The sequence below is a fragment of the Tasmannia lanceolata genome, unplaced genomic scaffold, assembly GCF_043159265.1.
Source record: "Tasmannia lanceolata isolate RefF3 unplaced genomic scaffold, GAP_Taslan_0.1 ptg000013l, whole genome shotgun sequence".
In the NCBI taxonomy this organism is placed as follows: domain Eukaryota; kingdom Viridiplantae; phylum Streptophyta; class Magnoliopsida; order Canellales; family Winteraceae; genus Tasmannia; species Tasmannia lanceolata.
Window position 1 is genome coordinate 49,372,099 of NW_027518690.1, and position 142,797 is coordinate 49,514,895.

Below are 142,797 nucleotides of genomic sequence, written 5' to 3' on the forward strand. Positions count from 1 at the left end.
CTCTCAATAAATAAATATATCATAACTAATAAAATCTTTAGATTTTCTAAGGTTATTGTTATAAGAGAATTTATATGGTGCCTGGCGGTGAAGTCCAGTGTGGGCGGTACTATAAAAGTACCGTCATTGATATTTGATCCAACAGCAGACTTTTAAAAAGTGGTTTGCGGTTGGATCAAATATCAAGGGCCGTACCGCCCACTTTGGACCTGAAGGCCGGGCGCTATATAAAATCTAAATGTTATAAAGCATACCATGTAAATGACCACATGTACATGCATCAAATAGTATCAAATAAAAATAAAGATCACCTGATTGCAATGTCGTTGGCACCTCTAGATCATTTTGGCTAATATCCAACTTTATTTTTATGATGGTGATATCTAGGTCAATTTTGTTGTTTTTGTTAAATGAGACAATTACTGATCATTGGTGTAGGTATTAAGATTTCATGAGCATGTTTTTCTGGCATCATAGTATGTGGAAATTGGAGATCCCGAGGCAATTAAATGATGCTGGGGTTTTGAAGGTCTCTTATACCATGTGAAACATCCCGTTATTTCAACAGCATGATTTAGGGTTAAGTCTCCTATTGGGATTGTGCGGCTTGAATTTATTAGATGATAAAATTGTAAAAAATTGTACTTTAAGTAATAAATTGTAAATTGCATCATAGTGTTGGTGTTACATTTATACTTCAACACTCCCCTTCACGTGTGGCCCCTCTTTTTTTGGGTTAGCCATACACTTAGCATATGTGGCCCCTCTTTTTTTAGGTTAGCAATACACATGGCACATGTGGGCTCTCTTTTGAGCTGTGATTTTGAAGGTCTCTTATACCATGTGAAACATCTCGTTATTTCAACAGCATGATTTAGAGTTAAGTCTCTTATTGGGATTGTGCGGCTTGAATTTATTAGATGATAAAATTGTAAAAAATTGTACTTTAAATAATAAATTTGTAGCTCATTATATTGATAGAGTTAAAAGGCTTTGGGACGACTGAATAAAGGAAAAAGAGAAAGGGACAAGAAAAGAAAGTAATGGGCCTTGGCATGGGTGCATGGAAGAAAGAATACGAACCCTTTATTTTTTATTTTTTTATATTTTTAAATTTAGTACTTTCTGATCTCTGCCTATCTATTTAAGGCCAGCCTTTCATTCTCAAATCTATGAGCTTGCTTTGTAGTGCTTGTATAACAGAAGCTCTCCCATCTTGTGAAGCTTCTCCTTGATTTCGTTTTCCCCGTCTAGTCGTTTTTTTCACTCCCTCTTGCAGAAAGCGACCCACCATCTATTTTCCCGCTTTATTAACCTTAAATATTACTCTTTCATCTGTGAAATCCATGTTTTCTCTTTGTCCATAATACCCAGAAATTGGTTTAATGGATGAGTTGGGAAGTATCTCAAATAGGTCAAAGAAACTGTTGATATAGGATTGGTGGGATATTGGTTTTGATTAAACATGCAATCAGAAACACATTTAATTTGGGTGTATGCAGTTTTTAGTTTCATGTGTTTATATCGATTGATGAATTTGATGGCTTGTGTAAAGATTTTACTTTTGATGTTTTGTTGGTTTGGTTAAGAGAGCTTTCTTCAGTCCACTCATGGGTAGTGGTGGGATTGAATTAGCTCCCGACTCATTCATCCAAATACCAAGCAAGAGATTGATGGTAGGCTCGGTAAATGAGTGAATGATGCGGGAGATAAGTTCGATCCTGTGCTCCCCGTCCTTGGACTGAAGGGAGCTCCCTGTTCTAGTATTTCATCTGAAACTCCTCTTTCTTGTTCAATTTATAGTGTGATACATGTTTGCTTTTGTCTAGCAATGCAGAACTCCAAAGTAGGTATTGGAGGCGTTTTTTTGGAATTCTTTGGGTGATATCATTGCTTCGCAGGTCCAATCCGACTCCATGGAGGCTAAGGTCATTAACTATTTTCATCAGACAGTTGGGAGGTTAGTTTGGAAGGAGAAACTATTTTCATCAGACAGTTGGGAGGTTAGGATAAACAATCTCAAGGATGGGATTAAATTAAAGATCTAATTAAGGAGTTTTGATCCAACAGCAGCTCACTTTTTAAGAGGATGCTGTTGGATCAAACATGGTACGTTTGTCATACCACCCACATGGGACTTCACGGGCGGGCACCATATAATTTCTCCTAATTAAGTATGCACGATACTATCTCTTTTTCTCTCATTCTTAGAAGGGCAAACTATCTGGGTTCATCTACCCAAATTAAGAGTCCTTAAGAGCGTCTAGTGCCTTATTTTATAATGAGGAATCTTTACCGGTGAATCTTTACCAACTGAAGTGCATTTTTAATCATTTCTATATTTCTTAATAAAATTGGTATCTTTTTTTCTTTTTTTTTTAAAAATGACTTTATCTTTTTTCTAGGGCAAAACTGAAGTGTGTAGCTGTGTGAAGGCATCGTTTGTATTTCAAGAAATGTTATTTTTCCATCAAATTATTCATTAGCCATGGTGGGTCTCATTCAAATTTGTCGAACGAATTGTAGAGGTTTCCTTGTCGGCAAGTTCTAAAGTTACCAAATTGGACAAGGGTTGTTGATTTAGATCCATCTTCCTTCTATTTTTTTTCAATGCCCATATTACAAAGTCTTGTTATTTTTCCTTCTATATATTCAGATTTCAATCATGAATATCTGACTCTGACTAACTTACCCTTTTCTCTCTTCGGGTGCTTAAACTATAGTTGTTTTCCATCAAAATCATTTAAGTTGATGCTCTGACTTGTGAGAAGAGCTTCAAAGCTATTTATTTCTCTTTGCCATTGCAAACCAAGTTGCTAGATAGCCATTACTTCCTTCATAGATAACCACTTAACCACCATAAAGATATTGCAATTTTACCTTAACATTGGGTCATTCGTTAATTTGTTGGTTTCATCAAGCCTTGCTATTCTTCCAAGTAAAAAATATTAGATATCTAACTAGTCCTTTTTCTAGACTCCAATCCTAAAAATGAAAGCAAAACCAAAAGTTCAGTATGTGGACAATAGTTTTACAGTAGTGTTATAGACCGATTAGGGCTAATTTTGAAGTAATATTCTAAGATAAGAGTTTGATTAGAATACAGACACCGAAATTATTCTTTTGGAGTGTTCATCGTTTAGAGAATTACATGGTGCCCGCCCATGAAGTCCCACACTTTTGCTGTCCGATCAAATATCAAGAGTGGTACCGCCTGCACGGTACTTCACGCCCGGGCACCATATAAAAACTCCATCGTACATCAGCTAATGTGTTGTGATTTACTGTGAAACTATGTTTTGTAATGTTTAAATTTTTTTTGTACATCAGCTAATATGTTGTGATTTACTGTGAAACTATGTTTTGTAATGTTTGATGTTTTTTGTTATTGCTATCTTACAGGCAATACACGTGGGAGGAGCTGCATCTCTGTCTTTGACGATATCCCATTGGGGTAATGGGGTTTGCTCTTTTTCTTTGTCAAGTTCCTAGACATGTTTCATTCGGGGTACAACTACCAAAGCGCCCAAGTCTTGAGCAAGCGGAACCGAGGGAGGCTATGAGCAAGATAATCTCTAGTTTCTAGAAGAGCTTGTTGTAGTAAAACTGACTTTGAGTGGTTGATTTAGGCCCGGATCAGTTTGTTAGAAGTATGAGAATCATTGATCTCGTAAAAAAAATTCCTCTATTGCCCCACAAATCTATGAAACCATAAGATGAGTTGGGTTCCTAGTGTGCATGGTTTTAAATTTCGTCCGAAATACTGAAATTTCAGTTTTCGGCCTGGACCGAAATTTAAAATTTTCGACTGAAATTATAAGATTTTCGAGGAAATTACCACCGAAATTTCATTTTCATTTTCGGCTGAGGCTGAAACCGAAACCGAAATTTCAATCCTTGCTTGTGTGTTCGGTGTTCCCTCATAGATAGTGAGGGACAAGTCCAAAATCTGCCTCGTGATTTTCCTGTATCCATGCGAATCTCTGTGGAAACAAGGGCGAGAGCTTTTCTCATAGCCCCCCTTTTCGCTTTCTGATATCCAACAATCACTTTTACATGGCATGATTGATTACTGCACTAACAGGACCCTACCGTATTCTCCTTTATTTTCGTACTATATGGACTGTTATCCACACAACCATATTTTGATAATTGCACAAATCATTATGTTTTATATTTTTCTGATAGGCTGCTGAGGATTTTGGGAGGAATTTTAATGGCCTTTTTAAAGCTAGGCACTACCATTTTTAATAATTGCACGAACTTACCTTGTATTTTCTTCTTTAATTGGCTTTTTGAGAGCTTTTTTGGGAATTGTAATAAACTTTGATGGCTTGTTAAATAATAAAAGACAAGATGAGTTAGTGCAATTATTAAAACACGGTAATGCCAATATTAAAAAGGTACTAAATGAGAGAGTAGTGCCATTATCAAAATATGTTAGAGTGGATATCAGTATCCCCTCGTAGAAATACGTTTTGTCCAACTGTATTCCTCATTGGAGACACGTGTACTTCCAACATGGGATACCCAAAAAGCTTGTGATGCTCATGCCACACGCTTTTATTTTGTTGGGTTTTTTCTTTGTAGCATGCAAAAGCTTGATTTTGCCCTTGTTTTTTTGTTAGGTAGCTTGATTTTGCCTTTATTCGCTGGGGCCTTCATGTTCCAACCCATTTGGAAAGGTTTTGAGTTTTTTATGACTTTTCACTGGTTTTGTGAGGTTGAATGGAAACAAAGAATCACACTCTCAGATCTTAGCTTTTGTGACAATGTGAGGTTTAAACATTAATTATGCTAAAAACACGGAAGAGTAGATAATTAGTAATGAGTTTCTTTTATGAGGAATTCTAAACTGAAGGGAGCCCTTGAAAAAAAGAGGTAAAAGGGCTCTCCTATTGGCTACACTAAGGGTGTCAATTTTGGCTCGGGCTCGGAGGCTCGCTCGAGCTCGGCTCGAATCCTTAACGAGCCGAGCCCGAGTTAGGCCAGGCTCGGCTCGTTAAAGCTCGTTAAGAATTTAATATATTTAAAATATATATTATATATTAATATATACATTAAAAGGGTTGTCCATGGAGTGAAAGGGGGGGGGGGCAAAATATGTCACTTCATTTTTGGAACCCCATTTGTTACTAGGACCACCCCCCATAGTGTAAAAAAAGTAGTCAAATTACACTAGTAGGGCTGTCCAGGGAAGATGTGGGGTGTGAACATAATATAACCCAAGCTCGGTAAGGCTCGCGAGCCTGGCCGAGCCGAGCCTGGTTCGAGCCCGAGCCCGAGCCGAGCCTCACTTGTGAGCTTAACGAGCCGAGCCGAGCCTGGCCAAGCTCGGCTCGGCTCGTTTACACCCCTAGGCTACACCTCACCATCATGCATTAATAATGGCTGACAAGTCAAACATGATGGTGATGTGCAGCCAATGGGGGAGCCCTTTCACCTCTGTTTTGCGAGGGCTCCCTTTAGTTTAGACTTCCTCTTTGTTTCTTTGTTCAAAATAAACTAATAAGGAAATGATGATTAAAGATTTCTAATCGGTCACAATCATATAACTTTTCTAGTTGAATTTTTGTTCCATATGACCATCTCAGTCATTTTGGGGTTTTTTTTTTTTTAATGGGAAAGGAGAACAAAATAAGATCAAACCATCACAAGGATGCAACCCAAGGAGGGAGAAATTCAAATAGCTCCAACTCCGACCTAGAGCACCCTTCCTTAGCTAATCTGTTGGCCTCAGAGTTAGCTAACCTCCTAACATGGTGAAATGATATAGTGAGACCCACCACTCGGTCGGATATTTCATCCATTCATCGAGCAAACCTCCAAGGAAGAGATGATGAACCCTCCAACCAATTAATCACATTTAAAGAATCACCCTCCACTATAACATTGTTTAGCCGGCGTTGCTTCAACATCAATATTCTATTGTGTAATGCCCACATCTCCGCCTCATTTTTGGGTGTTGTTTTGCACCGTGGTTTCTTTAATAGATCTTTAACGAGTTTTTATAGAGTGTCTGTACGTGTAAACATAGCGTACCTGCTGATATATCTGATACAACAAAAGCCAACTTTATACTAGGCAAACGTTGGATCAGATCAGATCCAGAAAGATCTGACCGCTGGATCACTAAGGTAGTAGATTAGACAACCTAGTAGTTATTTTATAGCTATTTTACTTATGTATTTTGAATTTCAAATACATTTAGTTTTAGGTAATTATGCACATATTTTTTCATGCAAACACTTTCTAAAATCAACACAGAGGCACCCAAAATTATAACTCGTTCTGCTAATATTTTCCACTATAAATATAGGACGATGATACTTTCACCACCCCTGCAGCACGCATTCACCCCCCCCTTTAACATGATTTGATGTCAAAAAGCATTAAAGTTGCCCACTGTTCACATTATCATGGGGCGAATGCGTAATGCAGAGGGGGTGAAAATATCATCTCCCTAAATATAATGCGAAGGCACTCAACATTATAACCTGTACTTTGGGCACTCAACATTATAACCTGTTCTCTTCATATTTTCCTAAAATTTTAAACACTTTCAACGCCAAGGGCAGCAACTATGTCGTACAATGGGGATTGAGCCTCTAATAATTTTGTAATCTTTAATGAGGAAGTCTAAACTGAAGGGAGCCCTTGTAAAAAAGAGGTGAAAGGGCTCTCCCATTGGCTGCATGTCACCATAACAGTTGAAAAGTCAAATATTATGGTGACGTGAAGCCAATGAGGGAGCCCTTTCAACACTTTTTTGCAAGGGCTCCCTTCAGTCTAGAATTCCTCATCTTTAATATACAAGAACAAGTAGCAAAACTAAACAAGGAAAAAAAAATCCAAACTGATGGGGTGGGTGGTGCATCTCGGTAAGCAAACAAAAGCTGATGAAAAAGAAATGTGTTTGGACAAAGCATAAAAGCTCAAGAAGCTGCCCCGTTTTGATAAACTCAATGGTAGCTATATCTTTTCTTACAAAATATGGGAACTTCCATACTTTATAATATCAATGTTTTCCTCATATTGTAAACAAGTTCTACAGGAGATGGCATAACCTTCAAACAAGTCACCACCAGTGAATACATATAATTTCAGTATTAAGACATGGGAAATGATATATCCACCCCTATTGCTTCCTTGGCCACCCGCTTGTAGCGCAAAAAGGCAGTAAAAAATACACTAGACGGGGCTGACCCAAGGAAGAAAAGGGGGCAAACATATCATTTCCCTTGAGACATGCATGGTTTGACACCAAATAGTAAGTTCAAGCTTGCAAGTCCTTTGCTGGAAATACTTTGCAGATAAAATCCTGAAACCGTGTCGAATAAACCTTGGGGCTTACGGCCGAGATTGATTGTGGGTCGAATTGAATAGACTTGTATACATGCTCGATGCGCTTCACCATGTTGTATCCTTGAAGAATGTCTATAATTCCTAAATATAGTATCACATTGTAAGCATCGGTGGTCGATATTCTCCGCTGAAATGATAAACTTCTGTTTTCACTTCTGCGGGATTGGACTGCACGTGCTGGCATTTTCACACCAAGCTTTTGATCAGACCTGAAATAAAACAATTTTCACAAATTTATGAAAAAAAATGTGGAAGGACGAAATGGGGTGGAAAGCAAATGAAAGAATGGATGCTTGGCATTTGCATTGTCTCTAAAAGATCATATATGATTTTTAGATAAATTCACAAATCCTAAACACACATACATACAGAAGTAATGTACAAAGCCTCATATTTCATATTTCTTATGGTCTATATTTATCATAAAGATAGACAATAGCCATTAATCATGCCAATCACAGGTTTCGGAGATGTATTTGTGATTTATTTATGAGTTTTTCATTGAGTAGTTTACACCCAACATTGCATTTGATGAATTACTGGTGTTACATTTATACTTCAACACTCCCCTTCACGTGTGGCCCCTCTTTTTTTGGGTTAGCCATACACTTAGCATATGTGGCCCCTCTTTTTTTAGGTTAGCAATACACATGGCACATGTGGGCTCTCTTTTGAGCTGTGATTTTGAAGGTCTCTTATACCATGTGAAACATCTCGTTATTTCAACAGCATGATTTAGAGTTAAGTCTCTTATTGGGATTGTGCGGCTTGAATTTATTAGATGATAAAATTGTAAAAAATTGTACTTTAAATAATAAATTTGTAGCTCATTATATTGATAGAGTTAAAAGGCTTTGGGACGACTGAATAAAGGAAAAAGAGAAAGGGACAAGAAAAGAAAGTAATGGGCCTTGGCATGGGTGCATGGAAGAAAGAATACGAACCCTTTATTTTTTATTTTTTTATATTTTTAAATTTAGTACTTTCTGATCTCTGCCTATCTATTTAAGGCCAGCCTTTCATTCTCAAATCTATGAGCTTGCTTTGTAGTGCTTGTATAACAGAAGCTCTCCCATCTTGTGAAGCTTCTCCTTGATTTCGTTTTCCCCGTCTAGTCGGTTTTTTCACTCCCTCTTGCAGAAAGCGACCCACCATCTATTTTCCCGCTTTATTAACCTTAAATATTACTCTTTCATCTGTGAAATCCATGTTTTCTCTTTGTCCATAATACCCAGAAATTGGTTTAATGGATGAGTTGGGAAGTATCTCAAATAGGTCAAAGAAACTGTTGATATAGGATTGGTGGGATATTGGTTTTGATTAAACATGCAATCAGAAACACATTTAATTTGGGTGTATGCAGTTTTTAGTTTCATGTGTTTATATCGATTGATGAATTTGATGGCTTGTGTAAAGATTTTACTTTTGATGTTTTGTTGGTTTGGTTAAGAGAGCTTTCTTCAGTCCACTCATGGGTAGTGGTGGGATTGAATTAGCTCCCGACTCATTCATCCAAATACCAAGCAAGAGATTGATGGTAGGCTCGGTAAATGAGTGAATGATGCGGGAGATAAGTTCGATCCTGTGCTCCCCGTCCTTGGACTGAAGGGAGCTCCCTGTTCTAGTATTTCATCTGAAACTCCTCTTTCTTGTTCAATTTATAGTGTGATACATGTTTGCTTTTGTCTAGCAATGCAGAACTCCAAAGTAGGTATTGGAGGCGTTTTTTTGGAATTCTTTGGGTGATATCATTGCTTCGCAGGTCCAATCCGACTCCATGGAGGCTAAGGTCATTAACTATTTTCATCAGACAGTTGGGAGGTTAGTTTGGAAGGAGAAACTATTTTCATCAGACAGTTGGGAGGTTAGGATAAACAATCTCAAGGATGGGATTAAATTAAAGATCTAATTAAGGAGTTTTGATCCAACAGCAGCTCACTTTTTAAGAGGATGCTGTTGGATCAAACATGGTACGTTTGTCATACCACCCACATGGGACTTCACGGGCGGGCACCATATAATTTCTCCTAATTAAGTATGCACGATACTATCTCTTTTTCTCTCATTCTTAGAAGGGCAAACTATCTGGGTTCATCTACCCAAATTAAGAGTCCTTAAGAGCGTCTAGTGCCTTATTTTATAATGAGGAATCTTTACCGGTGAATCTTTACCAACTGAAGTGCATTTTTAATCATTTCTATATTTCTTAATAAAATTGGTATCTTTTTTTCTTTTTTTTTTAAAAATGACTTTATCTTTTTTCTAGGGCAAAACTGAAGTGTGTAGCTGTGTGAAGGCATCGTTTGTATTTCAAGAAATGTTATTTTTCCATCAAATTATTCATTAGCCATGGTGGGTCTCATTCAAATTTGTCGAACGAATTGTAGAGGTTTCCTTGTCGGCAAGTTCTAAAGTTACCAAATTGGACAAGGGTTGTTGATTTAGATCCATCTTCCTTCTATTTTTTTTCAATGCCCATATTACAAAGTCTTGTTATTTTTCCTTCTATATATTCAGATTTCAATCATGAATATCTGACTCTGACTAACTTACCCTTTTCTCTCTTCGGGTGCTTAAACTATAGTTGTTTTCCATCAAAATCATTTAAGTTGATGCTCTGACTTGTGAGAAGAGCTTCAAAGCTATTTATTTCTCTTTGCCATTGCAAACCAAGTTGCTAGATAGCCATTACTTCCTTCATAGATAACCACTTAACCACCATAAAGATATTGCAATTTTACCTTAACATTGGGTCATTCGTTAATTTGTTGGTTTCATCAAGCCTTGCTATTCTTCCAAGTAAAAAATATTAGATATCTAACTAGTCCTTTTTCTAGACTCCAATCCTAAAAATGAAAGCAAAACCAAAAGTTCAGTATGTGGACAATAGTTTTACAGTAGTGTTATAGACCGATTAGGGCTAATTTTGAAGTAATATTCTAAGATAAGAGTTTGATTAGAATACAGACACCGAAATTATTCTTTTGGAGTGTTCATCGTTTAGAGAATTACATGGTGCCCGCCCATGAAGTCCCACACTTTTGCTGTCCGATCAAATATCAAGAGTGGTACCGCCTGCACGGTACTTCACGCCCGGGCACCATATAAAAACTCCATCGTACATCAGCTAATGTGTTGTGATTTACTGTGAAACTATGTTTTGTAATGTTTAAATTTTTTTTGTACATCAGCTAATATGTTGTGATTTACTGTGAAACTATGTTTTGTAATGTTTGATGTTTTTTGTTATTGCTATCTTACAGGCAATACACGTGGGAGGAGCTGCATCTCTGTCTTTGACGATATCCCATTGGGGTAATGGGGTTTGCTCTTTTTCTTTGTCAAGTTCCTAGACATGTTTCATTCGGGGTACAACTACCAAAGCGCCCAAGTCTTGAGCAAGCGGAACCGAGGGAGGCTATGAGCAAGATAATCTCTAGTTTCTAGAAGAGCTTGTTGTAGTAAAACTGACTTTGAGTGGTTGATTTAGGCCCGGATCAGTTTGTTAGAAGTATGAGAATCATTGATCTCGTAAAAAAAATTCCTCTATTGCCCCACAAATCTATGAAACCATAAGATGAGTTGGGTTCCTAGTGTGCATGGTTTTAAATTTCGTCCGAAATACTGAAATTTCAGTTTTCGGCCTGGACCGAAATTTAAAATTTTCGACTGAAATTATAAGATTTTCGAGGAAATTACCACCGAAATTTCATTTTCATTTTCGGCTGAGGCTGAAACCGAAACCGAAATTTCAATCCTTGCTTGTGTGTTCGGTGTTCCCTCATAGATAGTGAGGGACAAGTCCAAAATCTGCCTCGTGATTTTCCTGTATCCATGCGAATCTCTGTGGAAACAAGGGCGAGAGCTTTTCTCATAGCCCCCCTTTTCGCTTTCTGATATCCAACAATCACTTTTACATGGCATGATTGATTACTGCACTAACAGGACCCTACCGTATTCTCCTTTATTTTCGTACTATATGGACTGTTATCCACACAACCATATTTTGATAATTGCACAAATCATTATGTTTTATATTTTTCTGATAGGCTGCTGAGGATTTTGGGAGGAATTTTAATGGCCTTTTTAAAGCTAGGCACTACCATTTTTAATAATTGCACGAACTTACCTTGTATTTTCTTCTTTAATTGGCTTTTTGAGAGCTTTTTTGGGAATTGTAATAAACTTTGATGGCTTGTTAAATAATAAAAGACAAGATGAGTTAGTGCAATTATTAAAACACGGTAATGCCAATATTAAAAAGGTACTAAATGAGAGAGTAGTGCCATTATCAAAATATGTTAGAGTGGATATCAGTATCCCCTCGTAGAAATACGTTTTGTCCAACTGTATTCCTCATTGGAGACACGTGTACTTCCAACATGGGATACCCAAAAAGCTTGTGATGCTCATGCCACACGCTTTTATTTTGTTGGGTTTTTTCTTTGTAGCATGCAAAAGCTTGATTTTGCCCTTGTTTTTTTGTTAGGTAGCTTGATTTTGCCTTTATTCGCTGGGGCCTTCATGTTCCAACCCATTTGGAAAGGTTTTGAGTTTTTTTATGACTTTTCACTGGTTTTGTGAGGTTGAATGGAAACAAAGAATCACACTCTCAGATCTTAGCTTTTGTGACAATGTGAGGTTTAAACATTAATTATGCTATAAACACGGAAGAGTAGACAATTAGTAATTAGTTTCTTTTATGAGGAATTCTAAACTGAAGGGAGCCCTTGAAAAAAAGAGGTAAAAGGGCTCTCCTACTGGCTACACCTCACCATCATGCATTAATAACGGCTGACAAGTCAAACATGATGGTGATGTGCAGCCAATGGGGGAGCCCTTTCACCTCTTTTTTGCGAGGGCTCCCTTTAGTTTAGACTTCCTCTATGTTTCTTTGTTCAAAATAAACTAATAAGGAAATGATGATTAAAGATTTCTAATCGGTCACAATCATATAACTTTTCTAGTTGAATTTTTGTTCCATATGACCATCTCAGTCATTTTGGGGTTTTTTTTTTTTTTTTAATGGGAAAGAATTATATTAAAGAAACTAAAAAAAAAAAAAAAGCTGAAACCCCACCGATCGAGATGATCAAAGGAGAACAAAATAAGATCAAACCATCACAAGTATGCAACCCAAGGAGGGAGAAATTCAAATAGCTCCAACTCCGACCTAGAGCACCCTTCCTTAGCTAACCTGTCGGCCTCAGAGTTAGCTAACCTCCTAACATGGTGAAATGATATAGTGAGACCCACCCTCGGTCGGATATTTCATCCCCATTCATCGAGCAAACCTCCAAGGAAGAGATGATGAACCCTCCAACAAATTAATCACATTTAAAGAATCACCCTCCACTATAACATTGCTTAGCCGGCGTTGCTTCAACATCAATATTCTATTGTGTAATGCCCGCATCTCCGCCTCATTTTTTGGTGTTGTTTTGCACCGTGGTTTCTTTAATAGATCTTTAACAAGTTTTTATACAGTGTCTGTACGTGTAAACAACGAGTACCTGCTGATATATCTGATACAACAAAAGCCAACTTTATACTAGGCAAACGTTGGATCAGATCAGATCTAGAAAGATCTGACCGCTGGATCACTAAGGTAGTAGATTAGACAACCTAGTAGTTATTTTATAGCTATTTTACTTATGTATTTTGAATTTCAAATACATTTAGTTTTAGGTAATTATGCACATATTTTTTCATGCAAACACTTTCTAAAATCAACACAGAGGCACCCAAAATTATAACTTGTTCTGCTAATATTTTCCACTATAAATATAGGGCGATGATACTTTCACCACCCCTGCAGCACGCATTCACCCCCCCGCGCCCCCCCCCCCCCCCCCCCCCCCTTCCTTTTAACGTGATTTGATGTCAAAAAGCATTAAAGTTGCCCACTGTTCACATCATCAGGGGCGAATGCGTACTGCAGAGGGGGTGAAAATATTATCTCCCTAAATATAATGCAAAGGCACTCATCATTATAACCTGTACTTCGGGCACTCAACATTATAACCTGTTCTCTTCATATTTTCCTAAAATTTTAAACACTTTCAACGCCAACGGGTGCAACTATGTCGTACAATGGGGATTGAGCCTCTACCTCAATGGTAAAGGCTTTGCTTTTCGACCTAGAGGTAAGTCCCCCCCCCCCCCCCCCCCCCCCCCCCCGGCGCCTCTAAAAAAAAGAAAAAAAATTTAATAATAATAATAATATTTCGTACCTTTACGTGCTCACGTTGTACCCCATATAATTTTGTAATCTTTAATGAGGAAGTCTAAACTGAAGGGAGCCCTTGTAAAAAAGAGGTGAAAGGGCTCTGCCATTGGCTGCACGTCACCATAACGGTTGAAAAGTCAAATATGATGGTGACGTGAAGCCAATGGAGGAGCCCTTTCAACACTTTTTTTGCAAGGGCCCCCTTCAGTCTAGAATTCCTCATCTTTAATATACAAGAACAAGTAGCAAAACTAAACAAGGAAAAAAAAAATCCAAACTGATGGGGTGGGTGGTGCATCTCGGTAAGCAAACAAAAGCTGATGAAAAAGAAAGGTGTTTGGACAAAGCATAAAAGCTCAAGAAGCTGCCCTGTTTTGATAAACTCAATGGTAGCTATATCTTTTCTTACAAAATATGGGAACTTCCATACTCTATAATATCAATGTTTTCCTCATATTGTAAACAAGTTCTACAGGAGATGGCATAACCTTCAAACAAGTCACCACCAGTGAATACATATAATTTCAGTATTAAGACATGGGAAATGATATATTCACCCCTATTGCTTCCTTGGCCACCCGCTTGTAGCGCAAAAAGGCAGTCAAAAATACACTAGACGGGGCTGACCCAAGGAAGAAAAGGGGGCAAACATATCATTGCCCTTGAGACATGCATGGTTTGACACCAAATAGTAAGTTCAAGCTTGCAAGTCCTTTGCTGGAAATACTTTGCAGATAAAATCCTGAAACCGCGTCGAATAAACCTTGGGGCTTACGGCCGAGATTGATTGTGGGTCGAATTGAATAGACTTGTATACATGCTCGATGCGCTTCACCATGTTGTATCCTTGAAGAATGTCTATAATTCCTAAATATAGTATCACATTGTAAGCATCGGTGGTCGATATTCTCCGCTGAAATGATAAACTTCTGTTTTCACTTCTGCGGGATTGGACTGCACGTGCTGGCATTTTCACACCAAGCTTTTGATCAGACCTGAAATAAAACAATTTTCGCAAATTTATGAAAAAAATGTGGAAGGACGAAATGGGGTGGAAAGCAAATGAAAGAATGGATGCTTGGCATTTGCATTGTCTCTAAAAGATCATATATGATTTTTAGATAAATTCACAAATCCTAAACACATACATACAGAAGTAATGTACAAAGCCTCATATTTCATATTTCTTATGGTCTATATTTATCATAAAGATAGACAATACCCATTAATCATGCCAATCACAGGTTTCGGAGATGTATTTGTGATTTATTTATGAGTTTTTCATTGAGTAGTTTACACCCAACATTGCATTTGATGAATTACTGGATGATAGTTTCATACAATCCAATACCTATTTTTCTGAAATAAAAGTATCCATTATTTTCTGAGAAAGAGAAATGAATAGGCTTTACCCTCTAGAGCAGGACGGTTGTGGACTGTCACCAGGAGTAGGCTCTTTTTCCTTTCGATTTTGCAACAAATCAATAGGAAGAGATGACATGGTAGTGAGATTTTTGCCCTTAACTGCTCCTGCATTGCATAGAAATGAAGATTACATCTCATTTTAGTCTTATGTCGCAATAAACAAGCGGGTTGTTTGAATGTAATTAATCATTGAGAAGAATACTAGATCAACATAATTTTATTTTTATTTATTGAAAAATTGGCATGTTGGATGCACAGCTGGACAATTGCATTGACATGATAATAAAGTGCACCCAATTAGACTTTTCCTATTGCTTTGCAAATCCCATAAATATTTCAAGATGCTCATGTATGCAGATATATTTTTATTTACATTATGTAGCAGTAATCATAATATATTCCTTTAATATTATATTATGTACTCAATTTTTTAAATTTCCTGGCGTGCATGACACCTCATCTCTATATTTGACACCAACCAACGATTTCTTACAATTAGCATATCTGACACCTCATTTTTATGTTGGAAAGCAATGAATAGGTTCATATCCAAGTTACAAGGTTTTGAAGTGAAGAGAACCTTTCATATGTGGGGGCTGAATGTGCAGTCCTATCAAAAGACTGTAATCCATGATGCCCTCTGCTTCCAAAAAGTTGCAGTCATGCTTGATTTGCCTGAAAGCCAAAGAATAAGATCATCAGCTATTCATGAGAACAATAGAACATCAAAATAGCATTGTTTTTTTCCATGGAAGTTGCAATTCATAAAAAACATGGAAATAAAGAAAAAACAATGAAAAAAATTATCAAAATTTCAAACTAACAGAAAATAAAGATCCAATTGTTATTAGAAAAAAGAAAGAGGAACTGTTGAAATTTGGGTTTCATCTTAGATATTATACTTTTTGGTTTCCACCAAAACAGTCTCAAATCCCTCAATGTCCCAATTCCAATATGTCAATGTTTAACCCTTAAGATCCTATGGAAAAGGCTGCCTCCCAATTTAGGAAACTTTAGTTTGATTTTACTGTACATTTGAAATGATTAAAGTTTTACAAAATGGTTTTGAAACAATTCTATAAATAGTATATTAAGTTACACAACCATTTAAAGAAGGGATTTTATCACCCTAATGCTAGATTCTTGTAGGGTCAAATTCTCACTTCTACTGAATGGATGCTAGAGATCATGGCCACATGAAAGCGTACACAATAAAATAAAGGCTTGCTGATTTTCACTACCATGTTTTGATAATTGCAGTACCATGTCAGTGTTGGAAAAATGAATATCATTTAATGGTAGGAGGTTTATGTTAAAATATTCTGTTTTATTTAACCGATTATGATTATTTTAATTAACTGATTATGAGAATTTTCATCACTGTGAAACTACCAAATACTCCAAAAGCTTAAGCCATTGGAGAAGGGTTTATTTAATCTTTTCTACTTTGGCAATCACTGATTCTTGTACTGGAACATGTTTGCATTTTTCGTTTATGAAAAATCTAGAGTTTTCAAGTTTCAACTAAGCCACTTTTTAGAGAATCAATAAGATCATCTATTAATCTAAATTCTTCTCTTCTCTTCAAGTTTATTAATCTGTACGAGCTGAAAGATTATGGTGAAAAATATAATGTTGCAACTCATGAGTTCATGAGTCCTAGTAAAACCAGTTCCTCAGAGCATCTACTAGGAGACAATGTCAGTGCTGAGACATTTAATTTAGCTCAAGAAATGTTGGAAGAAATTCTTCAACAAATTAGATAGCATGTGGTTTTGTCAGAGCTTAGGAGGCTTACGTTAGAAGCTGGTGCCGAATCAATGGTTCAAGGTGAAAAGAAAAATCGAGATCAAGATCCTTGAATGTGGTGCTCTCATTGACTTCCATTTTGCTAACAAAACGGCCTTGTGATGAGCCTTTAAGATCAAACCGCCTGTGAATTAGAAGATCTGAACGAAATATATTTCCCATCACAACAAAGTGAACCTATACATGGAAAGAGCTGTATTTAGAAGAAATAGTAACAGCACCATGACAAGAGAAGAGAATAAAGCATTTCAATGGAACATCAAAATATTAGTTACTTTATGAAAAAAGATGCCCTTGGACACTAAATTGGTCTTAAATAGCAGTCTAGTTAACTGAAAAATGAATTTAAACAATTCAAGCACTATGAATAAATTGTAAATTACCAATACTGAAATGAATTTTACAAATCCATGCAAAAATTTGGGAGAGCTGAACACCCTTGATTAACCTAACAGATAAATACTGCTCATGGTATAACAATAACAAATATGGGAAATTGCTAAAGTTACCCCAATTTGAGGTTGAAAGCAGTAACAAACTTGAACATTGAGAATGTACAACTTTAATTCGAACTACTAAATGAAAAATGTCTCGTAAGATTTGTAGACATAGTAACAAACTTGTGTTGGAATGTTTCCATTCCATTCGTGTGGCCTAGCCGTGAGCCATTCTCAAGATGGAAAGATGCATGAAATCTTCTAGATTTGGTAGGCGTGTCTTTACAAAGGCAAAATGCCTTACACGGTTTTCGTATGCTTAGTTTGTTGCTAAGATTATGAGGCCAAGTTTAGAAGGGAATGAGCTCGATGGAAGCTCTACGATATTTGTATAAATAAATGCCCCAAGAATGCAAGTGCGGAAGAAAAGCTCAAGATTCAAAGAAAGACACCATGTCCGCAGGTATGTGAATTTTCCCTCTAAAGCTAATTGTTTCTTTGATTTTCATAGCCAAAGATTCAAAGGGATCATAAAGTAATGTTTTAGAATAACAACTTGAACATTGACAATCCCAAGTTGTAAATAATCATCACTGGACTGATTTGTCAACTTATGGATCACTATGGAAAACTTTTGACATTATTTTGTCCCATTTTTTTTCTTTTGGAATTTTTTGGTCTCTGATTTCAAACATCTACTGAGAGCAAACAGGAATTGATAATTCATCAAGTAAATGAATCACAAAAATAAGGAATTATGATACAGTCTACAAATTGAAAACCTTTTTTTTTAATGGTACAAATTAAACAGTCTACAAATCAAAAACCTTTTTTTTCAGTGGTGCAGACTGAACTTTTCAAGTAAAGAAAGGAACAGAGCAGTCATAAGCATTTTATATTGAAAAGCTGTTCTTACCTTCTGACCTCCAGCCGGCTTCACAGCATGAAGCCCATAAAATTTAGTCAACAGAGTGTTCCCATATTTCTTAACATGGCGATAGTAATTTGGAAGCATTTCCAAGAGTACCTACATGAAAAGACAATAAAAAAGACCTGATGTGTAATCCTTAGCAAAAAAATTCGGCACCATATAACAATTGGATGATCTTATATGGATATGTTGAAAACACTTCTAAGGGTTTTGAGCACATGCAAAATTACCTCATGAAAATTCCAACATAATTTAATAGGATGCAACCAATCTACTCGGTATAGCCATTGAGTACAAAATTATGAAAGCATTGGAATTAGCTCATAATGTTAATGAAGCATATGAAATACAATTAGTTTAGTTTTATGTTCTATGCTTAGTTACATTTGTGATTACATATTAATTTTATCACTTGCGTCCTTTGTGATTTCTTTCTTTCATAATGGCTAATTTGTATTTGAACACCCCCCCCCCCCCCCCCCCCCCCCCCCCCCACGCACACACAGAAAAACCCTATTTATATAATGAGACGCTTCTCTCTCTTGAATTAATTAAAATCTTTTAGAAAAGTTTTAGCACCTGGGACCTCATCGTTTAAGAAAGTAATCTACAAAATTGAAGCTTCTGCTTTCTTTTCTTTGGTTCTTCCAATTTTGTTGCAAATCCAAGTTGACCTTATGGAAAACATTCCTTGAATATAAAGAACATAAAGGTGGAATCTAACAATACCGGTCAAACCCAATAATAAATTAAAAAGAAGAATATTACATACTAGAATTAAAAATAAAAAATGCTAAAGAAATAGTGCTGACCGAACAAGTTACCATTGTACTTCACTAGCTTGAAGGCCATACCAAGATGAATAGTGGACTGAACAATTTACCATAGTACTTCACTAGCTTGAAGTCCATACCAAGAGTACAGATATCTCAATATGTGATTTTCGGGCTGATATTCCCAATACCTTGTCTAGGTACCTTCCTTCCCTTCTCTTTATTTTAAACTCTTTCATTGGTTGCAGCTTCCAATGATCTGTACGAATAAATGAAAAGCATAAAATAAAGAGAGGGGGGTGCAAGGTAAAAGAAGGGAGTGGAATATCAGCCCTTCTCACGACTCCCTGTAAACACTCGAAAGCCGGTCTTACCCATTCTTCTCCTCCTGCACCCCCCCCCCCCACCCCCCCCCACACACTATCCCATTCTTCAATGTTGCAGGTTCCTCCCCTACTCTCCCTCCAGCCTACCCTTACGGCAGTACTCTTTGCCACCGCAAGAGTGAGTGCGCCCCCTTACATAAAGGGCTCTAAGCTCCTCTCCTTCGACTGATTGTTCTCATCAGATCTCAGGTTCTCTATTGCATTCCTTGAAGATGGTTCTTTTCACCTTTCCCTTATGGTACTTGTACTCTATCAATCATTGAGGACTACTTAGGCTTAGAGGAAAACAAGCATTCGATCGAGCAAAGACCAGCATGAGGGAAAAAAGATAATATGGCAGAAGATGAAAAGCGAAGAAAAAGGAATGCCATAACTAAGAAAGCCTTTGTTATAGCGAGCCTCATCCATAGGGATTAGTCCCGCCCTAAAATGGGTTGGGGATACCCTATGTCAAACAAAGAAAAAAAAAACTAAGAAAGCCCAGCTCCTTCCCTTCGTTCAGAGGTTTACTCCAGTGTTTAAAAACGCGGATTTGACGCGGAACGCGGCCAGAAAAAATCCTTGTCGACTCAACGCGGACGCGGCCAAGAATGTGGTTGACGAGGTTGACGCGGTCATAACTTGGGAGAGTCGAATGAGTTTAATGACTATGTAGGGCAAAACGCGGAATGCGGATGTGGTGCAATGCGGAACGCGGCCAAGGCAAAAAGGAGTCGACTCGGGGGAGTTCCTTGTCGAGTCAAGGAGTTTTTGAACACTGGTTTACTCTTTACTTCACTCAAACAATACAAAGAACTGGCTACTTTTCTTTAATCCTAATCTGAGTTCCCCTCCGGGGGGTGCCCTCCCTATGGCCAGGGGTAGAGGTTGAATGTCAGAGTTTATTCCTTTCGGCAACTCACTTCGTTCACCTGACTTCACTCGTTAAAGCTTGCTATTAACAACTCTAGCTACTAAGCAACTGCTACGAAGAATTAACTGCTAGCTACTGCTCCTAGCTGCTTTCTCGCTTGCTTGAACTCAGAATTAGTATATATTGTTTCGAAATCGATCTCTTTGCATTTTGTTTTATAGCAATTATCAAATTTATTAAGAAGATGAAAGGTAAGCCACTGGTTATTAGATTACTGTGAAATAAATTTCTTAAAAAAGAAGATGAAATATGTGCATCAAGTAAAAGAGGTATACGTTCAATTGAAAAATAAGACAAAATTCCATAAGAACGAAGAGAGACCTAAGACCAGCCTTTGGGATGGTCACCATAAAAGTAAAGCCCATTGATAATACTATTCTTCTCTTACGCGGATGGTACGCATCTTAAAAGATGTAAGCTGGGTTTAGAATCCAGCAAGAGGCATTTACCGGGAGAAGCTGAAGAACTGTTAGCTTTCCTAATGACATTGGTAGAACCTATCAAAGAGAACAAATGGAACCTAAGAGTCCAATCTAATAGTAACAACTCCATGAGGGTATCTACTCAAAGACATTAGCCTCTAGAGATAAGTGAGAAATAGGTGAGTGACCATAAAGCTTTTCCCTTTTCTTGTCCGTCTCTCACCGCCAACTTTGTCAAAATGAAGGGAAAAACTCAGGTATACGTAAATCCTAAATGCTCCAATTTTTAAAAACCAAGTCAATGCCCAGATGCATTTATCTATGCTTAGCACATTTTCAAGAATCAGTAACCAACATATACTTTTTCACTTAAGTCCTAAAACAAAGAACATGGAAAAAGAAAATTTCAATACCTTAATTTCAGATTTGCGCATGGTCTTTATTACAAATCTATCATCGTGGGATAAATAGAGACGGGAGCCGCTTTTTCCTGGTGATGTCAGCTCCCTTAAGGTTTCAGTACCACAAATTGAAAGCATGTAGTCGTTCGCATCAATCTTGTCAATCTTTAAAAGATGCCTAAAATTCATTTATATTAATAAATCAGCTTATCCGATTTCAGAAAGAACATAGGATACACATCCTACCAAACAAACATGCAAGCACAAAAAAATATTTATACACTCTAAAATATGAATAATCATATTTCCAGATTCTTTTGTACAGTTTAGGATGATTAGGTTTAGCACATACATATTCATAAAATGAAACAATACATAAAAACGCAAGAAATTCAACTATTTGCATATGAAAGCAAAATATCAACATTAACAGCAATACAATATGCAATGTCTCTTGAATGATATTGAATCGAAAAGCCTCTACCAAGTATTTCTCTTGTTAAAATGTAAAACATGAGTGTCAGTTGATGTTAATTAGTATTTCAACAAGTGTACTTTAGGAACTCTATTCTTTATAATTTGGACCATTCTCATCCTTTTACATCTAAAGCATCATTCTTTAATGTTTTACTCGATGGGTCAGTAATTAATAGTGCTCCATATTGTTAATTGAAACTGGACAAGTTTCATTAAAAAATACCCCAATCTAATAAAGTAAAAACCTTCATACATATCACCAACCAGTTTCCAAATAGTTTCATTAGCTCTCTAAGACCTTGTTTCCAATATGAATCACAATTGACAAATTGTTAATGATCATGCAGATTTAGGAGAGCTGTAAAAATATATGCTGTTTCGTATCATTATTTTAAAAAATAAATGATTTGATGTTTATTAGTTAGTTACACTTCTTTTCCTTTTTAAAAAACAAAATAAAGCACAAATACAGGTCCTTAAACTCAATATTTTAAAGCACTTTCAGTTCATTTCCAAACATTCAGCAATATCTTTTCCATCGGTATTTTATATTTATACAAATGGTTCTTATCAGTCCTTTGCATTGTACATTGGAGACTGCTGTGATTCTAGTTGAGTTTCTCATTTTCACACAACTTAACAAATTTTCGCCTAGGGCTACTAACCAAAAAATTTAAGAATAACATTATTGCAACACCACTGTGTAAGTGTTCATTTCAACAATAAAGAAATATTCATTTGCATAGATGATATCTCAAACACTACATCAATATATTATAATAAATTCGTAAGCAAGGAGAGCAATGGTTATTAGATAAAAGAAAATGATCAGGAACCTGAAAACTGCTGGACAGTAATCTTTCCATTCAAAATCAGTAACAGTGTTCCGAGAATGTCTTGAATTATCTGTTGGAAACCGTATCCGAGTACTTCCAGCAAATCTGAAATCAAAAGCTGAAAGTTCCTGTTTTGGCAAATCCATGTTCTTCACAAAATACCTACAAAGGATCCAATAACTACATATTGAAAAATATGGAAAAAGTAACAAGAGAGATTGAGAACAACCCTGAAGTCATTGCTAAGAGAAAAGAATAGCCAACATATCCTTTAGAATAATTCTCATGGGCATAAATAAAAACAACAAAAAATAAAAGGTGCTCCAATCTAATACCAAATAAAAAACTTAGTCAAAGCAAAATTATGAACCTTTCCTCATATCACTGAAAATTTTAACGCGAAGTCACTCAAAGAAATAGAACAAAGTTCCTTCCAACAATAAAACATCGACTTTACTAGTCAATTTTCACAAACTGCAGTATTAGTTCAAACTATTAAACCAATTCCTTGGTTGATCAAATGTCAAGATTGATTTCATGAATTATAAATAAACTAGATGCAAGACTTGACATTAAGTAGACACTAATTATTTCTTTGCAGAAAGCATGAATTTGCAAGAAGGATTGGTACAGTATCTATGCAAATACTAACTGTTTGCTTTGAATGTTCGTGGATTTTGTTATTACTCTGCGTGTTATGTTTTCAACCCCACATAAGTTGTTTGTGAAAAGTATCCAAGTCTGCTATCTATATAAAGGAAGTATCTTCCTGTTACTATCTTGGAGTTAGTCATATAGTAGCCTCTTGTACTGCTAGGAGCTCTAATCTTCTAAAGTTTCAAAAGTCTATATCACAGTTATATATTCAGTATTCACTATTTCCTTTTCTATGATCTTTTAACAGTGTATTGCAGTTAAACAGCGGAATCAATGCCGCTGGTGTCATTGGGCCAGAATCCCCTTGAAGTGGGTTCCTCGTGCTAGCTTACCTTCTAGGGTAGAATCCAATGGTGGTGAGGATGATTGTTGGCCCGATTCGGGCAAAATTTATTACCACAGAAGTTCAGGGAATCCATTTTTATCTGTCTCAGGCAAGGAGGTAGACACACGAATGGGTTTACTATGAGCTTGCCTAATAGGAAAAAAGAAAAATCATAATGAGACCTTGCAGGAGCTCTGGAAATAGGCACAAAAGTCTTGGGATATCCCATCTTTACATTGTCCTTCTATATTGGCGAAGAATGAAATTCTCTTTATGTTTGAAACAGAATCACAGGCATCACAGATCCTTGCTAAGGGACCTGAGGCTTTGGGTAATCATTTGCTCTCCCTCTCACCATGGAAAAGGGAGTTTATTCAAGGTGAGGAAGCTCACTGGGTTCACTTTTATGGCTTCCCTTTACATGCTTAGGTTGTTTCAACAGTGGAGGCTATAGGGGGTCTCTTTGGTAAGGTTGTAGAAACCAAGATGGAAGGCAATCACCAGAACTGTATGAGTTATGTCTCGGCCACAATTCTAGCCCCACGTTGGCACCTCCCTAGATCCTATTTTAAAATCAAAGTTCTTGACCAGACCTATACTATTGGGGTTGAGCTCTCGGGGGAAGAAAGGTCTCCTATACATCCTCCTTGGGCATTCGAGGATTGGGTTTTCAATCGCCAGCGTATCGGCCTCCGGCGAGTCAGAGGTGGTCTCTTGGTGAGCTTATGGATCCCGTTTGGCTCTCAAATTTCAAATCTAACCAATCGAATCTTCTGATTTTGCCGCCCAAGGAAGTGCCAATGGCTCGCCTCGATGAAGATGTGGTGTGTCTTGAAAACGATCAATCGCCTCGATGAAGTATCTGATCAACAGGCTTTTACTTTTGTTAGAGCTGAATCGAACCATTATCTTACACACAACAAGCCAACTATTCAATGGTGTGCTAACTAGTTGTCCACTAAGGCCCCCACATAAATGTCTAGTGGATTCCAGTACAATCACTCGTCATACTCAACGTGGCAAGTGTTTAGAGGGAACTTCTTTGATGAGTCGAATCATATTGAATCTTTCCTCGAGCATGCTATTTTCTTGTGTTTTTACCTTTTAGGCCACCTTCTATTCTAGTACAAGTGTTATCCATCCATTTGTTGTGCCTTACTGCTCGAGTCTCCATATTCCACCGAAACCCATTGGTAATTCTTCGAGGGAATATTGAATTTGGTTAATATTCACATAAGTTAAGGAGATGAAGATGAAGGAATTTGGAAAATACAGAGAAGGGAAAGAGGCTCCAGAGGTCAGATAAAATGAATGGGAGAGTCAGGAGGCAGGCCGACAGCACTGAATAAAAAGGCTAGAAAAAGCAGGGCCTGTAAGGCAAGCCCCATTCATCCTAAATAAGTCATTTACAATATCTGTATATCAGAAAGTATGCTCCATTTTTAGCCTTGAATATAAGAAAACAACTGCTGCTTATTATGATAAACCAAATAATATATTACTAATTCATACCAACCACAGCTTTTGTCTAGAATAATTCTACTTAGGTCCTACCAAACCTTAAATTTTATAATAGATCGGTATAACACAAGACAAAAATCCCATTTCTTCTTAGATGATAGTCTACCGAAATGAAAAATGACAGTGGCTATAGGAAGAAACCTGATTCCATGCTGCAGAACATTCACTAATTCATAACTCTCATGACCCTTACAGATCGCTTCTCCCGGCTTCCTATATTCATCATCATTTTTCCCATGAGACACCAACAATTCAGAAGTTGAAGCACCATTTACATTGTTACCCATAAGAACCTAACCCTGCAAATCACAGTAATTCTGAGAAAATCCAACCATATCCTCCAACTTGCTGCGGACTATCCAAATAAGACCCCAAATATTTAGAAACAACAAATCCATATTCATCATCGGTCAGTTCCATCATCTTCCTCCCATTGTCTGAACAAAAGGTAACAGTTTGAATATGTTATTTCAGAGACTAAAGTGCAGAGAGAGAATTATATCTACCATTCCCAACAATCACAATTTTGTTCCATCTTTCACAAAAAAACCAATTGTCCACAATACAAACAACCAATTTCCAACATAAGAAACCCCCCACCACAAATTACTCACAAAAAAACCAATTGTCCACTATACTAACAGCCAATTTCTAACATAAAAACCCCCTCACCCAACATTACTCGTATTCACCTCCATTGCCCAAAATACAGATCCCCATTACTCCACTCATACCTCCCATGCCAATATAGAACTCTTCTCCACAAACCTTCATAAAAATCTACGTTCTAATATTGCTTTCTCCCAAACACATGCTTCTGGTTCATCATACACTGTCCATAGCTCTCTCCATCACCTATTGCCTAATAACAATACTAACAATACCCATGTAAATAACTACCAAGAAAATTCCCCACATAACTAGCACCAAAGGGCCATGAAATCTTACCCTTTACTGATATTTTGTCTTTCAACCATACACCTTGGCAAAAAAAAAATCAGGGATATTCCCATTACAGGTACAAAACCCAACATACAAATTTTCATTCCCTACAAAATCCAACATGCTGTTACACTAACAGTAGTATTTGGTATGATACTAAAATTCGAATCCCTTCAAACCTTGAGCCCATCTTTTTCCTCAACTCATGCCTTCAAAGCATACAAAAGACTCTTTAAATTCTGACAAAACCGTAGTGCAATTATAAACATTACCTATGGTCAAGCCCACTAGTCTCTTTGTCTGACTAATAGCTTACAGAGTTACAGATAGAGAAAAGAAAGAAAAAGATGTCCCAATATCAAAAAGAAGAGAAAAAAGAGATCAGCTAGCAAATCCCCACTCTTACCTTCTCCAACTCCATGGTTGTCACTTGTCAGGTTTTGGTCTGCCTCTCTGTAAGAGCAAAACGTTACAAAAGAGATGTGGCTTTTTTTTAACTTTTCCCCTACAAAACTTTAGCTAGAAACGGCAAAGATCTTCTAGATATTTCTTACCCAGTTTGGGATTTTTTTTTTTTAATTGAGCATCTATAGTGCAATCTAATGTCGACCACCTAGAAACATAGAACTTTAATGGGGGTACTTGTGCGGCTATTGTCAGGGTTAGGTAAAACTAAAAAAATCAAGTGTTTGAATTTATCAGAAGTAATGAAAATGTTTTAACAGAGGGAACAAATAATAGAGCTTATTTTAAATCAGCCCCCCTGAAAACCAATCACGTTTCATCCTCTTTTTTTTCCACGTAAAATCAATAGAATGTCTTTTAATAATGTCAATTGGGATAACAGTCATTTTTTAATCAAATGAGATATTCTGTCATGCGTCATTATCAGATCAATTAATTATCACAGATCAATAAACCCTGTTTCTACAGGGCTCTGTTCACTTGTTTTCTTAGGAATGGGAAAAGAAAAGGTTTCCCGGTAATCTGATTTGGCATTAGGAAAAGAAATTCAAGAAACTGTGCAGGAAAATGTTTCCTGCGCTTGTTCACTCGCGCAAGAACTATACAGAATAAGGTTTCCTGATAAACTACTTGCCACCTTTTTTCAATGGTTTTCCTGGGAAAGTAAATCCGACTAAAATAAAGGGAAAAGAAATCTCACACTCGTGAGAAAAGTCTCATTTCCACATCATTTTTCTTAATTTCTTTGTCAAATGTGACATTTTTCACCTTTGTTCCTTCAAAATCCCGTGAAAATAAGTGAACATGCAAATTTTAGCTTTCTCATAAAAAGAACGGAGTGTTTTCCCAAGATAAAATCTCCACCAAATCAAAACAAAAATCCCACTTGGGTTTTTGTCCTCACCATATTCATGAATAAATACGAAAGATCAAGTCACAATCACAGCTTTATCAAATGGGTAATTCAAATATAAATTTAATGTGGATGCAGATCGCAGAGCAGAAAAGCTGGAAATTTTAAAGAAACATTAAATGACTAATTAATCCTGATTAGAATACCTTACAGAATCCTTCGAAACTCGATACACTCAGCTGCAGAGAAAATAAATAAAAAATAAAAAATAAAAAAACAAGATTTATTTTTCAGGCCCACGCCGAAAAGGGGCGGTTGTAACTTTACTAGAACTTTTCGCGCAAACTATTAGAGCCGTTTATTCTCCACAAAAGACCCCCTCATTTTAGGAAGTGGTCCAAAAGGAGAGCTAGACAAAAGTCCTCTAATACACTGAAATGACCAAAATGTCTTTATCTTTTCCTTTTACTAAATTACCCTTGATTAGGCTTCTAATGTGGGGGTTAGGAAGAAATCAAGGACTTGTAACGGCACATCTGATCTGAATCATCCACTTGATAGGTCTTTCGATCTTCGGAGGCCCGAAAATCATGATCCAACCCTAACATCTAATAATGTGTAATTTTTTTTCATGCGGGCCAAATAATACATACCAGCAAATATTTCATTTCCTAGATGACATGATTGAATGATTATTTGGGGTGCTTGGACCTATTGAATAAGAGATTGTTTCACCTCTTCCGCGACTAATTCCTTCGCCCGAAATCAGGCCTTCAACTTTTTTGTGAAGGAATGAGATTAAAATAAAACATGTTTGTTAGTGAGACTAATCTCAGCCTGTTAGGTACCTAACCAATACACCAAAACGTCCAAAGCTGTTGGAATGTTTAGGCTAGGCCTTTTAAGCATGTCCCATATCAAGCTGAGTCCCACCTAGTCCCGTACCTAAGTAGGACCCACTTAGGATTGTAACACATCCCTTCGCAGAAAAGCGAAAGGGCTGATTTTGGGTGATGCAGTTAGTCACCACAGAGGTGAAACAACATAATTGAATATATAGGGTTTCTCTGGATGCCACCAAAATTAGCCCTTATTTGCAAATAAGATTACTTTAAGTTAAGCTTGTTTGTAAACATAATATTAATTTAAGTTAAGCTCATTGGTAAATGGAATGCTAAAACCACTTTGGAAGCCATTAACTGGGATATATGAAACTGTTTATAACCATTATATGCGTGTAAGATTACATGCAAATAATTTTTTTGAGCATCTAAAGTGGTCACAAATGCTGAAGCATAGTTCATTTCAATATTCTTTTGTTGTTAAAAGATAAACCAATTATTTTATTAAGAGATAGCTCAATTATTTGATTAAGAGATATCCCAATAATTACTAAAGTTAAAATAGGAGAAAGGAAAATCCCTCCATATCTCAATTATTTTACTAAGAAACAATGCAATTATTACAAAGGTTAAAATAGGAGAAAGGGAAATTCCTCTTGACACATATCAAATTCTGTATTTGGGTCAATGAGAGACATCATCCTTACATAGAATTTTAACGATTATATGAGGCATGGAATTCCCTGTTTACATCTACATTGCTGTCTAGCTTGTCTCTTACTCTGTTTCTTTCTCACAGGTTGGATCTAGGCCTATAATATCTTGGAATATTTACTCTAAAAATGAGTTTTCAGCAAGGTTGCCAGAGCGGGAATCGAAAGCGGGAATCGAAGGCTCCAGGGAGGAATCCTACTCAAGATTGCCATAGCGGGAATCGAAAGCGGGAATCAAAAGCGAGAATCGAAGGCTCCCAGGGAAGAATCCTGCTTCCTTGGTTTTCAGTGTTTTGCTAACTGACTTTCAACAGCAATTTTTCCATACGCAAAAATTTCCCTTTTTTTTAGGAAAATTTCAATCCTACCGAGGATAATTTTCCATAGAGTGTTTTTCCTGAAGTTACTCTTTTGTTGTAATTATTTTCCCTGTTGGCACTAGTAAAGGGCCCCTCAAAGTAGAGCTATTTGTCATGTTTGGGAAGAATGACTTATCAGTCCAAAAAAATATTTGCCCATCATATGCAAATGAGGGGCCACATGTGCCACGTATACTACCACACCTGAGGGGGAGTATTGAAGTATAAATGATTAAATAATACTAACTCTAACAGGTTAAGCTCTTAGAGCCATTGGTTGTTTAGCATATATCCCTTCAAATAATGGTTACAATAGTTGAAAAATGATAAAATTAAATTTTTTTTGAAAGAATTTTTTACAAACTCCTTATAATGGAATCCAATGACAACTTAATGTCCTATGTGCAAAGAATATTAATATAATAGTCTTATTTGCAAATTGGGACAAATTTTAATGGGAACCAAAGAGGCCATGAATGGGTTTGTATCTCTTTTCCTAGACAATTCTCTAGTTGCTTTTGTTGGGTTGTGAGGAATATAGATGATTAGAGGGGTTAAAATAATCATCTACTTCTTTGTGAGGCTACTTGTGATTTGGTCACCACAAGATGCAGTCGTTTGTTCTTTATTGGCCCATCAAAGATGTAACCCACAAACAATCATGGAATATTCGTTGGCCCAATTGTGAAAGAGGAGCTGAGAAGGAGCTAGTGAGAGAGACTTGGAAGGGCAGGATTGGAGGGAGCATGGAAAAATCCCTTAAAAACAGTGGAAAAAATACACTGATTCAAATTGGAATTTCCCCCTATTTTCAATGCCTTTTCATGCTCCCCTCACTCCCACCCTCTCAAGTCTCTCCCTCTCCACAGATTTCTCACAACTGGCCCCAACAATGAAAAAAGAATTCATGGAATATTATTTGTTTACCCAAGGTGAAAAAGGGGTACAAAGGCTTCGGTGAGAGAGGGAATTGAGAGGGTGGTGAGTGGGGAGAGCATATGGTGTGGTATGAAAACAGGGGAAAAAAAATCACAGTTTAAAATAGTTTTGTTGTTTTCCCTATATTCCAGCCTCATCCCATGCTCTCGTCACTCACACCCCCTCAAATCTCTCGTTTTTGCCTGCATATTCTCTCCCCTCTCTTACACTAGGTAAACAAGTATGCCATTATTATTATTTTCATGGTTGCCAAACAAGCCCTAAAAGTCACGCTCATCCGTGAACCCTATGCCAACCTATCACAGTTTTGAGTGTGTAATTTTGCAATTCAAACCTTGATTAATAAAGTCTAGAGTAAGATTATCAAAACAGGGGACTGCAGAAAACATTTTTTTAGTATACTTTTAATACTTTGGTTTTGCCATTCAACACTCCCATACGCCGTTCACCTTGTGACCCAAGACGGGGCAATGTAGCAATATTAAGGTCACAGGTTCTATTGCAACTCAGCCCAAAAAAATAGACGCCCAAATGAATTAGTGTATTAATTACCCATCTTATCATTTCTGATTACAATCCTGGTTTGAAGGATAACATGAAGGAAAAATTGCCAATGGGGGGCATCAAAGTACGAGAATTGCCAAGCATCAAAGTACGAGAATTGCCAAGCATCAAAGTACGAGAATTGCCAACGGAGGACACACTTTTGAAAAATTGTTAGAGAGGGTTGATAACCCCTCTTTTTAACCCCCTTTTAGAGACCTGATAACCCCCATTTCGTCCCTCTCTAACAATTTTTCAAAAGTGTGTCCCCCGTTGGCAATTCTCATATTTTGATGTCTCCCATTGATTGGCCATTATTCCTAACATGAATTTAAAGCCCCTCTGCTAATTGCCCTCTTTTTCATTAAAACAGTGCATATCTGTGTATAATGCTCGAGAGTTAATAAGCAATAAAGTTGATCACAGTACAACTTTCAATTAAAGTCCTATCTGTGTACAATGCTTTGGAGTTAATAAGCAAAATTTGCCAGCATTAAAATGGTTTGTAATATGATAAATGAGTGTGTAAAACATTCAGTAATCCCTAACACTTAAACAATCTCAAACCAATGAGTGTGTGTGTGTGTGTGTGTGTGTGGTTGGGGGGGATGGGGATGGCGTGGTTGGTTGGTTGAAGGTTCTGTAGATAAAATTTTTGACACTGAATTCATCAAATCAAACCAGTGAGAAGAAAACTTTTGCACCAAAATTTAAGGCAGCATCTCATCTGCTACTCTTATTAGATCATATTATCCCAACAGTATACGAAAGCAAAGAAAATAAGCCCACTAATTTCAAATCAGTTTTTTTGGTATATTAATTTCAATTGAAGTTGCCTGCAAGTGGAAGAACATTTTCTATAGATAGGATTTCAAAACAAGAGAAGAAAAAGGGCCTACAAGATTGAAAACATCCACCATGTATCATTGAATAATAAAACGAAAAAAGAAGGTTAATTAAGGAATAACTTCAAGCCTGGGTTCAAAGCAAAAACCAGTGAATAGCTGAAGTGGAAACCTTTTAGTCACAGGGCACTTCTGAGACCACCTCCATTGCCTCTGTTTCATGTCAAAAACAAGCAGTGCAGGCGCTCCATAGCTCTGAATGTATATAAGATCATCTGTGCCACTGCTCGCAAAAACATCATCAAACTCCCCAAATCCTTGAAAAAATTTGTGGGGCATTCTAGAGACCTCCCACCACTCTTTCTCATTCAGTAACCAGATTCCGATTCCCTTGATTATGTCGGGCCGGTCTTGCTTCCCAATTCCACCAACCATTACCAACTTATCTCTGAGGTTCATCAATCGGCCGCAGGTGAGAGAACAAGGGACCTGAATACAAGTTCTTATCAAAGAAGCATGCGAATTTCTGCCTGAAAGATCGTACATAATTAGGCAATGGCGATTTTCAGAGCCACCAACAACCCCAGTTGAGTAAATCAAGCAATAAAAAATTCCATCACAAATAACACTCTCATCGCCGCCCCTCCATCCAGTCAAAACCTCCGTCACAGAGGTAACCCAAGACTTGGTTTCTGAATCATAGACATGGATTGAGAGATCCCATTGAAGAAAATCATCCGGTACTTGTTTAGATTTCGCAACCGCGACAGTATAACAATGTGATTTTCGGTCTACGGATATCGCAAGTGCACTGTAATCTGTGAACTTAAGACCCGGTGGTTCTTCGAGCTTCGAACAGATTTTCGTAACGGGATTACAAACATAGAGCTCACTTCTACTTTCACTATCCATGAAACAAACCAAACCAAATGAAGAAGCAACAGTGCAATTAGGAGCTTCAATGCAAGGGAGTTTGAAACTGTACCATTTTCTAAGGATTGGGTCATAGGCATAACTGCCTGGATCTCCGCTATTTGTAAACATGAAGTACCATGGTTTTTGTAATAAGATGTTTGAGAAGTTCAACAAAAACCTTCTAGAATTGACAATTTCATTCCACCTTTTACAAACAGACCGGGCTCGCAATATACTTGCAATGGGCAAATAAGCTAGAATCCTCTCTAACAAATCGTCGGGCAGGATTAAATCCAATGAAACCAATGAATCTTTACCAATGTCATTGGTAATATCCGAGAGTGCTTCATAATGTGTAACCTCTCTGCTTATGTGGTTATAAGAATGAGTAACCCAAGATGTTTCATCCTCCATATCCAATGTAAAATCGTAGCGATATAAGACCTATGGAAAAAAAGAGAGAAAAAAGAAGAAAAAGATCAGAAGATCAGAACCCTTATCACTAAACAAAATCACATTCGAATCCTAATAATTTTCACAATTCCCAAATTTAATTAAAAAGTAGAAAAAAGACTAACACGAGAAAACCACATCCTCAACGCTTGTAACTCACCCCAAATCCCCTTCAAACATCCCAGGCAAATGAAAGATGATAGGGAAAGATTAAAAAATCAAAAATAAAGAAAAAACAAAAACAAAAATCACATTCGGATACAAGAAAAGCCAGCTGGGCAGATCAGAATCCTTACCACAAAATCCCAAGCAAAGAGATTAGGACCCTTATCACTGAAGACAAATCACCATAGAATATCTCGTCTTAAGATTATTTCAGAAGAAAAACATCAAACAGATCAAAGACCCTTAGCCCCTCAACCCAAAACACCTCCAAATGGATCAGGCTAACATTTAAAGCAAAAAACAGAGAAAAAAAACAGAGCAGGAAAAAACTTTTCATAAAATTCAGGCAATATTAAACATGGAAAACAATGAACTAAAAAACTAAAACCATATGCTTTCATCACCAAAATATTAAAAAAAATTGAAGAAATGCAGTTTTTTCATATCTAAAAATCTCCAACAAAAAAATATATAACCAAGCAAAAAAAAAATAAAAAATCAACTACCTGCCTAGAACAAATAAAAGATACCCAGATGAAAAAACAAACAGATCCAGCAAGAAGAGCTAAAAAACAAACAAAAAAATACAAAATGGGGTATGAACATACCTTAAAAATGGGTTTCTTTCTTTCTGATAGTGTCTTCTATCTCTCTCCAATACCTCTAGATTTAACACAGAGACACACACACACACAGAGAGAGAGAGAGAGAGACTGGGTGGTTCTATATTTATCCGATACGATCTATAGATTTAGCAGAAAAGGGGCAGAGAAAAAAGGCCTACGAGAGGGAGCCATTTAGACAATTAGACCTGTCTGTCTGTAGTTTGTAGAAAATGTGAAGGGATCTAACACTGCTTTTTATAACGAAGGATTGGTTTTTGGACTAAATGAAGGAAGTAATGCTGTCTTGCTCACCATCCCCTATACACGCAAGCACTCCCCTTCTTTTGCTTTTCTTGGTTCTTAGGGTTTCTCTTTATTTGATTAGTAGCCCTTATTAATGGCATAGCCTTCATCTCTTTCTCCCTCAGCCCTTAAATAGGGATAAGGTTCCTTTCGTAAAGAGAACGCCACAAGCGGACATGCCTCTTTTACCTAACCCTATTCCCTACTCTCATACAAAGTGCATTAGATAGAGACGTATGCAGTATTTATGATCATTGATCTTTGATCTATATCTTGCTATTTTACAATGAGTGCACCTTCCTTGAATTAGGTGGGTCCATACGATACTGATATGAGCTAATCTTAGTTTTTCTTATGACCAGAGAATAGTCTACTTGGATGATCCTAACCGTCCAATTAATGGATGCAAAGTGAACATAGATGATGATCGCTATCCAATGGCCAAGATTATAACTGCCCAAATGCATAAGATCACCTAATTAGCATGATCTTTGGGCCATGGAAGATCCAAGGTGGGATCTACTAGATGAAACAAAGGTGGGGCCTTCATATTCGACATAGGCCTGCCACACTAGATCATTACTCATTCTCTCTCTCTCTATATGAGTATTGAGCCAAGAAGGATACAATGGGCCAAACTCGCTAGCTAATGGGCCCAAATGTACCTTATAATTTGGCGGGGCCAGCTCTATATTGATTCACCGTAAAAGAGCTAAGCGCTGCTCGTTCTGGATTTTGAGAATCGATTATGAGTCCAAAGACTCAAAATTACGTTTTGAATTATCCTCTCGGTTCCACTTTTAGCCAATGCCATGTCTATGGTGGTGCCCTTTGGTTGGTACGGTGGGACCAGCAGCGCACGTGCCATATGTCCCTTGAGATGCTAGTGGTCACTAGGGCACTGCATGATTGCCCTTTGATTAAAACACTTTGAATATAATTAATTATAACGTGTTACATGATGTGGAGCAATTAGTACTTTAATGAAGTTTTTGGCCATTTTTAACAACGCTTTCCTTTTGTCACTTCCAATTTCGTTTGCTAGCTGTTTCCTTTCCAAACATGGAGAAGTTGGTCACCTGATAGGTTGAGCTGTAATGTGTGATTATATTAGAAAAATAAACGTGGCTTCCATTAATTAACACTTAAGCTAAACCGTGTAGAGAGAGAAAGAGCATGTGTGTGTGTGTGTTTTGTTTTCGGGGAATGATACATTGCCAAATATAATTTGGGGCCACCCACCTGCTTTACATTAATGGGAAATTGGTGTTGAGCCTCCATTGTTGAATCTCAGTTTACCTACCAAAGAAAATATTAATATGACATGAACAACACGAAGGCAAAGCGTGTTCTGCAAGGCTTCTATTCTTACCTGATTAAGAGCCTGTTTGCTTAAGATTATGACAACCGATTGTGGAGTCCCCAACCGATTATTGGACTCAAATTTAGTTCAATTTTCGGTCCAATAATCGGTTGGGCAGTCGGTTGTCATAATCTAAAACAAACAAGGCCTAACAGGTAGAAACGGATTGTTGAGATCATGTACACACGTTGTTGCATGTAATTCCGGTGCCCCACTCTTTTCTCTTGAAATGATGAAATATATTAAAAGAGAAGGCACACGACCGGGATAGTTGAGGCCAAAGAGAGAACACCAAACATTTGGAAAAACGGAAGGAACACAAAGCAAGCCCCTTCAGTTTGGTTAGTTGTTTTTTTTTTTTTTGGTGCGCGCACATGTGCGTGTGTTTTGTTTGGGGGTGGGGGGGGGGGGGGGGGGGGGGGGTGGGGTTTGCACATGGTGCTCCATCCTGAGCAAAGTGATGGGGGGGGGGGGGGGGGGGGGGGGGGGTGCACATGGTGCTCCATCCTGAGCAAAGTGATCTGCTTCTCTATTTGCCGATCAACTCAATTGAGTGACCTCTTTTTTAAAAAAAAAAAAACGGTAGGTGATCAAGGATCTTATCAACAAATCCTGAGGATTCCATCTGGGATCAACCAACTTCTTATGCTCAATGCTCAAGCAAATCTCCTTCCAAAAGTGCCTAATATCTAATGACAAATACAAATTGGAACTGCGAAGGACTTTGACCCAAGATATCACTAAGGATAGTATACTTGAGAAAGAGGATAGAGAGTCGAGGGCCACATTCTTGAATGAGCAAGCATTCCTCTCTTTCCAAAGGGCCTAGAAAAAAGCCAGTAAAATCATCTTCCATAACATTCTACCCTTGCTGTGCCATAGCCTAAAAAACCAGTTATCTAAGAGATCCTTGTTCGAAACCTAAAATACCCAAGAGACCCAAACAAGTCTAGAATTCGAGCCCAAACCTCCCTAGCATGCCTGCAATTAATGAATGAGTAGGTGGTCCACATACTCACTCACCCCCACAAATGAGGTACAATGATCAATGATGAGCATCTCGCAATGGCGTACATAATCTATGGTCCGAATCAGGTGTTGGAAAGGTTTCCACCCGAATGTGCAGACCCTTGGTGGAGATGGATTGAACCATATTTTAGAAAGCTGCAAGGGAAGGGAAGAGGAAGCAATAGGGCTGCAACTCGGGTCGGGCGGGTCGGGTTTTGGAGAACCCAACCCTACCCGAGAAATATCTTGGGTCGGGTCGGGTCGGGTTTTTTTTCGGAAAACCCACGATTCCCAAACCCGGCCCTACCCATGATAAATCTCGGGCCGGTTCGGGTCGGGTCGGGTTTTTTCACGTTGACGCAATTTTTCAAGGAAAATTCTTGTTTGGCAAGGCAACTCAACTCATAGAAGCAGAAATTACACTCACATTACACTTGAATCAAACAATGATGTAATTACACTCACATTACACTTGAATCAAACAATGCTGTAATCAAACAATGTTGTAATTACAATCAAACAATGCTGAATCAAAGACTTGAATCAACTCAACTCATAGAAGCAGAAATTACACTCACATACAGTAACAGTGGGTGCATGGGTTTTCACTTTTAACTTTTAACTAACAATAGAAAAAAATGTACATACTATAACTTATGTAACTCGGGTCGGGTCGGGTCGGGCCCCTTCAAACCCGGCTCGACCCAAGATTCATGCGGGCTTTTGAATGCTAAACCCGGCTCGACCCGAAACCCATGAAACCTGAACCCAACCCAGGGTATTTTCGGGTCGGGTCGATGCGGGTTGGGTAAAACCCGGCTCGAGTTGCAGCCCTAGGAAGCAAGGTATGTGTAGAAAAAATTCACTGAATAAAACTTGAGGGCATTTAAGATCTGAAACCTTTATCCATGCTGTGCTTCCCAATGAAAATCAATTTTATATATGAGTCGCTTTCATTGGATCAAATGTCAAATGCGGCACCTATGTTCCTATGTTGTACCCATTTACACTTTAGCCACGCATGGACACCATATGGTTTCTATTAAATCATTATGCAAATGAGCAATTACCAATGGGGGACACAAAAACGATGAAATTGTCAATAGTACCTATGCTTTTATGAAATTATCAACGTGGGAAAAAGAGGTCTTGTTAGTAAAAGTTGGACGAAAATGTCATTTTCTTAAGCAACACGTTTTACTTTTCTACTTTTCCCTCTACTCTCTTCTTTCCTCTCTTTTTTTTTACTTTTCCATTTTCAACTTTGTTTTTTTACCCTACCAGACATCTTCCTCATCGTTCAGCCACCACAGTGTCGCTGGGAAGTCTCAAAACTTGAAACGTGAGTTCATTCACATCTATCTCTATGTAACTAGGTTTTGTTTTCATTTGTTTTAGGGTTTTGCATTTCTCCTTCTCTCTTTCAATGGTGGATGAGGAAGATGAACGAGTGAAAAAAAAAACGGTGAAAATGAATGAGTGAAAAAAAACATGAAGTAAAAACGTGTTCACAAGGGACTTGATAAGCCCATTCGGAAATTGGTAACCCTATTTTTTATACTAGATAACCCCAATCCCAGAGACTTTAAAACCCCCTTCCAAAACTCCAATACCCTTAGCCAATTTTCAGGGACTTGATAAGCCCATTCGGAAATTGATAACCCCATTTTTTATACTAGATAACCCCAATCCTAGAGCCTTGAAAACCCCTTCTAAAACTCTAGTACCCTCGACCAATTTTCAAGGACTTGATAAGCCCATTCGGAAATTGGTGATCCTACTTTTGAGAGTTGCTAACCCCCTTCCAGAGAGTTGATGGCAAAACCCCCTTGCCTATAGCAACTCTTCTAATGGCATTACAATTCTGCTCATTATAGAAATAACAAAAGAAATGGATGTTGTATTCATTAAATGTGCTTCATGTGTTACATCTCAATTCATGTATTACAAAAAAAATTAAGTACATCAAAAAATGTGTAGCCATCCATTCATCTATTACATCAAAATTTTCTTATACAACCGATTGTCTTCCAAAAAGTGAGCGAAGCCATTCATGCATTATCTCCAGAACACACCCTAGAATACAAACCACTTAAACCCTAAACAAGATAAATAAAAAATAGAGGAATGAAAACTATTGCAAAACCCAAAAAAAAAAGAATAAGAAAAAGAAAACCTACATAGACAGATAGATGGTAAGAACTCAACTTTGAAGTTTTCAAGACTTGTCAGCAACAATGGCGGTTGACTGAGGATGTAGATGACTAGTAGGGTGAAAATAAAAAAAAGTGAAAATGGAAAAGAAAAAGAAGAGGGAAGAAGGTAAAAATTAAAAGGTGAAAACGTGTTCTAAATGCCAAAGGACATTTTCGTCCAGCTTATACTGACAAGACCTCTTTTTTTCCCTCATTCATAATTTTAGAAAAGCATGGCTCTTCGTCCAGCTTATACTGACAAGACCTCTTTTTTCCCATCATTCATAATTTTCGAAAAGCATGCCTCCTATTGACAATTACATCGTTTTTGTGTCCCCCGTTGGTAATTGTTCGTTATGCAAATGACTTACCAAAGCTATCCTAACTAAAAATAACCTTATTTGCCCCCCCCCCCCCCCCCCCCCCCCCCCCCCCTAAGGTTTCTATTTATCATTTAGCTAATGATTACCAAAGCTATCCTAACTAAAAATAACCTTATTTGCAAATGGTGGAATGGTTCGGGTGGTGTCCACGCAGGCCCATGCCATTTGTAACTTTTATGGTGGAATGGTTAGGAAATTTTTGAAAGAGTGATTTTTATGTTATGTCAAACAAGCAGATGGCTCATCTGGATGAAGGATCCGAACAAATCACATTGAAATGTGACATGTGAGTGGGCTCGGCTGAAGCTTCTCATGTTGAGGCCTTGTCATAGAAGTCTGAATATAGTTTCAAATGGTGGTATTATTTAACTTAACGACGTACGTGAGTTTATAAATTCAGTCGTCAATGAAACATTGAAAGGGTCTCATAGAGGCGATTTACACAATGTACCTGCTTTCTCTTTCTATCGTTCTCGAGAAGGTAATACAGAATGCACAGACATATTCAGTGAAAGTAAAAGCTACTGATATTGGCACTACCATGTTTTGATAATTACACTAACGGTCTTTTAAGTGTTTTTTGAGAGCTTTTTGGAATTGTAATAACCTTTGACAGCTGGTGAGTTAGTGCAATTATCAAAACATGGCTTTGCCAATATCAGTAGCCATTGTAAAATATAATTTCTTTATCTGAATCTTTCATTGCCACCCGCTTGCTTTGGTAAATTCCACCCATATATTTTCTTCATCCCACTTACGGGAGTGGTTTTAAATTTCGACCGAAACCGAAATTTTGAGAAATCTGCAAATTCGGATTTTACCAAATTTTGGCCGAAATTTTGAGAATTCAATTTTTTTTAAAATGATATGGTATTTTTCCAAAATTTCAGCCGATTTCGGCCTAAATTTTGTAGTAATGAATAAAATATTATTTTTTATTTTGTACAAGATTTCGGCCAAAATTTCATGATTCCGGTCGAAATTTCAGTTTCGGGAGGGCCCAAATACACATCGAAACCAAAATTTAAAACGATGCTTAGAGGAGAGGAAGATCTCAACAACCAAAACCACTCGCCTTGATCAAAGTTAAGAAGGGTTTGACATTGGAAATGTAACATCAATGCCCTTTGTAAGAAAGAAAGCACAAAAAGGATAGTGGCAAAACCACTAAGGCACCCCTTTACAGAATAGACTGTCACCACTTGGTCATATTTCACATCTAATTCTTTATCACAGAAAACTCAGTAGTGGGTTTACTCTTGCCTTGACAAGACTGTTAGGTCACATGTCGCACTTAATATGGGTTTTGAGTCAGGTAGAAAATACTCATGATATTTTCAGTTCTCTAGATGGAAACATCACTATAACATGGGATTTGCTGGGAAATTTAGTAGAAAGCCATTTTAAGCTCAGTTTTGCATGAGAGAAGAGCCAACTCATATGAACTAAATAATAAGACAAAATCTGCTAAACAGTAAAAAAGTAAGCCTATGTTGCTATTCTCTCATCCAAAACTCAGCTGTGAAATGGTTTTCCGCGAAATTGTCCAGCAATTCCCTTACGATATTATGGTTTAAAATTTCAGTTTCAGAATGCATTTCAGACCTTACCAAAACCGAAAGTTCGACTGAAATCGAGTACACAATTAAAAATATATATTTTATTTAATACCAAATTTCGGCCGGCCAAAATTTCGATTGAAAATTCGGGAAACTGGCTATATAATTAAACAGATTGAGATTTTTGGGTTGAATTTCTCTTAAATTTCGGACGAAATTATAAAAACACAAAATTTAAGCCGAAATCTGGTACCGTTTCACGTATTGGCAGTTTCGGTTTCAACCAAAATCCGAAATTTAAAGCGCCAATGATATTTTCACCCGCTCTGCAGTGCGCATTCGCCCCCTTATCACATGAACAGTGGGCAACTTTAACGCTTTTCGACGTCAAATCACGTTAACAGAGGGCGAATGTGTACTGCAGAGGGGGCGAAAATATCATGGCCCGACTTAAATTTAGAAATCCGAAATCTGATAGGCATACGATATTTTCACCCCTATAGCGTGAACACTGAACAGTGGGCACCTTTAACGCTTTTTTGACGTCAAAACACGTTAAAAGGGGGGCGAATGTGTACTGCAGAGGGGGCGAAAATATCATCGCAAATCCGAAATCTGATAGGCAGGCGGTATTTTCCCCCCTCTTCAGTACGCCTTCGCCCCTATAGCGTGAACACTGAACATCGGGCACCTTTAACGTTTTTTACGTCAAATCACGTTAAAAGGGGGCGACTGAGTACTGGAGAGTGGGTGAAAATATCATTGCCCATTTGAAATTTAAAACAACAATAATAGAACATTTAAAGAAGTCAGCGCAGAATAGAGACGTGGCAGGTATCGGTCAGCATAAAGTCCGGAGTTTTGATCAGTGCCGCTGAATTTGACGGTTTTGGGCCGTAAGTTTAGTGATATCGGACCGTGCTTTTTTTCTTAAGATTTAGTAATTGCATCGTGGTTTGTGCACTGTCTCCGTATTTTTCGGCCGTGTTGGTTATCGTGTGGGATTTCGATCTCATCCAACGGTCCAGAACGATCAGTCGGTATGGCTGCAAAAGCTCTAGGAAAGCGTCACTTGGGGGACAGGAGAGAGCAACGGGACATCCTTTTTATTATATGAAGATAGTAGTATTTGGGAGTACCACCTAGGCAAAAAGTCCGTGCCGTGATCATTAAGTCCTAAGAGAGGGACACGTGTGTTGAATCAGGACCGGTGATCCATCTCATGGTCAACTGACATCAAAGGGGTGCAACTCGGGTCGGGTTGAGTTTGGGTTCGAGTCGAGTCGAGTTTTCCCAACCCAGGTTGAGTTCAGGTTGGGTTTGGGCAGAGGGCTTGGGTAACTGAAAACCGTCATTTTTTTATCTTTTTTTTTTTTATTAGTAAGCTTTTGGTCGGGTTGAACTTGGATCGGGTCAGGTTCGGATTGGACAAAAGTCCTCATCGGGTTGAAACTTGGGTCGGGTCGGGTTCGAACTGAGTAAATGGTTTACTCGGGTCGGGTGAGTTGGACCCCTGACTCTGACATGATCTTGATCTCATTCCCAATGGTAGGACTAAACAAAAGCAAGGTTTAGCTTTCCTTGGCAACATAAAAAATTACTTGACGGATGAAGGGCCAAGGATCATCTAGGTAAAGGAGGAAGGCCTGTTGAGGCCAATCAATCTTAACTCAACTCCAGGTAGCATAACATAATCCAAACCCACATTTAAATCTCTCAACGCTAACCCAGCCTATCTAACCAGATCAATCCTGGAAACCCACCTTATCTTTCATTGACGACACACTAGATCGACAGTTAAGATCACCAAACTCATTTGCCACTTGTGTTTAATTAGTTGTTTTTTGTCAATACTATAGCCATGCTAAAGGTGAATTGAAAGGCTTGGTCTAAAATATTGGGTTATTTACTGTTAGACGCTGAAGCCTTGATAAAATTACCTGAAATTTGCCGCTTCTTAAAAAAACTCTAATTAATGATATTTTATAAGGAAAAAGAATTTTAAGGACAAAAATGCCCCTCGTTTTAGGGCAACAGAATTGTTTTCCTAAATAAATTTTTTGCCTGTTTTTAAGTAAATTTATAAACCTGCACAAACTCAACTCAACTATGCCTTTGTCCCAAACTAGTTGGGGTCGGCTTAAAATTATAGACCTACTCGACAATAGAAAATTTTCACTTCATCCACTGCATGGGTGGGGCCATCATTTTACATGGCCACGAATGATAAGTACTTGTATAAACAAACGACTTTGCGAGCTACAAGCAACCTCGAGTTAAATTTTTGTCCCAGGAAGTTTTAGTAAAATTTTGGTCCCATCCCATGTTTGGTTGCCTTTTAGCACTAGGTTTTTTTTAATCCCACTCTTGTAATGATTGCTTGTGTGGTGAATTTTTTAATCCCACTTTTGTAATGATTGCCTTTTCATCCCATCCCAAAATAATCCCAGGAACCAAAAATAAGCTTGAGAAGAACTTTTTTCTTCCCAACAGTTCAAGCAACCAAACAAAGTTTTTTTTTTTTCCCCACCATAGACCGGTCAACCAAACATGGGATTTTTACCGGGGTACTTCTAGGTTTTTTTTCCCACCAATCTCCTGGGATTTTTTTTTCTCCACATAAATCCCTGGAACACATAAATCCCAAGATGCACTTCAATGACATTGCAAAATCCAAAGTAGGTGAAGGGCAACTTTGAAGTTGAAACATTTCCAAAGTAGTGTATGTCCAAATAGCAGTTTGGGCCTTTTTAAGTCTTGTTGAATTACAAAAGCAATATAACAATTCCCAAATTGCACCCAAGCTGCAATTTGCTGTAGATGAAATTAGTTGCCCTGATTAAGACTAGGAAACTCAGAAAAGTCGGCTAAGTTTTAGTGTCACCTACTCACTGAGTGAACTCCTAAGTCCTAAATGGATTTTAATTTCTAAAAAGGAAAAGGGAAAGAAAAGAAGAATTGGTTTGTTTCCATAGGTTTGTCTCCTCCGAACAACAAAAGAAAAAAGAAAAGCATTGATTTAATTTGCAGGGTGTTAGAGATTTATCTTATCCATTCATATCTGACCCTTAATTGTGAGGGTGGCATATTAGGTAGGGATATTATATTTGGTAACGTGTATTTGGATAATCTTCTCCAAATCTTATCATTATCTCTTCACAGTGGAGGATAAGCACATGTAAGTGTTAATGGTAACAAATAGTTAGAGATTTATCTTATCCATTCATATCTGACCCTTAATTGTGAGGGTGGCATATTAGGTAGGGATATTATATTTGGTAACTTGTATTTGGATAATCTTCTCCAAATCTTGTCATTATCTCTTCACAGTGGAGGATAAGCACATGTAAGTGTTAATGGTAACAAAAAAAGATCAATGCAAATCAAATTTCTTCACAATGGAGGATAATGAGCGGAATTAGTTGCCCTTATTAAATAATAAGCACATGAAATTTGGATTTATCACATTTGCAGCCCATTTTGCATTGTGATTGGGATCCGGATCAAATCCTTCGATTTCCAAATCAGCAACTGACAGTGAAAAAAAATCAGATTTTCAATTATGCTGTGGAAATAAGAAATTGTAAATCCACAGAAGTGGCAGTTTCCTTCACCCTATTTGCTCCTCAACCTCTCCCCTCCAGAAGTACTCCTTCCATCTCTCTCTCTCTCTCTCTCTCTCTCTCTCTCTCAACAAGAGCTGTCGGATCTATTCATTTTGTATTCAAAACTCAATTCCAAATCCAAATACAAAATACGAGGTATCCAAACGGGGTTTCGATACACCCTGGATTTGGATTTTGATATGTAGATTTGAAATCCAGAATTTTAAAATTCACTAAGTTATAAATAGTTTCATTTGGATGGCCATGTAAAGATTTGGATTTCAAATTTTAAATTTAAAAAATCTCTTGTTTGAATATTCTTTGGATTTAGACATGAAATCTTACAAAACCAAAATGCCCTAAAATACCCCATGACATAAAAAATGATCAAAATATGTCGATAAAAACTATTAGAATATCTGCATTATTGAAAATGACCGAAATCTCCTATATCGGGTGAAATATGACCAATTACCCTTGAGTCGTGGAAAATGACTAAAATATCTTTGACGTAAAAAATGATGAAAATACCTGCATATAGGGTAAAAATGACTGGAATGAGCCCGAGTCATGGAAAATAATTGAAATGCCTCTATATCGAGTAAAAATGACCAGAATACCCCGTAGTCATCAAAATGTTTGAAATATCCCCATGATATAAAAATGATCAAAATATCCCATATCGTGTTAAAATGACTAAAATAATCAATCATGTAAAAATGGCCTTTTTAAATTGTAGTTCACAAGCCCCAAATTGTACCCCATCCAATTTGATGGGATGAAATTTGTTGCCTCGATGAAGTCAAGAAGAATCTTGGTCCACTTAAAAAACAGGGGACTGAAAATTCTAGTTTTGTGCCATTTTGACCTTGATACGTCACGAAGGCCCAAGACTGAACTACCAGCTTAAGCCTTGGAGATGGCTTTATTTAATCTTCTACACTGCAACGCTCTCCCACACATGGCACATGTGGTCCTCTTTACCGAAGACCTTTGCTTTGATAGCAATTGAAAATGGCCAATTACTCCAAAAGCTTAAGCCATTGGAGATGGCGTTATACTTTAACAGTTTCCAAAGTCATACATGGTTCTTTGGGTCACCATCATTCAATCGGAAAAAAATCATTTACTTTGGGAAGGCTAAGAATGAAAGGAGAGGAACGAGTCTAAATTTATTCACTTATTTATGATATTATATGGAAAGAAGACGATGGGGAAGATACCCCAAAATTTATTTTCATGACAGAAGTATAGGGGAATTCAATTTAAGACAGCACTCTTGATAGACGAGCTATATCCATTGTCGTAGAACTTATTCCAGAGCATGACCCCTCCATACTTTGAAGAACCTTTGATGATTGGAAGCACTTGAGAGATGAGGATATCTGCTGGGATAAAGCCACCACTGGGGGCTGCATCAGAAGACGCAGGGAGTCCCAAGAAAATCTGACTGGCCTGAACAGTAGTCCACTGATTCCACGAGTTGATGAGATTTTCAATACTACCAGAGGTGTATTGGCATTGTGGGTTGTTGTAGAACTGAACCCAAACGTAGTCGAAGAGGCCGGTGTTAATTGCCGTTCCAAGATGTGCGTCAGGGAATGGGCATTGCGGAGCCGCTGATAAATACACCTTATTACCTGTGAAACAACCAATTACTCCAACTGTTATTTAATACTTTATAGTTCAACACTCCTTCTCAGGTGTGGCACCTCTTCAATTTTCGAAGTTGCCCATATTACACATGGGTATTTATTAAGGAGTTGTTGGGGTTTGAACCAAAGACTTGCCGGTAATGCAATAGCTTAATTTGATGTGATGTGAAACAACCAATTACTACAAAAGCTTAAGGTGTTAGAGTTGGTGTTATTCAATCATTTACACTTCACTCCCACTCACATGTGGCCCCTCTTTTTCTGGGTTAGCCATACACACTGAGTATTTATCAAGGAGTTATTGGGTTTTGAACTCAAGAACTACCGTGAGGCAATACCGTTGACACAACTTGACACCATGTGAAACCACCAATTACTCTAAAAGCTTTATCTATTGGAGTTAATTTTATTTAATCATGGGATTTACTTGGCAATTTGTAGGAAAGCCATTTTGTGGCTGAAGAACAGCCACACAGGCTCACTTTCATCTAAATCATCGTAGCTTGTTATTCTCTTGTGCTACGGTCAGCAGTGAAATGCCTTTCCGGAAAATTCCCTAGCAATTTCATTTAATAATTTATACTTCAAAATTACCTTGCTGACTATATTCAGAAAGGAAGTTGGCGAGCTCGTCCCAATGTTCACTCCCCCCTGATTCAATGTCAAAATCAATCCCATCGAGAACTGCATCGCCAAGTGGGCGAGAAGACGAATTGCCACCGAGGAAGTTGTTCCACAGGTAGTCCGCGACTTGTCTAGCATCGTCGGTGGAGCTAAGGGAGTACCCCCCTGAGCCCCCTTCAAGAGAGAGCAAAACCTTAATGCCTTGGCTTTGACAGGATGTTATTTCATCGCTTAAACCAGTGCAAGTATTGGCCGATGGGTTGCAGTGGCCCGCTAGGTTGAGTTCTGGGGTCTGACCATTGCCGAATGTGGAGAGGAATGCTATGTTCACATAATTGTAGTTCCCCGTCGCGCATGTGTCACTTAAGCTCCCCTCATCTCCATTTTGGCCCCAGTAGATGGCTATTCCGGCTGCGTGTGAGCCTCCTGCGAGTGCAAGTAGTAGTAGGGAAAGGAGGATTTGTACTTGGGGTGCCATGGTGACACAAATCTGAGCTAGAGAAAAGCAAGATAAGGAGTGTTTTCTTTGGTGAGTAACGTTGTGGGAGCATCCCCTTCTTATAAGAAAATAAAGGGCCCATGAGTTCTGTTGCTTTGTGAACTTTTGGTCGTTCTCCCGTGAAGACCAATTTCTATGAAAAAGACGAGTTCCATGTTTTGGTACACGTCCACAAAAAGATAAAAAAGAAGCTGCCTCGGCTATAATCTTGTGTCCATCGGAATGACCAAAATACCCATGGTATTTATTTAAAATGGCTTTGCTAGCTTCCAACGAGAAAGGCATTTCACGGGTGCACTGTTGCAAGCAGCACATGCAACAGCCTAGGAGTGCAAGTTTGGCCCTATCAGCCCTGACCCGTCCTGAGCCCGAACAAGGTCTAGGTTGTCTAGGTTGGATTTTCCAACCCTAAAGGTGGGTCAGGGTTCATTTTTTAGGCCCTGACTCAGGGTCGGGTCGGGTTAAGGGTTAATACCTCAGGTCGGCCCGAAACGACCCGACCCTAAGTTTTCTATTATATAATTCAACCATCTGTGCATATTTCTTTATCATCACCCTTAAAAATTAGGGAAATGATACCCCCAGGCGAAATGGATAAAATCCCCCTCCCCCCCGCCCCCCCCCCCCCCAACGATTTCTGTGTGAATGGTTCACTGCTTAAGGATAAATTCACCCCTTGTAACGTTTTTCTTTGCATTTAAAACTTAAGGGATAATGTTAAAAGGGGGGATTTTATCCGTAAAGGAGGGGAGGATATCAGTCCCCAGAATTTAGCCCTATATAAGGAAAAGGGCATTTGGGTCATTACATATTGCAGTCCTTATCTCCGGAACGGAGTCCTGTTTTTTTCCTTTGAAACAAGCTTTATGGCTAGTGATATTTACACTACCAGACTTTATTAATTGCACACTACCATGTTTTTTTATACTTGCACTAACTCACCCAGAATGCTTTGAAAAGCCATTCCAAAAAGAAAGACATGGTGAGTTAGTGCAATTATCAAAACACGGTAGTGTCAATATCATTAGCCTTTTTATATTGCTGACCTTTCTCCTTTTTTGTCGCATTGTTTTAAGCAAGCCCCTGCAACACGTAAATTGCACATTTTCATAATGTGGTTTCCCGAACGAGATTGTCTTCAAATCGAAGACGTGTTTCTCCCTGATAATTAGAATCTTAGCCTAACAGGTTTCTAAGTTGCGCCTTACACGAAAGAGATTCAGAGCAATCAGGGGGCTTTTTTACTTTCTTAGTTAATGAATGTTGAACATTTTCACCACCCCTTCTAGAGTTCTAGTAGACTAGCTCTTGGTTGTATGATTAGGCCTTTTTCATTTTCAATTTTGAGAATTGATTTTTAGTCCAAAATTGATTATTGGACTCAAAATTATTGGCCCCCGTGGTTTTATTTACTTACATACTCACTTCTATTCAACAAAATAGAGCATATCATGTACAAAAAACTGGGAGTATTTACACCAACCCTAACTAAAATCAGGTTAGCTGATCCAAGTTGAACCCCTACTATACCATGAGTCTAACCTCCTGTCCCCTAACTTACTTTCATTGATGCGATATTGTTAGAATAGATTACATCTTGATCGCTGATTGTAAGAGAATCTTGACCAATGAGTGGTAGATTAGGTAGTTAGATTAGATTAGATAATAGAGATTATGATAATCTTTCCGAAAATCTTATCGTTATCTCTTACCATGTTTATCTCTGTGTGCTTTATCTAAGCGCCTGTTACTGTTGATGAAAATCAACAATGACTAGCGAAAATATTATATTACACAAAGATGAAACAAAAAGGCATTGTTCACAACGAGCACATGTTACATGTGGAGGGCGAGCCACTACTGTCAATTGCCCACCTAGGTGGGCCATTCCCCATGCCTTTTTTTCAAGTAGGTGGGTATGTCACTGAGTTGTCCACTAGGAAAAGAAAAAAGAAAGCCCCCTTTTAAGCAATTTGGAGCCTCCTCCCTTTTAAACAAGGATGAATTAATGAATTATGACCTGATGATGACATTGTGACCTTTAAGATGAAGTAGATTATATTTGTTGGGAAATTTGCCTTGTTTCCCAACAACTCTTTAAAATAGAAAGAAGTGAGTTAGCTCAGTTTTTTTGGAAAACATAACATAAAAAGATGCTCTAATTGGGCCGTGGCTACAGAGAGTTCTCTGTTTTCTTTTGTGCATGGGGTAAGAGAAAGGGAGAGAGATAACTTTTTGTCAGGTCTCTCTTGAGCTGCTCTTCGTGCTATCTGAGTTGAGAGGACAAGGAAAGGGTTGCAGGTTTGTAGGTTTTGGCTAATCCCTTATAATCCTTGGAGTTTTGTTTTTCTCATAGTGAAGATCGTGTTCTCGCCTGTTAACATAGACATCTTGGCTGAATCACGTAAAATTTTGGTGCGCATCTTGAGGTTTGCTTCTTGTTTTTACTTTTTCATTTATTTGTTCAAGATTGGATCGCATTAATCTGCCCGGTGGATTTTCTCAACGATATTATATTGCAATAACATCTATGATTTCTTCCGTCATCAAGAGCTCTTTGATAAAACAAAGGCGTCCAAATTGTTGAGAAAATCCCCCGGGAGAATCCGATCCATTCGTACACAAATTAACGTAAAAGTAAAACAACAAGCGCAAGCCACAAGATGAACACCAAGATTTTCTGTTGTTCAGCAAGATGCCTGCATCCATAGGCGAGAACACGATCTCTTTTTTTTCTTTTTTGTAGGCAAGGTGGAGTTAGGCGTGGCCCTACCAGAAATTAATAGTAATGAATGAATGTTACAAGCCAAGGGGGGTCGAGGGGCAATTTCTCCCCCTCAAATCTCGAAAATTTCTCATAAAGCTTGGATTATTACGTAAAATTCATGTGATTAATACTTTTGGCCCCTTTAAATTCGGGATTTACCCCCTTGAAATTCGTAGTATTTAATGCTTTTTTTGGTAAAGAATGCTAGTTTTTCTCATAAAGCTAGCCTTTTTCCCCTAATAAGTAGCTCTCAACAATCCACCTAAAGTATCTCTCTCTCTCTCTCTCTCTCTCTCTCTCTCTCTCTCTCTCTCTCTCTCTCTCTCTCTCTCTCTCTCTCTCTCTCTCTCTCTCTCTCTCTCTCTCATTTCTGGATAGAGGCTAACCGGCCAAAGGGAGGGAATGTTTGATTTAAGAGGCAAAAACAGAAACAGTAGGGGGAGGTCACTAGGATGATCCAAACTGTTCATTTCCTAGGCCACAATGTAAATAGGCCGCTTCTCATAAAATATCTCCATAGGATTATGCTAACTATCCGATCTACAATGGGTAACCCATTATAGAAACCTCTATAGATCGAAGGGTTAAGATCATCCCATGAAGATGATTTATGCGGTTCAACCTATTTACTTTGTGACCCAACAAATGAACACTTTGGATCATCCTATCACATTGGCCGATAGTTCTTTTTGAAAAATATTGGACTTCACGATCACACAACATATAAAATCTCGGGAATTATTATGATTTTCAAAATAAAAAGCAATCCTTTGGGCGAGTGGGGGCTTGGAATTTGTTAAATCACTGGCATTCTTTGGCCATGCTATGCATAGGTGTAAAATAGTGGGCCCCACCCATTAGAACATGAGGTGTAAATATTGGGCCCCACTGCCTCAAAATATGCTGTATAAATTGTGGGTGATGGTGGGCCTCACCTATCGAAATATGAAGTGTAAAAGTGTGGGTCCCAATATGCTATCTGACCACATCAGAGCCACAATATACAATTTCCATGAGATGGGGAGGAGACCTCACATATTCTGTCACCTACCAACCACGGTTCAATGTGCAAAAATATAGTATGTTCTCCATATGTATGTGTGAAAGTGTGAAACCTTATGCAACCACACCCCCCCCAAAGCCAGAGTTGCAGGTCCATATCCCCAACATATAATAAAACTTGAATAAGACCCCACTTCAAAGATAGTTTGCTTTTTCTGAGATTCCTCCCGAGTTAAGAATAAGCAGCACTTTCTAAGGATTAGAAATGGGCTTTTGAATGGTCTTGGCAGGGCTCCAAACGAGCCGAGCCGAGCAAAACATTGGGTTGTTTGTGGTCGGCTCGCTAAGTTTGTGGCTCGGCTCGTGACGAGCTTATTTTTTTGGGCTCGTGTTCGGCTCGCCAAAATTCATAAAGCTCGAGCTCATTTTAGTAAACGAACGAGGCCGAGCCAAGCTTTTAATGAGCCGAGCCTTAAAATCAAATAAATACCATCGGTTCTCATTATCTAAAACAAACAGGGCCTGTGACTGAAATACCCCTATTTCAGGCTCAACGGCTGAAAGGGTTTGATTCTCTTCATGGATTTGGGCAAAACAACCCTAAGTGAAGCCATTGAGTAAAGAAAAAAAAAATCCGTTCAGAAGAGAGTGAGAAAACAGCTGAAAGGGTTTGATTCTCTTCATGGATTTGGGAAAAACAACCCTAAGTGAAGCAATTGAGTAAAGAAAAAAAATCTGTTGAGAAAAGAGGGAGAAAAATACCTGCGAAGGAGAGGAACCCTAGCTTGCTTTGATGGAGAAGACCTAAAAAAATTTCCAAGGAGGGATAATAGAAGGGCTCGACTGGGATTTTGAAAGAGCTAAGTAATAGGGATTTAATGTAGAGCCATGCACATATAAGCTGCACATACTCGATTTCCTCTCTCTCTCTCTCTCTCTCTCTCCATCCACATATAAGCTGCACATACTCGATTTCCTCTCTCTTATATATATATATATATATATATATATATATATGGGGAAAGTGATTGTGAGCGGCCCCTCATATAAGCTTATATGAGGTGACCGCTAAAAACATGGTGGGCCCACATTTTTTGGGTGATCCGAACCGGTCATTTGATAGGTCCTGACATAGATAGGGGGTGCCCAAAAAATCAGCTCCATAGGATCATCCCAACCCTTCAAACTGCGGAGGTGAAAGAGGGGAAAATGGGCGGGTATAAATTTGCCCACTTATCCGTCCATTTTCCCCTCTTTCACTTCCACAGTACGAAGGGTTGGGATGATCCTATGGAGCTGATTTTTTGGGCACCTCTTATCTATGTCAGGGCCTATCAAATGACCGGTTCGGATCACTCCAAAAATGTGGGCCCATCATGTTTTTAGCGGTCACCTCATATAAGCTTATATGAGGGGCTGCTCACAATCACTTTCCCCTATATATATATAGGAAAAGTGAAGCTACACCGCCGGCTTAAAATGGGCCCACATTGTTTGCAAGGCCCTATCATAGATAGGGTGTGTACCAAAAATCAGCTCCATAAGATCATCCTAACCCCTCCATTTGTGGAGGACAAAAATGGGCAGATTTGTGGACAAATAATGTCTGTCAATTTTGACCTCTACAAATGGATGCGTTAGGATGATCCTATGGAGCTGATTTTTGGTACACACCCCATCTATGTAAGAGCCTTTCAAATGAATGCTTTGGATCATCCTAACAAAGTAGGCCCCAATGTGATTGGGCGCTTAACCTCACCAACACTTTCCTCATATATATATATAGGAAAATGATTGTGAGCTTGAAGCTCATATAGCTTATATGAGCTTGAGGGCCCAAACACATGGGTCCCACATTTTTTGTGCTGATCTAAATCATTCATTTGAAGGCCCCATCATAGATAGGGTGTGTACCAAAAATAAGCTCCATTGGATCATCCTAACCCCTCCAAAAGCTAGGGCAAAAATGGGCAAATTTGTGGAAAATGATGTCTGTCCATTTTGCCCTCAACTTTTGGATGGGTTAGGATGATCCTATGGAGCTGATTTTTTGAACACACACCCTGTCTATGTAAGGGCCTTTCAAATGAATGCTTTGGATCATCCTAACAATGTGGGCCCACATGTGTTTGGGCCCTCAAGCTCATATAAGCTATATGAGCTTCAAGCTCACAATCATTTTCCTCATATATATATATATATATATATATATATATATATATATATATATATATATATATATATATATATATATATATATATGTAATCCGAGCTTTAAGGCTCGGCTCAGCTTTATGAACCGGGCCTAAAAAGTTCACTAGCTTGTCCGAGCCGAACTATACAAAGCTCAAGTTCGGCTCGTTTATTTGACGAGCCTAATTTTTGGGCTCGGGTTCGGCTCGTTTATTAAACAAACGAGCCCAAGCCGAGCTTTTAATGAGCCGAACCCAAATGTGTTCGTGATTCGGCTCGGTTCATTTGCAGCCTTAGGTCTTGGTGGGCATAGCTAGGGATTCCTATTAAAGTACCATAAGTGTCACCTAAAAAAAGGAACTGCAAAGGGGTATGTATGTGAGAGTAGTATTCCTAGGGCTGCAACTCGGGTCGGGTTTTGGAGAACCCAAACCTACCGAAGAAATATCTCGGGTCGGGTTGGGTTTTTTTTTTGGAAAACCCACGATTCCCAAACCTGGCCCTACCCATGATAAATCTCGGGTCGGGTCGGATTTTTTCACGTTGACGCAATTTTTTAAGGAAAATTCTTGTTTGCTAAGGCAACTCAACTCATAGAAGTAGAAATTACACTCACAGTACACTTGAATCAAACAATGATGTAATTACACTCACATTACACTTGAATCAAACAATGCTGTAATTACAATCAAACAATGCTGAATCAAACACTTGAATCAACTCAACTCATAGAAGCAGAAATTACACTCACATACAATAACAGTGGGTGCGTGGGTTTTCACTTTTAACTTTTAACTAACAATAGAAAAAAATGTACATACTACAACTTATGTAACTCGGGTCGGGCCCCCTCAAACCCGGCTCGACCCGAAACCCATGAAACCTGAACCCAACCCAGGCTATTTTCGGGTCGGGTCGATGCAGGTCGGGTAAAACCCGGCTCGAGTTGCAGCCCTAATATTTCGTATTCCCAAGAAGCAATTAAAATCAAAATAGGAAATTCCACCACGTACGTTGCGTACCCTCTCGATATGCAAGGTGTAAGCTCACATTTAATGCCATGCTCATTTCCCACGTAGGGATTCAATTCTACATCTGAAAAAAGAAATTTTTTTCTTTAAAGACATAATTACCCTTGGATTTCTTCCAATTTAATAATGTACAACTGTGATCCCTTCCTTTTATACTGAACTGACAATATTACCCTTTGCCTTTTACATAGCCTTACAATAAGCCTTGTGACAAAAGTCAAATTTTGTTGGTAAGATAAGAGGCCATTTAATGATTAAGCGGTTAGGATTATATCTAATCATAAGATCAACGGTCTCGAAACCATAAAATCTGTCACTCCAGTCAATTCTAGAAGCTCAAGGGCAGTTTCTGTCATCTAAAATGTAAAGAAAGCTTTCGGGAATTTCCCCTCGAGACAAAAAAAAGGAAAAAGAAAGGGTATTATAGTAATTTTGTGGGTTCTTTTTCGCAAACAAAGAGGGCTAGTTCCTTCAAACTCTCGTTTGTTTTACAAATACTCTCTCTCTCACACACGCGGAGATTTCATGGATTGTTTATTTGGAGATGGAGGCAGGAGATAGAAACGAAGAAAATATTTTACTGAGCGAAATTCCAGGTATTCCATTTCCATCCGATCCTCTTAGGTAAAAAAAAAACGAGATTTTTTTTCTTTCCTTGATTTCGATCTTCACATTTAGGTTTTGAAAGAAGGAAAACCAGAGGGTTTTCATCTTAGTAAAAAAGGTTCTTGTTTCTTTCGTTTTTCTCCTCTCTTTCTTTTATAGAGAAAATATTTACGAAGAAAATAAAAATACCAAACATCATGATGTCTGGTTTTCACCGGAAAAAGGTGAAAGGCCGTTCAAGATGGTAAAATATGGACGGGCACAAGTACAAGTGGAGGTCGCTTGTTCAATGATCCTAACCGTTAATCTGCTAAGATCTCTTTATGGGTTGGCCATAAATCAAAGTCCAACACCGTCGGACTATTGTGACCGTCTGATATTTTGCCGATTGGGAATGGACGTGGATTAGTGGCCCACCATAGGAATACACGACTTAGATCATTGGACATTGTACAGGTGCTCAAGCTCTAATAAGGGAAAATATGGGGTGAGTGATTTATACGCCCACTTTTGTTCCTATGTCAGCCCCGTCCAGTGTATTTATGACTACGCTTTTACCCTCCAAGTTGGTGGGCGTATTAATTATGACTACGCTTTTACCCTGCAATCTGGTGGGCAAGGAAGGAAAAAGGGGTGCATGCATCACGTATGCAAAGAGTCATGTGACAGAGAGGATGTGCTGTTTGTTATTGTAAATTTGTTAATAGTAAATTATTTGAGATTTGCTAGGAACCATGGCTTAAAGGCATTTTGTGGCTGGCTGTTGCATGAGAGACCAGCCACAGAGGCTCACTTTTCAACAGATTTTGTCTTATTGATCTGAGGTGGCTGGTTAGCAACAACCATCCCTGAAATGCCTTTCTGCGATGGTCCCTAGCAAATCCCAATTTAAGTCCATGTTTGTAAGTTGCAACCATGGAATATTAGTTTAACAAGGGGTGAGAGATAGCTAAGGAGGATGGGAGAAAAAGAGACTTGAGAGTGTGAGAATGGGCTACAAAGTAGCAAAAAAATTAAATTGTATTTTGATTAGAGTTTATCTTTTCCTCGTTTTTTATTCATACTTATCTCACCCTCTTACCTCCTCAACACTTTAGTCGGAGAAGAGAGACTAGAGTGGAGAGGAGGGAGGAGAGGTTAAGATATGTATGTAAAAACAAGGAAAAGATAAAATTTAATCAAAATACTATTTATTTTTCCCCTTCTTTTTAGTCCCTTTGTCCACGGCAGCCAAACATGTCAAAATGGGGCTACCGATGGCATGAAGACACATGACAAGGGGTCCATGTAAACCTATAGCAGCAAGGCCGCATCATGGACCCATCTGAGACGGAGGAACTCGGTAGGCCGGGAGCCGGTGACTCAGCTTCCCGGAGTGAGGACCAGAAGATCATGGCCAAGAGGGAGCATTTGGAGCCGAAAACTGCCAAGCAGGAGCCATCATCGGCATGACTGTAAACCTGGCCGAGAGAAGAATCCTCAGTCGGCCAGCACCCAAGAACTCACGACCGAGTGCCACCATGCATTAGGATGCAGAATAAGTGTCGACTGAGAACCAGGGTTCTCAGCCAAGTAAAAGCTCTCGACACAATCGTGTGGTGCTCCGTCTCTCACTAGGTCACTGCTTCTGGGGATCGTACAACATCCCATCACTCATCATGCCACATCCCATCTCTTACCAACCTAGCTCACTGTTTCCTGGGATTGTACTCTCACCATGCCACGTTCCCATATCTTACCAACCCAAGGGATTGTCATTGTCAAGGACAGTACATGCCACAACATACATTGGACCTGCCACCATGACTACCGAGAACCCTCTCGCCTTTTTGTGTCCGGTTCTTATTATGCTGACTTATATGACTTGAGTGTCGAAGGGTTTCCAAGAGTTCCAACTCCCAACTCCAAGTATCCCTAATCTTTGGTTGTGTGTGCACAACCGACTATGTATTGCCCAACTACGATTCTGCCTTGACGAGACTGAGCACGGGGTCCATTAGAGTACAAGAGTGACATTTGAGACACAAGAGTTTGTCAGCACTAGGAGATTTTTCTATCTACTTATCCCGCCATGCCTCATGTTAAGATATTGTGATCCACTATGTGGATGCGTCTTAAGCGAGAATGCCAGATTGAATGATCCTAGTTAAAGGTCTACTCATTTGTTTTGGATTTTTTGAACAGGTTGTGAGTCCAAAACAGATTATTGGACTCAAATTTACTTTTAATTTTAATTCAAATAATCAGTTATTTGACTGGCAATCGTTTCTAAAAACCCCAAACAAACAGGGAGTTCTAACTCAATTGCTTTTGGGATACACCTACTTTAATTCATTTTGGGAAACACAAGAATGATGTGGCCAACGGTTTTTAGGCGACCATAAATTGGTGTTGTTGTATGCCTCTGATTTTTTTAGAGCATAAAATGGTGGTGGTGCAAATGGTGTAAGAGCCGTGAAAGTTAACTAGCTCTTGCTTCTTTTAAGGGAGCATAAAGCATTTGTGTCTCTATTTAAATGCCCTGTGAGTGTCTCTCTGCGAATTGAACAGATTCAGAGGAGATTCTTGTGGGGTGAGAATAAGGAAAAGAAAGGGAGTGAGGGAGTGCTTTGGTCAAATGGGAAGATGTCAAGATGGGCGGGTTGGGCATAAGGAGAGTTAAGGAATTCAACCATGCGCTTTTGGGCTAATGGTTATGGAGATTTGGGGAGGAGCATGATAGGTCATGGGTAAGGTCATTAGTAGCAAGTATGGGCGCAATAGGGGAAGATGGGAATCCATGGACTCGTTTGCGAAAAAAGGGCTGTCGGTATGGAGAGATATCTTAAAAATGACATCTCTTTTCAAGTCTAAGGTTAGATTTAAAGTCTATAGGGGTGATAGAATTTTGTTCTGGCACGATGTGTGGTGCGGGGATGTGTCATTTAAATGTAGATTCCCGAGATTATTTAGCATGGCTTCTAATAGGGAGGCCTTTGTTTGCGATTGCTTCGAGCAGAATGACGGTGTCCTTGTGTGGAATCCGGGGTTTAGAAGATCTTTTTTTGAGTGGGAGGTGGAATTGCCCTCTAGCATGCGGGTCCTTCTTGAGGGATGTTATATTAAGAGGAATGGAGAGGAAAAAAAGGCTTTGGACTGAGGAACCTTCTGGGTCTTTCTCGGTCAAATCTTTCTATGAGATTTTATTGCCCATTTCTAACCCTTCATATTCGGCAAAGGTATGGAAATTTCATTGCCCACCTAGAGTTTGTATCTTTGGTTGGACTGTTTGTCATGATAGAATACAAACTATCAAATTTCTGAGAAACCGTGGTATGTGACTTATCGATCATTGCCCCGTGACTTATCGATCATTGCCCCCTTTGCCTTCAAGATGGGGAATCTGTGGATCATTTGTTTATGTATTGTTCTTTTACTCGGCTCATTTGGCAGTTCATTTTCATGAGATTTGGTATTTGTTGGGTTTTCCCAAAGTCTATTCCGTCGTTATTGCATCAGTGGGGAGGGGTTCCTTGGAAGGAAAAAGGGAAAACTTTGTGGAATTTTTGTTTACTTGCTACGTGGTGGTCTATTTGGAATGAGAGGAATTCTAGGATATTTAAGGGGAAAGCTAAGAACCCTCATTGGATATGCTTGAAGATTATCACCTTGGTTATATCTTGGGTGAGCTGCCTTCCTTCTTTCCGGTTTGTATCGGCTTATGATCTTTAGAAAGGTTGGAGGGAGGTTTGCTTTAGTGTTGATCGGAGAGCTCTTGTCTCGCAAAGGTGGGAGTCGTCTCCTCAAAATATGCTTAAGGTTAATTTTGATGAAGCGAGCTTCGGCAATCTGGGTCCGGCTGGGGTGGGAGGAGTGTGTCATAACGAAGAGGGTGTGAGTAGTGTGGGCATACTATGGCTCTATAGGTGTCTGTGATGCCTCTGAAACTGATGTGAGGGCTGCGCATTTTGGCATTTTGCATATTGATAGAAGTCTGTTGGATCAAACCATTATTGAAGGGGATTCGTTAAATGTGATTCGTTGGTTGAAAGGTGGGCCGGCTCCTCCGTGGAGATTTCTTTCCATGTTTGATGAGATTGGTGATATAACTTCGGGGTCTTCTATCGGATACCAACATGTCAAAATATCGACAAATGATAAGGCGGATGCGCTTGCCAAGCGTGGTGTATCTGGCGGTCCTATTAGGTGGTTTAACCGCCTTCCTCCTTGAGGAGTGGTGTGCCGTTGATTGTATATTTCGTCTCTTTTGCCTTCTCGTTTTCTATTGTAAATATGGGAGTTCCATCTTGGTCTCCTATTTTTTCCATTATTTATAATATTACCATTTCAAAAAAAAAAAGGGAGCATAAAGCGTGTGGCCGATGTATGCTTAAAAGAGAGCATAAAAGGGTGGTTGTGTAGTATACTAGTATGTTTAAGAGCTGTGAAGAGTAACTCTATATGGTATGTTTAAAAGATAATTTATTTCGGAGGTAGGAGATTCTATCTTTTTTTTAAATTTATTAACATTTAAATGATAAGTCTTTAAGTTACAATGTTTTTTTTTTTTTGTGTGTATTTTTTTCTGCTTTTGCCAAGAGTCGGATTAGACACTTAGACAGGATGGGCTAGGGTTGAGACATTTTGAGGTGGGTTGGGTTAGGGTTAACCCTCATAAAAAACTATGCCTGCGTCATCAGATCATAATGATGAAGGTGCATCCTTCGGCGAAAATTGTTAGGCCTTCCAACGATCCAGACGTTCGATCAGTTCCATACTATTTCGGAGGAATGGAAGATCATACTTTTCAAAGGCCGATCATCCATAGATCGAAAGAGATCGGACCCTAAACTAGGTGATTTAGTTTTTTTTTTTTTTAAAATTTTATTAGAATTTTCTCATTGGCTAAAGAGCCCTCGTTTTACTTTTGTTAGGAGTCAAGTTGGTTTAGGAATTTTGAGTTTTATTAGGAATTTAGAGATTTTAGGATTAAATTTATATTTTTCCTATTTTGTAGTCAAAATAGGAGATCAAATTAGATTAACATTTGCTAAACATAAGTAAACGTGTTTACTTGTTTTCTGATTGGTAAAGTAAAATTTAGTTATGTGAGAAAACCTTCCAGTCTTCACAAAACCAATCTCGAAGGCATATCTTCTTGCTGCAGATCAACAGTTAGGATTTGCAAGTTTGCCGCAAAACTCCGTTCAGTTCTGCTAACTGTCCAAAGGTGTAGATACCTTGTTTTCAGCCCCATTTCTACTTTATCAACACACTTAAACCAGACGCCCAAGACCCCATTGAACCCAAAAGCCCCTTTCCACACAATCAAATCCTTGATCCTTAAAAGCCCTTTCTTGAAGTCTTAACTACTCCAAGTTCTTGAAACAATTCAAGAACTTCCACTCTTGAACAACCCCAAAACTTCATCCCCTTCCACTTTAATTGATCCTCCCTCAATTACTTAACCTGCATTAACTCACCCATATCCTTCCCTATACAATTTAGCTGGTAAAATCCCGGTTTTTAGCTTGTACAACCTTGGGTTTTAAAATCCTTGTACCAAGTGGAGATTACTGTCTGATTTTGTCAGTCAACGTAAGAACAAGTGGTAGGGATTTGATGATTAGGCCGTTGATCATGTGGACTCCGTTGTTTATAGATAGTGTTGGGACCTGGTAGAACACACCGTTAAAAGTTAGCCGTTAAGGGGAGGGTGCCAAGTCCTTAAAATCCCATCCGCATCAATTCACTTTTCTGGTGTGGGATCTTTGCTTTCGTGTGGAACCCCCAACAATCTCCCCCTCCACGCAGAAGCAACGTGGACAACTCTGAGATCTTCTCCGAAGGAATTTCAACGTCCTCAAAGGTATGCTAGGGTTACCGATCTTCCCCAAGGGATTTTCTCCATCCTCGAGGGCACACTAGGGATCAACCCCCCGCCTGAAAACACCACTTGTTGAGACGAGCATCTCTAAAAGCTAGCCCCAACCGGGAAGGTGCCCAAGTCCTTATAAGCCCATCCACATCAATTCACTTTTTCCAATGTGGGATCATATGACTGGTAAAAGGGCCAATTTGATGGCTATGATTGTCTGACTAAGATATTTGGTTTGTTCATTTGTCTGAAAGCTACGGTTTGGATGATCACCATCGTGATTCCCAAATGGAATCCCACAGTTGAGAGAGGGCAAGTTTGTTGCAGTGTGTCAGTTAGATTTTGAAAAAGTATAGTTTGTTGCAGTGTATCAGTTAGAGATTGACAAGTATGTTAAACAGTAGATTAAGTAATATACATACATGTGTCCCTACTCAGTTTAGATTGAAGTCTCAGTAGAAAAAAGTGGCTAGGCGGAAGGACAGCTGGTGTCTAATCCCCACCATAGAACGATCATCACTGTTCAATAGGTTAGCAAATTTAAATATGGTCAATTGGTTTGGCTGGTGGGCCCGTATTAGGTGAATCTGAGAGAGTTAACATTGAATTCAAATTTCTATTTATTGATAGTAGCGAGAGATAAGAATCCTGATGGAACACGAATACGAAATTGAGTGGGTGGCAGTTTCCATCTTTAGACCCTCGCTTATATAAGATCCCACTACGGCCTCTCATGAAACCAAGGTTGCCAGAGCAGGAATCGAAAGCGGGAATCGAACGTGAGATCAAAGGCTCTCAGTAAAGAATCCTGCTCAAGATTGCCAGAGCGGGAATCAAAAGCAGGAATCGAAACGGGAATCGAAAACGGAAATCGAAGGCCCCCAGGAAGTATCCTGCTTCCTTCCACGAAACTAACCAAAACCCTTCTCCTCTGGTGATTTTTTTTTTCCCTTCTGGAAGCGTTAACACTGTGATTTTGATTCCAATAAGCTTTCAAGGTGAGGACTGTCTCTCTCTATATGATATAATATTACCTTTTGGGTGCTTTTGGAGGTGGCGTTCTTTTTGGTGTGAAAGTAACAAATTGTCTTCTCTCTCTCTCTCTCTCTCTCTCTCTCTCTCTCTGAAAGAGTGAAAGGGACATTCGTTTTGATAAAAAAGACTGCGACTTAAAATGACCAGAATACCCTTACAAAGGGGTTATATTTTCAAACAATGCTATCCACAGAAAAACTTTTTATTTATTTATTTTTATTGATAAGTTGGGGTTAGGCAGCAAGACCCCTACCAGAATGTACAAGAGAGGAACAGAAGGAAATTTGCAATCGAATGTAGGAAGACCCCACAGAGTCTTTAACCCCTCTGTAAGGGTATTTTGATCATTTTGTTGGAAGCCCAAATCGTCTCCTCCTTTTCTTGTTGCGCACGTGTCGCCATCTCAAACCCTAATTTTTTAAAGCTAAAGGGGTTCCTGTTTTCCTAGCACCTTCCTTTCCCCACCTTCCTTTCTCTTGCTCTGTCCTTTGTAAGGGTATTTTGGTCATTTTTGTTTGATACCCAGATAATATTACTAATAAAATAGTCTTGAGAATGATAATGTCCCTCTCCTAAAACCACTCTAACTGTCCAAACAAGCCTACTAACAATTAATCAACAAAATAAACTAATACTTATCGTATGAGGATTCTATCATATATGCTAATACTGATCATATGAGGACTCTAACTAACTCAACATTACGTGGGTTTTACTTTGCAGGCTATTGAAATAAATTGGAGTGGTGAAGTTCTTGTAAAGAGCTCTTTGACACAATGGCGAATGTTACTGTTCATTCATGTCCATCCCCAATGAAGCCCACTTCTAATGGAGCATTCCAAGGGGATAATCCTCTTGATTTTTCTCTCCCTTTGGCCATTTTACAGATATGTCTTGTGCTTGTTGTCACACGAGGTCTTGCTTTCCTTCTCAAGCCTCTAAGGCAGCCTCGTGTGATTGCTGAGATGATTGTGAGTACCTTTTTTTTTCAATCTTCCTCAGTTCCTTTTTCTAAGATCATTCATAGGAATTTTTTATTATTTTTTATTGTGTTCTTACATTAGATTAAGAGAAGAAATTTCAGTTCAAATTATATATGTAGAGACTAGAGAGTTGTTATATGCCCTCCACTGTTTTAATAATGGCTTACCTCTCTTTATTTCTACTTGTCTAGTATGTTGTCAACATCATAGTAGAAACATGTTTAGTAAAGAGAGGAGTGATATTACATACATGGGAGTGATATCCGTACTCCACACTTTATGAACTACATTCCTGATTAGCTTTTGAGAACATGTATGTAGGGAATTGTAGCAGATCTTCAGGTTATTTTATTTTATTTTAGTTTGTTATTATTTTTTTTATAGGGGGCATTCAGTTCTATTTGGTTCAATACTGTGAACCTGGACAGATTAGAATCGAAACTTTATTTCCAGTTTGGTTTTTAAATTCTGCTGTTTTTTTAACTAATTAACTTGCTTAGGATCTTATTACAAAGTATTAAAAAGAACTTAGTATTGTTAAAACATGTAGTTCAATGGAATCATGAAGCTTGCAAAACTGCTTTCAGTTCTATTAGGTTCAATACTGCGAATCCTGGAAAAATAAGAATAGAAAACTTTTTTTTGTTTGTTTTTTAAGATTCTGTGTGGTTTTTTTAACTAATTAACTTGCTAAGGATTTATTACAAAGTATAAAACAACTTAACACTGTTTAAAGTATGTATAGATTCACACACACATGTAGCTCAATGAATCTTGAGGCTTGCAACTCAACTGTAAAATCCAGTATTTTGGTTAAAGAGGTTATGAAAACTTGCCAATTTTTTCAAAGATTAGCCCGTTTGATTTGCTTTATTGTTCATAATATTGTACTGAAAATATAATGTCAAATCCCAGCCAAACTGAACTCTACTTAACCCACTTCTGACTCAATGAGTTGCTTAATATCGGCATATAATCACGCATATATGTATGCCTGTGTACATATACATTGATCTGAATGTGCATGTATATAGGATTCTAATATTCTTTGTCCAATGCAGGGTGGAATTTTGCTTGGCCCATCAGCCTTGGGTCGTAACACAAACTATCTACATGCAATATTTCCTGCCAGGAGCCTGACAGTGTTAGATACTCTAGCTAACCTTGGGCTCCTCTTCTTCCTCTTCACGGTAGGCATAGAACTGGACCTGAACGCCATCCTTAGAACTGGAAAACGATCTCTCGGAATCGCTGTTGCTGGAATCAGCCTTCCCTTTGCACTAGGAATTGGTACGTCATTCGTTGTTCGGGAAAAAATTTCCAAAGGTGTGGATCTCCCTGCTTTTGTTGTCTTCATGGGTGTGGCCTTCTCTATAACCGCCTTCCCTGTCTTGGCCCGTATCCTCGCCGAACTCAAGCTCTTGACTACTGACGTTGGCCGAATGGCCATGTCAGCTGCCGCAGTCAATGATGTGGCCGCGTGGATTCTACTTGCCATCGCCATTGCACTCTCTGGTGCGGGCCACTCCCCCATCATCTCTCTCTGGGTCCTCCTCTGTGGTGCCGCATTCATTGTATTTGCTGTTTTTGTTTTACGCCCAATCTTTTCTTGGATGGCCCAACGTTGCCATGAAGGTGAGCCTGTAGAGGAGATATACATATGTGGAACTTTGGCTGCGGTCTTGGCAGCTGGGTTTGTTACTGATGCTATTGGAATTCATGCCCTTTTTGGCGCTTTCGTGGTTGGAATCCTCATCCCAAAGGACGGAGCTTTTGCTGGTGCTCTTGTAGAGAAGGTAGAGGACCTTGTTTCAGGTCTACTTCTTCCTTTGTATTTTGTTTCTAGCGGATTGAAGACCAATATCGCTACCATTCGAGGGGCTCAGTCTTGGGGACTGCTTGTTTTAGTGATAGTTACTGCCTGTTTGGGAAAGATGGTGGGCACAATTGGTGTCTCACTTGCTTTCCGGATGCCTTTTCGTGAGGCTCTAACGATGGGATTTCTGATGAACACGAAAGGCTTGGTGGAGCTCATTGTCCTCAACATCGGTAAAGATCGAAAGGTAATTTTTTTATGCTTTGTTTTCTTAAAATTCAATCTTAAATTAAATGGGACTGAAGGGACTTGTTGAACTCATAATTGTTGTTTAAGTTACCATTCCACCTAGCCTTCTCGGGGAAGAGAAATTACCACTGCTATTATACAGGAAAACAAAATAATAAGATAATGACATTTAATGGCAATCGTCAGCGGTTAGTTAGGCATACTCCTTACCTGCAATTGATGATGCTCTGGCACAATTTGAGGAATCATATTAGAGGACAGGAATCAAATAAGGGGACATGATGGAATTTGGGACCTACAGATTTTTAGGGAATACTTGCTTGCTTGCTATATGTTAGGTGCAAGGTTGTCTTTGGACCTTGTTTAAGACCTGTCCTTTTGCCAGATGCAGATGAGAATCCTTCCCTTTGAATATATTGAACCATCAACCATGATATTCTCACTATTTTTTCTTTGAGTACAATGAAGACCCCAATTCAGATCTTGTCAACAGTCCTAGTCTAGAGCTGTTTTGATATATTTTCCAGATTGTCAACCTTTGGTTTCTTGTTGGATGAAGTCTCTATGATCATGGATATGGCTCCCACGGCCTCCCTTCCCATGTTTATGCCTAGGGAAACTATCTAAGTTGATTTGTCATCCAACTGGGCTGGTTAATTGTAGTCTTCGGTCTTCCCCCTTTTAATTTCCACTGCGTTGGTGATTCTTTATATATCATTCTGTAATTGCTGGATTGTCTCCCTTGTTGCAGGTGTTGAATGACCAGACTTTTGCTATCATGGTTCTCATGGCTCTGTTTACAACCTTCATCACCACGCCTATTGTCATAGCTATATTTAAGCCTGCAAGAAGGACAAGCACCCCCTACAAGCATAGAACCATACAGAGGAAAGACCGAGGTACCCAACTTCGAATCATGTCCTGCTTCCACAGCTCTAGGAATATTCCAACCCTGATCAATCTTATTGAGGCCTCAAGGGGGATCGACAGCCGTGCGGGACTCTGTGTTTATGCGATGCACCTCATGGAGCTCTCAGAGAGATCATCGGCGATCCGTATGGTACACAAGGTGAGAAACAATGGACTCCCTTTCTGGAACAAGAGGCAGCCCTCAAAATCAGACAATGTTGTTGTTGCCTTTGAGGCTTTCGAACGCTTGTGCAGTGTCTCTATAAGGCCAATGACTGCCATCTCACAACTCTCAAACATTCACGAGGATATCTGCGCGAGTGCCGAGAATAAAAGAGCTGCACTAGTGATTCTACCATTCCACAAGCATCAAGGGTTAGATGGAGCCTTGGAGCCTACTCGGGCCGAGTTTCGAACAGTCAACCGAAAAGTCCTTGACAATGCACCATGCTCAGTTGGTATCCTAGTTGATCGGGGTCTTGGCAGTTCCTCCCACATCTCTGCCAGCAACCTCTTATCCTCTGTGACAGTTCTCTTCTTTGGCGGTAGTGACGATCATGAAGCACTCTTATATGGACTCCGAATGTCGGAGCACCCTGGGATACAGCTAACTGTCTTTCGTTTCTTATTTGAATCCGACATTTTTCCGGTTCAAAACAGTGTCGGTATCAGCACGAATGATGACACCAATGGCAAAAGACGATCAAATGATGAGTTCTTTGCCGAACATCGAAACAAGATTCCTAAATGTGAAGAAGTGGTGGTCAGAAACTGGGTAGAAGTAGTTGCTTATATTCAGGGCATGAGCCGGTGCAACCTATTTCTGGTGGGTAGAACTCCCAAGGGGGTCCCAGCAGCTGTTCTGGCTGAAAGGACTGAATGCCCGGAATTGGGTCCAATTGGAAGTTTTTTAACGTCGCCGGGTTTCTCAACAACAGCATCAGTGCTGATAATGCAACAGTATCGTGGCCTGACGACGATGAAGAACTTACCGGCTGTTCCAGTTGATGAAGAGCAGCCAGAGGAGCGCACACCGAAAGCTTATGATTCTGTGTAGCTGAGATCAGTTTTCTCTTTCATTGTTGTGGATAGTAGATCTATTAAAAGGATTTAAATAATATATGCTGTTAAAACTGAAAGGAGAAATGAAAAGTGAGAATACCTCTTATTCAATAAGACCATTTCCCCACCCTTCATTTCTCATTTGTATTTCTTTAAAACCATGTTTCTGAATGCATCTATATATTTTTTTGGTAAGTATGAATGCATCTATATGAAGGTTCTTAGACTGTGATTCCTTGTTGTTCCTTTTGAAATTGGGTGTTTGCTAGATGGAGACAGGAAGAAGATGATTATAAGTTACTAAAACAGCTACTGGTAACTGAAATAATTAATGAAATTCCTTCTTTGATTCGCAACAGTGTTGTAATTCTAACTGTTGGATTTTGCCTTGTTTTCTAGTTTGTCTAGGACTCAGGGGTACATTTAAGAAAGGTTCTGGGATTCGGCTACGACTCTTGTTTCTTAATGGGATTACAACAAGAATAGAGAATTTGCCCTTCTTTAAGCTGTGTTGAACTTTAGGTTTTGGAATAAAGCCTAACATATATAAAAAGGTTCTTGTAAAACCTAGGTATGAGAAGGAAAAATCTTGGGGAAAGCCTTTACATTAACATATATTAAAGCTTCATGTAAAAGCTGGAAGTATGAGAAGGAAAAATCGCAAAAGAGAGACTGAGTGAAGAGGGTTTTCTATTTGTGTTTGTGAAAGGAGAGAGCAAGGCAGAGAGGGATTTTTAAGATAGAAGAAAAGGAGCTTACATATTATGGGACTGGGTTTATCTCTTGTGATTTTGTATTTGTTTTTATAATGGTTCTTGGCCCGTTGTGTGATCTTTGTGCTTGTGTAAGGTTGTTATTTTTATCGTCAATTGGCATGTGATCAGATCAATTGAGCTAGTTGAGTTTTTACACAATGGTATCAAGGTAGTTGGATCGATCTAATTGAAAAAGCATGATGAAGTTTGAAAGTATGTTCTGAAGATTCTCGTTGAAGGTTGACTGTCACATGTGGTATTTATTATCTAAACTTTGTCTTGGGTATCACTCATAAGTCACAAACAATGCATATAGATTTACAGTCCTTAAAAACAATGTCATATTAGAGTTACTAATTGCAAAACTTTTAATGACAAATTTCCTTTTAAATCTAGAAATCATAAGAGCACAAAACTATTAGGAAAGTGATCCTAGTACCTCATCTTTTAGAGATGATGAAAGCATCGGGCTGTATTAGAACCTGACTGAAGTAAAAGAGCTAGAATAGTAAAAGACTTGATGGCATGAAGGAAGTCATGAATGATATAGGAAAGAGTTGGTCTTAGAACAATTAGAACCTGGCAAAAGCAATACAGCTAGAATAGTTAAAGACTTGATGACATGGTCATGAATGATCAAGGAAGAAGTTGGTCTTAGGGTTTTGTTACCTATTATATCTGCCATTCTTATAATATCCTTGGAAGTTGATAATATGGAGACAAAGAGTGGAGAACCCGGTATCCTTTCCTTTGTGTCCGTTTGGATTCACCAAAATGGGAAAAAGAAAGTAAAAGTATACATTTTCTAAATCCGAGGAGTCTTTGATTGCCATATAGTATTCACATTATATTTTCTAAATGCAAGCATTCTTGCACTGTTTTTACTTTCCTCTGCGGGCTCGATAAAAAAAGATAAAACCAACCAATGCGGGCTCGATAAAAAAAGATTACAGCCGAAGGTATTGAGTTCCATTAGAATCTGCAGTGATGATGGCCTTCCGATCATGTGGAAGCTGAAAGGGGGGAAGAGAAATTCCTTTTGAGGGGTAATCCTTTTTCGAAAGATAGTCAGCCGCACCATTGGCTTCTCTCCAAATATGAGAAATCTCCCACGAAATGAATTTGCTAAGGGCATTGTTAATAGCTTCAACAATGGGGATCTTTGCCCAAGGACAGTTTTGACCCATATTAATAACTTGGACTTATCAAAATGGGGTTACCAATTTACGAATGGGCTTATCAAGTCTTTTAAAATTGCCCAAGGGTACTGGAGTTTTGGAAGGGGGTTTTCAAGTCTCTGGGGTTGGGGTTATCCAGTATCAAAATGAGGTTACCAAATTCTGAATGGGCTTATCAAGCCCCTTAAGAACAAGTTTTTACTTCCTGTTTTTTTTCACTCGTTCATTTTCACATTTTTTTCTTTCTACCGTACGATTCATCTTCCTCATCCTCCATTGAAAGGGAGAAGGAGAAATGCAAAACCCTAAAACAAATGAAAAATAAAACCTAGATATTGAAAGATAGATGGGAATGAACTCACGTTTCAAATTTTTGAGTTTTCCCACCTCTAATGGTGGCTAAATGATGAAGAAGATGACTGGTAATGTAGAAAAAAACAAAGTTGAAAATGAAAAAGTGAAAAAAAAAAGAGGGAAAGAAGGGAGAAGAGGGAAAAGTGGAAAAACAAAACGTGTTGCTTAAGAAAAGGGCATTTTCGTTCAGCTTTTAATGACAAGACATATTTTGTCCCCGTTGATAATTTCTGAAAAGCATGGGTCCTGTTGATAATTTCACCTAATTTTTGTCCCCCATTGGTAATTGATCGTATTTACTAAATGCAAGCATTCTTGCACTGTTTTGACTTTCCTCTCGAACCATGACAAAAGGGAAAGTAAAGAAATGGGAATCTCTATTCCTTTCCTTCTGCTCTATACTACACACATCCAAACAAACCCTTATGTTCCTGGCCTAATTCAAGAGCTTCTTTGTTAGCTGTGTACCTTGTTCTTCATATGCAATTAGCTTGGCATAGCTAGCATCCTTTAGAAACAGGAGTTTTTATATGGTGTAAGCCCTCACAGTCCCGTATTTTTCAAAAAGTACTGTACGGACCACATCGTAGGATGATCCGAACCGTCCATGTGATGGACCACAATGTAAATCAGTTGTGCCCCAAAATCATTTCCATAGGATGATCCTAGCCGTCCGATCTATAGAGATTTCCTCTATTAAGGCATTGAGGAATGACGCCTCCAGTGGCTCATCCATTGAGATTCAATCTATTTCTATCCAAAGAGTCATGTAAATATCAAGAGAAATATTAGATTCGCTTCTTTAGATCCAGAGAACTCCACCATTGCCTCTTGCTAGGGAAAAACGAGACACAAAGAAGCATAAACAAAAATAAAGGGCAATGATAAAGGGAAATGATAAATAAGCCCCTTTTCATTGCCGGTGCACTTTATCTATGACTGCAAAGAGGCACCTGCGCATCACATGGGAACGATTGAAGGGACCTGATTGCCATCGTACACTTGTCCCAAGTAATGCAAAAGGGGCACATTTATCATTTCTCAATAATAAAAAGCAACATTGATGTTTCATTTATGTAGTTCAAACTATGACCTATGTCGCATGAATCCCCTTCATCTTCTCGATGGTCAAAATTACAGCTATTTCATGGATCGAGGCATCAGTAGTCCCATGAACAAAATCCCTGAAATGTACGAACACACCAATGAGGCCAAGAATGTTTCCATAATGTGAGTCCTTCTTTAGATCAGAGGGTAAGAATCATCCTATGGAAATGATTTTTGGGGCACAATCTATTTATGTCGTGGCTCATCAAATGGGCGGTTTGGATCATCCTATGGTGTGGGCTGTGCCGTTCATTTTAAATGAACGGGGTGAATTCACCATAGAGTAGTGAATTTATCACTGCCCGTTGTTTAAATGAACATGTTCTTGACTAATAATCAGTATACACTTTCTGTTGAAAGTTGAAGCATCCCCTTGATATTAAAATTCACGTGTACTGCCGACCCAATAGAGGGACCACATGAGATATGAGTGAGGGGGGTGTTAAAGTATAAATTAAATGATTAAATAACTCCGACTCTAACAGCTTAAGCTTTTGGATTAATTGGTAATTGTTTTTAAAACTTTTACGGGTTTGGGATTCATGGGTAAAAATCCTGTTTAGGAATAATAAATAATTAAATATCGTTTCCCTTTCTCAACGTAACAAGAAGACTTCTGAACAGACAATGATGGTAAGGTGCTGCATTATCTTGATTAAGGAACAAGAATAAAAACAATTAACCTTCGTGTCACCCTCGATCTAGCCGGGAAACGCAAGTCCAACTTATTGCAATGGTTACTACCTTGATCGGATGATCCCCCTTGATCTATATGGCCTACTTTAGAGTTCCTACAAGAGAAACTAAAGTGTAGTTTCCCTAGGCCTTATCTCCCTGATGAGAGGACACTCAAAGAGATCAACATAAAAAGTGATCAGGGTAAGCACAGTAGGTGGTGGTTCCCTAGACACCATCAGCTTAGTTGCCTATTCTACCTATCCAACTACCTAATCTAACACCCAAATAATCCAACAGCTAGATCTTATAAAATCTACATATCTTAACAGGGACATCTGTTCGGCCTGGGACCCGAACTATGTTGCCATTTGATGAAGGTTCAACATATTATGCATTTGTTCGGCCTGGGACCGGAACTATGTTGCCATTTGATGATGGTTCAATATATTATGCAAAAGGTTATTGTCCGCTTAATCTGTCTCAAACTGAAAAGCTTGTGGTGACTCTACTGAGGTTGTTCTCCATGGGGATAAAAATCTTTGGATAAGTTGTTCTTGTGATTGGTTATACTGCTTGGACAATTTATATATCCTGAAATTATCTTGCTCCTTCACTAATTTTTGTCAGGCTAATATTTCATACAAGAACGAGGGAAATGATTTCTGCGCTCATGTGTTTTGATAAACATCCGCTCTACTTGTCTGTCGTGTAGTATTTAAAGGGATGTCAGAGGATATTATGGTTCTCAAAAGGCTCTTGAAGCCCTTTAAATGCTACACGACAAACAAGTGAGCGCATATTTATCAAAACATTGGAGCGCTGAAATCATTTCCCAAGAACAAAGGTTGATGTACGTGAAAAGAATAAAATAAAACAAGCTTACTATAATTCCATAGAGAACATCTACCTATCTATCTATAATATATAATCTATCTATCTATCTATAATATATAATCTATCTATCTATAATATATACTAAAAATCTATCTATCCATCTATCTATAATATATACTAAGAAGCTTTCTTTCCATTGTCGTTTGCTTTCATTCCGATAATTTTTTCTGGAAAACCTTTTTTTTTATACCTCCATGGGTATGACCTAACACATTATATCCAAGCATAGCATGCGTGGGGCAACCATTTTACCCTTATCTGGTGGGCCCACTATTTTATACCCTAGGTGATGGCGTAAGGCCCAACATTTTATCATGCCTAGCATGGGTGGGGCCCACCACTTTACACCTCATGTTTTGATGTGGTAGGCCCACCATCTCCACCCATACTCATTTATAGGGTGAGCCCACCGTTTCTACCCAAACCATAGGTTGGAGCTCACCATGTTACCCATAATGTAATTGACGACGTGGGGTCCATCATATCTATACAAACCAATGCATTAGGGTGGAACCCAACATTTTACACCTAGTGTTTTAATGGTGTGGGTCCATCAGTTTACACCCTATGAATGAGCCCAGAATGCAAGTACCCATTAAACACGTTATGGGGTGATTGTGTTTGCCGTGTCTAATTTGCCCATCAAATGGGCCATTTGCGTGTTAGAACTTCCTCAGCGATTGCTTCAAAAGAAAGCGAGGAAAAAAAATACGTCATTTGTCGGTTTGACCATTGACTAGTCAACTTGCATCACTTTGGCCATTGGCGTAGTCGCGTAGACTCCGGGATAGAAAATATTACCATTTAATAGGATGATGATGTGGGGTAGAGGCATTCTACAGAATTAGACCTGGCAAAAGCGACCCGTGCCCGCGGGTCGACCCGACCCACCCGCAAATTTACAGGCACGAGTCTGAGTTTTAGTGACCCATCAAAACTAACCCGCGGGTGACCCAACCCGCAAAAACACGGGTCGGGTCGGGTCAACCCGCGGGCACTTGTATAAGGTCATAAGGATAATCTATTGGCCAGAAGATTTTTCGGATATAGTCTAATCAACTGCAAGGATCTCAACAGATGAATGAATCAGATCATACAAATAGGTGGGCCCCACTATACATTTTTTTTTCGCGTAGAAGAAAATACACCACCATTAATATGTGATCCACATGGTAGGTTGTCCCATCCCTTCCCTCCCAAACATGGCATCCGTAAAGTAAAGACTTTTCTATGGGGAAGGTTGGGTGAGAGCTACGAGACATCATAGATGAAGGGCCGAGATCATCCCATTGATTTGGCTAGACTTATGGTCGTTGTCCAGGCTCAACTTTCCACCGACAAATTTGACTAACCCGCGTGGGCTTCAATACTTTTGATTAAACTTAATACTTCTTCTCTCTCTCTCTCTCTCTCTCTATTATTTTCTCCATCTCTACTGAGTCTGAGACGTCTGGTTCGGATTTTCTTCTTTGGTAGAGTATGGCAGAAATCGCAAAAGTATTTGTATCCTCTGTTCTTGATGCACTGTCTGGCAATCTGAAGGAATCGGCATTACAAGAAATTAAATCAATATGGGGTTTTGAGGAGGAGCTTGAAAAGTTAGAGAGCACAGTGACACTTATTCAAGGCGTGGTTGAAGATGCTGAGGAGAAGCAAGTTAGTTCTAAGGCTGTTCGAAAATGGCTTGGAAAGCTCAAGAATATCGCTTATGATGCTGATGACTTATTGGATGATGTTGCGACCGAAGCACGACGATCTGCTTTGATGTGCGAAATTCACATAAGCAAGAGGCAGAAGATAGTCCACTCCATCTCCTCTTTTTTCAGTTCTAATAAGTAACAACCTACTTTTATACAAACGTGGCGCCATATCCCCCTCATCAAAATCCAGTGATAACATTTTTAAAAATAAACAACTGTTTGAATTTGCGGGTGACCCACGGGTTGACCCGGCCCACCCACGGGCCACGCGGGTCACCTAAATTCTGACCTGAAAAAATGCGGGTCATCTCCTGACCCGCACCCGCATCACCTACTGGTTGACCCGGCCCGACCCACCCGTTTGCCAGGTCTATACAGAATGTTAGGCCCTGACCTCATTGTATTATTGATCCTGACTGTTCATCTGGTAAGGTGGAAAGCCGCCTCAGAAGCTCCCAAGGAACTGTCCTAAGTCAAAAGTCTATCCCACATTTCACGGGACTTAAAGTCTTGATGAGAGAAAGAATCAAAGTTCACTAGTAAGAGAAGGCTCCGCCTTCGATCACCTGGCCTATAAGAAGGACGCTCTCTCAACCTTAATGAGAAGAGAAAACACCCCTTTTTCTTGTCTTCCTTTCTCTCCCACAGATATCACATTTACCTCTAATCATGGCACTCCAACTACAAATCCTCATCTCCCTACTGCTACTTGCACTCGTGGGACGCTCACACGCGGCCGGAATCGCCATCTACTGGGGCCAAAATGGAAACGAGGGAAGCTTAAAAGATACATGCGCGACGGGAAACTACAACTATGTGAACATAGCATTCCTCTCCTCATTCGGCAATGGGCAGACCCCAGTACTCAACCTCGCGGGCCACTGCAACCCATCGGCCGGTACTTGCACCGGCTTAAGCGATGAAATAAGATCGTGTCAAAGCACAGGCATTAAGGTTTTGCTCTCTCTCGGAGGTGGCTCAGGTAACTACTCCCTTTCCTCCACCAACGATGCTAGACAAGTCGCTGACTACCTGTGGAACAACTATCTCGGCGGCCAATCCTCTTCTCGCCCACTTGGCGTTGCTGTTCTTGATGGTATTGATTTTGACATCGCATCAGGGGGCAGCGAACACTGGGACGAGCTAGCCAACTTCCTCTCTAGTCATCAAGGTAATGTTCAAGTATAAATGATTAAATAAGACCAAACCCTAACAGCTTAATCTTAAATTGGCTGTTTCCCATGGTATCATAGCTATTGCCTCATAGTAGATCCTTGGTACAAAACCAACTACTCCTTGATATTAAAAATTCATGTGTATGGCAACCCAGTGTATGTACAATCCAAAAATGGGGTCACTTGTTCAACACACACGGAAGGGAGAGTAAAGTATAAATGATGAAATAACACCAACTCAAGCAGCTTGAGCTTTTAGAGTAATTTCGGTTGTTTCACATGGTATCAAAGTGCTAGCCTAGAAAATGAGGGGCCACACCTGAAGCGGTAGTATTGACGTATGAATGATTAAATAAATTTTGGAATGATTGGTTGTTTCACAGGTAATAAGGTGTATTTGGCAGCGGCTCCGCAGTGCCCATTTCCCGACGCACAGCTTGGAACGGCGATTAACACCGGACTCTTCGACTACGTTTGGGCTCAGTTCTACAACAACCCACTTTGCCAATACTCCTCTGGCAGTACTGCAAATCTTATAAACGCATGGAATCAGTGGACTGCTGTTCAGGCCGGTCAGATTTTCTTGGGTCTTCCTGCGTCTTCTGATATAGCCCCCGCTGGTGGCTTTATCCCAGCAGATATCCTCACCTCTCAAGTGCTTCCTGCCATCAAAGGTTCATCCAAGTATGGAGGGGTCATGCTCTGGTCTAAGTTCTATGACAATGGATATAGCTCCTCCATCAAGAGTTTGTCGGAGTGGGGCCCTCACATTTGGTTGTGTCGTCCACTTCAAACCAACAATCAATGTGATATTGAATGCTCGGTGACATGAAGACAATTTTTGGAAAATGAAAGGGGGACAAGTTTGATGGTGATGTATAAGAAAAGAAGAGAATGAATAAAACAAAGAGAAATGAATCTCTTGAGCGATATTCGGTGAAGCACGCACCGAATTTCAACTACTTTCACGGTGCATACGCCAAGCTCGGCAGTCGTTGTTGAATTCAGTGCCGATTTTGGTGACTTTCAGTGCGGAATTTCCGCATGTCGATTGCAAGCACAGTGCCCATCCTGCACCTATAAATAGGGCAGATGAAGAGGCAGAAAGACAGAACATCAGCAGAAGCTCAAGTGAAGTGCTCTGCAGAGGGTAAAGCCACAGGCACAGTAGTGCAGAGAGAGAGAGAGTTCTCAGGTAGCTGTGTAGTGAGAGCCAGTGTGAAATTTCAATGGTAGGCCCGAGTACTACTCTAATGGCAACTTATGAAGAGAGAAAATTATGTTCCTAACAAGTTTTAATCTTTTGAAAAACTCAAACCCAATTTGAAAATTAAGAGATCAACAATGAAATTTAAACACACAAGTTAAATCCTAAGTGCAATGCAAATGTAAAGCAAGAGATTAAGAGAGAGTGCACCCGAGATTTAAAGTGGTTCGGTCCTCCAAACGCGAGGCCTACTCCACTCCACCAACCAAACCCGTTGATGGCTTCACTATTTGATCTTCTTAACTCCGGCGAAGATCGGTGCCGATTACAATTTCAATTGCCTTTAACCTTGGTGGCAATCTTCACCACGAAGAGTGGGCTCCGCTTCTCCGAACACTCGCCCGAATACAATGTTCTTGATAAAGAAAGAAAGAACAAAAAAATCCCTCACAAGGGTTTGTAGAAGATGTACAAATTTGAGCCTAATGATCCAAATCCTAATTCTAGAGGATGAGAGGCATAAACAAGCTTGATTCACTCTTAGGATATTCCAATGGGTTTTTAGAGTGTTAGGATTAATAATTGGAAAGTTTGGAATGCCCATATATATAGAAAAAACCAAATATGACCGTTTGAGGGGCATAGTGGTAAATCTGGCGAACTTCCAAACGGCTATATTTCTTCCCGTTATAGTGTTCTCGGAGTTCCGAGAATTTCTCTCAGAGTTCCGGGAATGTAAACATAAGTTGGAAAAATGCTACTGGACTATTTCTAGGAGCTCCGAGAGCTCCGAGAATTCTCTCGGAGCTCCGAGAAGCCTAATTTCAGCAGATTTTCAATTATGTTTCTTTATTTATTTTGGCTTCCAACTCCACACCAAGTTGGGATTGTTATGAGGGTTCTAAAGTGTTGGAACACCACAAGGACAATCTCATAAACATTTAAGGTGTATGAGATTACATTATTTATGCCTCTAAACACCTACACTAGGATTGGATCTTATACATTCTAAATTGACTTCGATCTTCAATTGCGATTCTTCAAGTCTTCATGCATCTTGGATCTCCGATATCTCTGGCCTTCCGAATGTGGTCCAATGAGAGCTTCTTGGCCTCAATCCAAGCAATCTTGTCTTAGCATACTTATGATCAAACACATTAGTGATATAAAATCACTTGTGTATTGAAATCATCAAAATAAGATGGGAATGCCAAGGTGGGAACCTTTGGGCTTACACAGTGTGTGAGGGGGTACTAGCTACTCATAGCCATACACTGAAGGCACAAGTTTGTATATACTCTGTAAGAGACCCACCCTGCAGGTGATGTTGTAACCCATTATTTACTATAGTGGAAGTTTTCAAGTGGACTACGGTTCCATGATTTTTCCCTTCATTGCAGAGGGTTTTCCACGTAAAAATATCTAGTATTATTTGTCATTTATTTTTCCGCTTCCATATTTATTTTATCCCATTTAATTTTCACAGCTTTAACTCGGAAAAACTTTATCCGGGCCAGTAATTCTGCAACAATAACTTTTTTTCCCAACAAAGTGGTATCAGAGCCCTGGTTGCTCTAGATTATTTTTCTGTGCACAATTAAATGGAGGAGAGCTCAGGCAATATGATTAAATTGACCGCATCTAATTATGCGATCTAGAAGCCAAAGATAGAGGATCTTTTATACATTAAAGATCTGTGGAAGCGTATTACCATGGAAAACCGACAACCTCGACCGATGACAAATCGACAATGTCGACAGACGGCAAACTGGCGACCATGTCCGAAAGAGATTGGACAGTGCTTAGCCGGAAGTGTGATGCTTAGATCCGACAGTGGATCGACAAAAGCATTTTCCAAAATTTTGCCAATGAACACGATACTTACGTTCTTTAGTAGAAACTTGAGAAAATGTATGCAAGGACAACCGCCCAAAATAAAGCAAATCTGATGCGCAGACTTGTAAATTTGAAGTACAAGGATGGGACTAGCGTCTCGGAACACATGAGCGAGTTCCAAGGCATGGTGGATCAACTCAATTCTATAAAGATGACAATAGAAGACGAGTTGCAGGCGTTGCTCCTATTAAGCTCCTCGCCAAAGAGCTAGGACACACTAGTTGTCTCGGTCAACAACTCAGCACCTGACGGAATGCTGACCATGGATATGGTAAAAGACAGAATGCTAAATGAAGAATCCCGACAAAAAGACGAGGGATATAATCCTGAGTCAGAGGCACTTGTCACTGATAGACAAGAAAAGCAAAACCGGCGCGGGAGGAGCAAAAGTCGAAATTCCTACAGCCAAAACCAGCAAAGAGGATGTTCAAAGTCCAATTTCAGCTGAGACAAAAAGTGCCACCACTGTGGCAGCAGGGACACTTCATTAGAGAATGCAGAAAGTTCAAGGCGGAGCAATCCAAAGTTAATGAAGAAGGTAACAGAACAAATGATATCGCAATAGCCGCGGATGAAATTGTCATTGTTCGAGATGATGACTGTGTCAATCTCGCATGCCAGAGTTCCACCTGGGTAGTTGACACAGGTGCTTCCTTCCATGTCACTGCACGGGAGGATTTCTTCACATCTTATACAAGCGGCGACTTTGGCCTTGTAAGGATGGGAAATGAAGGTGCATCCAAAATAGTCGGCGTCGACAATATTTGTTTGGAAACTAAAATCGGATGCAAGCTATTTTTGAAGGACGTGAGGCAAGCTCTACGACGAAGGCTACAATAATTACTTTGGTGAAGGAAAATGGAAGCTCACCAAAGGTAATCTGGTGGTAGCCAAAGGAGTAAAAAGTAATACTCTCTACATCATAGAAGCAAAGCTATGTGGATGTGAAGTAAATGCAATGGCGAAAGAAGTGCTGACCGAGCTATGGCATAAGCAACTCAGCCACATGAGTGAGAAAGCGCTCAAGATTCTCGCCAGAAAAGAACTCTTGCCAGGAATGAAAGGAGCACCATTGCATACTTATGTTGACTGCATCATGGGAAAACAACACAGAGTTGCATTTCGAAGTTCTCCATCAACTAGAAAGGCTAATCTTCTAGATCTGATACATACTGATGTTTGCACTATGCAAAGTAGAACACTCGGAGGCGCTCTCTACTTTGTAACTTTTATTGACGATCACTCTAGGAAGTTGTGGACGTTTGCCTTAAAAACTAAAGATCAGTTTCACTTGAAGGTTGAAAGAGAAACTGGCAGACGATTGAAGTCTGTGCGTGCAGACAATGGAGATGAATACCGAGGACCAATCGAGGAGTATTGCAAAAATTTCGGAATCAGACTGGAAAAGTCAGTACCAAAGACACCACAGCACAACAGTGTCGCAGAGAGGATGAATAGAACCATTTGTGAGCGAATCAGATGTATGCTCTCAAATGCAAAACTGCCAAACTTCTTTTGGGGGAGGCAATGAGGACAGCAGTTGACTTGATCAACCTTTCTCCTTCAGTTCCACTTGACGGTGACGTACCAGAAGCTGTCTGGACAGGCAAGAATGTTTTCTATGGCCATCTGAAGGTGTTTGGATGCAGAGCAATTGTTCATATCCTGAGAGATGAAAGATCCAAGTTCGATGGAAAATCGAAGGAGTGTATCTTCCTGAGTTATACCCATGAAGAGTTTTGCTACAGACTCTGGGATCTTATCAGCAAAAGGATCATTAGAAGTAGAGATGTGATATTTCTTGAAGATCAGACAATCGAAGACTTTGAGAAACACGAGGAGCCGCAATCATCAGATGAACAACCAATTAATCTGGAACTAGTCTCCCAACCCACAGATTCGGATGACGGGGGAGCTATATCAGATACTGATGGTGATAATACTCCACCAGATGGCGGTTCGGCATCAGAACCGGTTGCAGAACAGGTCCCACCAAAACCTCAGTTAAAGAGATCTACCAGAGTGCGACAGCCAGTCGCAGATATTCTCCAAATGAGTATGTGATGCTCACTGACGGGGGAGAACCGGAGACTATCCGGAAGCAGTGTTTGACGATCACAAGGAGGAGTGGTTAAAAGCCATGCAAGAAGAGATAAAATCCTTGCATGAAACCACACATATGATCTAGTCAAACTACCGCAAGGTAGAAAAGCTCTCAAGAATAAATGGGTGTTCAGACTGAAAACTGAAGAAGCTAGCTCACAACCACGATACAAAGCAAGGCTGGTTGTGAAGGGATTCAGGCAGAAGAAAGGCATTGATTTTGAGGAGATATTCTCACCCGTGGTAAAAATGTCTTCTATCCAAGCTGTTCTTGGCTTGGCAGCCAGCTTGAATTTGGAGGTCGAACAACTTGACGTAAAAACAGCCTTTTTACATGGTGATCTTAATGGGGAGATTTACATGGAGCAGTCTAAAGGTTTCAAAACCAAAGGAAAAGAGCATATTGTGTGTAGACTAAAGAAGAGTCTATACGGGCTCAAGCAAGCACCAAGACAGTGGTACAAGAAGTTTGACTCATTCATGGAGAAGCACGGCTATAACAAAACCACTACAGATCACTATGTGTTTGTCAAGAAATTTTCAGACGGTGATTTCATTATCATCTTGCTCGATGTTGATGACATGCTAATTGTTGGCCATGATACCGGCAAAATTAGCAAGCTGAAGGAGTTGAGCAAGTCCTTTGCCATGAAAGACTTAGGACCGGCGAAGCAGATTCTTGGGATGAGGATATCCCGAGACAGATAGAACCACAAAATCTGGCTATCTCAAGAACGGTATGTTGAAAAAGTTCTCGAAAGGTTCAACATGAGCAAAGCTAAATCAGTTTGTTCTCCACTTGCAAGTCACTTTAAGCTCAGTGTGAAACAGTGTCCTTGAAGTGAGACAGAAAAGTCAGAAATGGATAAAGTGCCCTATGCATCGGCAGCCGGCAGTTTAATGTATGCTATGGTATGCACACGACTTGACATTGCTCATGATGTTGGAGTTGTTAGCAGGTTCCTCTCAAATCCTGGTATGGAACACTGGGCAGCACTCAAATGGATACTCAGGTATCTTAGAGATATGTCCAGCACTCAGTTATGTTTCGGTAATGGTAAACCTGTATTACAAAGTGTTACAGATGCAGATATGGCTGGTGATGTGGATACGAGAAAGTCTACATCAGGGTACCTATTAACCTTTGCAGTGGGAGCTGTATCATGACAGTCCCGACTACAAAAATTTGTTGCATTATCCACCACAGAAGCAGAATATATTGGTATAACAGAAGCATGTAAGAAAGTCCTATGGATGAAGAAGTTCCTACAAGAATTGGGCCAGAAGCAAGAGAAGTATGTTCTATACTGTGATAGTCAGAGTGCAATCCATCTCAGCAAAAATTCAGCTTTCCACTCCAAATCCAAACACATCGATGTAAGGTATCATTGGATACGCGATGTGTTGGAAGAGAAGCTATTACAGCTTGAGAAAATCCACACCGATAACAATGGCTCTGACATGATGACAAAGACCCTACCAAGAGAAAAGCTGCAAGCTTGCAGAAAATAAGCAGGCTTGACGACCCCCCCAAATTGGTCGTAAGGGGGAGATTTGTTGGAGTGGGGCCCTCCCATTTGGTGGTGTCGCCCACTTCAAACCAACATTCAATGTAATATTGAATGCTTGGTGAAATGAACAAAATTTTTGGAAAATGAAAGGGGGACAAGTTTGATGGTGATGTATAAGAAAAGAAGAGAATGAATAAAATAAAGAGAAATAAATCTCTTGAGTGAAATTCGGTGAAGCACGCACCGAATTTCAACTACTTTTGCGGTGCATATGCCAAGAAATCGAAGCACGTGCCGAATTTCAGCTACTTTTGCGGTGCATACGCCAAGGTCGGCAGTCGTTGTCGAATTCAGTGCCGATTTTGGTGACTTTCAGTGCGAAATTTCCGCACGTCGATTGCAAGCACAGTGCCCATCCTGCACCTATAAATAGGGCAGATGAAGAAGTAGAAAGACAGAACATCAACAGAAGCACAAGTGAAGTGCTCTGCAGAGAGTAAAGCCACTGGCACGAGAGAGAGAGAGAGAGAGAGAGAGAGAGAGAGAGAGAGAGAGAGAGGGTTCTCAGGTAGCTGTGTAGTGAGAGCCAGTGTGTGAGGGGGTACTAGCTACTCATAGTCATACACTGAAGGCACAAGTTTGTATGCACTCTGTAAGAGACCCACCCTGCAGGTAATGTTGTAACCCATTATTTACTATAGTGGAAGTTTTCAAGTGGACTATGGTCCCGTGGTTTTTCCCTTTATTCCGGAGGATTTTCCACGTAAAAATATCTAGTATTATTTGTCATTTATTTTTCCACTTCCATATTTATTTTATCCCATATAATTTTTACAGCTTTAACTCAGGAAAACTTTATCCGGGCCAGTAATTCCGCAACAGTAACTTTTTTTTTTTCAACAGAGTTCTGTTTAAAATTTGAATTTCCTTTAACTTTTGTCATGAAATAAATTTTGGGGCATCATTCCCCAACCAAATCATACCATATAATATCATAAATAAAGGAATAAATTTAGACTTCTTTCTCTTTTTTCATTAATAGCCTTCCCCTGCACATGAAGTCGATGATTTCTTTTTTCCTTTGCTGTTAATTTCATGATGGTAACTCAAAGAAACATGTATGACTGTGGAAACACCCACCGCGTGAGAGGCGTGATTCATTATTATTTCTTTTCCTTCTTTTGAAAAATAAGCAAATTCAAAATCCAGATGAGATTTCGGAAATTCAGTCTTCGGACTTAGCGAGTTTATAAGGTCCAAATGGCGCAATATTCTGGACCAAGAGTCTTAATCGAGGCGACAAATTTCATCGAGGCACCAAATTGGTGCTTGGATGCAATTTGGGGCTTGTAAGATTACCTTTTTTTTTAACTCAAATTACAGGTTTAAAAGGGGAGATTATATATTCGTTTCTTTTTTCTTTTCTTTTTTACTTGGGAGAGCCCCTCTAGGGTAACAGAGTATTCATAAATACACGAGATGGGGCTGTCCCAACTGAAGAAAAGGGCAAATATATCACTACCCTTTAAAAGGGCCCAACTTACAATTTGGGTATGAAACGTCTACCCAAAAGGTTACTTTTAGGATCAATGGTAAAAGGAAATTTTTGGTCCAACTGGGGTGCATTATGGGGGTATGTGCGTCTAGTCGAGACCGTTAGTCTTGTGGAGGCAACCTACATAGTCGGTCCCATTCAAATGATAATCCCATGTGTAAGAGAAAAGACTGCAAAAATTAATGGTTTATTTTTCCTTGGGCGAACCCTAAAGGAAGCTCTGTTTGGTTGCCGGGTTTTTTTTGTTTCCGGGAGTTATGTGGGAGAAAAAAATACCATGGGAGATAGGTGGGAAAAAAAAGAGTCCTGGAAGTATCCTGGTAAAATAAAAATCCCATGTTTGGTTATGTGGGAGAAAAAAATACCCTGGGAGATATGGTGGGAGAAAAAAAAACCTTTGTTTGGTTGCTTGAACTGTTGGGTAGAAAAAAATTCTTCTCAAGCTTATTTTTGGTTCTTGAGTTTATTTTGGTTCCTGGGGTTATCTTGGGATGGGATGAAAAGGCAATCATTACAAAAGTGGGATTAAAAAATTCACCCCACAAGTAATCATTACAAGAGTGGGATTAAAATAAACCTAGTGCTAAAAGGCAACCAAACATGGGATGGGACCAAAATTTAACTTACTCTGATAAGTTATAGGTAGACCTGGCAAAAGCAACCCATGCCCGCAGGTCGACCCTACCCACCTGCAAATTTGCGGGCACGGGTCGGAGTTTTAGTGACCCGTGGGTCACCCAACCCGCAAAAACATGGGTCGGGTCAGGTCGGTGCATTATGGGGTATGTGCGTCTAGTCGAGACCGTTAATCTTGTGGAGGCAACCTACATGGTCGGTCCCATTCAAATGGTAATCCCATGTGTAAGAGAAAAGACTACAAAAATTAATGGTTTATTTTTCCTTGGGGGAACCCTAAAGAGTCTAGGAACTCAAATTTTAGATATTTTACTCTGATAAGATATAGGTTGATGAGGAAATCAAATTTTACACCAATTTATTTTTTATTCATAGGAATTTTTGTACCTCCAGATATTTTTTTTAGGAGGTAATTGCTTTTGTCTCTGTTCGCGAGGTGGCTGGTCTGATGTGCAACAGACCAGCCGCGAAATGCCTTCTACGATGGACACTAGCAAATCCCTTTTTAAGATATCAATAAAGAAACCAGACTCTTCCATTCTCAACAGTCACGCAAATATTTAGATAATTGGGGTTTTTGTAAAAGAAGTCTTCTACTTTGCTTTATTTGCAAAGAGAATTTTCTACATTGAGAATTTGCAAATAGAGTCATCATGTTTGAGCAAAGCTTGCAAATCATGCCATCAATTTTTGACCAAAATACTGTTAGATTTTTGTTGACCCGTTGAAAAGACCAAAATCTCCTTATATGTTAAAAGGCTAAAATTAAAAAGACCAAAATACATCTTATAGTCAAAGATCAAGTTTGAATCAAGGGTGTGGGAATATCATTTTTACATGTACTAGCATTCTTATGCATGGGTGTCAAAAAGTGGGCCCACCCCAGCAAAACAAAACACGACGCATAAAGTTGTGGGGCCCACCATATACAGGGCTCTTCTGTGGAACCTACCACATCAAAGCATGAGGCAAAATGGTGGGCCTCACTGGATGCATGGATTTGAATTGGGTTAGTGGGACCCACCTATCGAATCATATCACTGAGGTTCATAGGTATTCTGGTCCTTTTACTATGTCTTTTTATATAAGAGGAAATTTTGATCTTTTACAAGTAAAAAAAATATGGGCATTTTGGTCACAAATTGATGGCATGACCTGATTTGCAAAATTCACTCAAAGGTGGTGACTCTATTTGCAAATTGTGAAACTACATGCAAGACTGTCCGTGCAGATAAAGCAAAGTAGACGACTTCTTTTGCAAGATATTTTATACGGTGTAAGGCCTTACAACAATACAGTAAGGGTACCGCCCTTGATATTTGATCCAACGGCAGCTCACTTTTTGAGCAGCTGTTGTTGGATCATATGTCAAGGGTGGCATTTCCACCGTACAAAGGCCTTATTAATTGTTGTAAGTAGGGGTGCAAGTTTGACCGTGTCAGCCCTGACCCGCCCTGAGCCCGAACAAGGTCAGGGCTAGATTTTGGGTTCTGGGTTAATGCCTCAGGTACCCTGACCCGGCCCGACCCTAAGTTTTCTATTATAGAATTGAACCATCTATGCATGTCTCTTTTGCTAATGTTTTCTATTATCTTGGATTGATGTTTCTTTAGATTATTATTATTAATTGTCTCTGTTGCCCGTCATGTTGTTGAATTCATAGTCTTATTTTGTTCCCTTTCTCTGTTTATTGATCATTTTGTTCTATATGATAAGTGGTTGCTTTATTTTTGGCACTCTTAACAGGTATTTGCACTAGGGTCAATTAGGGCCGGGCCGGCCCAGCCCTGCCCAATCAGGGCCAATCAGGGCGGGCCAGGGCCAGCACTGAGCCCTGTAGGGCGGGCCATGGGTTAAGTTTTTTCGGCCCTGACTCAGGGTCAGGGCAGGCGGGTCAGGGCCGAGATAATGGGATCCAGGGTTGGGCTAGGGTTTTGAAAAACCCGACCGTGTTGCAGCCCTAGTTGTAAGGCCTTACACCATATAATTTCTCCTTTTGCAAAAAACCCCTAAAGTGGATTTTTTCTCCCTCTCAATTCTCTTCGTCTTCCACCCTTCTTGTCCCTATCCCACCACTAGATAAACCAATATTCCATGGAAAAATTTTTCATGGCAGCCAAACATGGCCTAAGTGTCTCACCCAAAATCAGCCCATTCTCTTTCCGTAAATGGCTGAATCTTAATTAAGTTAGTCCGGGTAAAAGAAAATTCTTAATTTATAACTGTATAAAGATGTCAAATTTATTTGTTTAATCATCTAATGACAATAAAAAAGCTAGGATCGTCAGATATTTTTCCTTGGCAATGAAACATCCACCGACCATAAAAAAAACCTCATACTCCGAAGTGCCACGTGTATTACATCTGAGCCATTGACAAGGAGAAGAGAAAAAAGTGTTCATATATGGTTAGAAATAAAAAAACATAAAACAACCATGAGAATTGGTGTTGGTCACTCTCCATCAACTGCTCCTGTTGTCTTCGATCACACATACAATAAGCAACTAACCACTCTCATGTCCTACGTACAATTTGATTGTAACTTAGCTTAAGACATAACAAAACCCACGAATATTTTAATACTTGCGAACCCTTATATAACGAGAAGAAACATTGGTTTTGATCTAAACAAAAACTCACTGAGCCAGTGAGCCCCAAAGTCATCAACCTAAGAACAATGAAAGGAGTTGCAGAAAAAACATTTTGCATTCTTCTCTTCTTCCTCCTAATTCATAGCAGTTTTGCTCGTAAGAAAATCCTGACAAAGCAGAGTACCCCATGCAAGAGACTAGTTCTCTACTACCATGACATAATATACAACGGTAGGAACACAGAAAATGCCACCTCTACCATAGCTGCAAATTCGAACATTCTCGGAAATTTTAACTTTGGAAAGTTAGTAGTTTTTGATGATCCCATGACCATAGATCAGAACTATCTCTCGGCTCCTGTTGCGCGTGCCCAAGGCTTTTATTTCTATGACATGAAAACAACCTACAATGCATGGTTCGCTTACTCACTTGTTTTCAACTCTACTCAGTATAAGGGGACTTTGAACCTTATGGGAGCAGATATGATGGATGAGGAGACTAGGGATATTTCAGTGGTTGGTGGCACAGGAGATTTCTTCATGGCTAGAGGGATAGCCACGTTTCGGACCGATACGTTTCAAGGGGCTGATTATTTTCGTCTTGAGATGGATATTAAGTTGTTTGAATGCTATTAGAGAACTGCTCTTCATGCAAGTCTGTTAGCATAAAATGCATGTTATTGTGATTGTTTTTTAAGTTAATATCAGAGTGTGTTTGACGTAGATAATAAGATGTATAGCAATTTGGGTTAAGCTAAGGTAATGAAAAGCCTTGCATGTCTGTTTTCATTAATTAAATTAAGTGCTTGTAAATAGGGCTTGGGCTAGTCACTATTGCCAATATTGTGGGTTAGTTTGTGAGTGTGAGATTTATATCATGTTTTATCTTATGATTGTAATGGGTTTATTTTTTTATTTTTTTGAAATGGCGATTTGTATAAAATGAAAAGGGAGCACCCGAGAAGGGGCAACCCAGAGAACAAAAACAAGAAAGATACAGGAAATGAGGAGAAAAAACAACAAAAATTACAATATTATACTACAGGGGAAGATGATCGAACCAGAGAATACTCTCCCTCCCAACACCCTACTTGGCTAACACATCCGCCTTTTCGTTTGCTGACCTCCAAACGTGTTTAAAGACAATAGCCGAAGCCGCAGTGGGTTTATTTATGCCCATTTCTAGCTTTCTTTATATTTTTAATATTTTTGGTAATTAAGGGTCCTTCCAAACCCCAAATAATTGCCTATAAAAAAATCAGAAGAAAATAATTTGTGTTCAATTAATCTAATTGGATATTTTAGTCTCCTAGCTAGGTTGCAAGCTTGTGTACAAATTGTGCCCAAAATCCGATTAGAATTCAAGCAGAAGAGCCTAAAGAAGGGTTCAGTCATTAGAAAATACTGATCTGCAGCTAAAAGATCTTTTGTATCTACAGTCGGAGTTTAAACCGTCTTTATTGTAGAATTTCATGCTTGCACATTGATCAGACTACGGTCGATGAGATGAACGGTCAGTATCAAAGAAAGGGGTGAGGCCTGCTATGTTATTGACTCTTTATCTCATCTTCTATATCCTTAACCATGTTACAGATGAAAGAAGACTTTTCCAGTAACAGCTAGCAGATGGATCATGCTAGGGTAGTTTAATTTCAGTAATTACATATATTCATTAAAAAATACTAATAGACGCTGATGCTGTTGGAATTTTATAAGGGATTTGCTAGCGACCACTCAGCTCACTTTTCAGCAGATTTTGTCTTATTCATTTAATTCAGCTGAGGTGGCTGCTCTCTCATGCAACAGCCAAGCTGCCAAATACCTTTCAAAGTCCCTAGCAAATACCTTTTTATATTATGAATCAAATTAAACCACTTGTTAATAGCAAATACGTTGCAATATTTCATTATTTTAATTTAATTCGTTTGCAACATAAATTCATTTTATTATTTTAATACTTTCTGCAGTTCCTATACATATAACAATAGGTGAGACTAATACAACAATAAGTGGATTCTCTCATAGTATGTATAAATAAATTATTCTCATCTTCTCTCTCTCCACTTTTGACACTTTGATTCATGTTATTTTAAGATTAATTTTTTGGTTTAAAGTTTTGACGTTTCGACTTTTGAGCTTTCACAATCTTTTATTCAAGTGGGCAACTAGTCTGCATGGATCGTATTCCCTGGGTGTTGGTGCGTGCACACCACCAAAGACCTCCTTTAAGAGGCGTTTTATGCCTGGGTAGGTGTGTCAATGGACCCGGACGGTCCGATGGATGGATCATCGGAATATCATAACTTAAAGGATCACATCTGCAAGCTCCAAGCAAGGGCCTGATTAGAACAGGATGGACATCCCCATTTCTTCTTCTTTTTCCTTTTTTTGACATCCCATTTCTGTTTTTCTTTTTTTCGGAACTGGTAGAGATTTTTTCTTTTTTTTTTATCAGTAAGCTGGGGTTAGGCGGACTCCTACCAATATATTAATTAAGAAAGATAATGCAATAAAAGAAACAAAACCACTCCCCAGTCCTTAGAACAATGTCTAAGGAAGGGGGCAGAACAACCAAGGTCATGATACCGTTGATATCAAAACTCAAAACAAGCAAGAGAAGAGAGAATACATGTGATCTCTAAAGTCAGTCCTCATACTCAGTGTTTAAGTCCCTAGTGATCCAACAGGGGTCTTTTGCTAAACTTCCTTGCTTTTTGGCTCTTCCTCAACTTTTGAACCTTTGGGATTCTGTTTTTCTTTGATGGAGTTTTGTTTTCTTCTATTGGAGACTGGTGGAGATTATTGGGAAGAAAAGAAAGTCATGACCAAGACGATCATGGGATGACATCCCCATTTCTTTTCCTCTCTATTTTTAGTATCTAAGGCCATGAATTCTTCAAGGAAGCAATGTCTAAACTAGAAGGTAAGATTTCATTTCCCTCGCGGCTTAAGTAACATTTAAACAAAATCATTGGATGCAAACTATATAATGCAGTAATTAAAGTTACAATCATTGTATGCTAACTGTCATTTACACTGTTGGAAAGGTTTTTTTTTTAATTACATTAACACTAACAATTAAATTACTTTATTTCTATAATGTTTTCTTCAATATTTGGCATGAGGCTATCCCACTTTGTGTCTGATTGGGACGTGCATTAGGTCACGCCAAGTTGTAGTTAGGGTGGTCAAGTCCTACAAGAGAAACTAAAGTGTAGTTTCCCTAGGCCTTATCTCCCTGATGAGAGGACACTCAAAGAGATCAACATAAAAAGTGATCAGGGTAAGCACAGTAGGTGGTGGTTCCTAATCTAACCTAGACACCATCAGCTTAGTTGCCTATTCTACCTATCCAACTACCTAATCTAACGCCCAAATAATCCAACAGCTAGATCTTTTAAAATCTACATATCTTAACAGGGACATCTGTTCGGCCTGGGACCCGAACTGTGTTGCCATTTGATGAAGGTTCAGCATTTTATGCATTTGTTCGGCCTGGGACCGGAACTATGTTGCCATTTGATGATGGTTCAATATATTATGCAAAAGGTTATTGTCCGCTTAATCTGTCTCAAACTGAAAAGCTTGTGGTGACTCTACTGAGGTTGTTCTCCGTGGGGATAAAAATCGTTGGATAAGTTGTTCTTCTGATTAGTTATACTGCTTGGACAATTTATATATCCTGAAGTTATCTTGCTCCTTCACTAATTTTTGTCAAGCTAATATTTCATACAAGAACGAGGGAAATGATTTCTGCGGTCATGTGTTTTGATAAACATCCGCTCCACTTGTCTGTCGTGTAGTATTTAAAGGGATGTCAGAGGATATTATGGTTCTCAAAAGGCTCTTGAAGCCCTTCAAATGCTACACGACAAACAAGTGAGCGCATGTTTATCAAAACATTGGAGCGCTGAAATCATTTCCCAAGAACAAAGGTTGACGTACGTGAAAAGAATAAAATAAAACAAGCTTGCTATTTCCATAGAGAACATCTATCTATCTATAATATGCAATCTATCTATCTATAATATATACTAAAAATCTATCTATCCATCTATCTATAATATATACTAAGAAGCTTTCTTTCCATTGTCGTTTGCTTTCTTTCCGATAATTTTTTTCTGGAAAACCTTTTTTTTATACCTCAATGGGTATGACCTAACACATTATATCCAAGCATAGCATGGGTGGGGCCACCATTTTACCCTTCATCTGGTGGGCCCACTATTTTATACCTTAGGTGATGGTGTAAGGCCCAACATTTTATCACGCCTAGCATGGGAGGGGCCCACCATTTTACACCTCATGTTTTGATGTGGCAGGCCCACCATCTCCACCCAAACTCATTTATAGGGTGGGCCCACCGTTTCTACCCAAACCATAGGTTGGAGCCCACCATGTTACTCATAATGTAATTGATGACGTGGGGTCCATCATATTTATACAAACCAATGCATTAGGGTGGGACCCAACATTTTACACCTAATTAGACCCGGCAAAATGGGACCCATACCCGCAGGGGTACGGGTACCAATTTCAATACCCGTGAAAAAAAATACCTGTACCCGTGACCCGAGGGTGGGTCTGCGTCGGGCGTTGGTGCCCGCGGGTTACCCGTCATTCGGTTTTCAAGTTTTTATTCTTAATGCCTAAACACTAAACACTAAAAAATAGACTATGTGGGTGGGCCAACAAAACAAGTCAAAGCAACCAGACCATGTAACTGGTATCTTTGGTTGTACCAAAACAAACATTTGTTAATGTAGATGAAAAATTGTATGATGAATGGGCGTATAAACATGTACTCATCATCCCATCCTTGATATTTGATCCAACAACAGCTGACTTGTTAAGAAGCTGCGGTTGGATTAAATATCAAGGCTTGTACATCCATCGTACCACCTTTATGTGTTCATACACCCATTCATCATATAATTTCTTTTCATAAATATATATAATTTCTTCTTTAAATTTGCCGGGTTATCCGCGGGTATACCTGTACCCGCCCGAGTGGGTTCCGGGTTCATGAAAGGCTACCCGTACCCGCACAGGTATTTCTTACCCGTACCCGCCGGTACCCATACCTGCACGGGTTGTAACCGTACCCGCCCGGGTTACCCGTTTGCCAGGTCTACACCTAATGTTTTGATGGTGTGGGTCCATCATTTTACACCCTATGAATGAGCCCAGAATGGTAGTACCCATTAAACACGTTATGGGGTGATTGTGTCTTCCGTGTCTAATTTGCCCGTCAAATGGGCCATTTGCGTGTTAGAACTTAGAGCTTCCTCAGCGATTGCTTCGAAAGAAAGCGAGGAGAAAAAATACGTCATTTGTCGGTTTGACCATTGACTACTCAACTTGCATCACTTTGGCCCTTGGCGTAGGCTCCGGGATAAAAAATATTACCATTTAATACGATGATGATGTGGTGGTAGAGGCATTCTAGAGAATGTTAGGCCGTGACCTCATTGTATTATTGATCTGACCGTTCATCTGGTAAAATGGAAAGCTTCCTCAGAAACTCCCCATCCATCTGTCCTAAGTCAAAAGTCTATCCCACATTTCACGGGACTTAGTCTTGATGAGAGGAAGAATCAAAGTTCACTACTAAGAGAAGGCTCCTCCTTCACCTGGCCTATAAGAAGGACGCTCTCTCAACCTTAATGAGAAGAGAAAACACCCCTTTTTCTTGTCTTGCTTTCTCTCCCACAGATATCACCTTTACCTCTAATCATGGCACTCCAACTACAAATCCTCATCTCCCTACTGCTACTTGCACTCGTGGGACGCTCACGCGCGGCCGGAATCGCCATCTACTGGGGCCAAAATGGAAACGAGGGAAGCTTACGCGATACATGCACGACGGGGAATTACAACTATGTGAACATAGCATTCCTCTCCTCATTCGGCAATGGTCAGACCCCAGTACTCAACCTCGCGGGCCACTGCAACCCATCGGCCGGTACTTGCACTGGCTTAAGCGATGAAATAAGATCGTGTCAAAGCCAAGGCATTAAGGTTTTGCTCTCTCTTGGAGGCGGTTCAGGTGGCTACTCCCTTTCCTCCACCGATGATGCTAGACAAGTCGCCGACTACCTGTGGAACAACTACCTCGGCGGCCAATCCTCTTCTCGCCCACTTGGCGATGCTGTTCTTGATGGTATTGATTTTGACATCGAATCAGGGGGCAGCCAACACTGGGACGAGCTAGCCAACTTCCTCTCTAGTAAGCAAGGTAATGTTGAAGTATAAATGATTAAATAAGTCCAAACCCTAACAGCTTAATCTTAAATTGGCTGTTTCACATGGTATCAGAGCTATTGCCTCATAGTAGGTCCTTGGTTCAAAACCAACTACTCCTTCATATTAAAAATCCACGTGTATGGCAAACCAGTGTATGTACAACCCAAAAATGGGGTCACATGTGCAACACACACGTAAGGGAGAGTAAAGTATAAATGATTAAATAACACCAACTCAAGCAGCTTGAGCTTTTAGAGTAATTGGTTGTTTCACATGATATCAGAGCCCTAACTTTGAAAATGAGGGGCCACACATGAAGGGGTAGTGTTGACGTATAAATGATTAAATAAATTTTGGAATGATTGGTTGTTTCACAGGTAATAAGGTGTATTTGGCAGCGGCTCCGCAGTGCCCATTTCCCGACGCACAGCTCGGAACGGCGATTAACACCGTACTCTTCGACTATGTTTGGGTTCAGTTCTACAACAACATAGATTGCCAATACTCCTCTGGTAGTACTGCAAATCTTATAAACTCATGGAATCAGTGGACTACTGTTCAGGCCGGTCAGATTTTCTTGGGTCTTCCTGCGTCTTCTGATGCGGCCCCTGGCTTTATCCCAGCAGATATCCTCACCTCTCAAGTGCTTCCTGCCATCAAAGGTTCATCCAAGTATGGAGGGGTCATGCTCTGGTCTAAGTTCTACGACAACGGATATAGCTCCTCCATCAAGAGTTCTGTTTGAAATTTGAACTCCCTTTAACTTTTGTCATGAAATAAATTTTGGGGCATCATTCCCCAACCAAATCATACCATATAATATCATAAATAAAGGAATAAATTGAGACTTCTTTCTCTTTTTTCATTAATAGCCTTCCCCTGCAAATGAAATCGATGATTTCTTTTTGTCCTTTGCTGTTAATTTCATGATGGTAACTCAAAGAAACATGTATGAGTGGAAACACCCACCGCGTGAGAGGCGTGATTCATTATTATTTCTTTTCCTTCTTTTGAAAAATAAGCAAATTCAAAATCCAGATGGGAGTTCGGAAATTCAGTCTTCGGACCTAGCTAGGTTATAAGGTCCAAATTGGTGCTTGGATGCAATTTGGGTATGTAAGATTGCCTTTTTTTAACTCAAATTACAGGTTTAAAAGGGGAAATTATATATTCGTTTCTTTTTCTTTTTATTTTTACACTTTTTTTTTTTGATGGGTAAGCTGGGGTTAGGCAGGACCCCTACCAGATTTCATTGAGAGAATAAAAACAGCAACTATGGGGGCTCGATAACCAACAAGAAGGGAATCCTTTTTCGAAAGATAGTCAGCCGCACCATTGGCTTCTCTCCAAATATGAGAAATCTCCCACGAAATGAATTTGCTAAGGGCATTGTGAATAGCTTCAACAGTGGGGATCTTTGCCCAAGGACAGTTTTGACCCATATTAATAACTTGGACAGCCGAGTGTGAGTCAGATTCGATCCAAATTTTCGAGATGTTCAACTTGCTGCAAGAATAATCCCCTGAAGAATAGCTTCAAACTCCAAGTGATGAATTGGCTCGGACTTGCGAATCACAGAGAAGCAGCCGATGATTGGGCCTTTATGGTCACGGATGAGACCACCGAAGGATCCAGTGTCCTCATCAAGAGATGCATCAGAATTTGACTTCAGGGTATTGGAATCAGGAGGAATCCATCGACAATACTTCGGAACCACAGTTTTCAGTAAACCAGGGAGTCTCAAGTTGACAGTTAAGTCATCTGCAAATTTCACATCAAGTTTGAGGAATAGAATACGGTTTCTTGAGCAGTGGAGAATCTGTCGAAGAATGTATTACTTATGATTTGCGGCACCTTTGAAGATTCTCTGACTTCTCTCCGCCAAAATGTAGTAGATAGAGGCCCCGAACAGAATTTTTGCAGCAGTGGCTGACTGATCTTTCCCTTTAAATTTTCCTCTGAGCCATTCTTCTTCCTCAAAGATTTATCTTTTCTGCTTTTTCCTATAAGAAATTCGCCACAGAACATTTCTCCAGATCCAGGCAGAATATGAACAAGAGAAAAAAAGATGGTTTATGTTTTCAGGGGCAGCTTGGCAAAGGGGGCAAGTAGTATTAAGAGAGGAGCCCAGGAAAGTGAGCCTATCAGATGTGCTGAGCTTGTTTTGGATGGCTTGCCAGGCAATGAAACTGTGTTTGGGAATATGACCTGTGAACCATATAGATGAGTACCAAGGAACTTTTGGGTCAAGGGGACGGACAGCATTCCATGCACTTTTAGTGTTGAAGAAACCATCATTGGAAGGTTTCCAAATAGGCTTGTCGATGGAATTGGAGGAAAGCAAAGCAGAGGAAGTGAGATTCTTCAGCTCTTGAAAGTGAGGTTCAAGCTGGATCCGCTCCCAGTAACCTTCATTAAATACATCACGAACAGAAGCTTTGCTTGGGATGAAATTAGGTAGCGAACCAAGAGAAGAGGGAGAATTAATAGGGCCCAAGGGAAGGCAGGGTTGGCTCCAGAAATTTATGTCCTTACCCTCTCCAACTAGGTATCAGATCAGGGATTTTGCTGAATCTCTGGCTTTAAAGATACTCCTAGCTGCCCACGAGGGAGAGCTGGGCGTGTTTATAAGCCAGAAATTCCTACGGCGAACATATTTGGCATGGAACCACTTGACCCAGGGAGTGTCTCTGTTTTGTATAATATGCCACACTTGTTTCAGTTGGAAGGCTTTGTCAATATCAGCAAGTTTTCTAAGACCAACTCTTCCTTCAGATTTGGGCTTACACATGGAATTCCAAGCAATGGGTTGAAACTTTCTTTTTTCTAGGACAAACTCCTTTTTATTTACTTGGGAGAGCCCCCTCTAGGGTAACAGAGTATTCATAAATACACGAGATGGGGCTGTCCCAACTGAAAAAAACGGCAAATACATCACTACCCTTTAAAAGGGCCCAACTTACTACTTACGAGTTACAATTTGGGTATGAAACGTCTACGCAAAAGGTTACTTTTAGGATCAAAGGTAAAAGGAAATCTTTGGTCCAACTGGGTGCATTATGGGGGCATGTGCGTCTAGTCTAGACCGTTAATCTTGTGGAGGCAACCTACATAGTCGGTCCCATTCAAATGGTAATCCCATGTGTAAGAGAAAAGGCTGCAAAAATTAATGGTTTATTTTTCCTTGGGGAAACCCAAGGGTCTAGGAACTCAAATTTCAGATATTTTACTCTGATAAGATATAGGTTGATGAGGAAATCAAATTTTACACCAATTTATATTTTATTCATAGGAATTTTTGTACCTCTATATATTTTTTAGGAGGGAATTGCTTTTGTCTCCGTTCACGAGGTGGCTGGTCTAATGTGCAACAGACCAGCCGCGAAATGCTTTCTGCGATGGACACTAGCAAATCCCTTTTTATGATATCAATAGAGAAACCAGATTCTTCCGTTCTCAACACATCACGCAACGTCACCTGGATCATACTATCTTTAGATAATTGGGTTTTTTGCAAAAGAAGTCTTGTACTTTTCTTTATTTGCAAAGAGAGTCTTCTACATTGCGAATTTGCTAATAGAGTCATCATGTTTGAGCAAAGTCTGCAAATCAGGTCATCAGGTCATGCCATCAACTTTTGACCAAAATACCCATGTTAGATTTTTGGTTGACCCGTTGAAAAGACCAAAATCTCCTTACATGTTAAAAGGCTAAAATTAAAAAGACCAAAATACATCTTACAGTCAACCATCAATTTTGAATCGACGGTGTGGGAATATCATTTTTACATGTACTAGCATTCTTATGCATGGGTGTCAAAAAGTGGGCCCACCCCAACAAAACAAAACATGACGCATAAAGTTGTGGGGCCCACCATATACAGGGTTCTTCTATGGATTTGAATTGGGTTAGTGGGACCCACCCATCGAATCATATCACTGAGGTTCATAGGTATTTTGGTCCTTTTACTAGGTCTTTTTATATAAAAGGAAATTTTGGTCTTTTACAAGTAAAAAAAATGGGCATTTTGGTCACAAATTGATAGCATGACCTGATTTGCAAAATTGACTCAAAGGTGGTGACTCTATTTGCAAATTGTGAAACTACATGACTGTCTGTGCAAATAAAGCAAAGTAGACAACTTCGTTTGCAAGAGATTATATATGGTGTAAGGCCTTACAACGGTGGAAGTACCACCCTTGGATCAAATGTCAAGCGTGGTACTTCCACCGTACAAAAGCCTTATTGTTGTAAGGCCTTACACCATACAATTTCTCCTTTTGCAAAAACCCCTAAAGTGGATTTTTTCTACCTCTCAATTCTCTTCATCTTCCACCCTTCTTGTCCCTATCCCACCACTAGATAAACCAATATTCCATGGAAAAAAATTTCATGGCTGCATGACCTAAGTGTCTCACCCAAAATCAGCCCATTCTCTTTCCGTAAATGGCTGAATCTTAACTAAGTTAGTCCTAGTAAAAGAAAATTCTTAATTTATAACTGTATAAAATTGACAAATTTATTTGTTTAATCATCTAATGACAATAAAAAAGCTAGGATCGTCAGATATTTTTCCTTGGCAATGAAACATCCACCGTCCATAAAAAAACCTCATACTCCGAAGTGCCACGTGTATTACATCTGAGCCATTGACAAGGAGAAGAGAAAAAAGTGTTCATATATAGTTAGAAATAAAAAAACATAAAACAACCATGAGAATTGGTGTTGGTCACTCTCCATCAACTGCTCCCATTGTCTTCGATCATACATACAATAAGCAACTAACCACTCTCATGTCCTACGTACAATTTGATTGTAACTTAGCTTAAAACATAACAAAACCCACGAATATTTTAATACTTGCGAACCCTTATATAACGAGAAGAAACATTGGTTTTGATCTAAACAAAAACTCACTGAGCCCCAAAGTCATCAACCTAAGAACAATGAAAGGAGTTGCAGAAAAAACATTTTGCATTCTTCTCTTCTTCCTCCTAATTCATAGCAGTTTTGCTCGTAAGAAAATCCTGACAAAGCAGAGTACCCCATGCAAGAGACTAGTTCTCTACTACCATGACATAATATACAACGGTAGGAACACAGAAAATGCCACCTCTACCATAGCTGCAAATTCGAACATTCTCGGAAATTTTAACTTTGGAAAGTTAGTAGTTTTTGATGATCCCATGACCATAGATCAGAACTATCTCTCGGCTCCTGTTGCGCGTGCCCAAGGCTTTTATTTCTATGACATGAAAACAACCTACAATGCATGGTTCGCTTACTCACTTGTTTTCAACTCTACTCAGTATAAGGGGACTTTGAACCTTATGGGAGCAGATATGATGGATGAGGAGACTAGGGATATTTCAGTGGTTGGTGGCACAGGAGATTTCTTCATGGCTAGAGGGATAGCCACCTTTCGGACCGATACGTTTCAAGGGGCTGATTATTTTCGTCTTGAGATGGATATTAAGTTGTTTGAATGCTATTAGAGAACTGTTCTTCATGCAAGTCTGTTAGCATAAAATGCATGTTATTGTGATTGTTTTTTAAGTTAATATCAGAGTGTGTTTGACGTAGATAATAAGATGTATAGCAATTTGGGTTAAGCTAAGGTAATGAAAGCCTTGCATGTCTGTTTTCATTAATTAAATTAAGTGCTTGTAAATAGGGCTTGGGCTAGTCACTATTGCCAATATTGTGGGTTAGTTTGTGAGTGTGAGATTTATATCATGTTTTATCTTATGATTGTAATGGGTTTATTTTTTTATTTTTTTGAAATGGCGATTTGTATAAAATGAAAAGGGAGCACCTGAGAAGGGGCAACCCAGAGAAAAAAACAAGAAAGATACAGGAAATGAGGAGAAAAAACAACAAAAATTACAATATTATACTACGGGGGAAGATGATCGAACCAGAGAATACTCTCCCTCCCAACACCCTACTTGGCTAACACATCCGCCTTTTCGTTTGCTGACCTCCAAACATGTTTAAAGACAATAGCCGAAGCCGCAGTGGGTTTATTTATGCCCATTTCTAGCTTTCTTTATATTTTTAATATTTTTGGTAATTAAGGGTCCTTCCAAACCCCAAATAATTGCCTATAAAAAAATCAGAAGAAAATAATTTGTGTTCAATTAATCTAATTGGATATTTTAGTCTCCTAGATTGCAAGCTTGTGTACAAATTGTGCCCAAAATCCGATTAGAATTCAAGCAGGAGAGCCTAAAGAAGGGTTCAGTCATTAGAAAATACTGATCTGCAGCTAAAAGATCTTTTGTATCTACAGTCGGAGTTTAAACCGTCTTTATTGTAGAATTTCATGCTTGCACATTGATCAGACTACGGTCGATGAGATGAACGGTCAGTATCAAAGAAAGGGGTGAGGCCTGCTATGTTATTGCATGCCTCATTCTATTCTATTACAATTATGTGCCCACAGAGTGATTCAAGCGATCATGTCAGTTCAAGCTACACACTAATCACTCACGTAAAAAAAGAAGCGAGATGTCAAATAACATAGGATCTCTTTGGATACCAACTTAAAGTCGCTCCATATTTAAAAATAAGATTATTTCGAGTTAATCTTAGCTAGGCTAGCTATGTTTGCCGACCATGAAATTCTTTTCCATGGAATATTAACGTGCTGATAAAATTTGATTGCATGTTTAAGGATGGAAAGGGGTAAGGTCATTCTCCTTTAAAGACTTGTGTATATTTAGCATAAAAAGACACAAAGGAATAACTTTTGCAGAAGGACGACTCACTATTCAAGGTGAGTGTCACGATCTTCTTCCTTCTATTTACATGGAAAGTTCCCATAGGGGATAAGATAGTTACAGATATACATGGAGATAGTTTATAGATATACATGGATGGATAGATACAAAATGTTACGAGAGTCCATGATTTCTGCTACGGTAATCTTCTGGCAGTTGTTGACTCTTTATCTCATCTTCTATATCCTTAACCATGTTACAGATGAAAGAAGACTTTTCCAGTAACAGCTAGCAGATGGATCATGCTAGGGTAGTTTAATTTCAGTAATTACATATATTCATTAAAAAATACTAATCGACGCTGATGCTGTTGGAATTTTATAAGGGATTTGCTAGCGACCACTCAGCTCACTTTTCAGCAGATTTTGTCTTATTCATTTAATTCATCTGAGGTGGCTGCTCTCTCATGCAACAGCCAAGCTGCCAAATACCTTTCAAAGTCCCTACCAAATACCTGTTTATATTATGATTCAAATTAAACCACTTGTTAATAGCAAATACGTTGCAATCTTTCATTATTTTAATTTAATTCGTTTGTAACATAAATTCATTTTATTATTTTAATACTTTCTGCAGTTCCTATACATATAACAATAGGTGAGACTAATACAACAATAAGTGGATTCTCTCATAGTATGTATAAATAAATTATTCTCATCTTCTCTCTCTCCACTTTTGACACTTTGATTCATGTTATTTTAAGATTAATTTTTTGGTTTAAAGTTTTGACGTTTCGACTTTTGAGCTTTCACAATCTTTTATTCAAGTGGGCAACTAGTCTGCATGGATCGTATTCCCTGGGTGTTGGTGCGTGCACACCACCAAAGACCTCCTTTAAGAGGCGTTTTATGCCTGGGTAGGTGTGTCAATGGACCCGGACGGTCCGATGGATCATCGGAATATCATAACTTAAAGGAACACATCTGCAAGCTCCAAGCAAGGGCCTGATTAGAACAGGATGGACATCCCCATTTCTTCTTCTTTTTCCTTTTTTTGACATCCCATTTCTGTTTTTCTTTTTTTCAGAACTGGTAGAGATTTTTTCTCTTTTTTTTATCAGTAAGCTGGGGTTAGGCGGACTCCTACCAGTATATTAATTAAATAAAGATGATGCAATAAAAGAAACAAAACCACTCCCCAGTTCTTAGAACAATGTCTAAGGAAGGGGGCAGAACAACCAAGGTCATGATACCGTTGATATCAAAACTCAAAACAAGCAAGAGAAGAGAGAATACATGTGGTCTCTAAAGTCAGTCCTCATACTCATGTGTTTAAGTCCCTAGTGATCCAAGAGGGGTCTTTTGCTAAACTTCCTTGCTTTTTGGCTCTTCCTCAACTTTTGAACCTTTGGGATTCTGTTTTTCTTTGATGGAGTTTTGTTTTCTTCTATTGGAGACTGGTGGAGATTATTGGGAAGAAAAGAAAGTCATGACCAAGACGATCATGGGATGACATCCCCATTTCTTTTCCTCTCTATTTTTAGTATCTAAGGCCATGAATTCTTCAAGGAAGCAATGTCTAAACTAGAAGGTAAGATTTCATTTCCCTCGGCTTAAGTAACATTTAAACAAAATCATTGGATGCAAACTATATAATACAGTAATTAAAGTTACAATCATTGTATGCTAACTGTAATTTACACTGTTGGAAAGCTTTTTTTTTTAAATACGTTAACACTAACAATTAAATTACTTTATTTCTATAATGTTTTCTTCAATATTTGGCATGAGGCTATCCCACTTTGTGTCTGATTGGGACGTGCATTAGGTCACGCCAAGTTGTAGTTAGGGTGGTCAAGTCTTTAAACTAGATTATAATCACCCACCCACCAAAAGTTAGGTCTTTCAGTTTTTAGATCAAGGATGCATAGTACCACCTCCTGTCTCCACCAATCACCCACCCACCAACGAGCTGCCCACAATTCACGTTAAAAGGGAGGGGGCACTATCGTGCGCTCCTGGTCGCCCTTTAAAAATCTGGATGTGTGCACGATGATCATCACAAATCTTCAACCAAGGGCTGATGGGACCACGTGATCCAACATTTGTGAAAGTGGTTGTCATTGTTGTGGGATTGTTCTCCACTCATAGCAAGCCAATGTTTATTTTATCCTTTGATAAACTTGCTATAGTCCATTCATGCCCCAATGGGTAAGGTATATACACTACAATCAGCACAGGCATGTAAATCAAGGATTGGATGTAAATGGACCTTGCTAGCGGAAGTGCATAAAAACTTTAACTAATAGAGTTCTCGTTATCCTCGAGTGACCAAGGCTAGCTGTATAAAACTCACAACATACTCCTATCATGTCTCTTAAGTATGCATGAACCCCCTTCTAATTTACTTTTTCTGTCACAAACCATCCATAAACCAGGCCGAGATGGACCCGAAGAACACCCATAAGTCGGTGATCTAGGATCTTGCCCATGCAACCATTTAACCTTAAGGCCTTTGCAAGGTCACCAGCCGATAAACATTTCAAGACAATCCCAGGGGTTTATTCAGAGCAGGATAGCCAATCCTAGGAACAGCTTATCCAAGGAGTTCTATCCCCACCGAGGACAGCACCTCAGTAGTTAAAGATCTGAATGTTTCTGCCTCAACCGTATTTACCTACTAAAAAACAACTTGAAATGGTTACTAGCATCATGGGGACCATCACTAGTGTCACATGAACACCCACTCCCACTAGGCATGCTTGCAAGAGATGGGGCAAAAAGAAGAAAAGTAGAGGGCCACAATGAAATTATATGGCAGGTCCTCTCAAGGCCTTACTAATGGTGATCCCCCTACTCGGCCACTCCCATGGTGTGGGACTATTTCAGAGGCTCCAATAGCTCGGGAAATAGGTGGACCACAATTTCCATTGTCACAAAGTCACCTGCCTCTTTCTCCATCGTTCATTATAAACTTATAGATTGTATGGCTTTGATTTTATTCATGATCGTTTATCTATTATTTTAGTATTAATGTGGAAAATGAATCACACCTCCTGCCATGATGATCAGATGGAGATGCTAGGTGATGTATGCAATCTGATCGTCTAAAACAATTCAGATGAACACCTGGAGAGATCTTCCAATCTAACCAAGTTTGGATGCTCAGGTCAACGGAGTTTCGGGTTTCTCCTTAATAGATCAAGGACCACACACATAGAAACCCCTAAATCACTCTTAGCACCTTAATGTGTAGCTCCCATTAAGCAACCACTCGTATTTATAAGTTGTGGTTTAGGGTAGGTCCCCCCTCTCCCAACACATCTCTTACTAATTTGAGACCCTTAAGAGAGATTAATCTCAATTGCCTTTGAATCCCATATTAGAAAACCACTATACGTAATTAATTAAGAGTAATGCGGCCATCTTATAAGACTTTTATAACATTATCTACATCGTCAAGACAAGGACCTCCCTATAATAGCCTATGCTTAGCAATACATAGTTGCTTAACTAACCACTACGTAATTGCATGAATTTGTGAGAAACCAATATCATATATTGTCAAATTCTCCAATGGAAGCTTTAGATAATCACCAAACAAAACGCAATTTTGGTTAATGAGAAGGAATAAAAATTATACATACTTGGTTAATTTTAGGAAGGTTGATAATCCCCAGACAAAACCCAAATTTGGTTAATGAGAAGTACTCGGTCAATTTTCAAAAAGGTTGATAATAAGGTAAGAACTAAGAACACTCCAACACAATCTCCACAGTAGTCATGCGTCATTAGGGGACTTTCAATGTTGCGTAATACTCCTTCAACTTGCTCTATGGCGTATGAATAGATTTGAAGAGTCACCTCCACATGGTGACACTCATGTCCCTCCGGCTAAGACAGGAGGCTTCAAATACACTCATAAAGAGAAAAAGCAGTAAGGACTTTTCTCTTCCATTTGATAGTTGTTAAGTTTTCTCTAGAGATGACATGAGTAAAAGCTAAGGTCTCTTTAAATTGTGATTCATTTGGTATGTGATGATGCTATGATTATGATAGTAGTCGGTGGCAAGCAAACATTTCGAGAAAAAGTCAAAAGGGAAGACACCTTGAAAGTCAAGATTAGTAATTTTTCTGCCTTAATTGAATATTTATTACACCATGCATGGTACATAAGAATCCTTATATGATGAAGGAAGGAGAATAGTGTTTTGTAGTGTTTTCTTTTCTCTTTTTTTGCTTTGCTCTTCCATCTCTCCTCAATGCCAAGGAAGCTAGAAATGGAAGGAAAAGGACCCATCCTCATTCTTCTCTTCTTCTTCTTCCTCTTCCTCTCTGGGTCTTTTGCCATACAACTTAAGCCATGTAAGAACTTGGTGTTATACTTCCATGATATAATCTACAATGGCAAGAACGCCATGAATTCTACTTCGGCCATTGTAGGGGCACCCACGTGGGGGAACCGAACTATCTTAGCCGGGCAGAGCCATTTTGGTGACATGGTTGTGTTTGATGACCCAATTACCCTAGACAACAATCTACATTCAAAGCCAATTGGTCGTGCCAGGGTCTCTACTTCTATGACAAGAAGGAGATCTTCACTGCTTGGCTAGCCTTTAGCTTGGTGCTCAACACCACAGATTATAAAGGAACCATAAACTTAGCAGGCGCAGATCCATTGATGGACAAGACTAGGGACATTTCGGTGATCGGTGGGACCGGAGACTTCTTTATGACCCGCGGAATTGCTACGATTATGACTGATTCTTTTGAGGGAGAGGTGTACTTTCGCCTTCGCCTTGATATCAAGTTGTATGAATGCTATTGGGAACCGAGTTTGAAACGGTGGTCACAATAAAACTGTTTAATTAGACTAATCAGTCCTTGTCTTATGCAATTTACTGCACTTCATGTTATGCCTAGAAAGGTCTAAGCATGGTTTGAAAATTTCTCTCCCTTATATTTCCATCTCTGGTATAATTTTGTCTTGATCTTGTATTATTATCAGCGCAAAGATATTTTTTGTTTGGAATTTATTTTCATTGTATGTGATTTACAGCATGAGGCGCGTTGAGATGAAGTCTAATAGCTGACACCATGTGGGTGTGCCTAAGTTATGCAGCCCATGCAATTTCGCAAAAAGCCACTTCCACTTTTGCAGGAGAGAAGAGTCACTAATAGCAGATTTTGTCTTATTAATTTAATTCGCTCAATTGTTAGTTTGTCGCCCCTTTTCTTCTCCGAAAATAACTACCTGCCAATGGTTATTACAACTCCCAGAGAAGCCAATTTAAAAAGAGATGACATGGCGAGCTAGTGCAATTAAAAAGAGATGACATGGTGAGCTAGTGCCATTAACAGTAGCCTAAAAAATACACCTAGGGGTGTAAATGGATATTCGAAAATTCGATTACCGTCTGCATCCGAATCCGTTTAAAGCGAATATTATCCGGATCCGTTTAAGCGGATATTATCCGAATCCGTTTATGAGATATCCGGCTCTTAGCGGATGCGAATCTGGTAAATGGTATATCCGATCCGTTTAACATCCGAATCCGAGAAGTAAATCCCTTTTATTTATTATTAATAATATCATTAATATTTATTTTTAGTAATGACACACTATCTTTTGTTTCTAAAAGAAAAGTGAATTTTCTTTTTAGAAAAAAACAAAAACAAAAAGTGTTTTGGGCAGGAAATGAAGTAATCTCTCATTTTAAGGGCATTCTTGAAATTCGACATGGCTTCTTTATGAAGCAACAAATGTGGGTTGTAGGATGAAAGAGACAAATGGATGATGGTGATTGAATGAAGATGTCATAGTTTCTAGACAATTCTAGAGCAAAAAGGCCATAGTCGTTGATGGTAAATAGACGACTATAGAAAGATAAAGTGCTGCAATACAATGTTCGAATTTACCGGATAAACGGATACGGATAATATCCGATGGATACGAATTCGGTAATAGATATTAAATATCCGTCAAATTTGAATCCGAATCCGAATTCGGATAGTGTATACTGTAATCGAATTCGGATATAGCCATATCCGATTCGAATTCGATCCGTTTACACCCCTAAATACACCCTACATTCTTCTTGTGGTGGACTGAAAATTTAACTTCGGTAAAATAAGGGAAGTGGTACATTCGGCCCCTTTTCTTCCAGAGCCCCTTCTATTGTATTTATGACTATTACAATACAATGGGGTGGCCCAATGAAGAAAAAGGAGTGAATATATTCCCGATAATGATAGTAAGACTGTAAGACCTACTGTTTGCGTTAGTCTTGTTAGGACCTAGGGCTAGGTGTAATGCTAAATGGAGATCCCATTTATTAGATCAAGGGCTAGGATCTGATCTAGTCACGTGCCATTCATCTGAGGTGGTTGCTCTCACATGCAACAGCCAGCCGCGAAATGTCTTTCTACGATAGCCCCTAGCAAATCCCCGTCTTAAGATTTTAAGCGCGAGCAGAGCTTAGCTTTTAAACGTGAGGTGGAGACTGGACAGAGAGAGAGAGAGAGAGAGAGACGAAATGCAAACCCTAACGCTCTGCGAGGGCGTTTTTGGGGCAAATTTCAAGCCTTCCTTTCCAAATCTCTTTAAATCTTCAATCACTTTTCCTCTTTTTCCTTTCTCGCAGACGAAATCGAAGCTCTCTCGTCGGAATTCGTCCGTGATTGTATCTAGGTGACGAATTTTCTTCTTTTTCTTTTGAAAGATAGTGTAATTTCTGCTTGAATTTCGGACGAACGGATAAATTTGATGCAATTTTGTTCTATTTTTTTCCCAATTTAGTGCATGAATTCTGTAGAATTTAGTTAAACAAGAGCGCACTGTTGAATTCTTTCCTCTTTGCTATATTTATGTTTTAGAATGGATAGATTTGATGAGATTTCGGACGAACGGATAGATTTGATGCGATTTTGTTCTTTTTTTTTCCCAATTTAATGCATGAATTCTGTAGAATTTAGTTAAACAAGAGCTCAGTGTTGAATTCTTTGCTAGATTTATGTTTTATAGCGGATGGATTTGATGAGATTTTTTTTTTTTTAAAATTTAGTGCATAAATTCCGTAGAATTTAGTTAAACAAGTGCGCACTGTTGAATTCTTAGCTAGATTTATGTTTTTTTTGTTCTTTTATTTTTCGAGGATTTCCGGAAGTTACTGTGGTTTATGAAGCCTATGTAGGCATTTTTCTGAATCTGTTGTCAGTTATCCTTTTTTTTTTCTTTTTCGTACATAGATTTTGGCAGAAATTGTGGATGTAACTGGAATTCATGAAGCCTCTATTGATACTTGTTCAATCTTATGTGATTTTTCTTTCTTTCTTTTGTGCTTAGATTTTGCTAGATTTTCAGAACTAACAAGTTTGTCAAACTTCTGTTGATATTTTATTGAATCTTACGCAAATATTCTGTTCTTCTCATACTTGGATTTTGGAAGAATCCTCAGAAATTTTCTATATGATCATGTGACTTGTATTTTGCTTGACTACTTGGAGTCTCTTAATTTTGCTTCTATGAGTAGTTTTCTTTATTGGAATAGATCACCTTCATTGTTGCAGTTCACTTTCTTTAGTGAAAAGTTGGTTTTGAAAGAATTGTTTGACGAAAGCAAGTCCATTTTCCTGAATACAAATAAAATGTTTTGCAGGCATCCAAGACAATGGCCTCAATATGCAAGCGTGGATGAAGTGTCATTGGGGCACATTCCACAAACATCTTCAATCAATATGCGTGACATTGTAACTTTTCTCTGAACTACGCAAGATTTTCTGCTCTTGTTTACCTTGTTGATTTCAAAGATATTGGGTGTTTAGTATTTGCCTTTAGGTGTGACTGACGCTACGGAAGCGGAAGTCCAAGCGGCTTTCAATGGCATAAAAAAGGTGAGTAGGGACCGTCCAAAGAGTGTAATTGTTGAAGGGGATCCGTTTAATGTTATCCGGTGGCTGAGGGGTGGGATGGCTCCACCTTGGAGGTTTTTGGATTTTTTTGACGAAATGGAAGATATATTGGCGGAATAAGATATTGAGTTGATTCATGTTAGAAGGTCTGCTAACGATAAGGCGGACGCTTTGGCTAGAAGAGGGGTGGTATGCATCTCGATGAATTGGTCTGATCAATTTCTTATTTGATGGCCTAGTCGTTTTGTAATTAGTTTTTATTTTTTATTTTTTGTTCTGTATCTTTGGGTATTCCCTTTCGGGTGTCCCTTCTGTTTCTTTTATAAAATATGCCATTTCAAAAAAAAAAAAAATCAGTGTCTACATAATTAATAGGAAAAAGCTTTTATTTTGTTCAAGTTAAGTAAAAGCAAGGAATTCCAAACAATAGAATGATATGTTACAGATGAAAGAAGACTTTTCCAGTAATAGCTAGCAGATGGATCATTGTCAAGGCCAATGTTACTTTCTAAACCGATAATTGATTTGGCAGGTCTCCTCTTATAAATTTTGTTACTGATGTGATTGATTTACATATGATTCTCTGAGGTGATAAATAGCACATGTGAATGAAATCTTTCTCTTGTGTAGAACAATCTTCCACAAAGAGACATAGATGCCATTAATACTTAGTGCAATCTCCTTCAAGATAAGAGATATTGGTTCCTATTCGGAAAAAAAAGAAGAAAAGATACTGACAAAATAAGCTATTCTCCTTTGAAGGTTAGGGTAGCTTGGATACTCATTGGGCCAAAAACTAATTAAAGAGGGTGGACATCGGGAAACTCGCATACCCATCACACCCCCACACACTTCGAAAACTCCATTATAGGTACTTCTTTCCCTTCTCATTTGAATAACTAGGTTGAGTAGTTGATCACATGATAGGGTAGTCCATGCTACGGTAGTTAATTCCATGCCAATCAACAACGTGCATGCTAGGGTAGTTTAGTTTCAGTTATTACATATATTCATTAAAAAATACTAATCGACGCTGATGCTGTTGGAATTTTATAAGGGATTTGCTAGCGACCACTCAAATGGGATTTGAAACGGTCATTTGGATCCCATATAGCATTGCATCCAATTCTAGGTTGTGGATAATGTCTTTACCAACATTCTGAGAGAAAGTAACCATAGCTTTCCCCTCGGGGTTTCGAAGAACACCCCCAATTCCCGCACCTTCTTCCATGGCTGAAGCATCTGTGTTAAGTTTCACCCATCCCTCGTCGGGTTTTACCCATTGCACTGATTTCTGGATATTTTCTAAGTGAAATATAGGGAGCCCCAAGTTTACAGCAATGATTCGGCTCCTTTCTGATGGAGTGTCCATCAGGTTACAGTGGAGGACTCTTGTTCTAGTCTTATATCCAGGATATTCCGGAGGAGAAAAGTTTTGTGATTAGGAGTTCCCCATACAATCTGCCGTTCCTCTCCATCCAAATAGAATAAATGCCTCCCCCAAAAGCAATTCTGATGGCTATTGCCCCTTGGTTTCTTCCAGGGAAGTTGCTCCTGATCCATTCTTCTTCTTCCTTGAGGGTAGGTCTGAGTTTTCTTCTGTAATTGAATTGCCATAAAATGGATCTCCAAATCCATGCTGAAAAGGAGCACGAGAAGAACATGTGGTCGATGGTTTCTGGTTCGGCTTTGCAGAGTAAGCCTCTGGTTTCCCTTTGAGATCCAAGGAAATGCAACCTATCTCGAGTTGCCAGCTTATAATTTAAAGCCAACCAAGCATTGAACCCATGTTTGGGAATATGCCCTTTAAACCATACAGATTTATCCCAGGAGATATTTTGATATTTTTTCCTCACCTGGTTCCAAGCAGACTTCATGGTTAATCTGCCATCAAGGCATGGCTTCCAAACAGGAGTATTTTCTTCTGTTCCGGAGTAGGATGTTGTTTTTACAATCCTCTTCAGGTCTGTTAGCCATGGATGGTCGAAAATATCATCCCATTTCTCATTTCTGAATAGCTGATTAACTGATATGTTAGTAGGGAAAGTGATCCTAGTGATCCCATTTCTTCTTGTAGTGGACTGAAAATTTTACTTCTGTAAAATAAGGGAAGTTGTACATTCGGCCCCTTTTCTTCCATGGCCAGCCCCCTCTATTGTATTTATGACTTTCCCTTTACAATAAAAGGGGGTGGCCCAATGAAGAAAAAGGAGTGAATATATCATTTCCCTATAATGATAGTAAGACTGTAAGACCTACTGTTTGCGGGTTCATTGGGCCTAATTGAGTTAGTCTTGTTTGGACCTAGATCACAAGCCCAGTTACAAAGGGCTAGGTCTAGGTGTAATGCTAAATGGAGATCCCATTTATTAGATCAAGGGCTAGGATCTGATCTAGTCACGTGCCATTCATCTGAGGTGGTTGCTCTCACATGCAACAGCCAGCCGCGAAATGTCTTTCTACGATAGTCCCTAGCAAATCCCCATCTTAAGATTTTAAGCGCGAGCAGAGCTTAGCTTTTAAACGTGAGGTGGAGACTGGAGAGAGAGGGAGAGAGACAGAGACAGAGAGACGAAATGCAAACCCTAACGCTCTGCGAGGGCGTTTTTGGGGCAAATTTAAAGCCTTCCTTTCCAAATCTCTTTAAATCTTCAATCACTTTTCCTCTTTTTCCTTTCTCGCAGACGAAATCCAAGCTCTCTCGTCGGAATTCGTGCGTGATTGTATCGAGGTGACGAATTTTTTCTTTTTCTTTTGAAAGATAGTGTAATTTCTGCTTGAATTTCGGACGAACGGATAAATTTGATGCAATTTTGTTCTCTTTTTTTCCCAATTTAGTGCATGAATTCTGTAGAATTTAGTTAAACAAGAGCTCAGTGTTGAATTATTTGCTAGACTTATGTTTTATAACGGATGGATTTGATGAGATTTTGTTTTTTTTTTTTTTTTAATTTAGTGCATAAATTCCGTAGAATTTAGTTAAACAAGTGCGCACTGTTGAATTCTTAGCTAGATTTATGTTTTTTTTTGTTCTTTTATTTTTCGAGGATTTCGGAAGTTACTGTGGTTTATGAAGCCTCTGTAGGCATTTTTCTGAATCTGTTGTCAGTTATCCTTTTTTTTTCCTTTTTCGTACATAGATTTTTGCAGAAATTGTGGATGTAACTGGAATTCATGAAGCCTCTATTGATACTTGTTCAATCTTATGTGATTTTTCTTTCTTTCTTTTGTGCTTAGATTTTGCTAGATTTTCAGTACTAACAAATTTGTCAAACGTCTGTTGATATTTTATTGAATCTTATGCAAATATTCTGTTCTTCTCATACTTGGATTTTGGACGAATCCTCAGAAATTTTCTATATCATGTGGCTTGTATTTTGCTTGACTACTTGGAGTCTCTTAATCTTGCTTCTATGAGTAGTTTTCTTTATTGGAATAGGTCACCTTCATTGTTGCAGTTCACTTTCTTTAGTGATAAGTTGGTTTTGAAAGAATTGTTTGATGAAAGAAAGTCCATTTTCCTGATTACAAATAAAATGTTTTGCAGGCATCCAGGACAATGGCCTCAATATGCAAGCGTGAGTGAAGTGTCATTGGGGCATATTCCACAAACATCTTCAATCAATATGCGTGACATTGTAACTTTTCTTTGAACTACGCAAGATTTTCTGCTCTTGTTTACCTTGTTGATTTCAAAGAAATTGGGTGTTTAGTATTTACATTTTTCATTGTAATGACCAATAATGCCATTCAAAAAAACATTGTAATGAACAATAATAATCCCATCTTACCTACCACAAAAAAAAAACAATTATAAACAGGAGTTATTTAGTTTCAATATTTTACCATGGCATGTCATGAAATAGAGTCAGAGTTATACCTAATTTCTCAGTTTCTATCTCTAGTTTTATTTGAATTTCTTGCTCCTAGAACTTGAGTTTTGTAATGTTGTTTTCTACTAATAACGAAGCTAATATGTTCAGGGAAGAGCATCTGATAAGATGAGTGATGACACTAACTATCTGCCCATGGACAATAAATACATGACAAACAGACCAGGGGGATCTTGAGCTGTTGTGAGAATGACATTGAGTAAGGCCAAGATTAACTAGCCTATCCCCCAACCTCTTCTCGAGTCCCAGGGAAGATTGTGAAATGAGATGCTGGCTCATGCTGTTAGGTCCACTATCTCATTGAACTAGTATGGTTAGCGTGCTTCCTTGTTCAAATAACACTCAAGGAGTCACCTTCCCAACCTGCGTGGGTTGAAGCTGTCAACATGACAAAGAGCGTATGTTCATGAATTGTTTTGAGTGTTGTGGTATTTTCATTATACATTATAGGGAGATTTATTATTTTATCAATCTAAGTCTTCTGTGGGTATTTTTATCATTCCAATTGTGTTCTTGAACCATGCATACAATGCCACTGTGGGGCTTTCAAGTTTAAAGGCATAAAAAATTTTGAGCCACAACACTCCCTCCTTCCCGCTTACTTCATGCCCCCACCTCCCCAACCCTATTGTTATTGCACTTCCCCAACCCTACTGTTATTGTACTTCTGATGGTGGATTAAAGGAACTACTAAGCAACCCCTTTCAAGACATTTTCGAAGCATGCAAGGCAAGGATTTCTCAATCACTTCTGGTCAAGTTAAGATGGAAATCACCTCTGTTTGTGATTATCCGTGGATGGGTTCTCTCAAGTCATGTAACTGTCTCATGCAATAATTGACCGAAAAAAAAAGCATCTCAGGTAATACTAATACAAAGTATTAGTAAAAAAGCATCGCATGTAATACTAATACTCATGCTTGATAATAATATATTTGCTAGATGCGTGCTATGCATTCTCCGAGTCTCAATAGACAACAAAGTATTCTTGTGCAATAACATCTTTGATCAAATAGAAGAACAACAAGATATCTATGTATTCTCTTGTAATTTAGTAGTAGTTCCAGCTCCTTATCACCGGTTTTTACATTAACAATTTGACAGTCTTATTTTTAAATATTAAACAAAATTCACTACACATAGAAAACCTTATAACTGGATGCTGATAAATGATAATTAGATATATCTGACTATTATGCTTGGTTAGGTCGGTGCTCTATTCAAGCCCTAGGAAGTGATTTAAGTGAACTTTGGTGCTAACTTGGTTTAACTGTTTTATTGCAGAAGCTCAGGTTTGGGATGATAATTTTTTTTTTTTTTGCTTTCTGATGATTTGTTTTTATTCCGGAATGTTATGGTATATTGATGCGGTATTCTTCAAGACTCATGGCACTGATATATATGGTTTTGGTGTTAAGACATTACAGTTTGACTGTAGGAACTCAAATTCCTTGATGATAAGAGTAGCAAAGCAACTTCAAGATTGGTGCAAATTCAACATTATTCTGGTGGCACAGATAGATCTCTGGCTGAAATTAGCTTAATGAACGAGGACCATATATTACGACCTTTCAAACATGATGCTGTTCCAGTTTCTAATGCATCATTTCACAGCGCATTGAAGTTTGCAGTTCTCTTTGGGTTGCTCAGTTTTCAAGGCTCTCCACAGGCAGCAGCTAGTTCAGATTCTGGCAATGCAATGCAATCTATTGCTTATTTGGGAGACTTTGGTGATCTTAGCACAGGTTTTGCTTCGGTTAGGGAAACTTCCTTGTATTTGATTTTTTTTTTCATTGTATGTCATAGTACTATGCCTTACAAATACCCAAGTGAAGAATGCAACTTAAATTTTATCAGCCAATTTACTTTCCCTGTGTGGAAACCAATATCTTTTAATAGATTACGATCAAATCGTTTTAAGCCACTAACATCACTTTGTAATCATATTCTATTGTAGGCGTTCTTGCTGATCTTTTTCTCTGAGCTAGGGGATAAAACATTTTTTATTGCGGTAAGGATGCAAGTGTTGCCCTTTTATGCTTATCTCTAAGATTATTGACACTCAAGTACACGTGAAAATGAGATGATCAAGTTGAATTAGCATTTTCTGGTAAATGGTTTAATATGTGTTTATGTTGTACATGCATAAGTCTTTATGAAGTTTATAGGTACTTATAATCATAGAATATCCATAACGATTACATTAAATTCCTTTCAGAAAGGGCTCCACCTGATGAATTGGATCCCTTGGTGGAAGTCTTCTTTGATTAAATGAAGAAATCTCATTATCAAATATAATAATTCACTATATGGTTGCATCCCATGTCCATAGATTATTAAATTTACGGCCCTAGTTTACCCAACTTGAAGCCTTCTAGATGAATATGGAAACCCATTCAGCATTGCTACATTAAGGTAATACATCTCAGTAAATCTAGCCAAGAAATACCAAAGAGGATATGAATCCTTCTTCATTCAGTGGAAAAGAATTGAAAAATCTCTTTCAATGAATAACTAGTAAGAATCCATCTTCCCTTGTTAGGATTTTATGCTTCAAGGCAAACGACTTAATGTCCATGTCTTGTTATTGTTGTTATTGTTTAAGGCAAACGACATAAAAGTGTCAAGAAATGGGTTGTTATTGTTTAAATATGAGTAGTGGAAAGATTTCACTGAGAAGTGTCCAACAGATTCCAGTGTCTACAGGGTAAGTCGAGGACAAGTGATTCTTGGGGTACTATAAGTTTAGATCATTGGGGTTGGCCCTACTATAAACCGAGGGAAATTGATCAACCAGTGGCATCTTGTCACACCATTTATCAAGCCAAAAGGATATTGTATGCCTATTGCTAGCTGTTATAAAAATCTTGGATCTTTATTAAAATTGCCAAATATGGGTTTCCACTTTCCCGACATTTTGATTTTCTGCCCACTTAATCATTATTTTGAACAAACAATTATTATTTTAGTGCCTGTTGTCAGATATGAATAGCCTCATCATTTGGACTCAAACTTCCACTCTTATACATGTTTTTGTTTCTCAATGTATTTGCTCTATGAGACATCATTGAATGTTCAGTTGGGTGCAAAGTAAGAACAATGTTGATCATAATCCTTCAAAAGTAGTATTTCAAATATTTCTATGTTCAAGGTGGAAAGTTTGCTCCCTTCTAAAGCAAGATTTCTATTCCTTGAGCAGGCAATTTTAGCAGCTCGGAATTCTGCAGCAATTGTTTTCATTGGAACTTTTGGTGCGCTTGCGTAAGTTCTATATGCAATTCATGGTAACTGGGATCTTCTTTTTCTTTATAAGCTTATGTTAAACATTTTTCATTGGTAACAAGCTTCTATACATTTGTTCCTACAATAAGAAGCTGTCTTAGCTTCCAAAGAATGATCTCCAAGAAAGCTCCTATGCATTTGTTCCTTTGAGAGGAAGCTTCCTTAGCTTCCAAATAATGATCTTCAAGAATTTCACCATTCTTTAGGGAACACACCTTTTCCCAGGAAATGTGGTTCTTATAGTTTATGAAGCAGTAGGATGTGTAGAATCGTGAAACTCATATATGGGCGAAGTGAGGTGTAGTTAATTCAGGTAATCAACATCAATATACTCAAGATTTGCTAATATAAAGTATAAAGCCTAATTTCCCCTACCACCCGATATCATATCCTAGGAGAATGCCTTTGCTAGTTTCATTGTCTCAACACTCCCGAAAAATTGAGGATGGCTATTAATCATGTCCGGTTTGCAAATTGCAGTGAGAAGCTGAAATGTTCTTTGTCGAGACCTTCAGTAAACAAATTCAATACAAAAGTGATATCCGGTGAATCCTTTCTGATAAAATGTAAACCCATTGTAATATATTAAAGATTAACACTTATATGAAGTGGACTCTAGTCATTCAAACTATATGAATGAGAAACGATCTAGGTCACTAAGGAGACTTTCTCAAACAGCTCACTAGCTCTAAAATCCATTATCCTGTATTCTACTTTGATTGTTGATCTAGAGACTGGGTCTTTTGGCCTAATCAGCATTACTATAACAAAATACTTGACTGAGACCATTAGCTAACAAGATCTCAAGACCCAAGTCTGACTTTATCCTTTCAGGGATTCTAAAAAAATATTTTCAAATGTTTACAGAGTAACAAATATATAGCCTCATGATAGACAGGTATACTAGGCCCCCTACCAAGTGCCCATTATCATGTTGCATCACATGGAATATCTCCTAAATTGATGAGTTGTTGTTTTTGCTTTAAAGGAAGGTAATAAGTTTCCTGCTAGCAACCTTACAATACTTCCTCTCAGCCAGAACTATTCCATGTTCAGACCTTGCCGTTTTTGCTTCAGCAAAGATTCTTTAATTTAAGGGAATCCTTAATGTCAAATTACTATTGTAAAAGGAGTAATTATTCTATACCCAATGATCAGATTGATTTCCATATGGAAGAATGATTTTTACATGGTTTTCTTTCATTAAAGAATCATGTTTTTTTAACCCACTCCGTAGATGCTAGAGACAAGTGGCAAGGAGTCAGGTACTGAATAATACTTTTGGGCACTAATGTTTTTAGAGATGACGGGGGAGGTTATTTTGACTTACTATGGGAAAAATGGAATTTCTGATTTGATCGAAGCTGAGGCAGGGGGATCTTATCCAGGCTGCACATCTTTAAAACGGATTTGGGTATATCTTTATGGCTCAAATAGGTTTCCTTGAACGCAATTGGTTGCATGTTGCAAAGAATTGATGGACCATGGAGATTGGTTCATATTTTGAATGAAACCTTTGATATTTGTAGACATCAGATGTCTCTCTTTTCATGTTATGAGAGATGAGAATGAAGTGGCCGACTCCCTTGCCAAAGAGGGAGCCAGTAGAGATGTTTTTGTGATGGGCAAGCTCTGCGCTTTTGTAATTTTTTGTTATTCCTTTCACAAAGCACTATCTAGTTCAAAAAAGAAAGAAAAATAGTTTTGAATACTAAATTTATTTTAGTTATTCCTTTCCGACTGCCATGATTTTGGAATGTGTGATCACCGAATTGTAATTATCATCTCTATATCATGTGCAGGGCAATGACTTTTGTATCGGTTGCTCTTGGTCGTACCTTCCATTATGTTGATGACATTCTTCCATTCAGGTACTTACATTATGCTTCTCATAGATAACTCTGGGATTCAGTTAACTTTTGGGGGTGTCTCTCCTGTCCAATTTTCTCTAATGAAATCTCTCTTAGTTTTTGAAAGAAAAATTCTAACACCAATCTATGATTCATAGGTTAGGTGAGACGGAGTTGCCCATTGATGATATTGCAGCAGTTTGCCTTCTGGTAACGTCAGTAATGCCATATTCAAAAAATAGAAAAGAGTGAGTTAAAAAAAAAACTAATTTGTGATAATTTCAGGTCTATTTTGGAGTTTCTACTTTGCTTGGCGCTGCTTCAAGTGATGGTTTGAAAACAGAAGAAGAACAAAAGGAGGTGATGTATCTATTTGCATTCATCATTAAAAAAAAGTATATATCTGCATTTTAAAATATCCTACCAGTGTGAGAAGCGATGCAGGGAGCGAGGTGTTTAGAAAAGAGAAAGTGAGTGAAGTGAAAGGCTCTAAAGAAAGTGAAGAGAAAATTTGTGGGAAGCATCATTGGAAGTCAATATGAAGCATGTAATAGGCCTCATTGGAAGCAAATAAGAAGTGCATAGAAAGAGTAGGATTGTAGTAGGTTAGAGAGGACGGGTTAATACAAGTAAGCATAAGTAGAAAGAAGACTTAGCAACTAATAGAATTAAAATTTTTAGGAGTTTACAACTTCACATCTTTTATCCATGTATATATTTTTTTTGAATGGCATTATTCATGTATATTTAATATTATTTTTTTGGGAAAAGATCCACATAATTTTCATTTGAAACTTAAGATAAGTTTTCAAGTTTTAAATGTACTCTTTTTTTTAAATACATTGATTCATCATCATTCAAAGGAGAAAATAATCTTTTAGGAAGAAATAATCAGCTAAATAGGAAGTATACTCTTAAGAGGAAGTGTGCATGAAACGTTTGGTAAGCACACTTCCCCTAAATTAGGGTGGCGGGAAGAAATTAGCTTCCGAAGAGAGTTTCCTAGGAAGTGAGCTTCCCATCCAACTAAGGAAGTTTTAGTTAACTATGGTCCAGATCAAATAGAAGGGAGCATGTTTATGTTCTAGTTTCCTTCTTTGTCCATCATTGTCCTCAACTCATTCTGAAATCTATCTACAAGTCTCATGACATTAATGATGCTCTTTTCATACCTGAATTTTAATTACTGCCCAGCTTTTAGGAAGCATAGTGTTTTAATAATACAAAATCTCACACCCTACCTTGAAATTTGTATCAGGCAGAGCTAGCAGTTTCCAAGTTTTCAGGAAATGGTTCTGGGATAATAGCAGCAGCTAATACTGTGATAAGCACTTTCTTTCTGGTTTTTGTTGCTGAATGGGGTGATAAATCTTTTTTCTCTACAATTGGTAAATCTTGAATTATCTGCTTCAGTTTATCTTGTGCAGTAAGTGTTCTCTAATTTACATACAGTCTGCACGCTGAAATTAATGGTTTTTTTTTTGTGCAGCTCTTGCTGCAGCTTCCTCACCTCTTGGAGTCATTGGGGGAGCGCTGGCTGGTCATGCTGTTGCAACTTCGGTAATTTATTTATTTTTTTGTTGAAGAAAACGACTTTGGTAAGTTTAAAATTTGAAATTTCCATCCAGACCTCTCCAAGGAATGACCTGCTAGGTTTTCGTTTTTAATGCTTCTTTTGATAGTCGTAAAATCATGTTATTATTTCTTTTGTGCAGCTTGCTGTTCTTGGGGGTTCCTTGTTTGGCACATTCTTCTCTGAGAAGGTGAGCTTCAGATTTCAACTCGTGGCCACTAGATTGATTTATCCAAGCGAAGTGTATCAATACTAGTCAAAAAGCAGTGTTACAACTTTTATTTTCAATCGATTAACTGTATTATGCATACTTGCTATTGTAAAGAGGACATCAAAGCCCCCTTATTTCTGATTTTAATCTCCACTTTCCGAAGAACATCTGGATTATCCCCGTTCCATTGTTTAATCATACGATGCTGAGGTTCATGTACAATTGCTAGATTTGTTGTTGTGTGAATTTGTTGCTTACATTTGATCTATGCTAACTTTTATGCAATGCTAATGGGCAATATAAATGTGATGTTATTTTTTTTTGTATACGACGCTTGTTCTGGAAAAAGATATGAATCGTAACCCATGGTCAATCCCAATTTATGTTATGCATAATTCAGAAAAAGGCAAAATTAAATAAGAAAAAAATCATTAGTGTCATAAATGAATCTGTGGAGTGCAGGATTCCAAAAGTTGTTGACAACATGGACTATATCATTAGTTTGCGTATGTTTAAAAGAATTACACTTTTTTTTCTTGGATTACCTTCACTGTTATGTATTTGAAATTTAAAGCATCTGTTACTCTATGGTATATTTCTTTCATGCCTCAATTTATTAAATCAATGTGCCATGCAAGCCACTAGCCAAATCCTACAGATGCTTTACATTTTTATGGTCTTTTTGGCTTTCCCCTAGGATTTAATTTAATTGCACCATGAGTGCTTGTGAAAGGTTTTTGTCTATCCCTAATATCTGGGAAATTTTCAAAATGCAGTTTTTTTTTTTTTGGGAGGCAAAACTTCTTACACTGTTTGAATCTAACTTCTTCAACTGTTTCCCTTGTACAGGTTATTGCATATGTAGGGGGAGTTCTTTTCCTAGTTTTCGCTGTGGTAACACTGATCGAGATAGTGAGTCAAGTCCACATTTTATAGAGTGGGGTGGGAACAACAGCCCCAGGATCAGGTTAATTTGGTGATATATTTTTTTCATTGGTAGATGCATCTTTTTCTTTTTCTAACTATTATAGAGAATTGTACCACATCTCATTACTTCATCTGTTATTGGAAGAATTAATTCTAGCCAAATAATCAAAATTCCAAGGATTTTGAGTTTCTTTTAGTTCTCAGTGTCTCATCTATTGTTAACCTGTTCACGTGCAGCACGCACACGTGTATCAATTGGTAAGATTTTTGCAATAAATTTTACTTATAAATTTTAAATTTCTGTTTCGGCATGAATTTCAGACCTAACCGAAACCAAAATTTCGGCTGAAATTCGGTAGAAAGGCGTGAAATGTCATTTTTCTAGCCCTAAATTTCGGGATTTTGCGTCCACGGTTTGTGGAGGTAAAATGGACGTGTCTAAACCTTCACAAATCTGTCCATTTTTTGCCTCCACGGTTCGAAGGGTTAGGATGATCCTATGGAGCTGATTTTTGTGGACACCCTATCTATGTGAGGGCCAATCAAATGAATGGTTTGGATCACCCAAACAACGTGGGCCTCCACTGTATTTTAAGCTAGTGTGTAGATAACTTATCTGTAGAAACCGTTTTCTCAATTATGAAAACGCATGGAATCATATACAAATGAAAGAATGTTAGTGAGGAAATGCTATAATAAGCAGAGGAACTTAGAGGTAGTAGTATTTTTGTCATTTTATGAGATAAAGATGCTTTAGTCATTTACATGTGAGAGACATTTTGGTGGTTTCCCATGAATAAGGTAATGTGGTCATTTTACTCGAGATATGGTTATTTTGTCATGGGGGTATTTTTGTCAATTTCCACAAGATAGAGATATTTTCGTCATTTTCTATCTTGTGAGAGGTATTTTTGTCATTTTAATAAATACGTGTAATTTTATCATTTTATGGAAGTGTTACTTATATAATCTTCTATGAGAATTTAGTGGAGGTTTCTGTCACATTTTTCATGGGAAGGGTACTTGGGTTTCGTTAAAGAGAGAATTTAGTGGAGGGTAAACTGATTCTGATTTAAGTTGGAAAATCTTACCACAAATTTGGCCTAAAAATTAGGTAGCCTTTGTTCAATTCGAATGAGAATTTCATCATGTCTTAAGAAACATCCCATCTTATTTGGATTAGGGGTGCTGCTAGGAGACTTAAGAGTGGGACCCAACAAATCCCCATATGCCACATGGCATGCGAGGGGTAGGTTTGCCAATTTAAAGAAAGGGAAAAATACACTTAGACCCCTTGTGGTTTCTGACACATTCAACTTAACCCCTAATGTTTAAAAAGTTACAAGTAGACCCCTGGGGTTTCAATTTGTATAAGGTAGGCCCCCTCTTTTGAAACACTATCAATGCTAATGAATACCTCATACACCCCTCGAAACCCCATATCTGAATCCAAACACTACCAAAAACACAGTGGGCGCACATTGTTTGGATGATCCAAAGCGTTCATTTGATGGGCCCTGACATAGATAGGGGGGTGTGCCAAAAAATCGGCTCCATCAGATCATCCTAACCCTTCAATCTGTGGACGAACTGTCAACTGAGGGGGTCTACCTGACACAAATTGAAACCATAGGGGGTCTACTTGTAACTTTTTAAACATTAGGGGTTAAGTTGAATGTAAGAGAAACCACAGGGGGTCTAAGTGTATTTTTCCCTTCTCCGTTTGGTTACCAGAATTTTTTTGGTTCTTGGGATTTCTGTGGAACAAAAGACTCCCTGAGAGATTGGTGGAAAAAAAAACTCCCTAGAAGTATCCCGGTAAAATAAAAATCCCATGTTTGGTTGACCGGACTATGGTGGAAAAAGAAGCCAAAAAAACGAGGAACAAGGTTAATTAACTTGTGAAGAGGCTATTTTTTCAGTTCCACTCTCAGCCCCAACTTGGTTAGCATTTTCCTTTCCAACACATGGGACACCCAACTGCAGTGAACCTGCCCATCAAATCTGTTCAATCCTTCTGACATGTAGTACATCAGCCCCTTTGCAGTCATTGATACACTGCTGCTGCTGGGTGTCCCTAGGAATGAAAAGGGGCGCATTTATCATTTCCCTATCTTTATTCTTGGGTTAAATATAAAAAATGTTTTACTGTCATTTTATTGGTAAGGCATGCTTGGCAACTATATAAAAAAATCATGGAATGCAGTGATTTGACGTGTAGAAAAGAGCCGAGAGAGAGAGAGAGAGAGAGATTCGGTTTCAGTGGTGAGCATGTGAAGAGCCTAGAGAACGAAGGGGAAAAAACGAGGATTTTTTCTCTGTTTTCTAGTCCCATCTTATGCTCCTAACTCGTCCCCATTTCAAATGTCTCTCACTCCAGCCCTCTATGCCCCTCTCGCATGGGATAATCAAATATCTCATGGGATTCTTTTCCGTGGTCGCCAGACATGCCCTAGGCCTTAAACGAATGCTATGCTAATCTCTTATGGCCTTGATTCTTAGCATTCCCATTGGATATGAAAAGGGAAATGATATCAGAACTTCAATGTTTTGATGAGAAACCATATGATGCCCAACCGTTAAGGAACAAGGGCGGAGAGAGAGAGAACTCAACTCCCGCCCTTGATTTCCGATTCAGCAAAAAGTCAAAAAAGGTGGTTTTGACTGGTTCGGAAATCAAGGGGGGAGGGGTTCTCTCTCTCCGCCCTTGTTGTTTGACGGTCGAGCACCATATAAATTCTGTGTTTTGATATCCATTTAATAGGCTTGTGAGAGCTTTTTAGGGAACTGTAATAACCTGTTGACAGCCTTTAAATACTTAAAGACAAGCTAGTAGAGCGTGATCATATCAAAACATTGGAGTGTTGATATCATTTCCCTATCAAAAATTCAAAACCATAAGGATTGTTTCCAGTCATGAGTTCCCATGCAGCATAAGAAGGATACATTTCAGAAAAAGAAAAAAAAAAAAAAAAAAAACACTGACTACTGAGAAACATTTATACTTTTACTCAAACAAAAGTTGTATAACAATGCTACAAATTATAAATAAGTGCCAAAAAAGAAGGGTGGATTTGTGGCAGATGGGCTCTCTACCCTACTGTCCAACAATGAAGGACACCATTAAAATACAAATAAAACAGTGTTCGATACTTTATTCAAGAGGTAGGGGTACGAAAAACGGGTAATGAGTCCCGACTGAGTCTCCTATTTGCTTACACCTACACTTTCCTGACCTGGATATTGTGCGTGGATTGGAACCGCCAGATGGGCTGCTTCCCACTCTGAACAAGAGCTACCTCTTCCCCTTCCTTCACCATCCCTTGTTTCTGAATCAGAAATCGTAAATTATTCAGAGCTTATAAAAAAATGGTTTGGAAAATAAGGGTATGTTCTTCAAAACACTTCTCATTCTCGGTTTCTTAGACAGGGTGGACTTCAAAACACTTCTCATTCTCGGTTTCTTAGACTGGGTGAAACAGGCAGAAGAGAATCGTTTGGAGGGACTCCACTTCACTCTGAGAATTCGTTGCAAATCACTGAAAAATTCTGCTCGAGAGTCTAGGTAAAAGAAACGGGTGGAGTGGGTTGGCATTGAAGAATACCATTCTTGTTTTTTTTTTTTATTCTTGGCAACAAAAAAAGTGTAAGAGAGGCTGCCAAGAAAGGTTAACCCTTTATGTATGCAGCTAATCACAGCCAGTCTCATTTCTTTTTAAATGAGTCTGCTCTCATGCTTAATTCACATGCCTAAGGAGAAGGATAAAGAATGGAACAAAAGAGCAATCAACAACAGTTACCTGCAAGAAAGATAAGGCCTCTTGGAAGGTCTCTTCAGCATCGTCTGAGAATTCCAAGTGTATGGGGCATACCCCTTGGTACAAGGCCAGTCTCTGTCTCACTCTCTCCCTGCATGCCATTTAATCATCAAAGAAAATCAGTCCATGTAAGAAAATTTGGATATATCTAGGGGTGCAATTTGGGTCGGGTCGAGCTTTTGCTAAAATAATGAATTGATCAACCCGACCCCGACCCAATTATATGGTTAAAGCTCAACCAATATTCCCAAAAATCGACCCTAGTTGCACCCCTAGATATTATCGCCGACAGTATATCATGGGTTAGTGACCCATTTCTGTAAAGAACAATTCTTTTGAATCAGCATTACTTCCAACTTGGGTGTTTTGTAGTGTCAGAGAAGTTAATAGTTCTTCAAGAAGATAAAAGTTATTGCAAATAAAAGTTTCCTTTCCAAACTAAAAAATGAGAAGAAGTATAACGTGGAGCACTTAAAGATTATGAGCAAGAGACTCACTCATCTGTAAAGGCAAATATTGTGCCAGAAGGACGATAGTGGCTTAGTAGGATAGCCATATACCCAGTTCTGGTGAAGACAACAATAGATGTGCCAAGAGTGTTCGACATCATGGTAGCATGAAATGCGAACATTTCACTAGTGTGGTTCTACAGAACAAAGGAATATTCAAGTAAGAAATCGGGGTCCGCAAAAAGCAAAGAAAAGGAACAAGATAAGCATAGTAAAAGTTGTTGCAACATAAAAAGATAATGATATGATTGTAACCTTGAAAGCCTGACCGAGATTAGCAGGTTTCTCTCCTTCCACCATGGTTGCTTCCGTCCTCAAAGCAACTGTATGCATAACCTTCACAGCTTTCAGTGGGAATCTGGATCAAAGCCTGATTAGTGACCACTTAACCATAATCACCAAGAGTATAATCAACGAAAACTAATCAGCTGATGGAAAAATGCTATATTAGCAAATAAGAAAATGATTCATTTGCAGTTGAACGCAAAAAGGCAAAATTTTGATTGGAAATCACTGGGCATATGATAGCTGTACATCCTTTCTGGTAACAGAAAATAATAACCTGGAAAATGGTTTTCCAAGTTCTATATAATGTATTGAAGCAGTATTGTTATGGCTTAGTTTCCTGATTCTCTGGTTTTGTTTTCAGATTGTTTGACTCACCAAGTAGGTTGGCTATATAAGCTCTACACCATAAATATTTCGTGATATAGTTTGTTTATCTATTTCTAGTTTTATACTAATGTTTTATTTTCAAGACATAATCACAGTCTAGACGCACATTACCTTATCACACCATACCATCAGGAGGATGTGATTATGGAGCTTGCTTTCATTTTATAAATCGTGCAGTTGTACTTAAAGGAGCCATATCTGTAGAAGTTTAGCCAAATCACATGTAGGAAAAAGTTCGACGTAAGTTTTGTCAATACTTCGAAACTACTATGGTGAAACCATCCCGGCAATTTCTTTTTATTTTTAGTTCGATCTAATTCTAAGGGGAAGAGAAGATATAAAATGGTGTGAAAGCAATTTGTTTTATTTTTAATTTATTTAGGGCGATGATCTCCCCCCCCCCTCCCCGGGCGCCGCCGTGTAGGATTATGCGCCCCCTTTTAATGTGATTTGACGTCAAAATGGGTTAAAGTCTGCCTACAATTCACATTAAAATGGGGGCGCATAATCCTACAGGGGGGTGGGGGTGAAAAAATCATCTCCCTTTATTTATTTTTGAAGAAGGAGAGGAGAAAATATAAAAGGGTGTGAAAATATACCGAGAAATCTCGAATCTCCCAAAAAAATAAGATCAAACTCGACGTGCAACAAACGATAAGATGAGAGGCAAAGAAACACACAGAGCAAGAAACACAAAAGTTGTGTGGTTCGGCAGTGTGACTACGTTCACGGGAGAAGAGAATTTCCCAATATCGATATTAGGGTTACAAATCTCTTTTCTACCTCTTCTCTCAGCCAAGAAACATCAAAAATCTATAACACAGACCCTATATATCACCATGGGGATTGCATGCCAGGATTTATGTTATTCTTGGAAAGGCTTGCTATCATCTCTGCATGACGAGAACAACCCTAATGAGTAGGGTATACAATACAAACCGAGTAGCCAATGCCAAGAACAACTTATCCAAGAATTTCTATTTCCTATCCGCATTTTGGGGTTGTTCACCATGGGGATAACAAGCTGGGATTTATTTTATCCTCAGATAGACTTGACATTCACTATTCACGTCGACCTTCATTCTTTGATAAAATATTATCAGAACAAATAGTAGGGGTAAGGCTGCGCACATCTAGCCCTCCCATTACCCGCAATGGCGGGAGCCTCGTGCACCGGGCCGCCCTTTTTTATAGACTTGACATTCATTATTCACGTCGACCTTCATTCTTTGATAAAATATTATCAGAAACAAACGGGACAAAGATTGCCACTCAATAAAAGCTTCACAACTAAGCTAGCTTTGGCAAATGACGTTGGCCTCCCTAGTAGCATGCATAAAAGATGGTCCATGAAGACTTCCCAATATCATCGATGAGATCAAAGATATGTGGTTTTTCTTCTTTTTTTGAAAGATCAAAGATATGTGTTTGTATGGAGGTTTCTCTTTTTTCCGTATTCCTAGGAAGTGTCAATGATTTGGTGGATCACCTAGCCAAATTGGGTGCTTCTAGTAACTTTTTTTCTTTTTTTTTTAGGGGGCCTCACACACTCCCTTAAGCGCACTTGTAATCCTCATTTTTACTAAATGAATTTAATAGTGAAATCTACTTAATATTGCTAACCCATCCTGGCTTCATTGCTGCACGATTAAATCTGAACCAAACAGTATTGTAACCAAGGTTTTAAATTTCAGTTTCGGTCAGCATGGAAATGGAAACATTTTGGTTTCAGTAGAAATCTTGTAAAATCACGAAAACGCAAGGAAACATATGCAAATGATGAAATTTTAAGATGAAACTATGGGAAATGCTGGAATAAGCACAAATACATACTTGGAAACCAACACATAAGCAAGAAAACCATCCATAATGGCTTAATCACAAGGAACACCTATGACAAGCACTGGTCCTGTGCCGAGCTAACATCCCAGGCATAAAAGATGGTTACTTTGTTGTGCAGTTCAATGATGCTGCTTACCAAATATCATTCTTTACATTAATTAAATGAAATAAAATGTAAATCATAACATATTTCCATTTTTTGTTGTCGCTAATACCATTTTGATCGAATCTCGAGAATTTCGGAGGAAATAATGACATAGAAGGAATTCATGTAGATTTCGTTTAGGTGGGGATGGAAATGGCAACATTTCGGTCGTTTCGGAGAAATTTCGGGGCAATTTAAAACCATGACTGTAACTCATTCTGGCATGTAACATGCCATTCACAGTTTGAAGTTAATGGATCAGTCATGTCTAAGCTGCACACTTTTGGTTTGTAAATATAAACAGTTAAAGCGATAATCACCAAATATGCAAGTTATTAAACATGGCAAAAATAGTCCAGTTTCTTCAAATATCTGTGATCTCCTGTGATTATTTGCTAGATTCTGAAGTTCTAATGAGAAAAAAAATTGACGTATGGAAAATAATAGAACTCTTACTTTCCATGAGCAGTTTCTCCAGAGAGCATTACAGCATCAGCACCCTCACGAACTGCAATAGCAATGTCTGAGACCTCCGCCCGAGTTGGTGTAGGATGAACAATCATGCTTTCCAACATATTTGTCGCTACAATAACTGCTTTTCCCATACTACGGCACATCCTAATAATTTCTTCCTGCACGTAAACCAAATGCAATTGATGTGGCCTGTTTAGTTAGTGAATTAAATAGATGCTTTTAAGTAGAAAACAAAATTTTGATTCACCCACAAATAAACTTAATTTTAAGATCATGGCAATAACCAAGCAACATATGCCATGAAAATGATAGTACTCCTCCACACACAGGCAAATATTGCCAACTTCTTTATGTGCTGTACTTTTTCTCAAAGTCTGTGTGCTTATGAACTGATGTCTAGTATCAATCCCACTTACACTGGTGGCTTAACAGAAACTAAGGTTATATTACAATAAATACTAATTGAACACAAGCAATTGTTGCATGAACAAAAGATGTAATTGATATATGCAGAGCATAAAAGCTAGTAGAAGAATACATTTCGTCCATCATTTCACCATAAAAGTGCCTGTGACAAATTAGACCAAAATCAGAAAATTTGTTTCCAATGAAGACAAGGTCCCGTTGTTCTAGTTTTCTAGATAACTTTGACAAACACCATAAAAGCTGAGAACTTCTCTTATTTCCCATTCCCTGTTGCCATTCTTCAAAGAGCTTCTGCAAAACATGCAAAATATTAAACTACTTCATCTCCTTCCAATTTTCAATTCATTGTTCTGTGTCACCCCCAAAAATCTTGGTGATGTAGACAACATACACAGTGGGATGAGAAATCACGGCTGTGGATGGTCTAAGACTTTTGACCTGAGCAATGGCAGAGTACCACTTAGGAGAGTTAGGAGACATGCATATGGCACTGAAGTATTCAGTTACCGATTTTCTCACCAAGCCAATGCCCTAAAACTGATTCTCTTGCTATTGACTCATCTCAAGATGATCCCTTTTAATACCTAAAGCATGTGAATGGTGCATAAATTTACATTTAAGTCAAGCAACCCAAAAAGGTGGGGGTTTGGAAAGTAAATAAATAGAAATAACATCAGTAACTCAAGATAATATATAATACACATCAAAGAACACATTAATGAAAATGAAAATAGAATAGCATATGAAAATACCTGTAACAAAGGAACCTCCTCAACAGGGAGCTCAGCCCCAAGATCACCCCTAGCCACCATAGCCTATAGAAGAAAGATAAACTCAGACATATCATAGACTGATGAGAATTCAATACACTCAGAAATATCAAAGACTGATGAGCAAACAGTACATAACAAAAGAATAATTGAAACAAACCAAGCAAGCCAAAAAATAAGCTCTTGACTGTTTGAAAGAAAAAAAAGTTCTTCACAGACAAAAAAACTGTATATTCACCGTTTTATGATGTATATACCAACAGTCACACACTAAAACGATGATAGTAACTTCACATTGTAATCTCTATGCTCCAGGTATTAAGAAATTCAAATGCACACTGTTGGGGATCACTTAAGTTTAACCATGCAAAGGGCAAACTGGATTATGTCAAACTGTAGGAAGGGTAAACATAAGAGATAGTATCCAGGTGAATGCCAGTTCCAATTGCATCTATGTTTCCTCAAAAAAATCCTTTTGCAGATGAAGTATGCCAATTGAATTTATTACTCCCCAAATAGATCTCCCTACATACACATAAATACTGGTTCATCAATAGATTTGTTAAAAGGACTTCAAATTGTTTATATGGCCAAGAGTCAAAGATGGCTTAGAAACGATGATTCAATATTTAGTGCATGGCTCTAATACAATACCCTAATCTGGTATTTATGTTTTATACCAAAAGTTCTTATCTAATAGCATACTACTGCACCATCTGAAAGAGGTGTTCGATGAAAAATCATGTGATGGATTGCAAAGTCCTTGGCCAGAGAAGGGGAATAGAATGGACCAAGCTGCATATTCATGCAAACACTTGTTTATTCCATATTTTTTTTATTTTAGCTCACTCCACAGAAACAGCATCGCTGTAACCTATCCTCTAGACTATAGCTAGAAGCCTAGAACAACTTTTAAATATTAATTGCCAAGTACATTATGGGAGAAATCTAAAATAGGTTTGAAAGTTTAAGTCATTGTCCATAACAGGAATAAAATTGATAAAGGCCACACCAGGCTTTAAAAACTTGGACGCAGTTACTTCTTTCTTGATGCAACGATCCGACACCAACTACTAAGGCACAATCAGCTGAATGGACAACCAATCCCCAAGACTTGGTACTTCTACATATAATAGGTGCTGGAAGATCCTAAATGGGTTGACTCCAGATAAACACAGTCGTGATTACTTGGGCAAGATAAGTTCTCTTTAGCAAAAAAGATAAAATTCCATTGAAGGAAAGAAACAATATGAAGAAAAAAACCCTGATACCGTTGTTTCAACACCGACAATATTGGTGAGTATACCAAGGGGCAAAACATACTGACTAAAATGTCAAGAGAACCAAACAGTGTAACCAATCTTATGGGTGAAACCAGTCTTGCAATATACAGAGTCAGGTGTTACCCCATCAGATGCAGAGATAATAGAATGGAGATTTGGTATAGAGTCTGCACTTTCAATTTTGACAATCACGTGTATATCTGCACCACAGCCTGCAAAAACAATAGGACAGGAGCTTTAATTGATACTCCATAAAATAAATGAAACCAAAATGTGCTTTTTGACTTAACATATACCCATCAAAATGTAGATATTTGTACCAGATACTTACTTCGGAGATAATCCTTCAATTCATGGACCACTTTTGCATCTTTGACAAAGGAAACAGCATAGCAGTCCACTTTATTATCAACCCCGAACTTAATGTCGTCCCAATCTTTTTCTGCAGAAAAACAAAGCAGATGTTTATCTACATTTATACAAGAATAAAGAATTATCATCAAACAAACACCTTGCATTAGAAATGAAGCATAAAAAAAAAAGACAATTAAAAAACTCCCTAGAAATTAGCAAGCATGTGATTTGATATATTTCAAAAGCTCACCAGTGATGGATGGCAGTGTAGCACTCTTTCCTCGGACATTCAAATGCCGTCTAGACTTGAGTTCACCTCCATCAACAACTTCACATTTGACTGAATCTTGTGTCTTTGACTTCACCAAAAATGACATCATTCCTCCTAAAGAAAGAAACTGGTTGTCAGTTTCACTATATCATCACAGAAGCCAAAGTGTTGTAGTTTCTATAAGTTACAGTTATATGGGTGCTACATATTTATCTACTAGTGGGGAATTCACTTCTCAGATTGTCAGGGAGGGCATTGATCACATACCATCAACCAGAAGCATGTCGCCCACTTCTACATCATTAACAAAATCATCATAATTTACACTAACACAATTTTCTGTCCCAACCCCTCTTTTGATGGTGAAAGTAAATTCTTGACCACTCGCTAACATGATTGGCTGTGGCAAGTCCCCACTCCTAACCTCAGGGCCCTGAAACATAACAAATGAAAACGAAAGTCATAAATGAGAGGACAGTTGAAATTAATATAAGAATGTGTCTATTAGGCAGTAGCTCACAGTCTTTTCAAATTTCGTCCATAAATCCTGAATCACCATTCAGGGAACGGATTGTCAAAGAGGGCATAATGGTCTGTAATAAAATCCACGCATGTCATTGCACATGCATGGAATCTGGGAACACAAAAATGAACATGGCGGGTCATTGGCTCCTGCATGAGGCAAGCATACAAAAAACTTTGGCAGACCTTAATTAAATTATCAAGGGCTTAGCTCATCAAAGTGCTTAAGTCCCAGACGATGAAAACAAGAGGATACACAGAAGCTTTAGCAAGATGGCATATTAAGTTTGAAACCATTCCCCTAGTATGATTGAATTATCAAGGAGGTTGATTGAGCATAACAGTCCAAAATAGAACCTATGCATGGCCATGCACATGTATTGAAACCTCAATTCGGAGACATGAACACGTCGGGGTATTGGGCTCCCGTATGAGACAACATAAACCTTTGGCAGACCTTAATTAAATTAACAAGGACTCAGCTCATCAAAGTGAATAAGCCCCATGGGATGAAAAGAAGAGGAAACTTGGAATGCTGCTTTAGCAAAGGTAGGATATTGAGTTTGAATCCATTGCCCAAAATTTCCTTACCAAGTATTAGGTACCAAGCTTCTGATGTCAGTAACAGCTATAACTACTGTGGCCCCTACTGGTAACATAAAAGTGGCAAAAGCATTATTTAATGTAATAATGCAAGAAAAGGATGTGGTAAGAAGAAAAAACCTGCCTTAGTATCAAGCATAATTGCAATCACATTGTCCTTTGATTGAGCATTGTATTCCTTAACGAGATCAATGACTTTCTGATGTGATGCATGGTCTCCATGAGACATGTTCATTCGAGCAACATTCATACCAGCCTCAGCTAGCTTCCATATCATTTCTCGCGTGTTAGTAGAAGGACCTATCGTGCAAACAATTTTTGTCTTACGTCGAACACTCGGCTTAGACCACATGCCCACTGGTGTGTCCACGAACTTCTGAATGCCCTGGAGATGTTGGAATTCCGCTTCTCCCTGGTCATCAACAAGTACAATTAATAGTGAAATAAAAAAAGCAATCCTAAAAAGTGTTGAATATGATCAAATACTTCTATTTAAACTTAAATGCGTGTGGTCATAAATATGTCTTCAAAATAGGAAGGGTGTAATAGATGCCATTAACTAATAACCAAAGTTTTATGGAACAAAGCTGAAGCACAATCACTTTTTTTTTTTTTTGGTTAGAAGCTGAAGCACAATCACTAATACTCTACAGCTTATATTAACATAAAAATTAAAGAGAGTTATCTTTTGAAGGAATCAAATGTCCCCCAACTACAGGAATCAAGCCAAGGATCCGATCTTCAGATATATGGATGGATATTTTGGCTATGCTTGCCAAGTTAGGTATATCACAAACTGAACCATTGACAGAGTTTATTCAGCTTCCCAAGACCAACTTACAGACTTCTATAGATATACACTCTCCCTCTATTTGGTCTTGCTTTAACGGACTGTGCTCAAAATCAATGTTGGCCATTGAAATAGCAGAAATCACGTAGTCCAAAGGAGTAGATTAATTGGTTCGGATTTTAAACCAACATATTGGACAGTCTTGAGTCCTGATCACATAAAAAATAAGTAAATTAATTAAAGGGGCCTCAGAAGGCATGGTTATCTTCCAGCATAATGACAGTTCCGAACAAAAAAGTTGAATTATTTCACAATGAATCTGCCCATCATTTCCATAAAAGTGGAGAACGCTTATGCAGTAATCATGGCTTGTATTCCTAATTATATCTTCTTATGACTAATAACATGTGAAATAAGTTCAGGAATTCAATGTCGCAACTATACTAATATATGTTATATAATCAATTCATACAAGTTCATACTGTTACAAACCCGAATGGTTCGTAACGTGATTGATCTTCTTAGAGGGAAGATCAGCCTCTTGATCCACTTCGAGGGAAGGATCAATCCTCCTTTGTACAAAAAGACACAATTTCTAAGATGATTTCTTCATTCATTTCCATTAAATGTAATATGTGCTTATATAAAGCACTTACAGATAAGCATAGAAAGATCTTGAAAGATCTTATGATAATAAGAGAAATAACTAAATAAAGATTATCTTAATCTAAATTAGCATCCTAATATATCCTAACTACTAAATATATAGCATCCTAAAATATCCTAACTACTAAATATATCCGATGTGGTAAGATCTAATCTTATTCTCTAAAATACAGAAGTAATTTATTCCACCCCAAGCGGGACCCGTCTAGGCACGTAACATTCCATCCCTCTTGAAATCAACCTTGTCCTCAAGGTTGGAGATTATACATTCGTCAGTTGGTGAGAAATGAGATTTTGCGCAGGACTTTCTAAAAATCTTGTCTCTTCTCTTCTTTTTTCTCGCTCTATTTCTTCTTCTCTTCGTCTTGCAATTGGTCATCATTTCGCATGTCATTGCCAAGGGTCGCAGCAGCTCCATCTTCAAATGGATTTCGTCATGTTGTTTATCAAAGCTCTTTTGCCATGTTTTCTTGAAATGTTTGTAATTTTGATGCATGAAAGATTGAGGATGAGGATCTTCTTGATGGTGTTGAACGGTTTGAGAGGAACGACAGATTTTTCGATAGTAAACTCGTCGATCTTGAAAACATTGAAAATCAACGACGACTTTCTGTTGTGGCTTCTCCACTTTTTATTTTATCTGCTTTCTTTCTCTTTTCTTCTTTTCTCCTCTTTTTCTCTTTTGCTTTTTCTTTTTCACTGTGCAAGCCTTCTCGACGGCCCTCTCGTTGAATTCTTCCATTAGCTTCTGCAGACATGGAGGTTCTTCTATTTTCACGCCACGTGATAATGCCATCTTGTTGAAATTGGCATTCATAAGCGCAAGTTGCCTTTTGATCTCTCTTATTTCCTCCTCCCATCAATTCATTATTTCTTTAGTTTTCTTCGACATGAGGCCAGATCGAACTGCTCTGATACCAATTGTTATGAACCCGAATGGTTCGTAACGTGATTGATCTTCTTAGAGGGAAGATCAGCCTCTTGATCCACTTCGAGGGAATGATCAATCCTCCTTTGTGCAAAAAGACACAATTTCTAAGATATTCATTCATTTCCATTAAATGTAATATGTGCTCATATATAGCACTTACAGATAAGCATAGAAAGATCTTCAAAGATCTAATGATAATAAGAGAAATAACTAAATAAAGATTATCTTAATCTAAATTAGCATCCTAATATATCCTAACTACTAAATATATAGCATCCTAAAATATCCTAACTACTAAATATATCCGATGTGGTAAGATCTAATCTTATCCTCTAAAATACAAAAGTAATTTATTCCACCCCAGGCGGGACCCGTCTAGGCACATAACACATACAAGAGAAAAAAAAAGCGTCAATCTCTTACAATTCATATAAGTCATGTTAGGTCATAGTAATCATGAAATCATTGAGTAATGCAGCTCTAATAAGAGATTAAAAAAGAAAACTGTAATTAAAGAGCAGAAGTTCCAAAATCTTACAATCTTAGGGACATCTTCCGGCGAAACTGGAAGAACTTCTGGCTGAGCTCCGGCCGATCTCTTAGCGGCGACCGGAAAACGGCGGAAAAGGCGGTCATTTTTCCGTTCCTTCCCTAGGAAGAATTTCGCCGGAAAACTGGAGGGTTTGAGCTTCTCGATCAGTTTATTTCCGTTTCCAGATCCGGTATTAGGGCACAAAAAAGAGCCTGTAACAGATCCAGAAGCTACTACTTGCGCCATTACAGAAACTTTCCTGCTCGAGAAAATGCAAGAAAAGAGAAGAGATTTTTACTCGGCACAAAATCGCGTGCAAGAACCGAAGCTTAAAACCCCTTCTTTGGAAAGCTTCTGATGTTCCTCTCTGGAGAAATCGCCGTTAAACGATACAAAACTAAACAAACTTTGTTCGTATCGAAGAGAAGCTGTTTTTTCTTCTTCTTGTCTTCAACTAATAAATTTAAAACGGCTGGATTTCCTCTTCTTTTTTTTTTTTCATTTAAACAATTGGAAAAAAGATTACTACGGAAGAGAATTGGTACAGACACTCCAAAACTCATGGTCTTGGGTTAGGTCGGGTTTCAAGTTGAAAACCCAACTCAATCTCGGATAGGGTCGGGTTCCCTGTTGAAAAACCCGAAACCCGACCTGCCTTTAAATAAATAGGACTCGTTCACCTATATATACCTTCATGTTATCCCATACCACTTAGTTTGTTTCTCTCTTCATTTAATCTCAGTGGGTAGAAGTTATACAATATAAAACAATGCGTCAGCGTGAAAAAGTTCGACCCGACTCAAGAATTATCATGGGTAGGGCCGGGTTTGGGAATCGTGGGTTTTTCGAAAAAAAATAAAAAAAAACCAAACCCAACCTGATTGGATCCACGTCATCAAATGTAACTGATTTTACTTTTTCAACCAATTTTAAATTGTATCTGAAAATGACGTGGATCCAATCCAGAGCCCTTTTTTGGCTCTTTATGCAAGAGCTCCCTTGTATCTATCATTACTCAACTTAATATGATCAAAACAAGTGAAAACATCATTTTTCTTTTCCATTTTAATGGGCATGGGTTGTGAATCTTTTTTCTTTTATATGTAAGTTGGGTTGAACCTCTGACCTCTTGGTTGAAGAATAGAGCCTCTTACCAATTGAGCTAGAGCCCCAACCCTAGGGCTTGTAGGAAATTAGATATTTGTATTTAGTTTAATATTCTGTTAGGTGGAAGTAGGTCACATTCATTAATCCAACATGACTCTCCCTAAGGTAGTTTCGTTTGTTTGGCAACCACTCCTAAGCTGTTCTGTATTGAAATGTACTGAAGATACCAGGAGGGGTCGCACTAAAAGAAAAAAGAGAATGATGGGACCCACTTGCGTATCACGAGCGTTTCAAACTAAATACAATGAAACGGTATGGGTGTCAATGGATCCACCTGGGATTGGATCCAGAATGACATGGTCATGATCCCGTTCAATCCCTTACGGGTCAGGTCGTTTTTAAAAGTGTTTTTCGGTTCTTACTTTTTGGGTCCAAGTAACAATCCATTGTACAGTACACCAGTGTCCTAGGTCCTACTAATGGTGTACACAATTAGGGCTTGGGATTAGAGAAGGGAATAGGGAATAAATATAGGGAAATATTATCAGCACTACTGTATTTTGATGACCGCACTCCTCACTTTATTAAAAGTACGGTGTGTCCCGTACCATACGATGATCCAAACTAGACCTGGCAAACGAGCGGGCCGGGCCAAGTTTGACCTGGCCCGTACAGGTCCGGCTCAAACAGGCCTGGTCAAAATGACCCGGAAAATTTTAAGGGTTATTGAGTTTGGACCCGCACGGGCCGGGTCGACCCGCGGGTCACCCAGATTTTTGACATATTTTTTTTAAGATTTTTTTTTTATAGGGTTTGCTAGCCACCTTCGCCGAGACTACTTTTCGGCTTGTCGCCCATCCTTTGCTGCAAAGATCGGCAGAACTACGATTTGTGCAAAGGTGGCTGGCAATAAATAATAGCAATTTATAATAATTATGCGGGTACTAAGTTTTAAATGAAAAATTACGGAAAAATAGAAGCAAAGTAGAAAAATTACCAAAAAAATACCAAAAGAATGTATTAAAATATGACAATTAACAAAAAAACTACAAAGAAATCGACAACTGGACATTAAGGCCTCTTTAGAATTTCTAAAACTATTGTAGCCATAACTTGCAAATAAGCAAATTTTAACGCCCATAACATATTTTTCCAACCAATAATTATGTTAAGAACCAAACCAATAAAAAACAGCAGTAGCCCTGCTAGCTGAACAAACTAACAAACTCGGAAACTACACCTGGCAAAAGAACTTCTTCAAGTCGGGCATCTCATCCCCCAGACCATTTGGATACACCATTGTATTCAAATAACTTTGGTCCTAGTCTTGATTGAGTACTAAAGTTGATCTTTGAAAATACTTTGTACCGATTCTAGGAATTCATATGTCGAATCCAAGATGGTGAGACAATATTATCTAGCAAACTTAATAAACCATCTTCTCCTTATGGAGTAGATGGTATGTTTTAAGAATAATCCTCTCATGTTTCCGTGTATAGAATCTGTCAACTGCAATGGTGATTGGATAAAATTTTATATCTTTGTTATTTTAAGCTTAATTTTGATGGCTCGAGCATTGGGAATCACCCAGTAAGCATAAGAGGGCCTCTTAAGAGACTAGCATTGTGCTACTAGGTGGGTTTTCTCCGGTTTGATTGGGATTAAGAACTCTAACGAAGCAGTGGTAAGAGCGGTTATACAAGGTATTAGAGGTTGATAGTGGAAGGTGAATCCCTGAACGTGATTAGGTGGCTTGGGGGTGAACTTCCTATCATTTGAGGTTTGCGGATTTTATTGAGGAGATCTTGGACTGAACGGAGGAGTCTCATGTTAGATATCAGTATGTAAGGAAATTGGCCAACTCAGAGCCAGGCTTTTTAGCCCAGATGGGGTGGCCAGGGCTGGTTTAGAGATCTTCAACTTTTTTCCTCCATGATCTGTAGTTTTTTTCTTTGTTCAACTCCCTTCTTTTTCTATCTTGTTTGGATCATCTCGGTCTTTCCTTTTAATAAAATCTTTTTGCAACTCAAACAAAAATGAAGATTTGATTCCAGAAATTTTGCATCGTAGAATCAATAGCATTAAGTATTTTGGTGTGCCCTCATCTCCTCAGGACACTACTCACTGGACGGTTGTGGGGCTTTTGCTGGTCCTATTTGATGGGGTTTTCTTCAATAACAGTGTGAAGCTGCCAATAGCCATGCCACCCACGAGCTGAATCCCGTTTCTCTAAATCCTGTGAAAATAACATGGGAGAATCAGATTTCTTCACCTTTTTTTTTTTCAAAGCTTGGCAATCGCTTCAGCCAATTCTGATTCTCCTGTTTCTGGCCTTTTTTTTTTTTGAATAAGGAATTTCTGCCCTTTTATTCCCCTAGAACTAGAATTGTTGCCAACCACACCAGTTTTTTGACACAAAATCAATTCTCAAAATTCAAAACAAACAGGGCCGTAGTGGTTTGAAGTTGGATTGAGAGATTACCAGGGGCTGCTTTCTGAATTTGACACCCAGTTCCAGAAAAATGGAAGTAGCAAATACAGTCGAAACATGTAATAGAAAGATTTTAAGGTATAGGAAATTATTTTGGTCGATGACATTGAAGTTACATAATCCCTCTTTCACATGGTCTGCATCTATTTCATATAAAGTGATATAAATAATGGGATTAAGTTCGGTAATTTTACTAGTAAGCTCCAGAAATTATTTTGGTTGATGACATTGAAGTTACATAATCCCTCTTTCACATGGTCTGCATCTATTTCATATAAAGTGATATAAATAATGGGATTAAGTTTGGTAATTTTACTAGTAAGCTCCACTTTACTTCACACCCTCATGCTTGAACTTTGCCATCTTAGCAAGCTCCTCTACAGCCTCAACCAAGTGATCAAGTCGAGCCACAAACTCAATGAGCAGCGAAGTGAAGTTAACAAGTGACAGAGATGTGGTGCTCTCAAGTGCTCTCATCTTGGGGATTAGATCCATGCCGTTGCCTCCCTCCTCTTCAAAGTCATCGACCTCTCTTGACGGCCATGAGTAGAGCCTCCTTTGTTGTTTCTTCATGGTCTCGTGGTAAGATTCCGTTCGAGCAGGAGCTGCGGAGGGTGTATTCTGAGATGGGTCATTTTGGGGTGGTTCAAGGCCACCACTACGGCCGAGTTCGGCCAATTGGGTGGAGAGATTACTGAAGTTGGAGGAGAGAGTGGAAGAGAGTTTGGTGGGGGGTGGTTTGGAAGAGTAGTCGAGGAGTTCGTGCTCGGAGGTGAGAAGAAAGAAGTGCATGTCAATGGAACGTTGGAGGCGCTCCGTTGAGTGGTGGACCTTCTTCAGTAGAGCTGCTTGAAGGTTGTGCTTCATATTGTTTATGTCCTTTCCCAAGGTTCTCACGAGCTCTGCGGCTTGGGTGCTTGCATCCAGGATCTCTGACTGGAATACAGTTCGGAGGTTATAGGGCGCCTGAAAAAGCATAAAGGAACGTCACTTGTTTCCGTCATAGTTATCTTATTGATTGAGATCCTTAGAAATAGTCATCTTATTGATTGAGATTCTTAGAAAGAAAACTATGGGGAAAAATCTGAAGCCTCAAAATAAAAAGCGGATAGGGAGCCAAAAAAAAAAACCCAGCTCTCAAGACGAAATCTCAAAAACTAAATCAATCAGATGTGAAACCTGATCTAAATCCTTGTTGTGTAAGGGGTACCCGAACGAACAAAATGTTTCATTGGATTGTAGGCTCCTTTTTTTTTTTTAGACATTTAGAAGAATTCGAATCTTCTTATCTCATCAGGAGAGATCTGAAAGAATTATCTATGTTTGGTATCTCGGATGGATATTTTTTTGTGTAGAGTTAATAAATCTTTCAAGTGAATATCTTCCAAAAAAAATCAAATCTTCTAACAGCTGTTGTTGGATCAAATATCAACTGTGGCGCACCTTGATTACCCACAGACACCATATAAAAACTTGTCATTTAGAAAGATCCCTTATTTACCGGAAAAAAAAAAAACAAGAATTCAGAAGGCGAAGAGAAGAGAAAGAACAGAAGAAGACCTGTATCTCAGAGTGTAGGACTCCATGCAATGCCATCACTTCATATGCACAGTGCCGGAGAACTGCGCCGACTTTCACATACTCCATCCAAGGATAGAAGAAATGCCGGAATCTTCCATGCGGTGGCTCCCATTTTGCCGAATTCGCCTGAAAACAAAAAAGCAACAACTACGATTAGTAATTACATCAATGTTCAAATTCAACTGATAAATCTATCAAAAATTCAGCTAAAAGTACCAAGGTATCAAGTTTAGAGGCAGAGTTTAATGTCGCTCGAAATTTCCGAAAAGCCGGTTCGTCGACAAAGTCATCATTAACCGTCTTGGCAAACTCTGGATGTCCAGACCCGTCTTCCTGTAGATACTTCTTAACACACTCTGATGTTTGAAAATAAAATGTTATTAGTCGAATGTTGCAATTTGATCAGAAATCATATAATTGTCAAAGGTGGCTTACCTTCCAGTGAGTCAGCAACCGAGTCAAAATTGCTGACTAGCTCCTTATGTAGCTGCTCTCCAGCCCATATAGGGAAGATGAGTACATTCACAAAAACAGCCACGAATGCTCCCATCGCGATCGAGTACAGCCGATCCATGGCAGTTCGTATCGGATTCCCCATCCGATAACCGGAGACTATAAGCAGACAGAATGTGAAGAGTATGACCCTAAAGCCATACTCATACGGAGCAAAGGACGGCCATAGCTTAATGAACGAAGTGAAGGCTCCTGCACAGAAGCGGTTGTAAGCATAGTACTAAGACTCACCGAGTAAACTCAAAACTTTCCCAAGTCGACTCAGTTGTAATGTAAGGGAGGCGGTTTGACTTTGACATACACTGTTATTGACTCACGTCATTTTTATATTAAAATGCAAGAAACATAATTATAAATAGGGAAAATTCTCAAAAAATTGTGACTTTTATCCAAAATTCTCAAAAAAGGGTTGAGTTGGCTAATTTCTCAAAAAAGGGGGAAACGCATCCCCAGGAGTGTTTTTGGATGAAAATGCCCTTTGGGCACTTTTCACCTACCATCTTCTTACCTTCTCATTTATCTCTCTTGTTTTTTACTTTTTTTGAAACTGAAATCTCCCTCCTCTTGAAACGACGAGCTCTTGGCCGGAGAAGACGAGATTTTCACCGGAAGGTCGTTCATTTTCCATTCTTCGCAAACAGGTGCCAAATTGGCTTTATGGGTTGACCTGCAGGTCGGCCTACAGGTCGACCTTTTCACCATTTGACCGAACAGGTAGGAAGACTAATTACAGGTCGACCTTTCCACCATTCCGTCAGACAGGTATAAAACAAGTGAAAACGGGTCTACCGGTTCGATGCGATTTAAAAACAAAAAACAAAAACCCAAACATTGTTTACGGAAACCACTCCCCATAAAGACCACTTCCACACCTCCCCCCCCCCCAAAAAAAAAAAAAATTTTCTACTCTGGAACCACTATTTATACCTTGGAACCACTACATAATGGTAAATAGTGGGGTTCCTACGTATAATTAGTGGTTCGTATGTATAATTAGTGGTTCCTAGGTATAGTGAGTGCTTCTGAGTGTTTAAAACCCTATAAATACAGTCGTTCTCACAAGTATTAGGCCATCTAAACTATGAACCACCATAACATCTGAGTGTTTAGAAAACTATTTAACCCATTGTTCATAAATTCATTGCAACACTGACACCCAATGAAGTACTATTAGATTGTGTGAAGCAATATTTCTACTTTGGAACCATTATTTATACCTTGGAACCACTATTTAGAGCTTAGAACCACTACATAATGGTAAATAGTGGTTCCTACGTATAATTATTGATTCTTAGATATAATGAGTGTTTATAAATGTTTAAAATCCTATAAATACAGTCATTCTCACAAGTATTAGGCCATCTAAACTATGAACCACTATAAGATCTAACTGTTTAGACAACTATTTAACTCATTGTTAATACATTCATTGCAACTTTGACATCTACTGAAGTAATATTAGATTGTGTGAGGCAATATTTCTACCTTGGAACCACTAAATACTGGTAAATAGTGGTTCCTAGGTAAAATTAGTGGTTCCTGGGTATAATTAGTGGTTCCTAGGTCTAATTAGTGGTTCCGAATGTTTAAAATCCAATAAATACAGTCATTCTCACTTTTTATAGTGGTTTTGATTGCATAACTATTTCAATCTCACAATTTAAACTTTTGGAACGGAACAAGTATTAGGTAATCTAAACTATGAACCACGATAAGATCTGACTGTTTAGACAACTATTTAACCCATTATTCATACATTCATTGCAACTTTGACATCCACTGAAGTAATATTAGATTGTGTGAAGCAATATTTCTACCTTGGAACCACTATTTATACCTTAGAACCACTATTTATACCTTGGAACCACTACATACTGGTAAATATTAGTTCCTAGGTAAAATTAGTGGTTCCTATGTATAATTAGTGGTTCCTAGGTCTAATTAGTGATTCCGATTGTTTAAAATCCAATAAATACAGTCATTCTCACTTTTTATAGTGATTTTGACTGCATAACTATTTCAATCTCACAATTTAAACTCTCGGAACGGAACAAGTATTAGTCCATCTAAAGTATGAACCACAATAAGATCTTACTATTTAGACAACTATTTAACCCATTGTTCATAAATTCATTGCAACTTTGACATCTACTGAAGTAATATTAGATTGTCTGAAGTAATATTTCTACTCTGGAACCACTATTTATACCTTGGAACCACTACATAGTGGTAAATAGTGGTTCCTAGGTATAATTGCTGCTTCTGAGTGTTTAAATACTGGTTCCCAGATATCAACAGTGGTTCCAAGAACAAAATATTGCTTCTACTCATTTAAATAGTGGTTGTAATTGTATAGACTTGAGTTTCATCCTGGTTTACTCCAAATAGAAACATAGAGGGCAATAGAGAGGTAGAGAGATTATGACAATAAACTATAGCATTAGAAAGAGGATGATGACAATAACAAATGCCTAACACAACCATAACAAATCCCTAACAAGTAAACAAGATGATGACAATACATCATAGCAGTGTAAGGAACATGTTAAATGTATGCAAATGTATCACAATGGAACTACTTTAGAAGCTTAGGTTTGATAGCCAAAGAAAAATAAAATATCCAATAAAATCTACATTTTAGGAAATGGGAGTTTCACTTCTCTGCAATGGGATTTCGTTTGGAATTTTTACAACAGCCAATGGAGTTTGATTTTGGCATGGGAAGAAGAAGGTAAAAAAATCAAAATGGTAGGTGAAATGCATTGGGATTTGTTGCTTACTTTCTTGGAGGGAAAGGCAACATAAGGGCATTTTTGTCCTTAAACACTCATTGGGATGCGTTTCACCCCTTTTTAAGAAATTAGCCAACTCTACCCTTTTTTGAGATTTTCAGATAAAAATCACAATTTTTTGAGATTTTTTCCTTATAACTATAAAATATCCATTTATTGATAGAAAGACATGATCAAAGTGTTTTAGTCCCTCATTTGAGTTGACTCTGCTCGACCCAGTTATGAGTTGAGTCAAAGTTTTTGAATTTTTGAACTATGAAGGTAAGAAATTTTTTGGTAGGGGGTTGTAATTCAGTGTGGCAATAGAATTGCAAGTCTCAACTTACCGATTAGGAAGATGCTGATGCCGATGATCACGGGTTCTACGACCCGGCCTGTGCACATCGCAAGTTGGATCACGGTGAGGGCGAAGATTCCGGCAACTAGGCTTCCAAGAGCTCGATTGAATCCTCTGTTAAACGTAGCACCTAAGCAAAAGGAACAACATAACAAGTGTCTAGTGGATATGAATCATAGGATAACATAGATTCTGAGATCGAAACATGTTGGGAATTATTATTATATTCCAGCATATAATGTCGGTGTCGTAGCTATACATATTTTTGAAAATATACAGTGGATCCCACCTTATTCAAAGATCCAAACCATTCGTTTGTTGGGCCTACACGTATATAAATAATGGGCTGTGCCCCAAAATCTTCCTTAGAGGATGATCTAACGTCCCATCAGTAGAGAGTTAGAATCATCTATGGAGATGATTTTTGAGGCACGGCCTATTTATATATGTCGGGGCCCAATAAATGAATGGTTTGAATCTTTGAACAAGATGGATCCCACCATATAAAAACTATACGTGCATTAATATACAAACATTTAAGTATGTGGGTACATTTGAACAGACACACATCCTATATATCTTGTTTGAACCTTAATTATCTTTTTGGCAGCGACATAAATCTGTTTGCAACAAGGTTTTTCAGTAATTCACATGGGTATGAAAAGGAAGCAGTTTAAGACTCAAATTCGACTTTACTTATTTAGATCTCATTCTTTGGTTGAAATGATCACACCCATCTTGAATGCATTGATTATCATGGGTGATTTCTAGGTTCAATAGTACATTTGGCACCAAGCATGATTAACCTAATTTGATCATGTTAGATCTCTTCTTGTATGGTTCAATGCCCAAAATATGCTACCCTTGGATGATCTTAACAACTCAATCGAGATCCATAAAAAAAAGTAAAAAAATATAAGGGCGATGATATTTTCACCCCCCTGCAGTACGTATTCACCCCTCTTTTTACTTGATTTGACCTCAAAAAGCGTTAAGTTTCCCACTGTTCACGTTATAAGGGGGGCGAATAAGCATTTCACGGCTCACTTTTGTAGGAGAAGCTTACCCAAAACGAATCGGGTTCATATGAAAGTTGTAACCCGAACCAAGCAAACCAATGAACCAGATAACATAGGTTTAAACTAATGATAACAAGGTTGCTT

General features: G+C 38.6%; 12 protein-coding genes, 1 long non-coding RNA gene and 1 pseudogene across 18 annotated transcripts in view; 9 read left to right on the forward strand and 5 right to left on the reverse strand.

Annotated features, from left to right (window-relative positions):
* The first annotated feature begins 1,195 nt into the window (after positions 1-1,195).
* On the forward strand, positions 1,196-4,753 carry LOC143889317 (uncharacterized). The gene is made up of 2 exons (XR_013254806.1): positions 1,196-2,003; positions 3,403-4,753. It is a non-coding gene; the product is annotated as an uncharacterized LOC143889317 (long non-coding RNA).
* Positions 4,754-7,008: 2,255 nt separating this feature from the next.
* Positions 7,009-26,244, reverse strand: PIPK11 (Phosphatidylinositol-4-phosphate 5-kinase, core). The gene is made up of 9 exons (XM_077395282.1): positions 25,049-26,244; positions 22,405-22,566; positions 21,104-21,269; positions 18,182-18,292; positions 16,818-17,005; positions 15,600-15,694; positions 15,007-15,124; positions 14,302-14,589; positions 7,009-7,574 (listed from the first exon to the last, which is right to left on the reverse strand). The coding sequence occupies exons 1-9, from the start codon at positions 25,192-25,194 to the stop codon at positions 7,277-7,279; spliced, it is 1,572 nt and encodes a 523-aa protein (XP_077251397.1). The 5' UTR covers positions 25,195-26,244; the 3' UTR covers positions 7,009-7,276.
* Positions 26,245-31,400: 5,156 nt separating this feature from the next.
* Positions 31,401-33,966, reverse strand: LOC143890444 (F-box/kelch-repeat protein At3g61590-like). Its single transcript, XM_077395131.1, has 2 exons — positions 33,550-33,966; positions 31,401-32,767 (listed from the first exon to the last, which is right to left on the reverse strand). The coding sequence occupies exon 2, from the start codon at positions 32,735-32,737 to the stop codon at positions 31,520-31,522; it is 1,218 nt and encodes a 405-aa protein (XP_077251246.1). The 5' UTR covers positions 32,738-32,767; positions 33,550-33,966; the 3' UTR covers positions 31,401-31,519.
* An 11,149-nt stretch (positions 33,967-45,115) lies between these two features.
* Positions 45,116-46,766, reverse strand: LOC143889318 (acidic endochitinase-like). The gene is made up of 2 exons (XM_077393493.1): positions 46,212-46,766; positions 45,116-45,602 (listed from the first exon to the last, which is right to left on the reverse strand). Exons 1-2 carry the CDS (start codon positions 46,717-46,719, stop codon positions 45,223-45,225), a joined length of 888 nt encoding a protein of 295 aa, XP_077249608.1. The 5' UTR covers positions 46,720-46,766; the 3' UTR covers positions 45,116-45,222.
* A 7,460-nt stretch (positions 46,767-54,226) lies between these two features.
* LOC143890445 (cation/H(+) antiporter 18-like) lies at positions 54,227-66,474 on the forward strand. 3 transcript variants are annotated; one of them, XM_077395132.1, is made up of 4 exons: positions 54,227-54,329; positions 61,955-62,202; positions 63,276-64,277; positions 65,031-66,474. In XM_077395132.1, exons 2-4 carry the CDS (start codon positions 62,008-62,010, stop codon positions 66,243-66,245), a joined length of 2,412 nt encoding a protein of 803 aa, XP_077251247.1. In that variant the 5' UTR covers positions 54,227-54,329; positions 61,955-62,007; the 3' UTR covers positions 66,246-66,474. The 3 variants fall into 3 exon arrangements, with proteins under 3 accessions (XP_077251247.1, XP_077251249.1, XP_077251248.1); XM_077395134.1 differs by lacking the exon at positions 54,227-54,329 and adding an exon at positions 60,762-61,130; XM_077395133.1 differs by lacking the exon at positions 54,227-54,329 and adding an exon at positions 60,763-61,194.
* A 6,164-nt stretch (positions 66,475-72,638) lies between these two features.
* On the forward strand, positions 72,639-75,716 carry LOC143890446 (acidic endochitinase-like). The gene is made up of 2 exons (XM_077395135.1): positions 72,639-74,087; positions 74,475-75,716. Exons 1-2 carry the CDS (start codon positions 73,586-73,588, stop codon positions 74,921-74,923), a joined length of 951 nt encoding a protein of 316 aa, XP_077251250.1. The 5' UTR covers positions 72,639-73,585; the 3' UTR covers positions 74,924-75,716.
* LOC143891352 (putative disease resistance protein RGA3) lies at positions 72,696-73,055 on the forward strand. The gene has a single exon (XM_077395941.1). It carries the CDS (start codon positions 72,696-72,698, stop codon positions 73,053-73,055), a length of 360 nt encoding a protein of 119 aa, XP_077252056.1.
* A 4,766-nt stretch (positions 75,717-80,482) lies between the features above and the next one.
* Positions 80,483-86,564, forward strand: LOC143890449 (dirigent protein 5-like). Its single transcript, XM_077395137.1, has 2 exons — positions 80,483-81,480; positions 84,746-86,564. Exon 2 carries the CDS (start codon positions 85,677-85,679, stop codon positions 86,223-86,225), a length of 549 nt encoding a protein of 182 aa, XP_077251252.1. The 5' UTR covers positions 80,483-81,480; positions 84,746-85,676; the 3' UTR covers positions 86,226-86,564.
* Positions 86,565-91,209: 4,645 nt separating this feature from the next.
* On the forward strand, positions 91,210-92,700 carry LOC143890448 (acidic endochitinase-like). The gene is made up of 2 exons (XM_077395136.1): positions 91,210-91,827; positions 92,213-92,700. The coding sequence occupies exons 1-2, from the start codon at positions 91,326-91,328 to the stop codon at positions 92,578-92,580; spliced, it is 870 nt and encodes a 289-aa protein (XP_077251251.1). The 5' UTR covers positions 91,210-91,325; the 3' UTR covers positions 92,581-92,700.
* Positions 92,701-96,260: 3,560 nt separating this feature from the next.
* On the forward strand, positions 96,261-97,505 carry LOC143889319 (dirigent protein 5-like). The gene has a single exon (XM_077393494.1). The coding sequence runs from the start codon at positions 96,782-96,784 to the stop codon at positions 97,328-97,330; it is 549 nt and encodes a 182-aa protein (XP_077249609.1). The 5' UTR covers positions 96,261-96,781; the 3' UTR covers positions 97,331-97,505.
* Positions 97,506-102,647: 5,142 nt separating this feature from the next.
* On the forward strand, positions 102,648-103,623 carry LOC143889320 (disease resistance response protein 206-like; annotated as a pseudogene).
* A 1,413-nt stretch (positions 103,624-105,036) lies between these two features.
* LOC143890450 (GDT1-like protein 1, chloroplastic) lies at positions 105,037-118,398 on the forward strand. Of its 4 annotated transcripts, none has more exons than XM_077395139.1 (14): positions 105,037-105,247; positions 106,215-106,305; positions 109,152-109,198; positions 110,015-110,105; positions 111,798-112,115; positions 112,317-112,370; positions 113,559-113,620; positions 115,444-115,512; positions 115,650-115,701; positions 115,777-115,851; positions 116,750-116,852; positions 116,981-117,051; positions 117,207-117,254; positions 118,125-118,398. In XM_077395139.1, the coding sequence occupies exons 1-14, from the start codon at positions 105,093-105,095 to the stop codon at positions 118,209-118,211; spliced, it is 1,323 nt and encodes a 440-aa protein (XP_077251254.1). In that variant the 5' UTR covers positions 105,037-105,092; the 3' UTR covers positions 118,212-118,398. The 4 variants fall into 4 exon arrangements, with proteins under 4 accessions (XP_077251254.1, XP_077251256.1, XP_077251253.1 ...); XM_077395141.1 differs by having other exon boundaries at positions 110,015-110,045; positions 116,750-116,879; XM_077395138.1 differs by having other exon boundaries at positions 105,038-105,247; positions 116,750-116,879.
* Positions 118,399-121,188: 2,790 nt separating this feature from the next.
* Positions 121,189-133,368, reverse strand: LOC143890451 (plastidial pyruvate kinase 2-like). The gene is made up of 12 exons (XM_077395143.1): positions 132,820-133,368; positions 130,019-130,306; positions 129,037-129,202; positions 128,749-128,883; positions 128,476-128,586; positions 128,268-128,356; positions 126,844-126,906; positions 125,648-125,823; positions 122,785-122,887; positions 122,518-122,666; positions 122,003-122,111; positions 121,189-121,531 (listed from the first exon to the last, which is right to left on the reverse strand). Exons 1-12 carry the CDS (start codon positions 133,057-133,059, stop codon positions 121,424-121,426), a joined length of 1,737 nt encoding a protein of 578 aa, XP_077251258.1. The 5' UTR covers positions 133,060-133,368; the 3' UTR covers positions 121,189-121,423.
* Positions 133,369-136,467: 3,099 nt separating this feature from the next.
* Positions 136,468-142,797, reverse strand: part of LOC143890452 (aluminum-activated malate transporter 9-like) — a 7,253-nt gene continuing 923 nt past the window's right edge. The window contains exons 2-6 of the mRNA XM_077395144.1: positions 141,624-141,764; positions 138,428-138,697; positions 138,209-138,348; positions 137,972-138,118; positions 136,468-137,377 (exon numbers count right to left, since the gene is read on the reverse strand). Of these exons, the coding sequence (XP_077251259.1) occupies positions 136,742-137,377; positions 137,972-138,118; positions 138,209-138,348; positions 138,428-138,697; positions 141,624-141,764 (1,334 nt within the window). The 3' untranslated portion in view covers positions 136,468-136,741. The remainder of the gene's footprint in view (positions 137,378-137,971; positions 138,119-138,208; positions 138,349-138,427; positions 138,698-141,623; positions 141,765-142,797) is intronic.

Coding starts and splice junctions, on each gene's coding strand:
- LOC143891352 (XM_077395941.1), top strand. CDS start 72,696: ATGGCAGAAATCGCAAAAGTATTTGTATCCTCTGTTCTTGATGCACTG.
- LOC143890446 (XM_077395135.1), top strand. CDS start 73,586: ATGGCACTCCAACTACAAATCCTCATCTCCCTACTGCTACTTGCACTC. Junction 74,088..74,474: donor CTTCCTCTCTAGTCATCAAG/GTAATGTTCAAG, acceptor GTTGTTTCACAG/GTAATAAGGTGTATTTGGCA.
- LOC143890448 (XM_077395136.1), top strand. CDS start 91,326: ATGGCACTCCAACTACAAATCCTCATCTCCCTACTGCTACTTGCACTC. Junction 91,828..92,212: donor CTTCCTCTCTAGTAAGCAAG/GTAATGTTGAAG, acceptor GTTGTTTCACAG/GTAATAAGGTGTATTTGGCA.
- LOC143890444 (XM_077395131.1), bottom strand. CDS start 32,737: ATGGAGGATGAAACATCTTGGGTTACTCATTCTTATAACCACATAAGC.
- LOC143889318 (XM_077393493.1), bottom strand. CDS start 46,719: ATGGCACCCCAAGTACAAATCCTCCTTTCCCTACTACTACTTGCACTC. Junction 45,603..46,211: donor TTCTGAATATAGTCAGCAAG/GTAATTTTGAAG, acceptor GTTGTTTCACAG/GTAATAAGGTGTATTTATCA.
- LOC143890445 (XM_077395132.1), top strand. CDS start 62,008: ATGGCGAATGTTACTGTTCATTCATGTCCATCCCCAATGAAGCCCACT. Junction 62,203..63,275: donor GTGTGATTGCTGAGATGATT/GTGAGTACCTTT, acceptor TGTCCAATGCAG/GGTGGAATTTTGCTTGGCCC. Junction 64,278..65,030: donor ACATCGGTAAAGATCGAAAG/GTAATTTTTTTA, acceptor CCCTTGTTGCAG/GTGTTGAATGACCAGACTTT.
- LOC143889319 (XM_077393494.1), top strand. CDS start 96,782: ATGAAAGGAGTTGCAGAAAAAACATTTTGCATTCTTCTCTTCTTCCTC.
- LOC143890450 (XM_077395138.1), top strand. CDS start 105,093: ATGCAAACCCTAACGCTCTGCGAGGGCGTTTTTGGGGCAAATTTCAAG. Junction 105,248..106,214: donor TCGTCCGTGATTGTATCTAG/GTGACGAATTTT, acceptor AATGTTTTGCAG/GCATCCAAGACAATGGCCTC. Junction 110,106..111,797: donor CAATCAATATGCGTGACATT/GTAACTTTTCTT, acceptor GTTTGACTGTAG/GAACTCAAATTCCTTGATGA.
- PIPK11 (XM_077395282.1), bottom strand. CDS start 25,194: ATGGGTAACAATGTAAATGGTGCTTCAACTTCTGAATTGTTGGTGTCT. Junction 18,293..21,103: donor TGCGCAAATCTGAAATTAAG/GTATTGAAATTT, acceptor CTTTTCATGTAG/GTACTCTTGGAAATGCTTCC. Junction 14,590..15,006: donor CAACCGTCCTGCTCTAGAGG/GTAAAGCCTATT, acceptor GTTTTATTTCAG/GTCTGATCAAAAGCTTGGTG.
- LOC143890449 (XM_077395137.1), top strand. CDS start 85,677: ATGAAAGGAGTTGCAGAAAAAACATTTTGCATTCTTCTCTTCTTCCTC.
- LOC143890451 (XM_077395143.1), bottom strand. CDS start 133,059: ATGGCGCAAGTAGTAGCTTCTGGATCTGTTACAGGCTCTTTTTTGTGC. Junction 125,824..126,843: donor AGGAGGTTCCTTTGTTACAG/GTATTTTCATAT, acceptor GTTTACGTGCAG/GAAGAAATTATTAGGATGTG. Junction 122,112..122,517: donor ATATTTGCCTTTACAGATGA/GTGAGTCTCTTG, acceptor AATGGCATGCAG/GGAGAGAGTGAGACAGAGAC.